This window comes from Anthonomus grandis, chromosome 2 (assembly GCF_022605725.1).
Source record: "Anthonomus grandis grandis chromosome 2, icAntGran1.3, whole genome shotgun sequence".
NCBI lineage: Eukaryota > Metazoa > Arthropoda > Insecta > Coleoptera > Curculionidae > Anthonomus > Anthonomus grandis.
In genome coordinates this window covers 24,659,449-24,803,627 of record NC_065547.1, presented here as the reverse complement: position 1 = coordinate 24,803,627, position 144,179 = coordinate 24,659,449, and the positions used below count along the sequence as shown (strand labels likewise).

The following is a 144,179-nucleotide window of genomic DNA, read 5'->3' as shown; positions in this document are numbered from 1 at the left end:
AACCTATCTTATCTTTTTTTCATATGCGGCGCCGTTTTTATGCAAAAAAAAATCTTGACATCTATTTTTCATTTCTTTAATACATTATCTAGTGGGCTACTGTCAACATTTATCTAATATTAAACACGAAATGTCAACATCCATCTGCGAAATACGAAATGTCAAATTAGCGTTTCGTTACTATTAAACTTTTAGTTATTATTAATAAGTAATTAATTTTTCTTTTATCGAAAAAAATCTGACGGTGACAAATGCGGAACTGTCAGATATATATTTTATCTATGGCCGAGGTAATGGAAATGGTCGGCAAGCTCGAAGATTGTAAGGTGAGTTGTATCCAGGACGTAGAGTACCCCATCACACAATATTTGCTCGTCTTCACCAACGTTTGCGTGAAAATGGTATGTTTAAGAAACAAACGGCTGACATAGAATATAAGCAACTTCACAGTATTTGAAGCTCTTAAAGAAAATCATTTGTATTAATTTCATATTCAACGTGTGCAAGCTCCACTATCTACCTAGAGACTTTTTTCCGCGTCTAGTTTTTTGCCAATGGATTCTTCATTAAATCGCTCAAATTCCTAATTTTTTAAATGGTATTTTGTTTACTGACGAGGCTACTTCTGGAATATATTGCATTGCGCGAAATTTCCATAACAATCACTTGTGGACTGAGGAGAATCCCCATGGAATCTTCCAGGCTTATTTTCACCATCAGTTTTCAGTAAATGTATGGCTTGGATTAATTAACGATCATTTAATCGGCCCATATTTACTCCCACAACGCCTAACAGGAGAATCTTACCTTCATTTACTACAGGAAGAGTTACCTGTTCTTTTTGAAGAAATTCCTCTACAGCTGATGCAACATTTATGGTTCATGCATGATGGTGCACCAGTCCATTTTAGTATCAATGTACGTAATCACTTAGATACCGTATTTCCAAATCGTTGGATAGGTAGGGGAGGAACAGAACATTGATCTGCTCGATCGCCAGATTTAAATCCTCTAGATTTTTGCATTTGGGGTTTTCCTAAGTCATTAGTTTATTCTCGTAACTCCCGTCGAAAATGTTGATGACCTGACGAATCGAATTATAGTCGGCTGTGAGATAATAAGAAATACATTAGGAATATTTGCGCGAATACGAGAATCAATGAGGCGAAGAGTTGAATCATGTGTAACGTCTGAGGGAGGTCATTTTGAACATTTGTAGCTTTGCGCCTATTTAATATTTTAGTATTGTTATTTTCTATTATTGTTCTGGTTTAATGTTGTATTAGATAATTCTTGATATTATATTAAAGAAATGAAAAATACCCGTCAAGATGTTTTTTTTGCATAAAAACAGCGCCACATACGAAAAATAGGTAAGCAAGGTTTTTTGTCACAAATTGAACAAGAAGTTCAAAAATTATTTTTAATTTAAAATATCTCAGTAGCGTACCATTTTTTTCTTTAAAAAAATTGAGATCATTACCCGTATGCGCGCTAATGGTGAACATAAAATTCTTAATTGCATGTCAAAAAATGTGCGATAACTACCTCTTAAGACCCTTCAAATTTCATTTGCATATTTTGACCGGTTTCAGAGCAATAAATAAATCGTCAATTTTTAACAAAAACTTTAACACCCCGTATCTCGCAAAACGAAGCATTTGCGGACATACGTTTATATAGCAAACTAACATTATTTTTCCAGATGATAAATGAAATTGAAACTTTAAAGCAAAGTTTTAAGTTCGCTAGACGATATTTTAAAATGTATAGATAACAATTAGGAAATCTTGAAAAAGAGCAAAATTATGAGTCTAAATATCGACTCTATAAGAAATTTTTAATTTTTCTTAAAATAATAATTTGAAAATGTCAAATTTCGAAATAAGAAATTTACAATTTTAGTTTTAAATGTTGATTAGGTGGGTAAGATAATTTTAGGCTTGGATTTATTTATTTTTTTTATTTTAGGTCAAAATTTCGACTTCCTTGCACAACATTTTAAAATGTTCAGTTACACAAATTTCGAAAATAAAGCTCAAAATTAAAAATTTGGATCTAAAATACTTTCAACGTGATAGTTTTAGGATAATAATTTGAAACTTTACTCGTATGTCACATGTTCAAGTTTGCCTTAGCAATTTCGTCTTAACGAAACTTCAAAATTTATGATAAAAATTGGAATTTATAAAATATGGATATGATGATCTGTTAAACCTTTTTTTAGCCAACATTTTCAATGCAGACTTGCAAATGTTGGACACTTGGTATATGTGACCAGGAGCTTACAATTACCATTAAAACATTCAAAACTTTCAATATTCCAAGTATATTAAATTTAATACTTCTACCTACTAATCTAGCAAAAAATGCCTCTGGCTAATTGATTATTCAGTTGTTGGGTTGGTTTAATTTACAAATTTAACCATTTAAATTTTATATCAGGTCCTTATCCCTGTTATTACCAATTATTATACAGGCAATCTAAGAATGCTTTAGAGCCTTAGATAAATGTTTAAATATGATGTATTTTGCTTATATTTATTAAAATTACTAGAAAGCTGTTTGTATGTCAGGCCTTTAGGTAGTTTTTACGCACAAATTAAAAAAATATTTTAATATTATTTTACAGGGTGTCCGTTATATGGGATACGACTATTGCTATCTAGGATAAGGATTTGCTGTTTAATAGGAGTTAATATTTTAATCTAGAGAAAATTTACATATTTTTATGTAATAAGTTCTGCGTATAATGAAAAAAACATATCAAATATGGGTTCTAAAGTTATCATAAAGGAAATTTATAAATTAACTGCAACACTGAGAAAAGTATGAATCAAGAACATTTAGTGCATATTAAATTAATGACAAATTAATTCGAATAGTATATTGAAAAATTCCTTAAAGACACAATAATATTTTGGGAATCGTTAGCAACGTACTACTTATAGAAACTCATGAAAATCACTTATGAATTGTTGAAAGTCCTTAAAGCCTTTGGAAATCACTTCAACATAACCACAATTGTATGTTTACAAGAACTGTTGGTATTGTGGTTTTATCCGCTTTTTTTTGTTTCCAGGATCTTTAGTATCGTAAATATTACATGTATATTATATAGGACAAATAGTAAATCAATTTTTTACATCCAGAAGTTATAAGAATATTCTTTGGTGGCAAAACATGTAATTTCAGACTATTTATTTTAAACAGGACTTTAACATTAGTTCGCTTAACACCTTAAAATGTCATCTTGCTATCTCTGTTACGAAAAAAATTAATCATTTTTTATAATTTAATTCCATAAATTACGAAATCAGCTGTTAATCATTAAATTAAGAGCTGATTTCCGGTATTAAGTAGAATGTTGCTGACTTTCAACATTTCTCACGTTCTGATATGGAATATTTTAATTGCTAATTTCTAATGTTCCTTTCATGATAAAAGGCCGCCTTTCTCGTCTATCTATTATGTGTTTACTTCTGCCATTGAGCTCTCCAATACATCCTTTATTTTAAAATCAAATCTTGTTTACTAATGAAGCAATAAACGAAGTTTTTCTGGCATGCTATACGGAATTTTCACTTTCATATTATTTGCGCCTAAAAGAATACAATATACCCACATTCAATACAGAACATATTTTTAAAAACAGTTCTACCATAACATATGTGCAGAAATCTATAATACGAAATATTATTTAATAGAGATTTTAAAAGATTAAGTGTTATGGAAAAAATGTAAATAGTTCTAGCGAGTTAGCGAGTATCATTTCTCTGGAAAGAAAAATATATTCATGCGACACAGATATCACATTTTCAAGAAAAGTTTTCTGCTAAAGAATCCTTGACGGGTATTTGTTGATTAAGAGTCTTAATTTAAAAAAAAATAGTTATAGTTTTCTTAAAAGGAAATAATTTTGGTTCTTAGAACATTGAAAGGCCTTTCAATGTTCTAAGTTTTGGTTGCATCATAAAGCCATAATTATTTAATCAACAGAAGAGATTTCACGGATTTGGGGACGACAAAAGCTAAAAAGCTGCTTTTTAATGGCACTTATTTTTTTATTTTTTTTTATTTTTTTTTATTTTTTTTTATAACATCATATTATAGTTACACAGTTATAATAGGTTATTACAATATTAAAATTATGCAGTTATATTCCCCTAGATGCAAGCATCTATATGGGAAGTAATAAATGAACAGTGTACAATAAACATTTTTCTTCTGTTCAACTTATTTAAAGAAAAAATATATACATTAATATGAGCTCCTAAGTATATTTATAAAATAATAACAGTGAGGTAATAAAGTATCCAAACAATTTAACAAGGGAAGGCATCTACTAATATTAGGATACAACAGACTTAAACTTATTAAGATTGTTTACAATATATTCCTTCACTATTTTTGAAATTTTTTTATTTTTGATGTTTCTAATATGTTTAGGTAATAAATTGTACAATTTTGGTCCTATAAATTTAATGGATCTCTTTCCGAACTCACTATAGCATACAGGAAGAATTAGTTGATTATCTTCATTAGATCTAGTGTTTTGGTTATGGTTTATTGGATATCTAATATTTTCACGATTGTGTATGAAGCAACAAACAGTTATACAGAATAAAGTTCTTATGTTTATATAGGTTTCATTATAAATTTCTTTAGTAGGGTATAAGAATGGTTTTTTAAGGATTATTTTTAATATTTTATTCTGCATTATCTAAAGAGGATTTAAAGAATTGTAATGCATACTGCCCCAGAGTAATATTCCATATCTTTATTGATTCCACTAAACTTTGGTATATGGTTATGAGCATATTTCTGTCTAAAATATTTCTAATAGTGTAAAATTTGTAGACTAGGAAATTTAATTTTTTTGTTAAATGTGCAGTATGTAAGTCCCATTTCATGTTACTATCAATGATAATTCCCAAATAGTTTACATTTGATGCTTCCTGTATTTTATCTGGTAGATTTTGAATATCTAAGTGTGTGAAAAATGGTCGATTTATTTTAGTCTTTGAGAATGCAATATAGTTGGTTTTTTGGACATTTAATGTTAATTTGTATATATCAAGCCATTTTTTTACAAGCATAATTCCAGTTTGAGCAAATTTTTTTACTTCCTTCCACGTATCTCCGTCAAAAGCAACAACAGTATCATCTGCGTATGAAATAATTATACCGTTTATGTTTATAGTTGTAAGTGAGTTGATGTACAGAATAAACAACAGGGGTCCCAGAACGGTCCCCTGTGGAATCCCAATTCTCACTGTACATGGGTCACTTAAAGTGTCATCTATTTTAACGTGCTGTTGCCGCTCCACAACATAGTTCGCAAAGACCTGTAACACGGGACCCCTCACCCCGTTTTTCTCGAGGACATCAAGAAGCTGTTTGTGGGGCACCGTGTCAAAGGCCTTCGCCAGATCCAAAAATACTGCTAAGCACTTTTTGCCAAAGTCCAATTTATACCTTACATGTTCAATGAGTTTGTGCATGGCATCGCCAGTACTCAAGCCCGAAGAAAAACCAAACTGGTTTTCAGACAAAAGTCCATTTTTATCCAAAAACCCGGCTAGTCGCTCCTTTAAACACTTTTCGTACAATTTTGCGAAATTAAAAATTGTACTGATTGGTCTGTAATTATCAATTAAACTTTTGTCTCCAGATTTAAAAATGGGGGTTATAATGGATGTTTTAAAAGATTTAGGAATAATTCCGGTTTTAAAGATTAAGTTTATTATATATGTCAAGGGTTCAATTAGATAAATCTGAAGTTTTTTAATTAGTTTTGCTGAAATACCATCATGTCCCGGAGCACTGTTACTTTTTAAAGAGTTTATATGCTTTATTAATTCATTGTGATCTACTGGCCTTAAGAACATTGAGTTATTTGCATTTTTTAATTGAAATATATTTGACGAGTTTGGTATTTTGTTGTACATATCGAGGCCTATCTTTGAGAAGTAATCATTACAAAAATTTGCTTTTTCTTTTAAATTGCAATTATTTTTAGCTTCCATGGGAATTTTAATAGGGATTTTATTTTGTTTTTTATATTTATTGTTATATTCAGATAATATTTCATATATTTTTTTTAAGTTATTTTTATTTTCATTAATTTTTGTCTTGTAGTAAAGGTTTTTTGTGTAGTCAATTATTTTTTTAAAATTATTAGGGTATCTTTTATACTCTCTTTCTTTTTCTTCTGTAAAGTTATTTTGTAATTATGTTTTTAATCTATCTCTTTTTTTTATTGATACAATAATGCCATTTGTGATCCAGGGTTTAATTTTTTTGTTAGTTTTATTGTAAAAAATTGATGTTGTTTTACATTTTAAGTAAAGTTCTAAGAATTTGTTTATGAAAAGTGTATAGGCTTCTTCTGGATTGTTTGTTTTAGACACGTCATTACAATTTTTATTCTCAAATAAATAATTTAGTTTTATGTAATTTATTTTATTTTTAACCAGTTTTTACAATATTTTCTATTCTCTTAATATTTAAAGCATGTGAAAAATTTAACATTATTGGAAAATGATCCGTTATATCATAATTTATTATATACGGTGTTGTGTGAATGTTAATTATTTTATTATTGTTCTTTACAAATATATGATCTAAACATGTGCCTGATTCTGGCCTGGTGATTGAGTTTATATGTGATTGAAAACCATATTCATACTTAAGATTATTCTTGAGAAAAATACCACCTACCGCATAGGAAAACCTGACTTGAGAGAAAAAAATACAATAATAAAGCTCCAAGGCCTGCGTTGAGTCAAGATACTATACCTTAGAAGATTATTGTAAGAAAGATAAAAGTGCTAGAAAAACAACAAATTAATAAATTTCTACTACAAGGAATGATTATTTGGGTAATATTCCCTTATCGTTTAGAGTAGAATTTCTGTATTGCTTAGCTGCCAGAGGTTCCGCATGTCAAAATCTTAGATTTGCAATTTATATTATAATATCCTTTAAATTCGCGGGCATGGATATCCATCCATGCGTCCTTTCACATAAGTTGGATTGGGTTGGGAGATGAGATATATTTACTACTCATATAGTCTAAATGTTCAGAATTTTCCTTGCCCATTGCTGTGTCTGAAACCAATGGCTAGAGGTGAAACTAGCCATTATTCCAAAATTCTCCTGGTACACTCACACACATATTAAGATATGTACTTTTTAGGTTTTTAAGAAAGTTTTTGTTTGTATCACGCCTTACATACGCAGCCCTTGAGATTCTATTGAAGTTTCCGTTCCTGGACCTTGTGATCTAATTTCAGACCATTAAGATATATAGGATACATATTCTTGGTAAACGATAGGAAGGCGAGAATCTTCTTTAGCAGCCTTATTTGATCCACTCTTGGACGTAGGCCTCTTCGAGTATTTTCCATTCCTATCGACCTTGACCTAGATAGGCCGGCGAGACTGCGCCTGCTAATATTAGGATCTCAGACTGCACATAAATGTACTCGCCCTTTGATAAGGGTCACTATATTGCACTTCAGTTAACCATAAGGATTTTGTGGCATATGGCAAATAAAAAGGAATGGAAGGACTCTAAACTATTGAGTCTGCATAGTTTTTTGAGAATTTAAAAAAAACTCTTATAACAGAACAATTTTAGATTTTCAGTAGTGTCAGAGAACGAGGTTTTGCAGATTATAGGTATTTAGACTAAGCCCGCGGCTCCGCCCACGTCGTACTTTATTATAGTAGCATGTCAGTCTTGGAAGGAATAGGAGAAGTTGACGAAAATTAATCATATGCTCATATTTTATTAAAACTATGTCTAAAATTTCCCTGGGCACACATTCCCATGCAAATAGTTACGTCAATCCTTGCCGCGAGTAAAAAATTATAGTTTCTTCGCCGGACATTCACTTTTGTATATATAGATATTAAATCAACATCTATATAATTAGACTGTCTGCCTTTCTTGTCGCCTTATATTATGACGTAATAAATTCTTGTTTGAAGTATTTCATATTTTTCTTACTGGGAAAAAACCTAAAGCAAAGTTTCTCCCAGAAACTTCCAGCTCCAACATATTAAGAAAATTGTATTTTATTAACTGCACAAAGAGCAGGTTTTAGCGGCTGTAGCACTGGCTTGTATAAATGACGACATTTTGACAGCTGTAGATTTAAATAAACTTACTTTAAAAGTAATGATTGATTACAATAAGCCTTTAATGAACTGCTTTGACTATATTATAACTCTGTTATGTTGACTTTTATAATATTATCTGCAGGAAAAATTCTTTACCGTAAGTAATTAAAGGGTATAAACTTATATTTTTGAAAATTTATTGTTGAATATCTTTTTCTTTAATTGTCTTAACTTTCGGCCACAATTTTTTTATTCTATTACTGGTTATATCAAGTTTAAAGACAGCAGTTACATACATCAATATATTTACTATTATTTGGATGGAGAACTATCCCTATCCTGAAAACCACCAAATAATATTGGTAATTGCTCAGTTTTTTAAACATTATTATTAAATGCGATCTATTTAATAAATATCATTAACTAAGATTAAAAACATTTCCCTAAAATTCGATGTAGGTCTAAACAATATTTTCAAGTTGTCTGACCTCAAAAAATTATATTTCTTTTTAAATTCTTTCTTTAATTACTCCAAAGAAATTGGATATTAGTATAATAATCCATTAAATTGGAACAATTTTAAGATCCACAGTTTTGTATAAAGGTGACCGTTTTTAAATAAATCGTAACTTTTGTTATTTTGATAATATATTAAAGCCATGTGCCTTATTTATTTATAGTTCTTGTATTGTTAGCTACTTCTAATAAGTCTTTTTAGATATCCCTTAAGATAATCTAAAAGTTCGATAGATTCGGTAGATCGATTGTACATAATTTAGTTGAATAAAAGCGACATTTTCCATTTTTTTAACTTATAATATGAACTTAAATAACATTGTTGTATGTTGTATTGTTGCCCTTAGGACAAAAAATGACAATAATATAATTTTTCTTTGGTGAGGTTGAAGGAAGCTGCACAGAATAAGCAGAATTTCAGAACAATTACGTAATAGGAGTGAAAGAAGCTACTAAAATGTATGTAACCATTGTACACACCAACATATGTAACCATTAAAATTATCGTAGGTTCTGGGCCACTTATTCGAATTTAATAAGCCAAAACTTGTTTGGAAGATAAATGTAGTTATTTTAAATTGACTTTTTCCTTGTTTCTTTATAGTTTTTAATAAAAGTGTTAGAGAGCGAAATTTTCAATACTTAAAGTTTTTCTTATTTCTTCGAAAATTTAATTAATAATCGAGCCTTCTAGCTATAAAATAGGCACTTAAAAATAATATTCCGAATTTCGTCTTGACCCTATTAATAATAAAAAAATGCGTGTGTAGCATGTTCCGAGATATATCCGCTTACGTCGCTTATCGGTCCACCCTGTACAGCTACAGCGTCTGTATGAGTTTTAAAGTTTTCCCCCTAATAACATTATTTTAAAATATTACTTAAGTAAATCCGGTCCTGCAACCAAAAAAAAATTCACAACGTCAGTAAATCTGCAGGTCTAAAATCCTGCTACCGAGCGGGCCGACCGACCTGCCCAGACAACTTGTCTGGCCGACTGTTTCGCCAATTTGCAGTCGAGACCACCCAAGTCGAGCGCATATTCGCGACTTTGCTAAATTATATCATTAGGGGGTCTCATTTCGCTTTTCTAGCTTATGCGAATGCGGTCTTTTTGGATCGGAATTGATGGGATTCCGATCTTGCCTCACCTTTTGGCTATTAGGTAATCAAATTTCTTCATAGAAAAAGAATAAAAGAAAAACTCTTTCTATATATGAAAAGTTATAACCTATTCGTTTTAGGGTATTTAAGAATAATATGCTAATCCATACCTTGTTAACTCTTTAACTAACTAAGAAATATTTTTTTATCAACGTTATTAAGCATCCACAGCAATTTCTTTTTATAGAAGATTTTTCTAGGTTTATCCAATGACGTCCGTGTAAGATGTAAACTAGAAAAGAATTTGTTTTGCCACTGCTTTTTTACAAGTCATACAGACAATTTTCTACAGCACCTCTCTCTTTAAATACACATCGGCAAGAAAGTAACTCATCATTTTGGGTTTTAACTCTATAAAAAAAAAGTATGTTTATTGATTTTTATCTTCTCGTAGTTTTTATTATTAGTTTAAAAATCTTGCATTGGTTTTATAAGTAAAAAATGCAAAATACAAAATAGACTATGATTCTATTTGACAAACTGTTGAATTTAAGCTTAAATTGAAAATATCAGTTAAAAACTACACTTGATTTAAAACAAAAAAAGAAACGTTGTGGAAAGAAAAATGAAACGACAGCGTTGTGGTATGCTTTTAATCAATGCTCCTATGTAATGTTGGTCCAGATTTTCCCATTCTGCAGTTAATAAGACGTTTATAGACCTCACCCTTCTGTAGAGCAGGTCACAATAATTATGTTCTATCGGATTTAAATACGGACTGCATGCTAGCCCAACTTTAATATCTGATATTGATGCTACTCAGTAATTATTAAATAAATTATTAATAACATATAATAACTATTATTCGTATCAATAGAAATCATTCTTGTCACTGCAGCTCTTGTCAAATTTGCATTTGTATCTGCATAACGATCCATATTCAATATTTTTTACGGAATTTATGATTTAACCAAAAAAGTGTACTTCTCAAACCAATTAATTTACTAAAACTAAAACAAAATTACTTATCTTAAAAAAAACTTACTTTGTATGGGAATAATATCTTAACCAAAAGGTAGTAATGTAAATATTAAAGGCCAAGAAATTAAAAAAATATGTTTTTATAGGTGGATTTTATATTTTTAATGGTGATGCGATACTTTCTTGGCAGAGTATATTTACTTGTAACTAGTCAAAGAAAACCTATTTTATATATCAGTAAGACATACTCCAACCCTAATACTCGAACTATTTTTATGATGAGCTATCCTTAAAATTAATATTGACCTTGACTTTCATCATTGTTTGTATTGCAAATTTGAAAGTAGTCTAGCTGTACATTCATCTTTAGTACTTATATAATTTTATACTTACTCCGATTCTTCTCAGTTATTGTTTTTTGTTTGTTTCAGATAAAAATTTTTTTGATCTGCTTTCTTTTATTATTTTCTCTGTTCCTCATCTTATTTGTGTTGCTTCTTTTTAACATATTCTTTCATGGTCTTTATCGGATTTTCTTGTTTTCTGTATTCATTCATTCATCTTTTATGGTCTTAATTAGGACTTCATTTTTGTTTTTCAGATCGTCTTTAATCACCTTCATCAAGTTTTTTTTAATGGTCTTATTTCTTATTCATTTAATTAATTTTTAACATGACAACTCATTTTTGACACATTCTCATAATACCATGATAAATAAAAATTGATATTTAAAAAAAAAATAGTTTTTTCCTGCACAAAAAGAGAAAATGAACTTAAAGTCACCTGGTTCTTTTAAATGACTTCGAAAAACTTATTACCTTAAAAATCCATAAATAACCCAGTTTAAACGGCCCATGTTTTGACATTTCGTGGTCCTAATGCACGTCATTCCCATCCGAAATTTGTACATAAAATAAATTACATGGGTAAAAAAGGTCGGGCCAGGTATACCTTAATCTTTAAGCCCTACCGACAAACGAACCGCCCCTATTTAAGTTAAAAAGTCAAAATATCGTCGTGGCTTGATTTGTGGGGGGTTGGGTTTTGTATCTTTGAAATGGAGCAAAATTGCTGGGTACGGTATAGAAATGGGATTTCTAATTATGAAAATCTCTCCTTGTTTAAGATAATCATTTTCAACTAAAGAACTACAAATGAAATCTTTTATTAACAACATCAAAATAGCTTTGTTTCCAATGTTGTTTTTTTAATAGTTCTGCGTCTTAACTGCTCTGGACTTGCTAAGACTACGTTTGTTACTATATTATTTTTTACTTTTTCAACACCGAAGTTAAAAAAGAGAAAAAATAAAAACTCCAAGTCTCAGTCTAAAAATGTCATTTTTAATTAATCAGGTGACATGTTTCGCTAATAAATCAGTACTTAGCAGGTCATCTAGCTATAAGGTCTGATGATGCTTTATTAGCGAAACATGTCACCTGATTAATTAAAAATTACATTTTGAGACTGAGACTTGGAGTTTTAATTTTTTCTCTAGTTACGTAGGTTTTTTTGAGATAATAGACGAGTTCTTTCAATTTGACGAAGTTAAAAAACTCTATATTATAAGGTGCTCGGACAAGGGAGGAGAGAGGCCATGTAGCGACAACGATTTTATATTTATCTTTTTATATTTTATGACTTTATAAGTCATAAAAGTTTATAAGAAAATAATTACGAATAAATAGTAAGAAAAATTGATGGAAATTATTTTGTGAAGTTCATAATTCCCTCTAGATGATGGAACAGGTATATACTCGAACAGGTATAATGCTCTACAGGTATATACGGTGTTTTTAAAAATTTTGGTATTTTTTTGTGAAACGGCTTTGTTCTCAGAAAAAGAAAATCAGAAGGCGTTTTTAAGAGCTATGACATATATTTTGTTTTGCGCAAACCACTTAATTGGAGTAATACTGTTTTTTTAACAGCATAAATAAGTTAAATTTTGTTTGCTATTTACAAAAGAAAAAAATTGAAATACCTCAAACGGATCAAGTAAGCTTAAGAAAAAAGAAAACAAATAAAATATTTGAAAAGGTATTGGTCTCTCCGTACCTATTATGATGAATCTGACAAAAAAATCATATAGCCAAATAATATGATTATTTCGGCTAACCAGGTTTCAAATGATCAAACTTTTTTTAAGCTTATAATATTACATAGTAATATAAACAATGATATAAACAGATATAATGAGATAAATAAAAATGGGCAATTTTCCTACTATTATTTATAACGATTATTTAAAATACGTTATTTTAAACGATTTTTCTAAAGTCTGTCCCTTTCTGCATAATAAAAGTAAAAAACGTGTTTAGATAGTACAAATCTTACTAAAAAAAAAAGATATGTAGTTAATATAGTGAACACTTTTGAGAAAAAGCTATTTTTATTAAATTAAGTTGTCAATAAATAATTATGTTGCAGATTATTTTCCTCTATCTCTAAGCAAAAAATTTCAGCTTATAATATGAATTTATAATAGGATGACAAGTAGGTTATAGTTATATAGGTAAAAATTTCATCAGACAGTAATAAAATTACTGTATTACTTGACTCTTCTGTACATTGTGATTAGATATTCATAAGAAAATGCTTCATTTATTAACATGAAATTATACCAAAATCAAAATGGCATCCGAAAAAGCTTAAAAGTCTTAAATAAATTAATATGGTATGCCGCGTTTTTTTTCCTTCAGGAATATACTCGCACAAACCCTATTGTAGGATGTTAATACAGGAATGTCCTCTCCTTCTGATGGGCAGTGACTGCATGGCTCCAGTGACTGTGGACTGCGAGGGATTCGTGACGCACATTGCAGGTAGAGAGGAGTGGCAGCATTCTAACAGACCTGCATTGCTAAATAGGGGGACCATCTGGTACACAGATGGTTCCAGAATACATAACAGAGCTGGATCAGGGCTTTGTGGTGGGATCCCACATACCAGTAGAGCATACTCGCTGGGGGAGCACGCCACTGTCTTCCAGGCCGAAGTATTCGCTGTATTAAAATGCGGATAGAAAATCCTAAGCTGCGGACACCGCAATACAGTCGTATCAATATGCTCGGACAGCAGAACTGCCATTAAGGCTATCACGGCCGCAAAGGTAAGCTCCAAGCTTGTACTAGAGTGCATAAAAGTCCTGAAAAAACTAGTGCAGGTTGGCTGCAGGATCCAGCTTGTCTGGATACCTGGCCACGCAGGCCATGCAGGTAATGAGGAAGCGGACTCTCTTGCCAGACTGGGATCCGCGAATGTGCCGATGGGGCCGGAACCCATAGTTGGTATCGCCAAATGCGTTGCGGTCGCGTCAATGAAGAATCTGCTAGACAAGTGGACCCACCGAAGATGGACTGAGTCCCCTGGTATGAGACAGGCCAAAGCGCACATAGGTGGGCCCTCTGCCTGTCTCGCCAAAAATCTACTACGCCTAAAAAGACGCGAAATTCGGCTAGTGACAGGTCTTTTAACCGGTCACTGGCACTTAAGAAGCCATCTCCATACTACCGGTATTGCGGACAACCCGGAATGCCGATGGTGCTGTGAGGAGGATGAAACCGTTGACCATGTAGTCGGGGAGTAATCAGCACTCACGCGCGCCAGGTTCAAATACTTGGGTAACACTTTCAGTGTACCGAGTGATTTTAAGTTCAGACCAGAGAGCCTTATCGGTTTCTCTAAGGCCGTTGGGCTCTGGTAACCCCCGGTGGGGCATAATGGGTCCATTAGGAGACTTATATGCATAACTGCCTTGGCAGCCCACTGTTTCGACAATTCATTCAAACCCTATTGTACTAGGGTATCACTAGTAGTGCCAGTACTATAAAGGTATCTGTGGTTTGGAAAAAACGTGCTTTCGGAGATGATTCCACAGATCTGCACTTCTCCATAAAAAGGAGTCCTATTATAGGGACTAAAGTCTTTTTGGTCGTTGCTTCTTCATCATTTTGAATAATAATGACATATGAGACATTTTTTGAGGTATTCTCGGTGTCTTCTATCTTAGTGCCTAGACCTGGAACGGTAGAGCTTTTTTGGCAAGAATGTGGGGTCGAGTTTCTTGTACTGCATATCGCGTGACCTAGAGAGTACTCTGGGTCCCAGTCAAAGTGGCTCGAGCCTCCAGAGCTGCGTAACTCTTTATTTTTTGCAATTTGACTTTTTTTACTCTCAATCACCAGACTTCGACCATCTAATTCAGATCAATATATACGTCTTGACTTTGATCTTGATCCAGAACGAGACCACTTGGACCAATATGAATCTTTGAATCTTGATCAAGAGTGCCTACGTCTAAAATTCTTATTTATATGAAACTCAAAATATCTAAAAAAAGGAATTATTAGTATATTCAAGAAAAATTAAATTAAGATAAAGAAGAAAAACGCACAAAATAATATAATGAAGTTGACAACTAGCAGAATGCAGATAGACCAGCGGATAGGCACTACCAGGAATATTTGGGTTAATCTTTGAAAACTTGTGGCCTTTAGCATACGAAAGCCATACAACATATTTCTTTAGTGATATCGAGAACGAAGCGCTGAAATATAAATAAAACCAAACTCTATTTAGTTAAAAAGTATTAAATTAACTAATAGAACACTAAGCATCTGCAGATGCATTCCATATTTATGAGTCTTGCACGTATAGCTCTAGGTGAAATTATATGCGCCAGTTCGGAAGATCATTTGCCGAAATGGTATCGATAAAATAGAGTCAGATCCGCGATCTTCATTCTATGCACCAAACTGTCCAAGCTTCTATTAGCTCTGAATCTTCTATATAAACGTATGGTAACGACTAACTGGATGGATCTGTTCATGAGGAAGCTTCCAACGCAAGCAACGATAGTTAGTAGCAAACCATAAGAATACAGTTGGTTTGAGAGGTTTTCATCAGCCAGCCTACGAAGGCTTAGAGATATCCAAAGCTATTGGACGAGATTTACCATATTTTTCGATAGTTTGGACGATCGCTAACGATGTTGTTTAAGACATCGTCGTTATTCTGACATGTTGGTGGATTTCGGGTATTTTGCAATTTCCTGATTGACTATTATCTTCGCCATTGCCGGGAGTAAAGCAATCAGACTGTAATTGATGGGCGCCGTCCTCTTTAATTTTTTGGATATTGGGTGGATCCGCACAAGTTTCCAGTCTCCAGGGAAGATACTTCTTCTACATGAAAGAGATAACAGTTTACACAAAGATGGTGTTAGCACGACCATGTAGTTTTTTAATACTAATAGCGGTATTTCTTCAAGACCGGTGGATTTGTTGGTGTTCAAGCCTTTGAGGACTTTTTCAAGATCTCTATTACGGAAGATTATCTCTGGCTTTAAAGAAGACTTTTTCGAATCTTTTACCTACAGATACCTTGACCAACTATTTTTGCTACAGATCAGGATGGTTTTGAATCATTTGGGCAATTGAGAAGTTTGTCCTTCACACGATTTGCAGGGCTTAGATCTTGGCGCCATTTGCGAAAAGCTGCATTTTTGTAGTTGACTGCCTTGGTGCATCTCTTATCAAACCACGGTTTGCTGCCTGAAGACATTTTCAACGTGTTCGGAGTATAAACCTCCACCTAAGGATAACAATAGATTTTTTTCTAATTGTGATGGATTCATATTTCTTTGTGGTTGCTATATTTTCTTATGACAGAGTTGAAAATATTTATATTCTGTTATAAAGTCATAAATATTTTTAGTTAATATCCCTTAGTCAAAGATTGTGTACTTTAAAACTTGTTTGCAGCAATTTTTCTTTTATTTATTTTTTATTACTATACCTTTCATTACATTTATTTGCCATAATGGAATTTACATTTTCTGAATATGCTGATATGCATCTAATGTATGAACTTGCTTCATGTGATAGTTTAGAACCCAAAAGGTTTTTTGAGTAACGATTTCCGAATTGCAGTATTCCTGAGCAAAATGTTGAAACTCGCAACGTCTATTATAGTCTGAAGAAAAGTGGTAAAAATTGTAATTAGTTTTTTTTGTTGGAAAGTAAATATTTGGAAATATGCTATAGAGGCATGTTTTTTTACAACTGTGGGAAAACTAGCAAGTTTATTGCCTAAAATATACGGTCACAATTACTTGTATCCTTATCATTTACAAAAAGTTCATATAATTCAATTCAATATAATTCAACTACCTCAATGTTTACGACGACGAATTTTGAAATTAATGGATAGACACGAATAATGCATAGCGTTTTCAGAAATTTTCCTAATTCCAATGATACCATAACTAAATTAAATATCAGTGATATCACATTAGCAATAGTCAATTTAAAGTGTCTAAATTTATTAATACACTTGAAGGAACTACTTTGAAACAGCAAATGCAATATATGATTTTAACTTTTTTGTTGATCAATTTGAACACATTGGTGGAATGAAGAAATGGTTCAAATTATCATTGCAGAATAGTGGTTTGTTGTTCCGGCATTTTTGAAATATTGTTTGGGCTGTCTTTATTCTTTTCCTTATTTTTATATGTGGACTTAGATGTTCAGAGGTATAACATAAGGTACCTAAACTGGGTTATTCTATATACATGTTTCATATTAATCTGCAATGCAGCATTAGGATGTGGATGTCAACTGAAGGCTATAAATTGTATCTTGTTGATATTTATGTTGTGCCCTTCTGCGTTTATACAGTTTATACTAGATAAACAGGTCTTTTAGTTTATCACTTAGGATGACACTGTCGTCAGCATATCGTTTCGTACCTATATATTCTCCACTGATTTGTATTTGTATGAGTCTCACTTCTTGTTCTTGAGTAGCCCGTTTGAAGATTTTGCGTGCATCTAAAAATTCTATAAATAAGTGCTTACACTATGCAGCCCTGTCTGACGCCTTGTAGAATTTTGCTTACTTGTAATACTATTTTTAGCTATACACCTAAAGGCAAGCTGATAAACAGGCTCGTCCTTATCCAATATATAGAAATTTTTCAAGTCATGGTAAAAGCCGAGAAATAATCTCCCAAAAATAAAAGTAGTTTAAAAAATGTAAGTTCTTTATAAGAATCACGAACTAATTATACAAACTAAATCATTTAGGTTCAAAAATTACTAGTGATAACTTATTAAAAAATTATTACTACATTACCAGTTACTACACCCTTACCAAAGGAAACAAAAAAAAAATTAAATGCGTCCAATAAATTGGATGCTGGGCCTTATTCTATTATTAATTTAAGGAACTGTCTAACTCTCCTATCAATCTATGGCTCAAGCAAACAAACCTATTTTACTTTATTAAAATAATCCATAATTTTAACAAGAAAAAATCTTAAAAAATGATTAATTACTCCATGTAGAGTGCTAAAACTTTTTCGCGAATATTAATCTCTGCTAAAATTATGGATTATTTCATATAAATATAATATTTATATGAGATTGTGAGAATATAATTAGAAATCTTATTAAATCAATAAAACAATTTATGTAAAAAATATATTAGAATCCAAAAAAATACTACTTTAGCAATTCAAGAAAAAATCTAACTGAATAATAATATTTTTTGCATCTTCTAATCATTCTAATCAATTTGTTATTTAAATAATTTTATTTAATAAACATTTGACAATAAAATTCTTTAAGAAACATACTCATGGTACTTTTAAAAATGAAAACCGATCATTAAGCTCATCGGTCTGAATATAGAACCACAGAATAAACGATCTCATGATCATGAGATCGTTTATTCTGTGTATAGAACTGCAACACATCCGACTAAAAGGACGATTTCCTTATAATAATCAATCATATAAAAGCAGAATTCTCGTAAGGGGAAGACCCTTTTGCAGGTGTTAGTTCGCATCAGGACCAATCAGAAGTTGGCGGCCATTTACGGTGCACCGAACCCTTCCTCATTTAACTACTAACACCTATATTTTATGGCTTACCCTGTAAGTGATGATATAATAATCAATTGACCTTAGTTCGAGTTATTAACCTCTCTTACCATGGAAAAGTTTCCTTGGGGTTTTTCTATTAAACTGAAATTATTCGAAAAGTCCAAAACCGCAAAAGCTATTTGATGTTTTTCCGAACAAATAATCCATTTTGTTTTTGGGACTCGATGTCGATGAATCGAATTATTTTTTTTTGTATACTGGGATTCACGCTTGATTCGATTATAGGGTGGATCGTTCGATAAAAGCGGAACGTGATCGTTAAAAATGTAATTAAAGCAAGTTCATTGTATTCAATATTGGAATGATAGTGTGGAAAAGCTTAGGTTTTAGAAACAATGTCTATTTCATGTTGTTCCCGGTTTTTACATTTTTACTAGATTTTTAGCGCGAAATGTGGCTTTTTCTTCCTATGGCTCAGCTCATTACTGACCAGCTTAATGACCAGATGATCCAAATGAACCAACTGATAACTCATTCACCAATAAATTGAAAAAATTATCTTAAATGGGTCCATAAGGTTATTAGAAAGCTTTTTTCCTAATAAATGCTAGCATAATTTAGGCGGATATAATACAATACAACGCGGAACGCAAGTTGCGTTAGCTAGTTAAATCTGTGATACAATGCATTATGTATCATTTTAAATTAACCGTAGATTTTACATTTATCTTATCGGTTCTTTATTAAATGCTTGTCGTCAATGATTGTAGTGGCAAGAAAAGTCTAATTTTCTCCAATATTTTGTCCTAATGTAATACTCGCATGTAATAAACACTTTTATATGTAATTTAAAAATATGTACTAATTCTATTTGACATATTTATTAGTCTTGTAAGAGAAGGAAATCTATTCTTAGTCTCTATTAAAACATGTTAAATTATTTGGAGACTCAAGGATACATATCTTTTCTGTTACTTAAGCATTACAATTTAACTTTTTCTATATTTGGTCATTTTTGCAAATTAGTCCCATAGTAGTCCAAAAACATTTTTTTTTAATTTCAATAAATCTATTTGTTTTAACTTAAATAGATAAAATATATTTTTGTCTAATTTTCTCCAATATTTTGTCCTAATGTAATACTCGCATGTAATAAACACTTTTATATGTAATTTAAAAATATGTACTAATTCTATTTGACATATTTATTAGTCTTGTAAGAGAAGGAAATCTATTCTTAGTCTCTATTAAAATATGTTAAATTATTTGGAGACTCAAGGATACATATCTTTTTTGTTACTTAAGCATTACAATTTAACTTTTTCTATATTTGGTCATTTTTGCAAATTAGTCCCATAGTAGTCCAAAAACATTTTTTTTTTATTTCAATAAATCTATTTGTTTTAACTTAAATAGATAAAATATATTTTTTCTTGCTGTTATTTTCAAATGACTTGAATATATTTGAAGTCATGTTATAAGTCTCTTATGTATTTATACTTAATGAATTTTGGAAATTTATTTTCCAATAATGGATAGCATAACTTAAGTGCATTTAATGTAGTTTTTAATTACACTTCACAATTCATTTTACATATTTAAATGTATACTTTAAATGTGTTCTCTAAAGGTATAGTATTGCAAGGCCGAGATTGAGGTGATACTATCCAAATTTGGTCTGGCTCTCAATAAATATTGTAGCTTACGTCTCTTACCGATAACAGGGCTAAAATAGAGCAATAAAGACAAATATTTTTAGGAAAAAACAGCTCTCTTATTGATGATTGATTTTTCAGCTTTTCGAATTAAGACTTTTAGCCCCAAATTAAAGAAATAATTGCGCAAATTGTATCAAAGCAAACTTCTTATGCTTAAAAACATATCAATAAAGCATGAAATCTTGTCAATATTTAAGATTTTAAGGTTTAATTTCTTATAACCTGACTGCAGCATAACTGGAAATAATATACTTTCTATTGTATCTTAATCTTTTAACATCTTAACATGCAATAAATAGGAAATTAGCTTACTTTTAACAAATAAAATTAAAAAAAGGAACAGAACTTTGAAATAGTGCTAAAAATTAAATTTTTCAAAGAATAACAGCTATATGCCTGATAATTTAAATACTGCAGGAGACTTGTTATTACACATAAATTATTTCTTTTCAAACTTTGTGACATTTCAAAAATTAACATGATTAACATCAAAAATTAACAAAAAATCAATTTTTACTAACAAAAAAATATGAGTCACGAAGGACTAAACATAAAATTATTAAATGAAGAGAACCCTAGAAATATGATAAAAAAATATTAGAACTGATGCTGGAGTAATTGATAGATAGATAGATAGATTCTATTAAATATCACAGGATATTACTTGTTTACTGCCTAAAACTTTGGATAAATATTATTAATTGTTGTATTTTGAAAAACATGTTTCCAAGTGAATGCAAAAAAAGCCAGTATTGGATTTCATTACTTTATGATTTTAAAGATATTAAACTTATCAGCACTTTATGAGTGGTCTCAAAAATTTTAAAATATCGTATAAATTTTGGTGCTTGTCTATAAATAATAAAAAAATATATCTTTAAAGTAATCCAACTTTCAATTAGATTTCTGAAAGTGTTTTAAATATGATTAATGATAGCAGAGCCAAAAGAGACATTGGCCTTGGATGCCATAAATCATAAATTACTACTAACTAAATGATTTATTTGGGTTTAATAAGATTTTATTTTTTTTAAAATCTCGAAGGCTGTCACTGTATTTCAGTAATAAAGGACTTATATCTAGAATATGCAACTTTCGTCTAACAACAAGTGTCCCACAAAAGTTTGTATTGATATCACTACTTTTTTCGATTTATTTGGCTTACGTTATAATGTCTATGGCAGCGTTACTCAAACTTTTTTTGTGACGGTATCCTTTTAAAAAACTAAATTTTTAACGGAACCCTAAACTCTAAACTAAAAGCAAAATCAGTTATATGAGAATTGTTTATTAATAATCATACAAAAAAAGATAGATACAGTAAGTATTGAGTTAGTAAGCAAATGATAACACTAAGTTCATTTAATGCGAGGCATGTAATTGTTTTTTATTCCTCATTAACTGGGTAATGTCAGGCTTGATAGAAGAAAGTTGAATTCTCATGTCTGGTTCGGCATCCCATCCAGTCTATTGCGGTATTTTGTTTTTGTAGCTGTACAGGGTGTTTCAGAACTATGGGATCAAACTTCAGTGCAACAGTAGAATCCATTTGAGTATAGGAACCCATGTCCGGAAATGTGTCACTACGCCACTACGGCCCTAAGACGCGTTTAAATTTAGAAAAAAATATTAATTACCTAAATAGGATCTGATGCATTTATTTTTACCTTTTGTATATGATACCATCACAACAATTGTTCAAAATGTCTTAATACACCGATTTAACCGACGCACATGATTTCGGCGGACTACACTAAAAATTTGATCCTCTTTGTTCAATGATTTTAAATGCTGCTGTTATTCGTCCAATTAAGTCTAGCTCTGATTCTACTGGAGTTTTGTAGACTAAATACTTTACATGGCCCCACAAGAAAAAATCGAGCGACGTTAAATCGGGTGACCTAGGAGGCCAAGAAACTGCTCCACCTCTGGCAATCCAACGGTGTCCAAACCGCTGAGCCAAATACTCACGTACTTGTACAGCAAAGTGAGCCGGCGCTCCATCATGCTGAAACCACATTTACTGTCTAACGTTTAGTGGAACATTTTCAAGGAGTTCTGGGAGAACTTCCTCTAAGAAACGCAGATAAATAGGTCCTGTTAACCGCTCTGGTAGAAGGTATGGCCTAATTAAATAATCATCAACAATGCCTGTCCATACGTTGACAGATCAACGATTCTGATGTTTTCTTGAAAAAATTGCATAAGGATTTTCTTCGTCCTAAACATGGCTATTCCTACTATTAAAAATACCGTCTCTTGTGAAAGAGGCTTCATCGATCCACAAAACATATCGTAAAAAATTTGGTTGTGCGATGTGATCCAGAAGGCATCGACAAAATTGAACTCTAGGATGATAAGAAGCGTTACTCGTATTCATATTCTTAGCGACGTCACGTGTGCTATTTGATGGTTCATCGGCAACTCGCTGAAGCACCTCTTCTTCAAATTCGACCGTTCTTACGGTTCGAGCAACACCAGTATCATGCATCTTGGCCTTAAACATGCCTGTCTCAGCAGGCCGCCGATGAACCGCAATAAACTTTTTGTATCCAGGATGCTGTCGTTCGGGATAACGTTTATGATACAACCACGATGCTGCTCGTGTATTGCACTTTGTTGCTCTGTATGCCAAATGCATATCCGCCAATTCTTGATTGATGAAGTTTTCCATTAGCAATAAATATTTAAAACTTGTAAGCTATAAAATTTTTAAACATGACATTGAGAATTGACATTGATAAGTACAAAAGGTAAAAATCATGTACAAAAGATAAAAATAAATGCAGCAGATCCTATTTAGGTAATTAATGTTTTTTATAAATTTTAACGCATCTTAGGGCCGTAGTGACGCATTTCCGGACATAAGTTCTTATACTCAAATGGATTCTTCTGTTGCACTGAACAACCCCCAGAAGTTTGATCCCATAGTTCTGAAACACCCTGTATATACTGAAAATCCCATTTCAGACAAATACGTTGTTCGGAATGGCAGAAGAATATTCAAAGCTTCTGTGGCAAGTTGTGGATATTTATCACAAACCCTGCACCAAAAATCATTTAGTGAAATTGTTTTGAACAATGATTCCATGCTTGTATCCGATGTCATTTCTAGAAATGATTCATAGATCTGATTTGACATATTTTCAGGCTTCTGCAATTGAAATTTTTCTACAAGATGAAAAAGGGCTTTGAATCCATGAGTTTATTTTTAGTTTTGTATTCTGTTTTTCAGGAAAGTAAGATTCAAAAGTCCCTTGCAGATCATTGAGATATTACACTATTCTGTATCACTAAAATAATTTATGTATCAGTAAGACTATGGTGACTAAGGAACTCACTTAGCAATGAAAAGCTTTCGATTTCTCTCTTACCAAAACAAGTAATTGAAAAATCTAAAAATCTAAATTTTCTTTTAGAGGTAGTTATTTTGTTGTTAGCATTGAAAACTGTTGTCTGTTTTCCTTGTAGCGACAGGTTTAATTTGTTAAGTTTTCCAAACATGTCTGCTAAAAGTGCTAGTCTAAATAACCAGCTTTTATCGGACAAACGGTCTTTTGAATTAAAGGGAACATCTGTAAGAAAAGCTTCTAATTCTGTTCTTAGCTCAAAAAGCCTTGTCAAACTTTTACCCCGAGACAACCATCTCACTTCAGTATGGAGCAATAGTGTTTTATGATCGCTACCATAATCTTCACCTAATATTGAGAGAAATCGGGATTGTAGTGGACGTGACTTAAAAAAACTTAATTATTTTTACGGACTTATCAAGAACCAATTTTAGATTTGGTGGCTTTTTCTTAGCCGCGAGTGATTGTCTATGCAGGATGCAGTGGCTGGAACTACAATTTGGTGCTTTAATTTTTATTCGTGATATTGGTCCTGCTGTTCGACCTGTCATTGCCTTGGCTCCATCTGTACAAATATCAATGCAATCATTCCTATCGAGTTGGTTTTCTTCAAAAAATATATTAATCGTGTTAAAAGTTTCTTCTCGGCTTGTGTTAGTAGGCAGCGATGAGCACATAAGCAAGTCTTCTTCGAGTGAATGTTTATATGGATATCGCACAATTATTAGCAAGATGATCAGTCCAGCAACATCAGTCGACTCATCCATTTGCAAGACGAATTTGTTATTTTAAAGCCGTGAAACCAGTTCTTGTTTTATGTTTGCTGCGATATCCCCAATTCGGCGCGTAACTGTATCGTTCGAAAGCGGCACTCTAGAAAGATGCTTTACAGATTTTTCGTCGAGCATACATTTTGTTATGTCTACCACACATGGTTTTATTAGCTTTTCAGCGATAGTGTGCGCTTATCCTGCTTGGGCAATGCGGTAACTAACCAAATACGATGCCTCCGTGGCCTTTTCATTCACAGTCTGAGTCGCATACGTCATAGTTTTTTGGCTTCTTAATAAATGTTCTTTTTTACGTAGAAAAAATTCTTTCCTTTTGTTTTTAAAGTCGGGATGTACAGTTTTTAAATGTCGACGCATCTTAGCAGGTACCATCGAATTATTACGAAGGAGTTTGCTGCACAACATACAAAGAGGTGAGCCGTTGGAATCAACAAATCGATTAATGTATGATTCGTTATACTTTCGTTTTTTCACCTTCTGTGTATCATTAGATGTTTTACTACTTGAACTTGAAACCATAAAACTAGAACTTGACGCCGTCATATCACCTTGATTTGAATTTGACGCATCATCCAAGCGAACCACATTTTTTGCAACACCTCTAAGCCAGCGCCCCATTCTTCTTTAACACTAATTTGATTTAGTCAATTTTATGACAAACAGTATCTCTTGACGCACGAAATACAAGATTTTACAACCACTACGAACAACAACAAGACAAGCGAACATAAAATACTGAGCGCGGTGTGAGTAAATTTTGCGGTACGTTGCTTGATTAATAAATTCTCCGCGCGAAACAATCCTCCTTTATAATATACCAGCAACTATCGAATCGTCTCGAATTCCTCAGAAACTTCGGAGAGCCTGACGATTTTCTCCGAAGCAAGCGTCGATGCACAAGCACGAGAAACAGCGCGACGAACCAAGGTCATTCGATTGCTTATAGTCCGAGGGCGAATGGTGGCGTACGAGTAACGCTGTAACATTTCGATGTACAGGTCGTACATTTACTTAATAATACATATATTAAATTTTCGTATGTGTACCAGTAACACCTATAAGTAGGCGTTTCGTTTTAGTTGTTTATTTTTATGTTAGATAACTTTATTCTTATAGGGTACTTTAATACATGCATTCATTTATTATGACTGCTGGCGAACCCTACCGGAGGTTTTGCGAAGCACCGGGGCTCCGCGGAGTACACTTTGAGTAACGTTGGTCTATGGATATAGAAAACTGTCTATAGAAAATTGTCTACAATATTTAAAAATTACAACAATATGTAGGCGACTCTTCTTTTGACATTCAAGGCTTAAAAACAATAAAAATCAAATACCAGTTGTGGATAACTTCATAATAACTATAAGGGGTGTAGCTATACCCGTTGCTGCTGAGAAAAATAATTAAGGAGTGGTAGTGAAATTTTATTTTTACAACATATGATTTTAATAAGATTAAGCCAGCTTAAACCCTATAAAAAATCAGTACAAAAATATTTTACTAGCAAAAGTAAAATTTTAGCTGTATGATGTGTTCGTCTTATTATTGCTTTATTACAGAGACATTGTATTCGGCAATTCTTTAACAATCTATTTATCTAAAAAAAAGATTCTGTATCGCATAAAACATAATCCGATAAAAATATGCAGGAGGTTCCATTTAAGAAAAAACAATTTTTTCTCTCAATCTTTTTGCGATGCTCTATATATTTGCTTTTGTTGTCAAAATTTATTCGCCCCAAAAATTAAATCGGCGTGTCCGATTATTTAAAAAAAACGGAGAACTGTTAATTTAAGAAACTGTGAATATCTAGCAAAATAGAACAGTTGGAAAAACGTAGTTACGAATAATTCTCATAAAGGCTGGAGAAACTAACTGAGTTTCTATGTGCTCCTACCCAACCACTAAATTTCAAATAGTACGACACTCCTTTGCCTTATATTAAATTAATGGTCTCAGGGAGTAGTATTCATCTGCATGAGAAAAAAATTCCACCTAAAGAATTAGATTTCGATTTTTTTTAAAAACCTAAAACCTAAAACCATCAGTAATCGATAATAATATCATTTAAATAGGTATGGTACATCTAAATACTAAATATGTTTTCTTCTTTTAAATGAGATACTTGGTGTATTATTACGTGTTTCGATAGAAAATAATATTCTAGAAACAATTATATCTATTTGCTATCTTTTGTTTAATACACATAGAAAAAAAATTTTTTTTAGATTTTAAAATAGGGTGCCATGAATGCATTGATAGCTTTAATTTTTAATCAAGTAATCACGGAAAATAGTTTTCGTTGCATTTTATGACTTAAAATCTTTTACACGCCTATTTAAAATGTCCATACCATTAATTTTGGCATTTACTTAATTTTTTTAAATAGCACATTATTGGGAACAACCACTTTTCAAATGCGGCTTCTTTTTTCCAATAATTTGATATGATAATTTTTTAAATCGGTTGAACATATTCATGGCTAAAAAATTTTAGAGGTACGCCTTAAAAAACTTAAATAGGCCGGATAAAATGTGGTATTCTGGTAATAAATAAATAAAAACATGCTAATATTATTGAATAGGTTTAGAGTATACACGTTTCGTGATTTGATTTCTTTTACATAAAACTGTTTCTTCCTTAATCCAATATGGGTGCTTTTATGCCCCACAAAACACGAGTACAATCAGCCCCAGGTGACATCCCTTTCACCTTTTGCATCGTCGAGCCGCCCCTACAGGGCGTCTCAATATCTACCTGGTACATACAAAAGGGTGATATATGTTTACATCGTTTCCTTTACAGTTGGTGTAACCTTGTTTACCGCAAGTTGTCAAATCAAACTAATCGTTTTAACTTTTAAAGTCGGCACAAAGTTAAAAAAGGGGCCCGACTTGCTTGGTGGTCCGTGTAATTTACGGCGCTTTAGAAATCACCTCCGAAGGAAGAAAATTTGGATCTTGTCTTCAATAGGTAACCATCTTCGGCAAAAAGAGATTTAACAAATATCTGCAGAATGATTTTCACGTTTTATGAAAGGGCGGAGATCCGAGAGGAAAATTGAAAGGGGCCGTTTACGAGGTCCTTAATGATCCCGGTGTCGGGAACACGTGGCCTTGTTCCCAGGGGACTCTTTATGTACCATCCGTGTCGTCATTTTGTCCTACTGTTTGGATGGATTAGCACTGTATAAAGATAATCTGTTATGTTTGGATTGAGGGCTTAACAGAATTTTTCATGGAACTCTATTAAATTTAATAAATAACATAAAATAAGCAATGTAGTATTAATATTTTAGGAAACTAAATATTAATTCAATTCAATTAGTTTATTGATGTCAATATACAAAGTATTTATATACAGACTTCAGACTTAAAATATTATAGTAAAAGAAGAAATATTTAATAGTTGGTATATATTATCTATTAAACTGTAGCACTTAAAAAAAAACCTAACCATAAAACCAGGAAAAGAAAAACAAAAGATTATTAAGAGTTTTTAGACTATTTATTTAAAATATAGATATGAGCAGTTGTCGAATTATTTGGGGTAATTTGTTAAAGCAATATCTACCTAGATATAATGGGCTATTCCTGCACCTTTCCCGTCTATGAACATTCGGGGCAACGTTCAGTCTAAAGCGTGTATTGATATTTTGGAAATATTCATGAGTTTGAATTCATATTCAATCCGCTGTGTACGGTAAACCTGCCACAACATACATGGCCCTTCACTGCAGTCTGAAAACGTCCTTTGCTCCTTCACTGAATCCAAGCAGGACTGGCATAAGAGATGTGAGAATGACGCAGAAAGAAAAATATGCCTATTATAAAATGGAAGTAAAAATACAGCATGAAATTCCCTGAAGCAAAAATGTGTTGCTTGAGGGCTTTACTACTAAAGCGCTCGTATGGGTTTCCCATACTAGACCAGGATGCGTTTTCGAACTCATCAGGAATATCCCTGGCTTACATCGTTTTTTGCTCTGACTCCAATACTAAGGCCCACGAACCTCCCATGGCTGTTACAAGATCTTTACAGCACATTGACGTTGTAGTGTCATCAGCAGTGAAATGCGCAGTTTGACATGATAGTGGTAGAACATTAAGTACATCAAAAATTAATACAACCCGCAATTCTCACCCCTTTTGGCAGGGGCCTGGTTTTTATCAAGGATATACTAGAGACACTGAAATTATATTTACTTAATTTATTTATACATAATATTATAATTATATAAAATTTAAGTAAACAAACTGTGTTATTAGATTAGAAACTAACGATGAAACCAGGTGTTATTCATGCGTATTATTTTGGAAAACAATTTCTTACTGATAAGTTGTGTAGGGAAGGGGGAATGAAGGTAGGGTTAATGAAAAATTTTTTTTTTGCTAAAAATAATTTCTTGAGAAAAAAATGCTTTTTAGAAATATTATAGGTGGTAGGTGAAAATATATAGTTTTTGTATCTATACTTTTCTTCCATAACCTTAAGGTTTTTTAAGTAAAACATGAAAAAACCCTATTTTATTTCTCGAAAGCAAGCCGCTATGGAAATTGCAGTAGTTGTGCCATTTTTTATCGTAAATAAGTAAAAATTCACTATTTTTAAGATAAGTCAGTGTTGAAAAAATTTCACTTTTTTTTGGTTGTAGACAACTTTTCATTATCTAGGTTCAAAAATACAGTTTTGAAATTAAAACTATTGGTATTTTTATCAACGGTATATGGTCAAAGTATATTTATTAAACTGTAGTATATACGTAAATCATATACGATTCTGTTTAGACAAGGGAGAAAATCAAGGGATTTACATAGCTAGTCTTTACGCTCGATCCCTAAAACTTAAACCTTAAATATGTGATAAAATGTCCCGGATATATATATATACCACTGTGTAGGATGCAATATACTTTTCATACACGAATATATATCGTATAGTGTAATAATGGAATATCGCAAATAAAGAAATCTATAAAAAAATAGAAATAAAATTCATCCATAAAACACATCGTCAAATTTAAAAAAAAAGTTTACATAGTAAAATTATTAATTTTTTTTGTGTATATTATAATATACCATACGTAAACGTTTAATTTTTATGAAATAATAATTTGTATATTATTAACATGTAATAAACCTTCTTATCAGGCGGACATTTTATGCGATATTTATAGTTGAAGTTCAACCAAAAATGTACATCTGGTGTAAGCCAAAAAGAAACGTTTATTTAACTATCGTGTGTTGCTTGGGAACCTCTATTTATATGGATTTAAAGAAATTTCTTTTATATACCAGAGTTTTGAACCACTGTTTGATTTTGATCTAGGTATTTAAATAAGTCATTAGAATAGTCAGGCTCTTAATAACATTTTTATTATATTACAGGGAATTTCTCTAGAAATGAGAATTTTTCTTTTGGGAGTAATTTTTTATGTGTCCGAGACCGTATTAATTGTTTTCCATAAATTTGGTTTAATTTTTTATATCTTATAGACATAGAATACAGAGAGCATGGAGAGTCAAATGATAAAATTATAAGATAAGCAAAAAATAAGAAAAAAAAAGTCGTAATTCTTATATAGTTTTACTCATCTTGTTCCATAGATTTGAAGCAACTTTTGATTTGCCCGGGATTGGAAATATTTTTTGCATTTTCTATGATTACGAAGTTGTTTTTTCAATATATATAGTTTTTTTAATATAATCTAAATACAAATAATTTTTATACCCTGCTTTCACAGATATTTTTTCTTTTGTTCCTAACTTTTAAAAAAATTGTTTGTGGATTTCCTTTTAAGCATTTTTTATCTGCCCAAGGACTTACAATATGTTTTCAACCTCTTGGAGCATTTTTTAACATATTTTTTAGGGAGCCATTGGCCCTATAACATAGACATACAAATACACACATATACAAACAGACAAATAGTACTAATTCAGTTCAGACTTGCTTCTTCCGTAGGAATATTAATAAGTTGGCAGACGGCCTGCAGACGAAGGAAAATTTTAAAGTTTCTAAGACAAAATTATAACTGGATATATAATTAAGAAGATGAAAAATACACCTAATATCACCTAACAGATATTAAAAAGAAGTCTTGGAAATAAATTGGAAATAAATTAAATATATAAGTTCCACTTAAATATCAGCCAGGCAGCGATAAATCACAAAAAAACGACCGTTATTCACACCCTGTCTCTTAGTAATAACCGCATCCCTGTTCCAGAAAATTTCCAATAACACCCTGATAAATGCGAAAATATATAAGAAAAATATAAGTAAAAATTTGCGGCCATCGTATCTTGTCCGGATGCGGTGCCGAGTGCAGATAACTACGCGGTCATAAATCCTTCCCCGGTGCTACCGATAACGTCCCCGTGTTGTTGCCAAATAAAATATATCGAGGGTGCGGAAATTTTTATTTTACTTACTCTCGAAAAGAAGCTTTTTATTGGAGGGCATAAATGTTGTCAGAGAGTTTTATTGGCCGTATAAAACAAAGCTTTAGATCATCTAAACGGGTCAGTTTCCGGTTCAGTTCTTTTCTTAAAGTTTGTTGAGGTAAAGAACAACCGCTTCTGTATCGTGATAAGAGTTATCCATAAATTTTAAAGAGAAACTGAAGCAATAAACTAAATCAAAAAAGTGTAGCTAAACAGGTAAGATAGGCAACCCATGATGGGATAATGAATGAAAGGCAAACATTCACGAGAGAAAAGAATGAATTCAAAGGTTTACAGAACACCGAATATTAAAAAAAATTTTGCAGCTTAAAACGAACAAAAACAAGACCAACAAAATTTTAAAGCACAAAAAGAAAATAACATTTTAAGAATTCTGTGCTAACGTTAGTAGTAGTAGTAACTTGTCCGGCGGTATGCCTAAAAGTCTATTTTTCTTAACCTCTAAAACTCCGTCATTATCCCTAGCCACCCTCCCTAGTCTTCCAAGGCAGGTGACCCGTCCTTCTAGGAGAACAGGCCTTTCCAGTTAAGATCCCTGAGTTCCTCTCGGGGCAGGTAGGGGGAATCCATGGTTTTTCTCCTGATCATGCCGTATGGCGCTTTTCTTCATCCTTGTATTGAATATGAGTCCATAGCGGCACTGTTTTACAGTCGCAGCAGTACAGTCTGAATTCACAGCTGGATTTCCGGCACACTCAGGAAGATGTTCAGCGTTGTACGGAAGGTCATAGCTATAGGCGTCACGATCCCGTACCACGCGGTCTGTCCCCCCATCGTTACGACGAGTATGGTTGTGGATCACCAGGACCAGCATTGGGATTCTAAAATCACGATCTCGATACGATCACGGCTTCAAATTATATTAAATATATGCCTATATTATTTCTTTAAAATAAAAAAAAATATTTAAAACCACCACTACCCATTGGGAAATAATATTTGAATTCATGGAAAATCACAAAAACTTGTATTTATCTACTTTTGGTTTTAATATGGCAATATGGGTGCAATCAATAGGACCTATAACACCAGGGAAATTGGATCTCTCCATAAATGTTAATTTATTAATTTATCTCTTATCTCTTGGAATATTTTATATCAACATTAATTGCTTTTCTATTGATAAACACTAAGAATTATCATTTATTTTGTTAATTTTTTTCGCCTCCGTGTTTTTTTTATTTAAATATATGCCTATATTATTTCTTTAAAATAAAAAAAATAGTTAAAACCACCACTACCCATTGGGAAATAATAATTGAATTCATGGAAAATCACAAAAACTTGTATTTATCTACTTTTGGTTTTAATATGGCAATATGGGTGCAATCAATAGGACCTATAACACCAGGGAAATTGGATCTCTCCATAAATGTTAATTTATTAATTTGTCTCTCATCTCTTGGAATATTTGGAAAAGTCGGTCAGCAAGGTGATGTGTTAATAATTTTAGTTATTTTATGGATCCAACGAGTTTCGGTAGTTTTGCTAATTCCAAATTTAAAATCTTGTCCAATGCTTCTTTGGTAATAATCTGTGGCATAAAATCTTGACATACTAAAACTGCCCATTCAATGGTAACTCTACTTCCTCTGCCTCTATTATTAACAGAAGGTTGTGAAAAATAGGGTCGAATTAGATCTAGATTCTGTGTTTAAAAAAGCTTCTTGATATACAAATGAAAACCTGGTATGACTATTGGTAATCAATCAATGAAATAAATACATTTAAAAAAGAATGCTGACACATTATGCACGTATTAAATAAGAAAGAAACTATATCGTTTGATGCATACGATAGACCCAAGCGTGTCGTCGACAAATCGTTAAAAACTAGGCAATCCGCAAGACACTCAGGACTGAACATTTTATTCCCATGTATGAAGCACAGAACACAAATATATAGGTACGAAGCTTGTATGGTGAAAATCGGAATCATCGCATTTTGCTTGGCAAAATTCATAGGAGCCGAAATTGACAGGAGACAGAAATGACGTTGACATTGACTGATAGAACATCATTTGCCATATCATTTGAGTTTGTTTTTGATTTCAATGTATGCTGGAAGCATGGGTTGGGATTGTTTTAAGGATGTTTCATGCTATTTTCAATCAATAACTGTTTTTTTCCCTAAAAAGATATTATTAATTAATATTTTAATTAATTTTCAGCAATTCCAAGCGTTCGGTAAGAAAATGTGATTTTATTTATTACCCTTATTTTTTTGTATCGTAAATTTTTAGTCTGTAATAAAATCAAATTCAGTTGGTTTCAATCAAGATGTTTCGTCTTTCAAAAATTTAATTTTTAACTTGATTGTTATAAATACATATTACAAAATGTCTGGCCATTTCCTTTCGACAATTAAAAAATTGATTAAAATTTTCGTGTAAGTATCCCTCGTTCAGGTACATAGTAATAGTAATTAACATAGTAATAAAAGATTTTGCAATTTCCTTTAGTCCCCATTACAAGAAAAAATGGAGAGAGATATGCAATGTAAATTTTATTAAGACTCTGAGCTATAGAATTTGTTCTGATCAGTTCTCTCCACCAAATTTTAATAACGCTGATACTGCTGGATTTACACTATAGTATATATTTATTTAAAAATCTATTTTGTCATTATTTTTTACATGAATCATTCAGAGAATTTATTTATAAGGTTTGCACTGCCTATCTCTTCATTTTATTTCATGCTCATATTATACTACTTCCTATGTAATGGAACAGAGTGAATGTTTTTGTTATAACTTATTTTTTTAAATTTTCTGTAGGCATTTGTCTTTGAATTAAGTTTTTTTTTTCAAATTATAGTTCCAAGTTATGTTGTTAGTATTATCGGAGACCAACAAATACATATATACTATGTATTTGATATATGCTATACTATAAGTTGTTTTCATTTTCAAAGAGTGTATTTGATATTGCAGATAGATATATTGTTTTTTTAGATATTACTCTGTTGTAGAATTTTTAATTAGTTTTTAGAATATGTTTAATTTTTCTTTAAGAAACAGAAAGAAATATACAATTGAATTAAACAAAGAATTATTAAACAAATTAATGAATTATTAAACAAAGATAATTTATTCAGTAGTGAAATGATTTTTTTTACAAAGAAGATTATAAGTTTTTATAAAATATTTAATTTAGGTGTAGTTATATTTTATGTATGTATTTTTTTGCTCTTTATGTCTGGGTCTGGCCTGTTTTGTTTTGTTTTTAAATCATCTTAAGTAATATAGATTATGTATTCTTTTAACTTGTGTAGATTTAGTATATGGATGTTAGTACTTATTTCATTAGTCTTAAGCATTATCCAAAAAGATTATCTTATATGTCTGCTAGGTGAACTATATTCTTTATAAAATGTCTCTTTTTTTTTCAGGTCACAATGTTGAAGACTAGAATCTGCACTGTAGAAATTTGAATTTGTAGGTTTATTTTCGTGTATAGTTTTGTACTACATTTATAAATATTTTGTGTATTGTATTTTTGCAAATAAAAACATTTATTATTAATATATTATTATCCTCTATAGAATCTGTTTGTGTTAGTAAAATAGGGATATTAACTTTACATGTATGATAAGAAAATAACACAAAAATCTTCACAATATTTTCTAATCTGGATTCGCATAATTCAGTGCTAACAAAATACTTCTAAATATTTCCATTAATTCTATTTTATATAATATCTGTTATAATGAATTAATGCATATTATGTATATAATTTTAATTTATTTTATGTTTTGTAATGCATTTTTAAGTAATTATTCTTCAGGAAAATTAATTAACAAATGTATTAAAGGAAAATATTGTCTTATTTCCATTTTGAAATTGGTGATATGTTGTTCATTATTGTTAAATGATTATTGGAGTACATCAACTCATTTAGATATGTATGTGAAATAAAGCTAAAGAATTTTATTTTATCTTGATCGATATCTGATGCTCAACACCTAATGAAAAAGTAACCTTTATGATTAGGTGTTTGCTATGGATATTGCGATTAAATAATAACACGAGATTTCTTATTAAATGAAATTTGAATTCTTCGGCCCTAATTTGGCCACGCCTTTCTACTATTTTCATTGGTCCAATTAGTTACGTCAAACTGTCAAGTTAGTTACAATAGTTTCCGTTGCCAAGCGAGAGGACGCTAGCAGATTTGTCAGAAGAATTTCGATCAGTTTGTTTGCAACCACCACTTCTCTATATATTTGTGTTCTGTGATTTTATTTAGAATCAGTCATATCGAGTAATCGTGTCGATTCGTAATTTTAGAATCCCAGTACAGGAAAAACAAAAATTTTCAAAGACCTTCACCAAAACATCATTATTTTGTATTACTTTGAGAGCTGCTACGAAAGTCACAAGATTCACAAAACTATAATTCCTTTACAAAAATGGGGACTTCGATGCGAGATTCGATAAGAAAAAAAAATATAACACGGTAAATTTAAAGAGTTCTTAAAATAAATTTTATTACTTCTTCGCAACTAATAATAATGTCTCTATGTAACCACATTAGCGGGGGTTGGGGAGGTGGTCTGGGCTCTAATCGGCGTAAGGCTGAACGGTCCCTAGCACACCTCTTGGATAGTTTGTTGGACCTGCACGGAGACCTTTTTGTTTTCCTCCTTGGCTAGCACCTCCATAGTCATCAAACTACCAAGACTACAGGATACTCCCGTCAATGATCGGGAGTATGCAGGCCTAGCCTGCATCCTACACGCGGTAACCCTGTTGAAACTAAATCCTGTAGATCTAGACTGGACGTCGATAAACTCCTCGGCAATAACACTTGGGATTGTTGGACTAGAGTCACACCTTTCTTCCGCTATTCTTGGGTGTGCCTCTGCTTTCTCTTCTTTCTGCTTACTATCTGCCGCCCTCGGCCTGCTGTTCTTCTTTCTTAGTGTTCGTCTTTTTTTTTTTTTATTTTTTTTTCCTGCGTGTCTTCTTCTTTTCTTTAGCCCAATCCAAGGTGTGTAGGCAACGTGCCGAGGGATGAATGGCTGTGGGGCAAAACACGGTCGTAGACGTTCCCTCTGGAATACCGGGCGACCTTCCAGAGTATCCAGCCCTACCCAGGTAAACGGCACTGCCTGGGTGGACCGCTATTCCGTTATACTCGTGGGACCAACATGGACCATCAAAAAACCAAAAAAACTCTCTCTCCCCTTCGTTCCCCCTCCACTATGGCGGGCTCTGATACATCAGAGCCCACCTTTCCTTCAGCTCCTGTTGCGGGCCCTTCCTCTGATGGGCCCACACATTCTCCCACCCCCAAGGGCTCTGTTTCAGCAGGGAACCCGGTGGGGATTACCGGGTCGTCAACATTGACGATCTAGCTGGAGCTCTCAACAGGGCACAGCTGAAAAGAAAGAACCTCTGCGGTTCTGAGAAAAGAAGGAGAAGGAAGGCTAGGGCTGCAGAAGAGGCTAAGGGCTCCCTGGGCTCGGCTTCCGCGGCGGCCCTGGCACCCACGCCCTCAGAGGCTTGCAAGCCTGGGGCTTCCACTAAAGAGGGACCAGGCACCAAAAGGCTCAGGACACCCGGGTCTACGCCTACCGAGCGCGCTGGCGGGGCTAAGAAACCGCGGACCGCTGAGTCCCGGCCTCAAGTCAGCTATGCGCGATCGGTCGGCAGCGCCAAGCTGCAGCTGGCAGTGTGCCGTACGGGACAACCCGAGGTCGGTTTCACTGGCGAACAGCTGCTACAATTCGTGGACTCGGTGACTGAGGCCATACTGCGGACTTCGTCCAGCAGTGAGGCACAGTCACTGCAATTCCATCCACCGCGGCTGATCAGGAACCACATTCTGTTAACGGCCGCGAACCAGGAAAGTCTGGAGTGTCTCCGTCGGGCAGTCCCAAGTCTTTCCCCTTGGGAGGGGGTCACGCTGACAACAGTGGATCCCTTCACGCTTCGCTTACGCCGGGCCATCTTAAGGATCCCGGGTATTAGACATAAGTCTGGCAAGGACACCCTGAGGCTTCTGGAGCTTCAAAATCCTGGCCTCCCGTGCTCCCAGTGGAGAGTGTGGGAGCGCAAGGAAGAGGCTAAGAACCTCAGGCTGGTGGTGGGGGTGGATAAGGGATCGGCCAAAACGATAAGGGAGAGACAGAGCTTGCTATTTTATAGCATCACCAGGGCCTCTATCTCCCTTATCGAGAGCAGGCAAGCGGCTGATGACACCAGGGTGGCTACTTCCACAGTGGCCCCTGGGCCCTCGGCCACCGACTTAGAAAAGGCCACTACTGCTGACGCCGCAGCTTCCGAGGGGCCAGGGCTATCCGTAGACGATGGCCCTTCCAGCTCCAAGGACTAAGCGTACTGGCAGTCACCTATCCCCATACCATACAGCATGCCTTTAACATTTCTGCAGGCGAATCTACAGCATGGAAGAGCGTCCACCGCTGTTCTGTGCAAAAGGCTCACTGAGCTCCATATAGACGTCGCCTTGTTACAGGAGCCCTAGACTTACCAGGGCTCTGTTAAAGGCCTGGGTTTAACTGGCGGCACAATACATAAACTTGTACCTTGTGAGAATCCCCGCGCAATCATCCTTACTAGGAATGTGCGGTGCTTTCTTCTCTCAGGTCTCTGTACAAGGGACCTAGTAGCCGTCAAACTGTCAATGGACACGGGAAAGGATCTGGTAGTCTGTTCTGCCTACTTTCCCATCGAAATTGAATCACCCCCCCCGGCCGTCACTGCGGTGGTCAAATACTGTGAAGACTTGGGTCTCCCGCTTCTCATGGGCTGCGATTCGAATTTACATCACGGCCTTTGGGGATGCGGAGATGAGAACCCAAGGGGCCGCTCCCTGGTTGACTTCCTGTGCTCAAATGGCCTAGAACTACTCAACCGAGGCAGTGTCCCAACTTTCTACTGCAATAGGGGTCAATCAATTATTGACCTTACTATCTGTTCACCTAGTACTGTGAACCTTCTCAGCTCATGGAGAGTGTCCCTTGAGGTCACAATGTCGGACCACAGGCACATTCTTTTTAAAATAAAGAAGCAGGCGAGCATACGATACCCCAGCCTACAGAAACCCAAGGTGCACTGACTGGGACCACTTTCGAGAGGAACTAGTCGGTGGTCTTACGGACATGCCGGCAAGGTACACACTTCCGGCCGACACAGAGATCGGGACTGTCAACCTGACTCGTACGATAGTCGCGGCAGTCGAGGGCAGCTGTCCCCTCAGACGGAGACCCGCCAATGCCAAGAATGCCTGGTGGAACAAGAACACGGAAAAGCACCGTGACAATACGCGTCGGCTCCTTCGCAGGGCTGAGCGCACTAAGCTTGCCAATGACTGGGATGCGTTCCACGCAGCTTAAAGGCAATACAAAAAGACACTCAGGGACTCCAAAAGACAGTGCTGGAGGCGGTTCTGCGATGATGTTGAAAACACACCATCCGCAGCACGACTGTGCAAAGTACTGTCCTAGGAACCTGGAACTAAATTGGGGTCGCTGTCACTTCCAGATGGCGGCTTTACTACCAATGAGCGGGAGTCACTGGAGGTCATGCTGCGCACTCACTTCCCAGACTCCAACTCAACTCGCGATCCTCCTAGCTGTTCTCGGGCTCCGATTCGCTTAGAGTTCGAGACTGCTAGAAGAATAATTACCTACGAGAGGGTGAAATGGGCAATCAAGACATTCCCCCCCTTAAAATCTCCGGGCATGGATGGATTATATCCATCCGTTCGACAACACCCCTTTTGCATTAATCTGCCAAGCACTCGAGAGCCGCGGCTCAGAACCCTGTTTGGTTAGCTGGATAGAGGCCATGCTCTTGAAACGTCATGTATCTGCCCAGCTCAACAACGAGATTGTCGAAACGTTGGCGGCTAGGGGCTGCCCGCAGGGAGGAGTATTGTCCCCTACCTTGTGGTCGACAGCCTGATAAATCTTTTAAACAATGCTGGCCTATACACACAGGCCTACGCTGATGATCTGGTAATCCTTTGCCCAGGGAAAGACGCCGTCTCAATGCGGGGCCCTATGATGAGAGCCCTGCGTATGGTGGACACATGGTGCCTCTCGGGAGGTCTCAGGATTAACCCCAAAAAAGCAGAGCTCCTACTATTCACGAGGAGACGTAACTCTTGCACGCCCCCTGTTATATCTCTAGGTGGCGTGCAGCTGCATTACTCCAGGACAGTTCGATTTCTGGCAATCAAGTTGGATCCCAAACTCTCCTGGCACGATCATGCAGACACCAGAATGAAGAAGACCACCTGCGCGCTATGGGCCTGCAGGCGGGCTTTCGGCAATACCTGGGGTCTGTCTCCTAAGATCCTCCACTGGATCTACTCGCGCATTGTGAGACCTCTTCTCACATACGGGGCTATCGTTTGGTGGCCATGTACTGAGAAAGCGAAAATTCGCGCACCACTGGACAGAGTCCAACGTCTTGCATGTCTCAGCATAACGGGTTCCATGCGGACGGCGCCAACTAGAGCGCTTGAGACTCTGCTGAGCCTTTCGCCTCTGGACCTCGTTGTGCAATTCGAGGCAATGAGGACTGCGTACAGGCTATACGTCCATGGCGAACTACGTGCTGGCGAGACCGGTCACGCAAAAATTTGGTCACGGGCCATACAGGAATGTCCTCTCCCTCTGATGGGCAGTGACTGCATGGCTCCAGTGACTGTGGACTGCGAGGGATTCGTGACGCATATTGCAGGCAGAGAGGAGTAGCAGCATTCCAACAGACCTGCATTGCTAAACAGGGGGACCATCTGGTACACAGATGGCTCCAGAATGAATAACAGAGCTGGATCAGGGCTTATTGGTGGGATCCCACATACCAGTAGGGCATACTCGCTGGGGGAGCACGCCACTGTCTTCCAGGCCGAAGTATTCGCTGTATTAAAATGCGGACAGAAAATCCTAAGCTGCGGACACCGCAATACAGTCGTATCAATATGCTCGGACAGCAGAGCTGCCATTAAGGCTATCACGGCCGCAAAGGTGAGCTCCAAGCTTGTACTAGAGTGCATAAAAGTCCTGAAAAAACTGGTACAGGTTGGATGCAGGGTCCAGCTCGTCTGGATACCTGGCCATGCAGGCCATGCAGGTAATGAACAAGCGGACTCTCTTGCCAGACTGGGATCCGCGAATGTGCCGATGGGGCCGGAACCCATAGCTGGTATCGCCAAATGCGTTGCGGTCGCATCAATGAAGGGTCTGCTGGACAAGTGGACCCACCGAAGATGGACTGAGTCCCCTGGTATGAGACAGGCCAAAGCGCACATAGGTGGGCCCTCTGCCTTTCTCACCAAAAATCTACTACGCCTAAAAAGACGCGAAATTCGGCTAGTGACAGGTCTTTTAACCGGTCACTGGCACTTAAGAAGCCATCTCCATACTACCGGTATTGCGGACAACCCGGAATGCCGATGGTGCTGTGAGGAGGATGAAACCGTTGACCATGTAGTCGGGGAGTAATCAGCACTCACGCGCGCCAGGTTCAAATACTTGGGTAACACTTTCAGTGTACCGAGCGACTTTAAGTCCTTCAGACCAGAGAGCCTTATAAGTTTCTCTAAGGCCGTTGGGCTCTGGTAACCCCCGGTGGGGCATGACGGGTCCATCAGGAGACCTACATGCACAACTGCCTTGGCAGCCCACTGTTTCGTCAATTCAATTCAATTCAACCACATTAGCGCTAAGCCGTTAAGTCGTTCAACCATTGTTTATTGACTTTCTTAGGCAAGATTTGAGACGCCCTACGTTTCTGTTGTAACCGTAGAGATAAGGTAGATAAAATTTGCAATAGATTTTTTGATAATTGGAAAAAAAACCTGGTCAGTGTCGATAGCCGTTTTTGGCAGGTTAGATATGACATTAATATCCTTACAGCTTACCCATTTATTCTGCCACATATTAATTTTTTTTCAGGTTTATCTTTAATCTCTAAACATTTTTCTGGTATAAGAAACTGGAATGGATTAATTAATTTATGATGTTCTGAAAAGCGGTCTTTTAATTGAAATAATAATAGTAATAATTAATAAATGAAATTTACGCATTTAGAAGGTAGTATTACTCACCGTTTTGGACTGGCACATATTCACACTAAGTTTGGTGACGTATAGTAACTAGACTTTTATATTTCAGCACCCATATTCAAGACCAGATTCTCTGCTTTTCTGTAAGTTTCACTAAATGACTGCTCACATGTAAATTCTGAATTTGTAATGAGTCTCTATTAGATTTTCCAAAGCATTATTTATTCCATGCTGATAAAACAACTTGCTTCAACTTGCTTTGAATAATATCTGAGTAGTAATAAAAAAAATACTAAAGTAGTAATAAAAAAAAATACTAAAACTACAAAAATTGCTCAAAGTGAGCACCACCTTTCCTGTTACACTCTCGAGCTCGCCGAACTAATCCTTGCTGCACTCTCCAAAGCATTTAAATATTATTTTTTATTTCCTTGCTATAGTGGAAAACCCTTTGTCGAATACGCATCACCTTTTACTGGCGTATCGGAAATGCGGCGTTTTAAGTCATTTTGAAAAAAGGAAAGCCTTAGGATTTAAATCTGGTGATGTAGTCTCCTACGAAACACATTCTAATCGGCCTATCCACTGGTCTGGATAAATTCTATTTAGATGCTCTGTAACCGAACTAAAATGAGGTGGAGTGTAGTGATACTAAAACCATATATTCATTCATGCGTGTTTGCAACGAAAAATATTCCAGCAGAATGGTTCTTCAAGAAATTATAAATACCTTTTTGTCATTTAGTCTAGGGGGTAAATTATGTTCAATTATTCCTGCGCATAAATTAATTTGAAATTGTATTTGGTGGCGGATTTGTCGTATTGCATGAGTATTTTCGTCTGCATAAATGTAAAGATTATGCGACTTAATCACCAGGCCTCTTCTTCCATCTCTTCAAAATCCTGCTTCATCCGAAAATCATATTATCGAAGTAAATCCATTGTCGTGGTTAAAATTCCTTAAAAGCCATGTATACAAAATGTCTACTTTTGCGGGGTAATCATTCGTGCTTAAACCATCTACTTTTTGCAAGTGGATGGAGTAGTTGTTCTTGAAAAATGGTATTTACTGTACATTTGAAAACTTGAAATTTTCGAGCTACATTCCTAATTTCAACTGTAGGATTTTTTACGACAGAATCTAAAATATTTCTTTAACTTCAAAAACTGTACATAGAGTTCTGGGAGCTCCACTACGTCGGCCCAAATTTGCAGCAAAACTACCCAAAACTTAAATTGTTTTTACTACTTAAAACTTGACTTAAAATAAGGCTATACTTGTTTTTACTTTCTTACCAGTTTCTCGGAACCACTGATCGATACGTTGGAAAGTCATTGAATTAGGCAGGTATCTGTTAGGGAATCTGTCAGCGTACAATCTTCGTGCTTTTAAAGATGATTATTATGTTATAAAAATGTTTCATAATCGTGGTAAACATAGTGTATTTGAAATTAAAAAAAAATAGCTTCAAAACTTCTAAAATTAGACACTTCTAACAAGTGGACTTTTTATTGTTGTGGAAGTACGAGAAAATAAGTTTTTTCGGTCAGACGACTTCATGTTATTTGCTATATTAGCTTATTTATTTATTTATCAATGTTTACCAAACACATTTTCAGTAGTACAATGTAGTTATAAGCTAAAATGAAACATAATAATGAAAACATAACTTAAGACTATAAAACAAGCAAATTTTTTAAAATTTATTAAAAAAAAATCAAGATATTTTGCAAAATTATTAGGTTTTGCTAAAATTCTATTGACTGGATTATAGAATAAGTAAGTTATTTTGCAGAAAAAAATACACAGATGTATGTCCTTGTAGCTTCGATCACCAAACTATATTTACCCCAAAAAAATCTGGAACTTCGCGCTAAGTCTAATGCTGGTGTCATGCTTCAGGTAATGCACCTTGATGAATCTAAGGCCGAGCATAAGGTAAAAATATTGCCAACCTCTTTGTTAAATTTTTTTTGTCACTTTTCAAATTTATAAAGAATATCGCATCTCTAACTGCAGGGGGTGGTGCGAGCATCACTGCATCCATACTTATTATTTATATGATTCAAAAGAAGTGTCAAAAAAATACCCTAGTTCTTTTGCTTTCTGATCTGTTGGAATTTAATTATTATTGATAGAGATACAGTATATTTGTTTCAATTTTCTTCTTCTTTTACCTTTTTTCTATAATAAAAGTTTGTGACTTTAAGGTCTTTAGGTCTAAAATATAATTTTTAGCATAAGCAAATATTTATTATTTATTGTCCAAGGTGAGCACTTAGGTTTTATAATAATTTGTCGATTTACAGGGAATATAAGTTAAAAATACTAATTTTTGAAAGAAGTTTTTTTGAAGAGTCAAACATGACCTATTTTTTCATTCTTGATTTTTTAAATGCAATTAATGTACTACATTTCCTGGCTGTCTGGTATTATATTATCTCTCCACCAAATTTATAAATATACTTTTCACATTTTTTTAATAAAATAGGAAGTGTTTTATTAAAAAAATGTGAAATCACACACTAATCGGTTTGACAGTTTTTATCTCTCTTGGTTCTAATGCAAATGAACGAATATTGACCATTTTCCGTAGAGTTATATAGTAAAAGGTTAAAATGCAAGAATTAATTACTTTAATATTCGTATTTTGACAAAACGTCAAGCACAACTTTACTTCTATTTTGTTTAATTTTATCTTAGTTATTATTTTATTTAAATTGTTTTATTTTATTTACTAACGGCGGCGCCAATGACAAAACATGTAAACTTGACCAAATATCTTAAAAAATAATGATATTAAGCAATATGCCTAAAATCATAATATGGTAAGAATAGATATGACTACTGCAAATATATATATCATGAGTAGGGCATTAAGATTAGCATATGCATGCATAGTTGAAAAGTAATCAGCAAACATATTACTGATTTCCTCACATGAAGAATATGTTTTAGTTAAATAATAAGGGCTATTGGCAAGGGAACTTTTCACTTGTTATTGACAAAGGACCAAAAGTCCAAATAGTCCTCAATTAGATGAGAACTATTTGGCTCAGTTCATATTTTTTATGAGCTTTTATTTAAAAAAATAACTTTTTTTTAGTTCAGTAAAGAACCATGTCGGAAACATCCTGACTGAGAACTTTTAAAAAAGAGTTGTAACGATATTGACGAGGCCGCAAATATTAATGGTACTTTATTCCGGAATTATCAGGGTGACACAAGCGGGTACAGTGAACGATACATCTGGAAATGCGTGGAAGGTTAGCGAATCTTCCGGAGCCATGATCTACTGAGACCATGGTGACTGGTTTAAGTCAGAAAATAAATACTGATGATAAATAAATACAATGTAAATAAATATTAGCATAAAAATTATATCAGTAGTCTTAAGTGATCTTGTTAAGTTCCAATTGGATCTGTTCCAAACTGATTCAAAAACTGACTAATTGCTCGATGGTTAATTGCTGATATAAAATCCCTATAAAATCCGTCATATCCAAGACCACTCTTGGTAGCAGCTGGCGAAATATTCGAATTGATACAAAGAGGTTGATGGACTGCTGCAGGAACTAAAAATGGTATGCTGACTGAATTTCACTAGAATAATCCTATATGAGAATAAGATCCAAAAAGCTGTTATGTAATGTTAAACAAGCATTTAGTTAAACTAAGTTGTGAAAACTACGTGTGCTAGACATCACTTGAGCATAAGCTACATCGCTCAATATTGGCTAAAACCGTAAAGCCTATGATTATCTGCCAAATTCTAAAAGATAAGTTGAAATCGTCAGCAATATGAAAAGTACAGGTACATATCTGTAAGGCCAGAAAATCCAGCCTTTTTTAGGAGAGTTAACTATATTTAAACAGAGAAATTTTTGATTAATTAGCTTAAAATTTAGTTGACTTATATAATTATTTAATTGATTTTTGTGTAAGTTTTATTTTCGGATTCTAGAAAAAAGTTATGAATATTAAATGATACTGTACTAATACTTTTTGGAATACAAGATTGAAGCTGTTTATAAGTTAACTGAAGTTTTAATACAGTATTCCAAAAATCTTTATCCTTGCTACAGGAAAATTTTTTAAAGCTAACAATTTTTCAAATCAAGCAAACACGTCAAATTTAATTTTGAGGGGAACATTTATTGACAAAAATAGCAATTCTCTGACATCAACCGTTCACTTCCCAAAGCCTTCCGGTCATTTTTTTAAAATGGGAATAGAGGGTCGAGTGATACTTTGAATTAAACGTAATTTTATTCTCTTCATAGCCCTATTTCTATTTTTTTATTATATCAATTCGTTCGCAAGAAATATAAATAAATGTGGATACAAAAATAAACCTTTTTTTAATGAAAGAAAAACTATCTAACTTCAAACAAATTCAAACATTCGGGCATTATTACCTGACATTCCTTAGCAATTGTATTTCGAAGCTCTTCAGGGGACGCAGGCTTTGTGCAAGACTTTGGTTTTTAGATGTCCCAAAAAAAGGGTGTTTAGATGTCCATAGGGGTAAAATTGGGAGATCAAGCAGACGATTCTACGATACCTCTTCGGTCAATCCATTGTCCAGAAAATACGTCGTTTAAAAAATGACGAACGGCAGCATAATGTGCTGGTACCCCATCCAAGTAATTTTCAGCATTAAGATTTAATAAAAAAACGTCCAATAATGATCTCCCAGGATACCAGCCCAGAAGTTTTTAAGGTCGCTGCGTATGTGTCTCTCGAAATAAATGAGGATTAGTGTCGCTTCAGTATCGACAGTTGTCTCTATTGACTCCATCATGTAAATAAAAGGAGCATTCATCCGAGAAACAGACAGAACAAATCATTAAAGTATAAAATTATACACCACGATAAAAATCATCTTCATTTAGCTCATGTACTAGTTTGACTTTGTGGGCAATTAGACACGTCAGATGCGGTAGCAATTTCTCGAGTAGATGTATTAGGTTCCATCTCAATTTGACCCAACACTACAATTTCTGGCACTTCATCTCTCACTGAATGCTGGAACTTTTTTTTCTATTTTGTACTGACCCGGTTTCCTGAAACTTCTTCATCAAATCCACTACATAAGAGTGATTTACCCTTTTATCCGGATAATTACAATTAAAAGCACGTGCTGCTGCTCTAGCAGACTTAATTTGTGGATAATAAAGATCCACCAACTAAATTCTTTTTTGCAGTGTACAAACCTTTGTTATAAATACTATCAATATCACCACGACTAGATTAAACAAATTTGTGCTATTGTTGTTTTTACTCAATTCAATAAAACAACGATATCAAAATAAAAATAACTAAACCAATGAAAGCGTTGAAATATGCAGGTATTTACTGCTGATAAAATAAAAATAGAGCTATGTAAAAAATAAAATTACCTTTAATTCAAAGTATCATTCGACCCCTATTCTCATTTAAAAAATGACATTGGGGCTGTGGAGGGTGAGGGGATGACGTCAGGGAAACGCAATTTCTATCAATAAATGTCCTTAAAATTAAATTTGACATGTTCCGCCGTTTTTAGCCAAACAACTGTTTTGCCTTGGACCGGCAAGGTATAGTGTCTTTTGACCTGTGTAAAACTGTTATGGTATGACAAAAAACATTTTGTACTTGTAATCTTTTGTGTATAATGCTTTTCGGTCCAGTGTAAAAAAAACCTTACCATTATTTCCCACGAACAAAACTTGAGCGATATTTTGATAAATATATGAGAACTAACTTCTCTATTAAATGGCTCCTCTAAATCTATTTTTAATAACCATCGTTACCTTTTAAATACGTTCGTTTTTGGTAAACTTACAACAATCTTGATCGTGAATATTTATCCGTATCGCCTTGTATAATATCTAGTGATTACCCAGGTAATTGTTGCATAACGTTGCTCGTTACGCGTCATAACAACGAAATGGCATTTCATTAACGAGAGACCATTTTCATTTTTAAATTGCCTTTTAATGACTGTATAAAAAAACAGAGTTAAGCTGCTTGTTGGTTTGTTGCAGTCCAATTTTAATATTAATAGCCCTCCTCAAAACGGGTTTCCAATTCGATTTTAATGCACCAGATAATGAGGTTCGTACGTGATGGGGTCGTTTGAAAATAAATTGGCGAGATCGATTGGTAATGTGCTGAGGAAGGATTTAAGAAATAGTGTTTATAGTATGGATTGATTAATAAGTAGGTCTTTTCAACTCATGTTTTGTTTAAGCTAAATTATGTACTTTTTATATCCCTTTTACTTATTATATTAGAAGAGAATAAAAATTCGATCACTTACCATATTTTTTAAATTTACCTTTAACAACTTCTATCCTGTTTTAATGGTCCAGCAATCACTTTACCACATTATAGCCATTACTGATTTTTGGTTATAGCCTGAAATTAAACCTGAATTATGTCACCGTTTGGGAGCTTAATGTCCATCCACAATGACACCCTTCTCGATGTTTAAGGTTTTGCACTTATTAAGACCAAATTCCATATGGTGTCATTGAATAATTTTTGCGTAATGTCCAGCAGCTGTCGCATTTGTTTTGCTGCGTAAAACTTTATATCATCCATGTAGAAGAGATGCGAGACAACACAATTGGTGTTTCTGTTGGCTGTGATTTTAAAACCATATTTGGTGTCATTTAACATGGTAGATAGTGAGTGCATTGCGAGGCAAAACCACAATGGACTTAGAGAGTCACTCTGGTAGATTCCCCTATCTACGAATAGATATTTCGTCCGTTGTTAAATACTTACCATTTAAGTTCAGGTGTAGGTTTGTCCGCCAGGTTTTCATAATGGTGGAAAGAAATGTAATTATGGTGGGTGAATTTTGTAGATCTCTAAAAATTTATTAAGCCAAGAGTGCGGCACGCTGTCGAAGGCCTTCTTGTAATCTACGAGTGCATATATTTCTTTGACTGTTCTGAGTCTGCTTGAGAATTACAGAATCTACAATAAGTTGTTCTTTACACCCGTGGTGCTCTCGCTTATATCCCTTCTTCTCTTTGGCTAAAACGTTAAGTTTGACATGCCTGTAAATGCGGTTAGTTAAACATGATGTGAGTATTTTATTTAATGTTGGTAGGCATGTCTATATTGAGTAGGATCTTTAGTTTGTTCACTCTTAGGCAGCATATTTGTCATATCCAGTTTAAGGAACCTTGGTGTGTCTTTCGGATGGTGGAGAATGTGTGTGAACTGAAGTACCAGAAAATAATGTATGCTGGTAAATCTTTTGTACCAGAAGTTCTGGATATTATCAACTGGTGCTTTCCAATTGTTGGTAAATTTAATTACCTTTGAAATTTCTTCGGCTGTTAGTTCCTCAAAGAGCATCGGTGGGATATTTACCTTGTCCATCTCTGACACAATATAGGGAGCATTCTTATGTTTTTTTGGGTTTGACCACAATGATAACCAATAGTTCATAAGGTTCTCTACTTGGCATGGCTTGACTGTTGTTGTTAGTCTGAGATCCTGTAGAATACTTTTTGATTGTTGTTAAATAGGGCGTTTTCTTGCTTTCTTTTGGTGAATTTTACATATCTGGATAACCGCTTAGCTTCAGCCTTTAGTTTTTGCTTAAGCAGACGAATATACTCACACATATGCTCACACACTGTTGATGTTCTGGATGCTTGTATGAGTACCAATTTTTTTTAAAGATTTTTCTAACTTGGTTTCTAAGGCGTCTAGATTTTGGATTCTTATGGAACTCGGTGAGCCGACCTAGTTCTCCCCGAATGTTATCAATTACGCCCTCGAGTCTTCGCTGATACCAAGGTTTTAAGCTTTTGCTATTATTGTTACCACCGCACTCATTCCTAGACGGGAGGACTGGTTGATTATGAATGCGAAGCACAGTCACTGCTCCGCAGTACACAAGTGAATGGAGTCGTTCTAGATTGTGACAGTCCCTGATGTTATTCCGTAATAGAGCATTTACAGCTGTAATAATATCATTAGTGTTCTTACTTATCTGAGTTTTGGTAGTTTCGGCCTACAGGTAGGATCGGTGCCGTCAAATTCCGCCAGTGCTCTAGAGAACTCCGACGTGACGCGGTCGGGCATATCGGTTTGGGTGTTTAATATATAATCGGGTTGATGTCATATTCAGTATTGTTTCCCTGTACGCCAGTGTGGTCTTCATCGAGTGCATTTACTGTTAAGGGAAGTTCTTCCTCATTCTGGAGTTCAAAGAGTCCTTCCACTCGAATCTGCTGCAACATAAGGGCAGCGAGCAGGTTCTTTGTTAGAATTGCTCCCCGCTGGTGAGCAACGCGCTGTTCGGTAAGATGTTGTAGTTCGAGATACTTCTCAACAAAAGCACGAAGAAGAGCGTATCTATAGATGGTCAGATCTGTTCCGTTTTAAAGTCGAAGCGCATTATGAAGGAATTCATCTCTGTAGTCCACTTCATGCGCTTCCTACGCAGTCCAGTGGTCCTTTTGTGGTCGATGGCAAATTGACTTTCGTCGCCGCAGAAACATCAAAAGCTGGTGAAAAGAGTTGTTGCTGTGCTCCTCTGGAGTAGTGGGGTTCGCAGTAGCCCAACCCTACTCGGTATCACGCTGCGCTTGCCGCTAGCCAAGGGAGACGGTACCTCATTTTTCGAACGGGTCCCGCTGCCAGAAGCCTGAACGCGACAAGAGGTTTTGGTGGTACAATGCTGATTCACCTGTTTATTTCGAAGATTGTACATCATGGAGAGTTGCATTTTAGACCTACTGCCAGGTGATTTTTGAATGCGAGGTTTACTACTCGAAAATGGGTAGGACGATAGGTATAGGGGAAAATGGAGAATGATAGTTTAAATTATGATTATTATTATTATGATTATGATTATTATTATTATTATTATTATTATTATTATTATTATTATTATTATTATTATTATTATTATTATTATTATTATTATTATTATTATTATTATTATTACGTTTTTTCCATGGCTAAGTTAATCGTGTCCAGATGTACGGTAATCTAGGGTAAACTTTCCATTAAATGGCTTTATTTAAACATTTTTCGATCAAAGTGTGCAGAAAGACAAATTTTTGTAGACTCAGTAGATGGTTCTTTCTCGCGATTTCTTTGAAACTTAAGTGAGTACTGTGTACTGTGAAATGAGCTCTGTTGCTTCTATGATCACCGGAATAACTCTTGTCTTTATGGTCTATATTCTATCTATTTTTATCTCTAGGTTCTTGTATTTCAGCCTCTTGTCTTGTCTATTTCTTTCGCTGAGATGTTTTAATCAGATGACAAGGACACATCTATAATCGTCATTCAGCATATTGTCCTTCAGCATAAGATCTAGCTTTACGGTCTTCATAGATCGATCAGTATGTATATTTTGATCCCTTGTGAGTGTGATCTTATTGGTATCCACTACTTCATACTATTATATCATTTTTTCGATTGCTTTACTGTTTATTTATATTTGGGTATGCGGCAACTAATAGTTCTTGGCAAGAATAGATTAAACTGAGATAATATGGTAAATAGTCTCACCTTTTGTTCGACAAACAACATTTTTGGTCTTTGCCAGTTTTTAGGATTTTTATCTTGAGATAGTTAGTTGCATTTACGTGACATGCAATGATAAGTGTCTCCGTCTCCACTTTAACTTCTCCATATTTAAGCCACATTCAAGTATTTCCTTTATTAATAGTTTTTTTAGAACCTGTCCATGCATTCTCTTTCCATCTGTTAAGTAGTTTTATGGTAGAAGGTAGTGTCTTAGAATTGGAGTGAATGATTAATAAGGAAGATATTTTCTTAAAGGAAGTCTTTACTCTATAAAACAAATGCCAAACTTATTTAAGGAATGATGTATTTTGATGGGATAACTCATCATCATCGGACTCAATACTTAGTTTGTCAATTAAAAACAGCTAATTTTTTAAATTTTGCTAATCAAAAATGTACAGTAATAATCTAAATTAATTAAAAAATTGCTGTTGTGGCACATTTTTTTAAAATTACAAACTCCATATATATGTCATTGCTGAATTCTTTCACTCTACCTAGTTTTTTTGTAGCTCTTTTCAACTAGCCCAAGTTTGATATAATCGGCTAAGGCGTTTTTAGTATACAGGGTGTGTTTTAAGCCAACTTTTGAACACCCCCCACCACTTTATTTTTAGAGATACAGCAAAACTATTCGAATAAAAAAGGTTCGGATTAGTCTCTACTTTAATAATCAGCTATTTTCTTGTTAGGTTAATTCAGCAAAATTTACAGAAACATCAGTTTTCTAGATTCAAGATTGCAGTTGCGCCCCCTAGCGGCCATTTTAGAAACTTAAAAATATTTTCCAGGTCATTCTCTTAGCCATTTTAGTAATACATTTTTTTATCGCAAGCTTCTACGATTAATAGTTTCCCAGATACAGTACCTCGCATTCTTATTTGGCCACCCTGTACAGTAAATCGTTAAAGTTGATTTTTTCTTTCTCATACGGTATCTGTTTTATGTAATAAAGAGCTGATTGGGGACAATGCAGGTACACAGAGTAGTAGCGACAACGATTTTCTTGTTAAACTCTACGGTTATGGTTTCAGAGTCGGTGCCAGATGGAGGTAGATGACTCATTGCGTCATTAGCTTCTTTGGATAGAGTATCATTACCTCTAATATTTTGTGCAATTTCAATCATTCCAGTAGCCAGTTTTTGACAGTCTGTGGGGCAGCCTGTCAAAAGCGTTGCCGTAGTCTATCCAGGTAATGGATAGACTACGGCAACTAGGAGAGGTTTTATTATGTAATGATTATCTATTTATAAAATGAAGATATTAAATGTCGATGAGCGATACTCCCGACAATCTTCACTCGATAAATAATAATTTATATGTATATATGATTTTAAATAAATTCTGATATTCCATTGATTAAATACAGATCAATGGATCTGAAAAGCTTTTAGTAATGATAAATTAGTAATGCTATATTAAGATACTATTATTTTATATCATAGTATTTCAATAATTTCTCTGCATCTCTTTCTCTCTCCTCTACTTTACAGGTCCGTTACAACAACAAAATTACAAAATTTAAAGACCGTCCGCATTGCGGTATAGCAGATACACCCAGCCATTCGTCCATTATCAAAATAATGTCAAGCTCGGGGGGGCCCTTAAAATGCCGAAATGCACTCGCCATATGTTACCAACCAAAAACCCTATTTGGCCATTTTCGCTTTAGTTGTTCAGTTTGGCCTCCCGCCGCAAAACCGCAAACGATTCCCCGAGGAAGACAGTTGTAGCAAATGGTTTTTTGCTGTTTTATACGCCATTCTTTTGCCATATTTTTGTTTTCTAATAAGAGCATCAGAATGTTTCCTTGTCAGTAATTTTTCTTTTGGAAACATACATGGTTTTATCTGCTTGATTTATGTACCCGAAGGCCAATAATTAGTAAGAATCTTAATGATATATAGTTACAAGTTGATTTGATTACTATATAATTATTTACTATTTATTACATAGGAGTCATGGGACATAATAATAAATTAGAGAATATACGCCCACTGTTCCTAAGGAATATTTCTTGCACATAGGCACCTTAAAATAATAAGTTTGATGATTAAAATAAACGTATATTCAGGATATTAAATAAAATGTACTTCTTTCTTAATTAAAGTTAGCAAGGGAATATATTCGATTTGCTAGATAAGTAATTTTTCGACGTTTTTTCTAGTTGTGTTCTAATATTTTCAACTAGGTTAAGCAAATTGTGTAAGATTCAATTTTGAGCAATTTTCATCTTCTGTTTTCATAGGTGGCAAAGATCATTTAATCTGAATGTTCTACTTTTAGGTAGATAAAATCTACTATCATTTAGGTCGTCATTAAGCCTTGATCTGCAGCGCTATGGGCTACGATCAAGAATCAATAAGTCGAAGATCAACAATCATAAAGTTAAAGAAACAGGCTAGATATAGATAGGAGATAGGCTAGATAGCAGAAATTTACATTTAATTTAAAGCTGCTGTAATAAAAATTATAAAATTTTAAATCACTCAAATAAAACATGATTTCATTAAAAACAAACCATTATGCATTTCATGTGCATTCAAATAAAGGTTGTGATCTTTAAAAAATAGAAACTAGTTAGGAGTGCAAATGAAGCACTGCTAATATATTAAATTTTGCATGTTGTTTAGTTAGAAATTTAAAATAATTGATTATTCATAATTTTGACTTAGTTTTTCAAACACAGCAACGAATGAATGCTGTTGAGAACTTGGTTTAGCTGGTTGAACTTCAAATGGGCTTGTTCCTATAGGTGCTGAACTGTATGTTCTGATCAATCTTATTGACTGCAACTTACATAGCGTAGTATCAGTATATAAACGTGTGTTTTGTTGTGGCAAAATATAATAATGTGATCATTTTATTCTCGAGGCTAAATGCACACTTGATTTCTAATTTGTGAAATTGTTTCTATTAAGAATTGGGATACTATACCGGCCATACTGTCAAGGAACGAGTGTACAGGTATTTTAATCCTTTTTTTGAGCCAGTTGCTTTTAAAATCCCTGTCCTTTTATTTTTATTTCTTTTAAATTATTTAATTAGGCTTTTTTTATATAACAAATCATTTTTATAGGATAGGAACTTTAAGTGTTAAACCTCTTTATGTTACGCCATTTACTCTTACACTGTTCAGCTTAAAAAATAATTAAAATATAGGTACCACCTTTACCACTAAAAATTATTAGCATTTCTTTAAATATTATATATTAATTAAATAGTTTTATTAGTTTGTTTTAATAAGTCTCTTTTAAAAACATTATTTAATAATAACGAAATACAATCTTAAAGTTGTTAAGTTTTAATTCGTTATTTATAGGTTTTTAGCCACTGGTAAAGATTATAGTTTTCCAATACTGTATTTCTTATAAATTGGATAAACAAGATTATTCCAAAAGTATTAGAAAGTATTTGTGGAAGACTAATAGGCATTGCGATGCATAAACCTACCCAAAAACACTTTTAGAAAATTTGCAGAAGAATGTTGGCTCTTATGGAAAATTACATTGGAGGAGATGGAAAACACATACGTATCGTATGTCCAGCAACTAGCGGTTTTTATTTTTCAATTCCTCTACTTATTTTGATAGATGCAAACCGAAAATGTATAATCGTAGAGACTGGATCTTACGGAAAACAGGGCGGCGCTGGTATATTTAATAAATCCAGTTTATACGAAAAAATTAATAATGGAGAATTGAATATCCCAAGATTGTCTTATGTAAATTTGGGTAATGATGTGTTAAGATTTACTGAGTACACCATACTCCAAAAATCATTCCCTTCAAGACAGTTCCAGATAGATATACAGTTTTGGTCGTTGTAGAAGGACAAAACATAATTTTTATAAAATCGTATTGCTTAATAAATTAATTTCGGGCGTAAATAAAACAGCTAAATTTTTCTATTTAAAATATTTTAATATACCTTTGTGATGATTTTGAACATTTAAAGTCCGAACTCTTGAGAAAATTTAAGCAAATTTTAACAAAACGACTTTTTTTGTTTAAAATTAGTGAAAAAATTATTTTCTTTTAACAAAAACTAAGAAACTACACTGAAAAACGAGTTATGGACATTTTAAGCTATATAAAGTGCAGTGTGAAGGGCTCTTTGATGGCGACAGTGAAAAAGTGGGCATATTGGGGTTTCGAATTCAAAAAACCCTTGAATACAACTTTTTAAAGTAATATGTTAAAAGTTCATACATTTTAAAAAACTCAATTGCTCAAGTTGCTTAAAATCGGCGTATTTTGATCTCAGAAATGTGTGATTACTAATCATAAAATATTATTTTTAAAATATTTATTGATGCTATAAAAAGAATTTTCTATCAATATGTCTTTAATGCAATTTAAAATAAATTATTGGAAAATTTAAAACTTACCTTGTGCAAGGTTCCAGAAAAGAAACATATCAATTCTCAGCCTGTTTGTTTTATCTCTGAGTGAAAAAATAGTAGAGAAATAGTCGACTAAAATCAGTCCTCAACTGTCGTGCTATTCTGAGACTCTCTTCAGGAAGCTGTTGGGACTTACTCATTACTGTGAGTGATGTGGTATCAGCCGCAAAAAGTACGAATTTCGTAGCTTCATGGCACCGTAATAAATAATCTGTCGTCAGTTATTAAGAAGTATTCGTATTTATTAAGAAGTTGTTAGTTGTAATGTGATCTGTGTAGGTCTAGGTAATAAGTTTTATCATAATTTATAAGCGTTCTTTTTGTGAAAAATATCTTAATGTATTTTTTAGGCCTGATGATGCTCCGATAGGAGTGAACCACGTGTAGCTTTGAAAAAAAAATATATGGATTTGATGAGACCGTGACTTGCATGCATGCTAGTCATTTTATGTTAAAAACAATGGTTAGAGTCACTAGTTATGTATCTAAAAGTATTTGTTTTTTTTTCTATAAATATCAAAATCTAATTTATTATTATTTTTGATGACAAGAGTATCTAAGAATGGAAGTTGGTTATTTGTTTCTTGTTTGAAGGTAAATTTAATAGATGAAAAACAGTTATTAAGTTGTTCTACAAAATTATCAATATTGCATTTGCTTTTGTCGAACACAGCAAACACATCATCAACATATTTTAAATAAACTCGTGGGAAGTAATGGAATGTATTTTTTGCAGTTAACTCAAAACAGCTTATAAAGAGCTAGAAAGGAAGGGAAGTAATTACCCAAGGCTGTACCTTCCAGTTGTTCATAGTATAAGTTGTTATATTGACAAATATTTTGTGACATACAAAGTTTTGTTAATTTAATTATTTCTTGAATATTATCGAAACCATTAATTTCCAGAAATTCAATCAGATATTCCAAAATTTCTGGTATGGGAATGCTTGGGAACAAAGAAGATAGATCGAAAGAAACAAGAATTTCATTTTCACTTAGAATTAAATTATTGACTTTTGAAATAAAGTGTTGGCTGTTTTTGACTGAAAAATATTCATAAGGTAATTTTAATGCCTCAAACTGCTTTACTAAAAACTTTGAAACGTTGAAAGTTGGAGATCCTATAGTAGAGACAATTGGTCTCATTTTATTGCCAGGTTTATGGATTTTTGGTAAACAATATAATTTTGGTATTGTTGGGTTCGAAAGTTGTAACTTGAATTTTTCTGAAGAGGAAACATGGTTTTTGCAGTCATTTAATGCTGTCTTAACCTGCGAAATCATTTTTGATAAAGGGTTTTTAGTAATCTTTTTATATGGGTCATTTTCAATAAGATCATCAACTCGTTTAAAATATTCTGGTTTGTGTAAAATAACAACTTTGTTTCCCTTGTCAGCTTTTAAATAGAAACAATCTTTTTTTTCAGTTGTTTAACAATATTAGAACTCGATGTGTTTTTTGATTTAGTAAGATTTTTTGTAATTTGGTTGTGAATCGTTTCTCTTGCAAAACCTTTCGAAGATTCCGGCAAGTACTGAATTGATCATTCAACACTTACTACAATCTCCTCCAGGTTGTTTTTGCAATTTCAAACTGGTGCAAAGTTTAGATTCTCATTGAGAACATCAAGTTCTTTCTCATTAAATGACTGAGAGGATTGGTTTTCAACGATATTAATACATAATAACAAGTAATACAAGTTTCCTATAATTGGCCAGTACTTAGATGTCTATTCTCCTGAAGTACATTACATTTATTATTAGAGTTATTGCTACAATATGAACCATGGCAGTATTCAATTTGCTACACCCATAAACAAGCCGCTGAAACCACTCAAAAACGATTCAGACCAACATCATCATCAATTTTCCCATAGTTTTGTGTGTGACGGGGCCCCATTTCTTCATAGTGAGCCTCTATTATTATTATTTAAAAAAAACATAAAAATTGAAAGGCGTATAGATACACGAGGCGCACATAATAAACCCTACTGAGGACGATAACCACTCCATAAATAATTACCGAGTGCCTCGGCCATAATTACCTCGTAGATCATCATGGCGTCGGAAAATGTCCGCCCGGGGAGCCAAATTAATTGGGTAAGCGCGTCCGCATTGCTGCCAGTTAATTTATTTGTTTCATGCAAACAAGTATAATATTACCACTTTTACCTGATTACCCAATGCCGAACGCGCGTGGGTGGCTCTTTAATACCCTAATTAGCTTCATAAATTTTGTGGTGAGATATTATGCTGGTAATTAATTTTTTTCGAGTTGGCCAGCCCTTTGGCTACACGGTAAAATTGAAGTTATAAATTTAATTTTTATTACTCTTGTTTCGTCTTTCGTTTTACCCTTAAGCATTTTTAAAGTTTAAAAAGTTTTTGTTTTTAATTGTAAAAATCTCTAGAATAATTTTATCAGTCATGAAGTCATTTTGAATATGTATTGTAAACCAATTTTGACGTAAATTAAAAGCAACATGATGATCCTAGCCATTAAGGTTATGCATTAAGGAAATATTTTAATATAATTCAAAGTTCTACTAATAGCTTTAAAAATAATAATTCGTACTAATACTATTAAATACCTTAGCATTATACAGGGTGTTTCAGAACTATGGGATCAAACTTCTGGGGGTTGTTTATTGCTACAGAAGAATCGATTTAAGTATAGAAACCCATGTCCGGAAATGCGTCACTACGCCACTACGGCCCTAAGACGCGTTAAAATTTATAAAAAACATTAATTACCTAAATAGAATAAAACAAGAATTGGCGGATATGCATTTGGCATACGGAGCAACAAACTGCAATGCACGAGCAGCATCGCGGTTGTATCATGAACGTTATCCCGAACGACAACATCCTGGATACAAAAAGTTTATTGCGGTTCATCGGCGGCTCGCTGAGACAGACATGTTTAAGACTAAGATGCATGATACTGGTGTTGCTCGAACTGTAAGAACGGTCAAATTTGAAGAAGAAGTGCTTCAGCGAGTTGCCGATAAACCATCAAATAGCACACGTGACGTCGCTAAGAATATGAATACGAGTCAACAACTCCATCCTTACCACTTCCAGAAAGCTCAAGGTATGACTGCAGCCGATTATCATCCTAAAGTTCAATTTTGTCGATGGCTTCTGGATCACATCATTGCACAACCAAATTTTTTACGATATGTTTTGTGGACCGATGAAGCCTCTTTCATCAGAGACGGAATTTTTAATAGTAGGAATAGCCATGTTTGGGACGAAGAAAATCCTTATGCAATTTTTCCAAGAAAACATCAAAATCGTTGATCTGTCAACGTATGGGCAGGCATTGTTGATAATTATTTAATTAGGCCATACCTTTTACCGGAGCGGTTAACAGGACTCCGTTTCTTGGAGGAAGTTCTCCCAGAACTCCTTGAAAATGTTCCACTAAACGTTAGACAGCAAATGTGGCTTCAGCATGATGGAGCGCCGGCTCACTTTGCTGTACAAGTACGCGAGTATTTGGCTTAGCGGTTTGGGCACCGTTGGGTTGCCAGAGGTAGAGCAGTTTCTTGGCCTCCTAGGTCACCCGATTTAACGTCGCTCGATTTTTTCTTGTGGGGACATGTAAAGTCTTTAGTCTACGAAACTCCAGTACAATCAGAGCTAGACTTAATTGGACGAATAACAGCAGCATTTGAAATAATTCAAAACGAGGATCAAATTTTTAGTAGTCCGCCGAAATCATGTGCGGCGTTTAAATCAGTGTATTAAAGTTGGAGGAAGACATATTGAACAATTGTTGTGATGGTATCATATACAAAATGTAAAAATAAATGCATCAGATCTTATTTAGGTAATTCATATTTTTTCTAAATTTAAACGCGTCTTAGGGCCGTAGTGGCGTAGTGACAGATTTCCGGACATGGGTTACTATACTCAAATGGATTCTACTGTTGCACTGAACAACTAAATGAAAAATTAAAAAGAAATTATGTTAAATACTTAATACAAACATTTTGCTTATGTATCATCATTTGGGGCAGTTTGTAAAGTTCTAATCGAAGAAAACTGTCTATATATCAAAATGTGTTTTTAAAAATCTTTAAGAACTAGGACTTCAGATATTAGGTACATAAAAACATTATATTTGCTTAAAAAGCGAAGCCTAGCTTAAGCTACTTCAACTCTTTACCTTAACATACAAAATAAACCAATATAACTGATGTATATTAAAGCACAGATTGCTAGCTACACCTACCTATTTCATTATAAAAAAAGGAAGGCGTCTTTTGGTATACGCTTAAACTAAAGCAAGCCGGTTTCGATCAAGTTATCTTAACTTCTAGTACTAGCGCAGCTATGGCTTGAATATCTATTGTACATTCTTCTCTTTCACTCGTGGCAAAAATTAGACCTAGAAGTTAGGTATTAAAGTTCAGTTTTTTCAGTAAAGATATTTAACTAACTAAAGGCCTAACCTTAAGCCTAACCTTAGGATTACGATTTTTGAAAATAAAATAAAATCTTAAAGACCTAGACGGTCCTTTCTGTGGCCAACTAAATTAGAAATTCATCTCAATATTTGACTTTACTCAGGGGTGAGTTTGTTACGTCCGAAATTCTACCAGTTAACCTAAATTTAAATTAAACACAGGTTTTCTAAGTAGATGTCCATTTTTAAAGTGGAGTGGCGGTAATATATGGGCTTCGGAAGGGCGAGAAGACTTTTCTCCACAAATGAAAATGCCAATCTTTTTGTTAAGATTAATGGATTTCGATGAGTTCACCCATCATCACCAGACTCATCAAATTTATTTTTTTTTGAGAGAAATACATTAAAGTAATAAAAAGTCTGAAAAATCTTACCTTACAGTATATAGCTGCGATGTTTACATGAAAAATAATGATAATGATAATAAAGTGGTAAAAGTCACGACATCTAGTGAACGTAGTTTTTAACTGCTATTTCTTTATTATATGTTTTTTACTATAATTTTATTATCAATATCATTATTTTTCATGTAAACATCGCAGCTATATACTGTAACGTAAGGTTTTTATACCTTTTTGAAATCTTAGGGTGTCCCGAAAGAAATGCGACATAGAACAACAGTAGATTCCTTACGTCAAAATAATGTGGTTGAGGTCAAGTTGCCTTATCCTAAATTTAATAGTAACTGAAATATAGGGTGTCAAAGTATTATTAAAAGTAAACAATAAATCAGTTTTTTTCTCATGGGTCCTGAACCAATAGACATACTGACATAAAATTAAAAACATTCGTGTCTTTTAAAAAGAAAAATAAAATTTTGTTTTAACAGTTTTCATGTTTTTGGTAGAATGCGCTCGTTGCGTTAGTTTTTACTTTTTAGAACCCCTAACTTTTTTTCAGCCCCGTATATCGATTTTAAAAGTATCAAAATAAATTCCTTTTTTAATTTTACATAAAAAATGTATACTTTATTAAAGTCGCTAGGAGCAACCATTTTCGACAAATTCACCATTTTTCAAAAAAAAAAAATTAAAAAAATATTTATTTACTACTTTATTTAAATTACATCTTTGGTAGTTGGCGTTGGAGACAAGTATTTGTAGTATTTATGTCAAACTTTTTGAATCTCATATAAACTTTTTAAAGCGAGTAAAAAAGTTTTTCTCTTAAGTTTAATTATTTTAAGTAATGCCTAGGCATAATTTGTTTACCAATTTAGAGATTCGTGATATGCTTTGTGTTAACGCGCAAGTAAATTTTAATGGACGGCATGGCATGCAAGACGCAGGTATCAGGAAATATTTCCAGATAGACAACAACCAAGCCATATATTATTCCAAAGAAATTATAGCCGACTAGGAGAAACTGGATCATTTTGGCCAAAAATGCCTGTTTTGGGCCGCCTAAAAAATATTTCCCAACAGGAAGAAGAAATGTTAGTCCCCGTAGTAGAAAATCTGGGGTTAAGTACTAGGCGAATAATAGCGGCAGCTACGGGTGTAAGCAAATCAGGTGTTGGGAAAGTACTTCAGAAAGAAGGCCTCTATCCATACCACTTTACACCAGTTCAGTGTTCGCACCAGATTTGCCAGCCAGAATGCAAGTGTGTCGTCAGTTTAAAAATATGCAAAACGCAGATCCCATGCTTATTAGCAGAGTGTTATTCACAGACAAGGCTACATTTACTAGACAAAGTGTATTTAACTTTAGAAACGCTCATATGTGGGATACTGAATACCCCCATTCAGTTGTCAGTCGTCATTTCCAGCATGAATTTAAAGTTAACATTTGGTGTGGTATTATTGGAACCGCCTAATTTGAACGGATACTCGTACTTAAATTTCTTACGAAATGAACTTGGAGGTCTTTTAGAAGATATACCATTAAATGTTAGGCAGAACATGTATTTTATGCAAGATGGGGCGCCAGCGCATTTTCCTCGACAGGTACACAATTACCTTGACGCACAATATCCCGAACGTTGGATTGGCCATGGAGGAGCTTTGTTTTGGCCTGCGCGTAGTTCAGACTTAAACCTCATGGACTTCTGTATTTGGGGATATTTGAAATCAATTGTTTATGATGGTCCTACAAATAATCTAAATGAACTAAATGTAAAAATTGTAAATTCTGTAAATATGTTAAAAGATAATGAGGATCTTCTTTTTAAAATACGGCAGTCATTTGTTAAACGTATTTTAATATGCATTGAAGTTAATGGGGGGCATTTTGAACAGTTGGTATAGTAGCTTTATTTGTATGTTTTTTTGTTTATTATATTATTTTTTTTGGTATAATAGTTTTTTTTTATTTAGTAATTATTCTAATTTTACATAAATATCAATAATCTTAGGTATTAACTTTATTTTATTTAGGATTGCATTGCTTAAAATCTAGCAAATTTAAGTCATTCAAATATTAGGAAAACTTAAAAGTGCGATTATTTCGAAAATGGTTGCTCCTAGCGACTTTAATAAGTTTTACATTTTTTATATAATATTAAAAAAGGAAATTATTTTGGTACTTTTCGAACCAATATACGGAGCTGCAAAAAAGTTAGGGGATTTAAAAAAGTAAAAACTAACGCAACGAGCGCTCTCTACCGAAAACACAAAAACTGTATACGAAATTTTATTTTTCTTTTTAAAAGACTCGCGTGTTCTAAACTTCATGTCAGTATGTCATTTGGTTCAGGACTTATGAGAAAAAACGATAAATCAAATAATACTTTGACACCCTGTATTTCAGTTACTATTAAAATTAGGATAAGGCAAGTTGACCTCCATCACATTATTTTGACATAAGGAATCTACTGTTGTTCTATGTCCCTGTTACTATCTCCTGTATACTATAAATTTTAGACCATGATGATAATGAGTGAACTCATCGAAATGCATTACTCGTGACAAAAAAATTCGCATTTTCATATGTAGAGAAAATTCTTACCGCTCTTCCTAACCCGCTAAATAAAAGTTATCGAGAACGTTCTAAATATTAATAAGCACTACAGAACTTTTAGTCAAAAGGCCTAGGGGGTTTCAAAATATTACTAAGAGGATAAAAATACGGAAAAATAGAAGTCAAGCTCCAATTTTTACAGGCCAACCGTTTAATATCACTTCTGCCTATTAAAGAAGCTCCTGTGTAAAATAAGAATTACAATCAAATGACTTAAAATATTTGGTTTACACCACAGTGACTCACCCAGTACAAGTACCTTTTATTTATAAAAAAAAAAGAGAATAATTAAAACACCATATATGTAATTACTATTAAATTAACGCTGGTGTTATCCGGTATAGAAATCACTCAGTCGCTATCAATCAATCAATCACCTCCTCTTGTATGTGGTTCCAGCTACTACATGGGTAATATGTTCTTTCAATCAGCTCGTCATAATCAGGGAAATCAGCTGACACGGTGGTGAGAATCCAAACGATCCCAAGGGTTTAACTTAACCACCAGTTACCAAGCTAGTATGCCAGGTATCCAGGATAAATGTGAAACTAATCAAGAAAAAAAAAGAAGGAAAACTAAAAACAAAAACCTGAAAAAAATATCCTCTATTCAATCAATCAATATAAGCTTTATTGTCATAAGAAATCTTGTTGACAAAGCTGTAACAAAAATCGAAAAAATGAACACACCATAATATAGTAAGAATACAATAAAACTAGATTTAACATAAAATACAAATAAACAAATTACAATATTAAAATTCAAATTTAAATTTACATATACATCGACAAAATATTAGAACTTTAACATTAAAGCATGTTAAAAAAGGACACAGTGTAATTAAAATCTCTCTGCTAAAAAGTCTCCTATTTCATAGTAACCTTTTACAACAAGCAATCCTTTTACATTTTCTCGAGAGAGCTTTTTATTATGAATCTCTTTGATATCTACAGGAAGATTATACAAAAACCGTTAATATCTAATCTAATAGCTAATAGCTAATCGAAAATAAAAGATTTTTTTATTGATGTACTGTTGGGTATTAGTAAAGTTACATCATTGGCCCTTCTACTGCTATATTCATGTCTTTCTGTTACATTGCTGTGGTTTCTATATTTTTTATGAATAAGAAAACGGATTCCAAAATGAATAAAGAAGGCAGAGTTAAGATTTTGTGTGAAATAAGAAGTTGTTTGCATGAATCCCTCGCTCCAATTTTGCAGATGTATCTGATAGAATTATGTTTGCAGATGTATCTGATAGATGTACCTGAATTACTTAATCTTTTTTTGAAATAATTATTTTTAGCTTTCTTAATAATTACTCTATACAAAGCACTATATGTGTTAAAATAACTAACAAAACTGTTGTTATTTATAAAAAAATTGCGAATATAGTGCAGTCATTTGAGATTTCTTGCAGATACCTTTATTCCCTTAGTAATCCAATTCTTCCTAGATTTTTTCTTTAACGTCCTGACTGGAAATGCATTATTGAAGATGTCGCATAACATTTTGTGAAAGGATTCTATATATTATTAGAATAGGATCAAGTGAAAATCGTAACTCTTACCTCGCAAACCAATGAGATTTACCAAAAACATGCCATTGAGGAATGTGACACATTGGGTTTATTCTTAAATAAGCCCCTATAGGTTATTATAAGATTCTTTTTCGGTCGAAATCATGGTTTCCAAACAGTATGACTATACCGAAATTTCAAATGTAATGACCACTTTTATGCCCAATGAAAGGTAAAAAATTCAGAGACAATGTGCGGTCACAACTGCAACTTTTAGCCAACTGAGAACGATTTAGAATCGTCTTCTTCCAAAAAAAAACTAGAAAAACTAGAATTAACGCAAAACCCACGTGGAATGGTGAAGTAGATAAATAATGCAAATACCGCATCAAAATTCAAGGAGCCAGCGGTCGACTGTCGCTTCGACACTTCGACTGTCAATCCAAAAGAAAACAACAAAAATGGCTATTTAAGATTCACAGGAAATTTGTTCGGGGAAAATCACGATTTTCATGAGGAAAACAAGAATCAACTCACTGTAAATGGATGGGAATCAAAAGAGCAGAGGCTATAGAATGGTTTTATACATGGCTTTTCTCTCTTCATTAAAAAATAATATACAGGGTGTTCAAAAAGTCAACGATAAGCTGAAAAAGGCAATAGACCAAGTGCTCAGGGAAAAAAATACTAAAAAAATCTATCTTGAGTACTTTTAAAATTATAGGCATTCATAGAAAAACCGAAAAAAATTGACACCCCCTGTTGACCTTTTTAGTACTGTGGCTAAAAATTTTTGAATTTCATAACAATTTTTATTTTAATGTAACCCTGAATAACCCGCGATAAATTACACAACTAAATTGAAAGTAGTATTTTTTTTGAATTCCTGAGCACCTGGTATTGCCAGCTATTGCCGTTCATCGGCTTATCGTTGACTGTTGGGACACCTGTATTTGTAGCTATTTCTTAAGGACTCGAGATAAACAAACATTCACAATCCTTAAGAGGATTCTTTTAAATCATTTTTTTGGTATTGCCAAACACTCAAGTATTCCAATAGCAACGTGAGATCAATAAACCAAAAAGTCAACAAGAACGATCAATTTAATTAGTAGAAATACTTATAATCTATAGGGCTACCAGAAAAATTTATAAAAACCATAATCGAACCTAAAGAATTATCAATCAAAAGACAGTCACACAAAAATACAGTCATAGTCATAGAATCTAAACAAGACTACACAAAGTCTCGGTCTCAAAATTTTTTTTAATTCAAAAGACACGGTTACACGTGTTTTGCTACTAAGAGCATCATCAGACCAAATAATGAAGAACAAAGAAACGAATTACAATAAAAAAACCTAAATGTTATTAAAATTTTTTTAGACCAAAACTTTGTGTAGTCTTTTTTAGATTTTTGAATTTAGGTCTCTTTGAGAAAGTGGATGAGTCTTTCAATAGTCATATTTAGACACTTTTATAGGTTATCTCGGTTGTTATAGAAGATGGAGCCATGCGGTTTTCACGGTCAAAAATTTTACAGCTGTTATTGTTTATAATTTACAGAATGATTTTGAAAATTTTGTATTTTAAGACTTCCCTTGGATCTCCGTTATTATTTAACATATAGAAAATGGTTTTGATAGAGATTTTGAGACAAAAAATAAACTTATGTTTTTTTGAATGGAAACCTCTATTTTTAAATTAAAAATTCCGCTTTATTTTTTTCGTTTCAAAAATATATAACACAACATTACAAAAATATATGCACTTATTTTCAAAAATTATCAAATAAGAGACAATTTCCGTAAAATAATTACCTATTATTTTAGTTTTATTGGTAGGTCAAGGTCATGCATCTCTATGGAAACAGGGTCGTATTTTTCTAAAAAGGCCATGGCATATTGACGGATTCTTAGACAACTGTCAATTTAAAAAAAGGCATAATAATTATTTTTTCTACTACAGTGCGTAAAGTACTCACTTTACACACTTCCAAGGGTTTATAAAGTTTCACTTTTTACGAAAAAGACTTTTTTAGGCACTAGGGCGTAAAAAAAGTCTTTTTAGACACTAGTGCGTAAAAAGCAATTTGACATTCATTTTATAATCTGTCAAAATTTTTACGCACTAATCCATAAAATAATTTGGTATTTTTAATGTTTTCTTCGGTAGAAGAAAAAATTTTTGTAAAATCCCCTTGTTTTATTGTTGGGAATCCTCAAATTCTCAATTCAAAGTCAAATTGTCATTGACACACTTGTTAGATAAATAACTATTTTATACTTTTTTATTTATTTTATATTATTTATTATTTATTTTTTTCTATTTTAAAAATTGTATCCAAATATTTCATTTAAAGTTTTTCAAAATTGTTTCCATTTTCTCTTACATAAATTTCGCATAATCTCGTAATGCGTGTTATCAAACTTAAAAGCATAATGGGACGTGCATGCAAATTCTGTGTAGCTGTTATTATTGATTGCTGCAATTGTTTAGAATTTCTATGCCGCATCGTATAAACTTTATTTTTTAGATAACCCCAAAATAAAGTCCAAAACAGAAAGATCTTATTGGTCACCCTGTATACTGCATCTTTGCGGAAACGAATCGTCTAGGAATGGCCGATAAATATTAGTATTATGTCTTGATGCATCATCTTGTTGGAAATACGTATAACGCTAAACACAAAGATTCTCTGACATTGACGTTCAAGAGTAATATGAGGATTTTCTTATTATGCCTATTAAAGATTCCATCTGATTAAAAATATGCGTCATTGTCTTATTTTATAAATTGGCCAAAGTTAATGTTTAATTGTGGTTGGGCAATATACCAATTACAAAAACTAAGCGACGTTTAGAATTTTCAGGTTAAAAGTGTTAAAAAATCTCTTTCTTTTAATGATGAAATTTATGTGTTTTTATAATTAAATGGGTCTTGCTTTTCTTAATAATCTACGTATGCCAAAACATAAATTTTGTCTAATTGATTCTCTTTTTGATCATTTTGATAAAGTCTTGCTTTCGAAAAGGCGCCAAGATCAATTAATTTTTTTTTACATTTAAAAAACTGTTAGGAAGAAGGTGTCTTTTTTGGGTAGCTTATCCAAGAAGTAATGCAATCCGTTATAAGGTAGGCATATAATAGAATTTTTTTTGCGAAACAATGACAAAAAACGTAGTTGCTAAAATATAAGTGTGCTGATGCTAATTTTCATTACTTCATATGTAGCAAACTAGCATATCAATTTTTTTTATATTTTCTTTGTGCTGCCTGCCATTCTGAATTCGAATACATGCAAAAAGAACTACACAATAAGCTGCAATTGATAGTTTTTTAATAATTATCTGTCATTCTGTCTGAGATGAAGAAGACCACGTCCCACTTGTAAGATTAAAATAATAGATAATTATGTTTCAAAACGCGTTTCTTATTAGGTTATTTTTTAAAATAAGTCCAGAGTGATATGTATTTTTAAGAAGGATGAAATAAAACGAACTTTTTGATTTTATAAAACACAGGGTTATTTTTTACCTTCAAATCCTAAATTATTACAATAAAACATTACAATATATGTTCGTGTTTTACGGAAAATGCCTCATCAAACCATTTTTTACTTTTTTAATATGTTAAATAATAACGGAGATATAAGAGAAATTTTCAAAATCACTCTGTAGAATAAACTATCACAGCTGTCAAATTTTTGACAATGGCATATTTCGTTTTATAAAACAGTGGCACAGTCGCACAGTAATGCAAAAACCTCAAGTCTTCACCTCCTATTACAACCAAAATAATCTACAAAAGTGTCCAAATTTCACATTCGGTACATAATTAATTAAACAAAATACAAAGAGTGTTATACGCGTGTTACGATCTTCCATAACACCGAGTCAACCAAAATATATAAAAAAAAAAATACAAATTATAAGAATCTTACATAGAAAGAGACAAAAACAAATTCGTCCTAATGCTGGCTTAATAAATTGTTGTGGATAGCATATCATGTTCTAATATGTTTAAATATTTTGTTTTAAATGAGTATTACCTAGAATTAACTATTAATTACTTGCTAAAATCCATTAGGTAAATTTATTACCTCTAGATACAAAACAGCTTTCAAACTTGACTTTTGGTGCTAATTGAATGTTCTTTAATATTCACTGGTATGATAATAAATCACATTACAGTAGTCTTTTTGAGGATAAATAATTGATTTAATCGTTAGATCTTAGACGTTTACGAAGAACGGAAAATGGATTTTTTTTTAAATTTGGCATCATAGATTTTAGCTGGTGATCTAACGATTAAAAATATTTTTAGCGATACAGCGTTGCCGCTTATTTACCAAAAAGTAGTAGCAACTTTGTTATTTTAAATGGAATACCCTGTATATTATTTTATTTTCTGGTCCGCTATTTTGTATCAGGTGTACCTATCTTTAGTGGTTTTCGAAAAAATTCATTATTTTCTTTATTTTTTAAAAAAAAAATCACTCCAAATAAATTTTTATTACTACGGCATTGGAACGCGTAGAAAATTGAAATTATAAACGAAATTTACGAAAGTATTGTACATTAGTTTTCACTATAAAAATTTGTTCTACGTTATACAGGGTTGCTCAAAATTGGTGATTTTACCGCTAGATACAAAAATTGTCATATGTGCATTGTTTTTAATGGAACACACTGTATATCATAACATATTCTAAAAGGAAATTGAAATCCCTTTCTAACGAGATATCATGTTCATATATCTAAGTATTTCGGTTTCTGAAATAAAAGCAATTTTCTGTAAAACTCGGCATATTTTGACATATTTGCCTTACGCGAGTAATATCCACAAACCATACTATTACTGCTGATTAGTGCTGAAACACCATAATTCCCTATATAAATAGAAATAGTATTATTAATAATTAACATTAGATCCGTGTCAAAGCTAGTTGCTGTTCGGCTAATCGTTCAACCTAAAATTAAGTTTTAATTAATAATTTATACAGTGTGTGTAACCCTTTTGTAGTAAATAAAAGTTTTTTAAAAGGAAGTTTGCCGGCCTGTGTATTTAATTGGCGCTGCGAACAGGATAGGGCAGCTCTATTCTTTATCGTTTACCATTGAATAGAAGTGATTTTTAAATCTTGGTGCCCTATATCCGATCTGAAAAATCTCCGGTGTCCAGAGAAATTTGGTGGAGCCAAAAGTCCTGCCGTGCTGCTAGTGACTGAAGACCGAGACCATCGACCGTGTTGCCGAGGCCTTACCTTTCTGCCATTTCCCGAGACCTGGATCTTCGAGTCGACATTTCCTGAGGCCAATTCAGGAATTTCTGAAGTATAACTTTATGGATTCCTTGATTGTACTGTAAGTAATTACTGAATTGCCATATTTTATGCTTTTATTTACTGCTATTTTATGCCTAAATCTACAAAATCATTTACCGCAACTTTAAGGAAACATAGGTTTTCTTTAGGATTAAATACTATTAAAGAAAATGATTAAAATCAAACCTCAAGTTTAAGTAATACAAACAGCTCTGATAGCTTAGAAAATCTTTTTTGTAATTTAATTTTAAACGTAGAAGAATCTCAAGAAGAGACAAATTTTTAATCGCTTCCATACATCCCTTTTGCCCACTTTCTCAGGCTCTCAAAAATTAAAGAGCCCAATTCTTGCTTAATTCAATGGAAAATAAAACTCGAAGAATTTAACTTTGAAATTAAATACAAAAAGGGAAAAGAAAATTTTGACGCTGACGCGCTTTCCCGTATAGGAATAAACGTCCACGAAAAAGAAGATGACCAACAATCTACCACCCCTAATGTTGATAACACAGTAGCCAATTTGTGCGAATTTGATTTAACGTCCTTAACGAAAGATATAGTCTCTCACCAACTCAATTGCCACAAACAAACATAAGCGACAATGATACTGACGCGACAGTTCATTCAAATAACGATAACAATGGGAAAAATTTACCGATTTCAGAATTGCCATCAAATTGGGTAATAATTGCATACGGCGATAATTTTCAACACACTCATTCAAGACCCTTTAAAAAACACCACCATTTTATTAAAATAAATAAGACAAATCGCCAAGAACACATTCTTAAAATCTTAAAAGAGATAATTAAACCCGACACTCTTTTTACCATCTTCATTCGGGATGAGAAAATTAGAATTTCAACGTATTGCTAATGCAAATTTAAATACGTCTGCTAAACTAATTTTTTCAAATAAATATCTTCGCGATATAATAGATCCCTCACAACAATCTGACATTATTTCTGAATATCACAAGAAGAACCATAATGCTATTACAGAAACGTATAACACACTTAAACAAAATTACTATTGGCCCAAACTTAGAGATTCTATTACAAAAATCATAAATAAGTGCGAAATTTGTTTAAAAAATAAATACGAACGACATCCTTACAAAATCGCCTACGAAGGACCCTTGTTATCAGAAAAACCCTTTAAAACATTACACATTGACATTTTTTAATTTTTAAATTGTCAATTTCTAACAGTTATAGATTCCTTTTCAAAATATGCCCAAGCTTATTTTATACCAGACAAAAATGCTATTACCATCCTAAATAAACTTAGACACTATTTTGCACACCACAATACACCAAAAAGAATCGTCATGGACCAAGGTAGAGAATTTCAAAACCGTCTTTTCGAAGAATTTTGCCAATTATTTTGTATAGATACTCACTATAATACTCCTGGAAATTCTTCCTCAAATAGTCCTGTGGAGCGACTGCACTCCACATTACTAGAAAAACTGAGAACGTTAAAAATAGAAAACCCCGAAGAAAGCTCTCAAAATTTGATCTGCAATTTTAATTTATAACCAAAGCATTCACTCAACCACAGGCTTTTCACCCTTTTCCATTTTATACGGAACTTACTTCAGCGAACCAAATATTAACAATGACCTCACTATATTCGAACAATATAATGAGAAACGCAGAAGTGAATTGACCCCATTTCATGAACAAATCTATAAACATGCATATGAGAAACAAAAACACAACACACGAAAACAGAATAAAAACCCAGAACCCCCTCCTAATATTTCAGAAAATACAGTAGTTTACAAGAAAACCAACCTTTGAAATAAAATGACAAACTTACACTCCCATAAAAGTATTAGAAACTGACAGAAACAAAATCATAGGTATGTCAAAGAAAAAACCTACTACTACTCACGTTAGAAAAATTAAAAGACTTAGAAGGATTATCATTTCTTTACAGCCTACTGATCCTCCTGATCCTGAAGAACCCGTGCCTAGCATTTCAAGTTCAAAACATACCCAATAATGGATACTACTCTGAAGAAATTTCTTCGTCTTTAGTATTAAGTCATTATCACTCCACCTACATCCCCTTTAATTTTACGAAAATACATGTATCTGTAGCCCACATTTTTTCTAATGTTGTAGTATCAAGTAAGCTTTTTAATCGTCCTAATAATCCCTTAAATAATTCTTTATTGGAGACTCAAGTTAATGACCTTACAAAACTACTTGACAAAACACATGACACATATGCAAAATTAGATCACTATGAAAGTAAAAGTAATAACACTAGCTATTTTGCTCGTAAAAAGCGTGGCCTAGCAAATTAAGTTGGGACTGCTATCAAATTTATTACAGGAAATCTAGACGACAACGACCTTAACAACATTATACAGAATTTATAGATTTTAAAAAGTAATTAAATAAAATCCATGCACAAGATCAACGAACTGAGCTCATTTGCAGGAAATATCAGAAAACAGTTCGAGGAAAACGTAAAAGTTATAAATGAAAATTCCCATCGCATTCGCACTGAATTTTATAAATTAGAAAATGACGTAAATTTTATGCTAATGTTGCAAAATCAATTTAAACAACTTACTGAATTAAACGAATACCTAGAAAAACTACTTCGTGTGATCTCATTTGCACATTTAGAAACACTAGATTTGGAAATACTTACTTTAAAAGACATTATCCAAATCTGGGATTATCTTAAGATACACTATCCAAGAAAAGCCCTATGGTCCCTTAACCACATATCTGAATTAAGTTTAATAAATACTTACTTTAAAAGACATTATCCAAATTTGGGATTATCTTAAGATACACTATCCAAGAAAAGCCCTATGGTCCCTTAACCACATATCTGAATTAAGTTTAATATGTAAATCAGGATTTTTAATTTTAGAAGATATGGCAATTCTAGTAATTAAGGTCCCCATTTTTAAAGAACACCAGTGTTATCTTAAGTTTATATATCCTATACCCAATAATAAGTCAATTATACCAAGTAAATTTTATTGTGGCAATTTATGGTTTGACAACTGCAATAAAATTGATTCTAAATGGATCTGTTATAACCATATTGTAAACAGTAACCCTTTAAATGAAGAAAATCACTATGCCCTAGTATATAATAATTTTCAGGTGCATACTATTACGTACAAAAAATCTCTATTATTTTGTACAAAAAGTCCAGAATTAATTTATGAAAATTGTTTTCAATTTAAAAAAGTTTCTTTAACACAGTGTCATCTTGTTGATTAATTGCGCTGGGTTCAAATAAAAAAAATTTAAAAAAAAGTTAGTTAACTCACGATGAAAAAAAAAGGTAATTTAGTGGACTGTAAACACTTAATGAAATTAACTAAAAAACTTGGAAAACGCTGTTGTGAGACCTTACCTTCTATTATCGGTGGCCGAGATTTGCGAATTATCTACACTTTCACGCTAGCGATTTTTCGGTGTTGAGTCGCGACTCTAAACTGTTTGACGCTTAGAGCTCGAATGAATCGCGCACCGTTTAAGGCCTCAAAACGAGGAGTTGAAATTCAAGAAAAAAAATAAATTATTTAAACAAATGAAATACTTCCTTAACAAGGTGAGTCAACCAAAGGCATTAAATTTAACTAAAGAAAAATACCGAGTGATAAAAGAACATGAATTAATATGAACTAAATAAACTAAATGAAAACTTAACATACCGCCCACCAAAATGCATTGCATTTTTCAGTCCTCCGAAAGTGGCAAAGGACAGAGCTTCACCACAGGTCGCTTTAAAGTCCCATTACTAGTGCGAACAGTAACAATTCTCACTATTCCATTTAAACCTGGATGTACCTCAGTTATGCGGCCCATTGACCAATGCAGAGGAGGGGCCAAATCATTGCGAATTAAAACTAAAGTTCCTGGTGAAAGATTACCACTGGATTTATGCCACTTAGCACGTTGGTGCAACGTATGCAAGTACTCACCAGACCAACGACGCCAAAAATCTTAATGCATTTTTTGAAGCATTTGCCAACGATCCAATTGACGAACGGGAAGTGAGGTGACATCCAATTCAGGAGGAACACCCAGAGGTTCCAGGGTCAGGAAATGACCCGGGGTTAGAGCGGTCATATCATTGGGATCATTACTAAAGGGTGTAAGAGGTCGCGAGTTAAGAAAGGCTTCAATCTGAACCAATACAGTATTTAGCTCCTCATAGGTCAAACACTGCATACCAATGACTCTATATAAATGAGTTTTTACAGATTTCACTCCGGCCTCCCACAATCCTCCAAAGTGGGGCGCAGAGCGGGGGTTAAAATGCCATGTTATACCTTCAGATGCGGCGGATTTTAACATAAAATTATTTAACTGCTTGGATGCACCAATAAAGTTGCTACCACAATCGCTGTACAAATGTTGGCAGCGACCTCGGCGAGCTACAAATCGTCTCAAAGCAGCTAAGAAAGCTTCCGTAGATAGACTGGATACCAATTCTAAATGCAAAGCTTTAGTCGCAAAGCAAACAAACAAACATAAATAGGCCTTACTGGTACGACAGCCGCGGTAACGGGACATCATGACATTGAATGGACCAGCATAATCAACGCCGGTATGAAGAAAAGGTTTTACCTGTGATACGCGGGATGCAGGCAAATCACCCATAGGAGGTTGAATTGACTGAGGCCTACATCTAAAGCATCTAACACATTTACCAAGAATACGACGAATAACGGCTTTAGATGACAATATCCAAAATTGCTGTGTAATAAGAAACTGAACACTCTGCACACCAGCATGAAAATACTTTAAATGAAAAAAAGTAACTACAAGCCTTGTAAACTCGTGATTACTGGGTAGGAGAGCGGGATAGTTATTGTTAAAACTTAAAGAATGTTTTAATCTACTACCGACACGTAGTATCCCAGCACTATCTAGGAAAACATTCAATTTTCTAAACGCTTTCGAAGGTATTTTATTTCCTTGAATTAACATTATATCCGAGGAAAAGGTTTGCGACTGAACATGTCTAACCAAAAGCATTAATGCATTGTGGAGTTCTACCAAAGTAAGGTTACCCTCATATTTTTTGCGGGGCAATGAAATATTATGCTTATAGCGAAGAATATAGGCCATAATGCGTTTCAGTTTGTCGAGCGACGAGAACCTTGAAATAAGATTATCCAGAAAACCCTTAGAAGAAAAAATTGAGAGACATGTTTTCTTTTCTTCAGGTAAATCATGTGAAGTTGAAGGAGTGTTTATGAAGGGGATCCAGTTGCGAGTTGAGCTAATTAGAAAACTAGGACCCGCCCACCAAAGCGAACTATTACATAACTCCATAGGGAGCAAACCTCTAGAACCGAGGTCGGCTGGATTATTCTCAGATGAAACATGATGCCAACAAGATAAAGGTAATCTTTCTTGGATAAAAGAAACGCGGTTGCTAACAAAAGTACTCCACCGATGCGGAGAAGCTTTAATCCAAGAAAGTGCTATTGTAGAATCACTCCAGGCGTATATTTTATTGATAACAAAAGATGTTTTATAAATATCGTAAACATGTGATAGCAAACGAGACAATAGCACGGCCGCACAAAGTTCTAGACGTGGTACAGAAAGTGTTTTTAGTGGTGCAACTTTTGATTTTGCACAACTAAAACGAGTGGTTGCCTGACCGTTAGGTAGTAAACTACAAAAATAAATAACGGCACAGTAACCCTTTTCGGAGCTATCACAGAAACCATGGTTTCCAAACCAAAGTTTCAACAGGAGAATAAGGAAATAGTAGGCGAGGAATTTTGAGGCTAGAAAGGGTTGAAATATCTCTAACATATTGTTTCCAAAGATTAAGAATATCATTTGGAGGCGTTGCATCCCAATCCAACTTTAAATTCCACAAACGCTGAATTAAAAACTTGACGAGAAACGTTAAAGGTGAAAGAAAGCCCAGTGGGTCAAAAATTTTTGCCAAATTAGATAACAATAGGCGCTTAGTACAACCCCTATCCACAGAGTTAACGAAAAATTGAAACACGTCAGAGGAATGGTTCCAATAAAGACCTAAAACTTTTAGCGGACTTTCTGAATCAAAATTCAGAGAAATGTCCTCATTATACAAATAAGAAGGGGGTAAATCAGCTAGCAAGCGAGGATCATTGCTACACCACTTTCGAAGTTCGAACCCTCCTTTCTGCAGCATCAGTACTAAGTCTTTTTGAAGTTTTCTAGAATCTTCAATTATTGATGAACCTCCAGTTAGATCATCAACATAGCATGAATTTAAAATAATTTGCGAGGCCTCAGGAAAATTATCCTTTTCCTCTTCAGCCAGAACAAACAATGACTTGATAGCCAAATAAGGCGCGCATGTTAGTCCATACGTTACCGTGAGAAGGCGGTAATCAGCTATAGGTTGATCTTTAGAAAAGCGCCAAACAATTCTCTGATAATCAGTGTGGGCAGGGTTAACGATAATTTGCCGAAACATTTGACGAATATCCGCTAGGAAAACAAATCGATGAATTCTAAAACCAAAAAGCAACGCAAAAATGTCAGCTTGCAATGTCGGACCAGACAGAAGATGATCATTAAGTGACATACCATCTGATGGTTTGGCAGAGGCATTGAATACGACACGAAGCTTAGTAGTGGGACTTGAATCCTTTAAAACATAGTGATGTGGAATATAGAACGATTTTTTTGGGATTAAATCGGAAGATACTAATTCCATATGGTTCTGATTTAAATATTCCTTTATAAAAGCAGCATAATCTGCATAAAGCTTCGGATTTTGCTGTAACCTGCGTTCTAACGATAAGAAATTGCGAAGATCTAATTCTCTACTTCCATAAAAAATAGGCTCATCACCTCGGAAGGGCAAGGAAACCACAAATCGGCCATCCCGATTGCGATACGTAGTTTTACGGAAAATATTTTCGCATTTCTCGTCCTCGGGAGATAAAACTTTGACATGTGGTACTTCTTCAACTTCCCAAAACTTCTGCATAGTATCATTAACTGATGCCTGATAACAGAGAAGCGATTGTGTAGCGATAGGTGAAGAGTTGGAAACCGTTTTACCCATCAATATAAAACCAAAAACAGTGTTGATTCCCACTGGCTCATTATAGTCACCGGTAAGTCTACCCTCCAGTAAAATATAGGGAAATAATGGAGCACCTATTAATACATCAATAGAGCTAGGAGTATCATAGAAAGGGTCAGCCAAGGACGCGCTGCGTTAATGAGGCCAGTTTGTGGTAGAAATAGGATGACTAGGTAATAGCCCGCAAATTTTTGGAAGAACTGCAGCTTCCAAATCAAAATTGGGAGTGAATTTATTACAAGGTTGAATCTTGGTAAATACACTTCTTGCACAGTTTTGTACATGAGCTTCTCCAATACCTTGAACGGAGCAAGGCGTCTTATAGGAAGTAAGTCCAAGACGTTTAACACAATTTTGTGAGATAAAGTGAAGTTGCGAGCCAGAATCAAGCAATATTCTAATTTTCTGAAATGTTCCTGACCCATCTTACATATCTATAAGAGCCGTAGAAAGCAGCACATTACTAGAATTATAATTGTTAAGGCTACTCGCTACCAGATGCGAAGAATTGGTAGACCTGGAGTCCGCCTGAGAGCTAGATAGTTGATCATTGTGGATGGAGCTGGTTGATGAGAGTGCGGGTGGTGTAGTACTGCTGCTACTACCAGAAAAATAATTTCTCTCAAAATGAAGTAAAGTATGATGTTTTTGTCTACATTTATGACAAACATGCGGCGATTTACATTCTTTGACAGAATGACTACTACTTAGGCAATTTAAACACATTTTCAGCGATTTTACAAGTTGGTATCTATCATTAGGAGTTTTTGTTAAAAAGATAGGACAACGATAAACAGAATGTGCTGTTTTACAAATAGCACAACTGCTAGATTTAGATTGCTCAGTGCCTAGAAGAGCAACCTTGGAATTTGAGAAGCGATCCTCTCTCTTAAGTGATTTTTTATCTTTTTCATGAAGGGCTGAGCAAACATTGTCGAGAGCGGCACAACGCTTATGTAGATAGGTTGTAAGCTTTTGAACTGATGGAGTAGTATGTGAATCATATTGCAATTCGAATTCAGTAGCAATAGAAACATGTAAGCGTTTAAGCAACATCTGAACCAAAATGAAATCCCATGAAGCTACAGGAAAGTTAAGATTTCCTAATGCAGCAAGATTATCAGAAAATGTATCCAAAAATTGTCTTAACTCGGCAGGATTCTCAGTTGTGAGTTTGGGGGTATTTTCGATAGCTGCCCAGTGTGTGGCCGCAACTAAACGAGGGTTTTCATATCGCTTAACTAGCATTTCATAAGCGGTTGTGTAATTGACATCTGTCATCGGTAACTTCTGAATCAAGGTCAGAGGCTGACCACGTAAGAAACTCAAAAGATAATTAAATTTTTCTATGTTACGCAAAGTACTGTTATTATGAATCAAAGCATCAAACATATCTTTAAAAGTGGCAAACTGTGTAATATTTCCAGAAAAGGATGGAATCTCTAATTTTGGCAGTGTTACATGGGACTGATTAGTAGATGATGAAGACGAAGTATTTGTAGTCAATGATTCTCCAAACAGCTCAAAATAAATCGATTTAATATACCAAAAATCTTTTTCAAATGAGCTTCGTACCTCGTCTTGTTCGGTGAATTGATCCTCGTCATCTAGAATGCAACTAATGACAACGTTATGCTGCTTGAAAAACTCAGTTCTAATTGATTCCAAAATATCATAACTCAATTTAAAGATTATGTGTTGGGAAGTGTCTTCTTTAGCACTTCTCGATATATTAAGAATATCCGATAGACGATTAAATTCAGTTTGTCTAAGAACTTTGGCTCTTTTCAGTTTATCGGACATCCTACTATATCCGAAAAAAAAACGAAGAAAACAGAAGAAATTAAATGAATTTAGAAGAAAATTTCAAGGCAAGAAACGGAGTCTCAAGACCGACTTTAGACCGACTATAAAAAAACGAGAATGATGTTGCGTATACAGTACAAGCAACGATTAAAAAACTCCAATGAATGAACTTGTGACACCCTGTTAAAACCAATATAAAAATGAAACCTATTGGAAAAAAAGATGTGCACTGTTTACCTTTAGATATAATCCTGCAAAAGAATTCAACTTGAAAAACGACCTGTGTTGATTTAAACGATAATTCATAAATTCTTGTTAAGAAAATGCGATGAAATGTTTGCGATCGATATTTAAACTATCTGCAAACCAACTAAAGATGAAATGAATAATGCAATGTATTTTTGAAATTGAAAAAGAGAAGAAAATTGATCAACTAATTAATTGTACTTTTTAAGCCTATATGATTGAATTAACTGGGCGGTTTATTCTATAAAATTATAAGTTAATTTTCAAAAAGCCAAAGTGTGAATAGCAAAAAATCCGGCTCGAAGGACCAAAAATAATGTTGATTAATTGCGCTGGGTTCAAATAAAAAAAATAAAAAAAAAAGTTAGTTAACTCACGATGAAAAAAAAGGTAATTTAGTGGACTGTAAACACTTAATGAAATTAACTAAAAAACTTGGAAAACGCTGTTGTGAGACCTTACCTTCTATTATCGGTGGCCGAGATTTGCGAATTATCTACACTTTCACGCTAGCGATTTTTCGGTGTTGAGTCGCGACTCTAAACTGTTTGACGCTTAGAGCTCGAATGAATGGCGCACCGTGACGTCATAATAAATCATGACAAATTTTCTCTATCTATTAACAACATTTCAATATCTTTGCCACAAATTAAGACGCTACCTGATACTAATTCGTCAATTAGTTTACAACTTCGCCATCTTAGTAATCCTAAGAGAATTCAGGAAGATTTAATCGAAACTGTAAACTTTGAAGAACTAGAATTTAAGCAGCAAAAATCTTATGTAATTTTTGTTATTTTATTTTTATTATTTTGTATTTTAGTTTTAGGAATTTATTTGTATCAAAAACGTAGGTTAGATAGGATAATCCCTGTAACATTGTTACAAAAACTGATCAACGAGGACGTTGAAACCTCTAAGGGTGGAGGAGTAATATCCACAAACCATACTAATACTGCTGATTAGTGCTGAAACATATATAAATTTCCTATATAAATAGAAATAGTATTATTAATAATTAACATTAGATCCGTGTCAAAGCTAGTTGCTGTTCGGCTAATCGTTCAACCTAAAATTAAGTTTTAATTAATCATTTATACAGTGTGTGTAACCCTTTTGTAGTAAATAAAAAAAAAAATTAAAATTTTTTAAAAGGAAGTTTGCTGGCCTGTGTATTTAATTCGCGGCCATGAAAGGTCATGACCAAACAATGCTATGCTATTGACGTTTGACAGTTATATTTAGTTGATCAATGATAGTAATACATGTGGGTGTTTCTTTAAAATAGTGACCTAAAAATTCATTAAAATGGAAAGAAATAGTTATTCAAATGATGTTTTGATGAATCTATTTATTATGCAGGTGCAATGTGGCAAAATCAAATAGCTTTTTTCATTTACGACGGGTCATTAAACTCCCATAAATACCTTCAGATTTTGCGCTCAGTAGTAGAAGATTTTCTGGAAAATTTAACGCTTGAAGATTATCGCACTTGCGGGTCCAATTATTTGAGAAATTTGATGACCGCTGGTTTAGGCGTTTGGGACCATGGGATTGGCCTGCGAGATCACCTGATCTTACACCACTTGATTTTTACTTTTGGGGTAATTTGAAGCAAATGGTATACAAGATACCGGTAAACAGTAAACAGGAACTACGTTAACAACTTATCAAATGCATTGGTCAACAAGATCCTTCTGAAATACAAGCAGCAACAACACATGCTGTACAACGCAGGATTTTGAATTTCCATAAAAAAAATGCACATATGACAATTTTTGTATCTAGCAGTAAAATCACTATTTTTGAGCAACAATTGAGACATTATTTTTGGTCAAAAATTAAAGAAAATAATTAATTTCTCGAAAACCACTAAAGATAGGTATAGAAATATCTTATACAAAAACAATCATAAAGTGATAGCGCACCAGAAAATAAAATAATATACAGGGTATTCTAATTAAAATAACAAAGTTGCTACTACTTTTCGGTATAAGCGGCAACGCTGTATCGATAAAAATATTTTTAATCGTTAGATCACCAGCTAAAATCTATGATGCCAAATTTTCAAAGAAATTCCATTTTCCGTTCTTCGTAAACGTCTAAGGTACCATAAACCATCAATCACCTTGAATATTGCGGATAAGTATGTTTAAATGAGCTTTTTCCGTACATGTGATTGAAACTTTAAAGAGAAATCAAATGTAATTCGCAGGTTCCGAGCCTATATACCAGACCAAATAATGTCTCCCTTTATATGAAGAGAAGTAAAACTAAAAAGCAAACAACAACAAACTAAGCAACAATCCGTACTTACAAGACCACTGAGAGATTCTGTTAAGATCTCTTTTAATAATTCTCCATCCTTCGAATGAATCATGCGATTTAGATGGTAGAAAGTAATGGTCCCAGTACGCTACCTTGAGGAACTCATGTTGAAGTATTTGAGGATTTGAAATTTCTCATAACAAAACCCCTTACATGCTTCAGTGGAAAAAGTAAAGGTATGCTATGGCAGTCTTCCATAAAATATCAAATTTAGTCCAATTAGGCAAAATAAAATTAATACTAAATAATAGCATATCACCATTTATGTCCTCCATGCCCTTGGATTTAATTAAAGTGATTTATATACATCAATGTTTAATAATATTACGAAATTGAAAAACACTGTTTGTGTAAAACATAATATTAAAAGGGTAAAAATAAACCTCTAAAAGTATAGCCTCTCTATCTCCAAGCCCTCTCCAAGCCCTATGACTTATAATTGGCAAAACGGTCATATAGGCTCTTTTTTCGCTACGAATAAATACGGAAGATAAATAATGTATCAGGTAGAGATAATAATTTCTGGATGACAAAGATGAACTATTGAAATTATAATATTATTAAGAGTTTAATAAATATATTATCTACCAGAAATTACAGTTTTAATCCAATAATGATTTTATTATGATATATTATATACTAAATAAACTAGACTATAACACAATAAGGATATTTGTATCTATAATCTAATATACTCAATTAATTAATTAATTTATTTATTTCAACGGCAAAGCCAGTTTATCAAAAAAATATATTAAAATACATAGCAATAATAATAAGTGGCAAAGAATATAACAATAAACAATAATATGAAAATGAACTTAACTATAGCAAAAATAAAGAACAAACAAAAAACATAAAAGATTAACTTACAGATAATTCAGCACTTTAGCCTTTTAAGTCTCAATTTAAATAAATTAACAGACCTATCTTCAAATAGGTCAGATTAAGCTTATTAAATGCTTTCATCATTCTGGTGATTGGAGAAAAGAATCCGTAATTAGCATACATAGTGGAAAGAGAAACGAAAAATAGCAGGATTGTGACATCTATTATTGATATTGACGTTGAATGGCCACAGTGACAGTTTTCAAAATATCAGGGCAATAAAAATACCATTTAATATTAAAAAAAAAAAAGTAAATCTGATCGAATCCTCCTTGCTTTAAGACTTATTATGCTTGTTGAACGGTTTCAATTGCTTCCATATGGTTAGAATAAAAAGGTGACCATACAGGTCAGGCATATTCAAGTCCAGAGCAAACAATTGAATAGTAGAGCATCTTAAAACAAAAGACAATTTACCAGATTTAAGAACAACAAAACTAAGATCACGCATACCCTAATTGACGATCTCATCATAATGACACACAAATGTCAATTTACTATCCAGTAATACACCCAAGTTTCTAACAGTAGTAGCAGATCTGAGAACCAAGTTATTTATTGGGTAATGATTCACAGCTAATCTTCGAGAACGACCAAAAGAAATGCTCAAGAATTTTTTAATATTAAGCTCCAAATTATTATTTACTGACCATAAAAAACAATATTCACATAGCTTGTAAAAGTTGCGTATCAATTGCGGATTTTATCACCTTGTACAATTTTAGGTCGTCTGCAAATAATAAAAATTTCGAGTGACGGATAACAAAACAGAGGTCTTTAATAAATAGAATGAATAAAGTAAGTTCTGTGTGGGAACTCTGAGGTACACCAGAAAAAACTTGAATTTCTTCAGAAATTATGTTAATTATACCCACCAATTGAATACGATTCGATAAAAATCCATCAATCCTAGAGATTATCGCCCAGACCCATCGCAAGCAACTTCTGAATGAGATGTCCATGGCTCACTTGGTCAAACGCCTTCGAAAAGTCATTATAAATACTGTCTACCTAAATATGGTTCTCAAAAGCATCCAAAAAGTATTGCTGATATGTAAGGAAATTAGTTAGGGCAGATTTACCTTCAGAAAAACCATGTTGCTGATGTATAATTATGTTCCGACTACGCCATGAAAGCTCTCTGGCAAAAAGACTGTCAATAACTTTGGGTATTTCAGATTAAATGCTTACACCCCTATAGTTGGCAATATCATTTCTATCCCTACTCTTATATATCGGAGTTGAAAAACTTGTTTTCCAGTAATCTGGAAAACACCCGGAATCAAACGGAAGATAAAACAGATAATGTAGAGGTTTGGTTAGGGAACACACACAATTTCTTAGTAAGACTGATGGTATGTTATCAGGCCATAATTTAGAAAAGAAAACAACAAAAAAAATCTTAAATAACCACATTTACTGCGAAATAAGCGCAAAGAGAAAATCAGCATTATATGAGAACAGAGCTGTGGTTTGGTGCGGCATAGTTAAAGTTCGGTGCCTTATACTTCTATCATATTCCATTTCTTGGAATTAATTTTTTTAATTTAATAAAATTTAGAAATAGGCGATGTATAACTATTATAAAGTGAAACAAAATAAAAATTGCAGTTTTACATGTCCTTGAAATCATAAACCTTTCAGTCAACAAACCCAAAACTTTTATATTATTAGCAATTTTTATTCATAATCTATGTTTTCTTAACCACTTTAATCATTCATTGATTGCATGTTTTATAATTATTTTAATTCAAACTACATTTTTCTTACTTTTTCTGTCCTTGAAAAGTCCTGAAGCTGGTAATATAACAATCGAAACGTTAAAAAGTTTATCCTCCAATCTATTTACTCACAAAGGACAGCAATATCACTTTATTATTATTAACTTTTTTTCTTTTTAATACGCCTTTGAATCTAGCAAATAAAACCGCATACCTAAACTAATTTAACTTAAAAACCTCAACAAGCTAAAATTGAAGAATTTTAAAAAAGACACGCGAACAAGCCATCAGCCTGATTGCAGTCAAATGTCTCGTTCTTTGTATAATTTGGTAGAAATGGGGCTTACACTATATCAGTGGTCACACCCCTTTAATGAGTAACATTTGGCTTGTTAGCTCTGGTTGATTTGGCAAAGTTATTGCTTAAAAACGAAAGATACAGGGGCATTGTGTCAGTTAATAGCCCATATTTCGAACGCAGAACAAAGGCCCAAGGGTGACAGTTTTCGACAAAAATTTAATTGTTTTAGAGACGGTATATTAGTTTTCTTATCTCCGTCGAAAAACCCTAATTTTTTACAGTGACAACAGATAAAAATTTAAAGTGGATTCTGCTGCTGCTTCCTTATATTCGAAGGTTTATGGAGTACTAAAAGTTTAACTTACATTGAATCCCGTTTATTGTCTTCCCACATACACCATATACGACCCACGTTCGTATGGAATACCATAATTAAGACATTTTCGCATATTTACCATTTATGTATTCGCCCACCGAGTAGTTTTATTATACCGCGTAAAAGAATCAGATTGTTATTGAGGTCGTTTAGCAGTTCATTTGTTGCATACATTTTTATTGTAATAAAATGACAGGTTCAGTTTAAAGGAAGACTGTAATATTTATTTTTATTGATTTCTTTATTCAATAGTTTAGACATAAAATAAGTTTTTAAGAAATTCACGGTTCAGTTTCGAAAGTTTTAATTTGATTGTATTGGATAGGTAGGTAGATCTTTTTAACTAATGGGTCTACCAATAGAAGTGATAGAAGTTTAGTGGGCCATGTACGCAAAATGGTATGTGTCAAAACGCGGATCAAGCGTCAGTTGTGTTAAGTATACTTTGACATTTCATCATGAATCGTTTAAGTCAAGAGCAACGTATAGCTATCGTAAAAGGTATTACGAAAATGCGCAATCGGTTAGAGCCTGTTATCGTACTCTTAGAGAAGATTTTAGCCATCGTGGACGGCTTTCTGAGCTTGCAATAAGGCGCACAATTAATAAGTTTGAACGGGAGTACACTCTTCTGGATAATAAGCCACCAACGCGACAAAAACGTGCAAGGACCGCTGAAAATATCGCCGCTGCAAGAGAAAGTGTTGACGCGAATAACAATGTGTCTGTTTTGCGCCGTTCTCAGCAATTAGGCATTTCACCAATGTCTCTGTGGCGCATTTTGAAGAAAGACTTAGGCCTACATCCATATAAGATGGTTCTAACTCAAGAATTGAAGCCTGCTGACCATGGTTTGCGAAGAACGTTTACCGACTGGGCCCTATTGCAGTTGAAACAAAATGCCGATTTTGGGAAACAAATCATCTTTTCAGATGAAGCCCATTTTTGTCTTAGTGGCGTTGTCAATACGCAAAATTGCCGCTTCTGGTGTCAGAACAATCCCCAGAAATTAGTATGTACAGGTGCCATTACACCCGTTAAAAGTGACTGTGTGGTATGGTTTGAATGTCGGTGGAATTATCGGTCCATACTTTTTTGAGGATGCAGGGGGGCGTACTGTAACAGGCAACGGAGAGCGCTACCGCGACATGATAACAAACTTTCTTTGGTCTGCAATTGATGGTGGAACTTCGAAAAGAATTGGTTTCAACAGGACGGAGCAACATCACGCACCGCCCGAGCCACAATTAATTTATTAAGAGAGCGTTTTGAAGATCGAATAATTTCGCGACATGGCAATATCAACTGGCCACCAAGGTCCTGTGATATTACTCCCCTGAACTTTTTTCTTTGGGGATATGTGAAGTCGAAGGTGTATTCCAACAATCCTCAAATGAGTTGAAAGTTAACATAACTAGGGTTATTCGCGAAATTCAGCCCAACTTGTTAGAAAAAGTGATTGAAAATTGGGTTCATCGTCTAAACGTCTGCCGCCGTAGCCGAGGTGGACATCTTAATGATATTTTGTTTAAAACATAATGTTACATAATAAACTATAACATGAAACATCAATCATAGAAATTAACCAATTCGTTTTTATTTTTTAGCAATTTAAACTTATATCATTCTTATTGGTAGACCCTATACATACATCTTTTTATGAAAAAAAAAATGACTTTAACCTGTAGCATACGGATACATCTTCTCATAATTATAAGGAAAAAATGATAGGAAACTGGTTTTTCTGGTATCAAAAATTGTTTCTAGAATCCTTATTAAATGTATTACAAAAAATCGTCTTTAAGTTCTTTTTTTGTTTGACTTGCCGTTTGTACTCTTCCCATTTCAATACATTTTGACATCTCCTTCAACTAACGCATGTGTTATAGCTGACAATAATTAAAAAAATTAAATTAATGCTAAATGCTAAATCAAATCTTTAATTCATCAAATCTTTAATTTATCATTGTTTCATTTTTACTTAAAATTTATCTTTAAAACCCCATACGTAATAGTCTAGCAAATTAAGATCCGGTGACCTGGGTGACCACTAGTCCAATACTATTAACAAGTTCATTATTTAGGTAATTTCTCCCCAGGCGGCCAGTCCATCATTGTGGATAAATAACGCCATAAATTAATGGATAAATGGTCTAGGTAATCCTGTAGATCGTTATTAAGAAACTCCACAAAGAGTTCTTGGAGGCATTACGTAGGTAACCATTAATAACGTCCAACCAAACGTTTACAGACAATTCATTTTAAAATGATTTTCGCTTAGTTTATCTGGGATTTTGATATACCGAAATTTATTGGATATTGAGATATGGAATTTGGAATTTAGAATTTCCTCCATCGAATTTAAAAGCCACCGGTAAAATATCATTCATTTTTCCGCATCACCGGGACGCAAATCCTGAACCGACTTTAGCTGGTGTGCTGGTCTGTGTTCGAAGTATTTTAGACCTAGATATCTGAAGATGCTAAGCTGCTTTACGAGGGGCTAATCTTGGATTATTATCAAAAGTACGGAGTATACGGTTATTTAGATTAAGATTTCGATGGTTTCCTTATTATAGATTTTGTTCATTATTACCACACGAAAATTCTAATAAGTTCTAATAAAAACGGGAGCATTTGAGATTCTTTTACTACGACAGCGTCTACGATATTCATAACTGCTGTTTCTGCCTTTCCATCACAATATCCACATAAATGAATATCTGCTATATATTTATTTTTAGAAAACAACAGTGAAGCCAAATGAGTTACAAAGTGGCGTGGTTTATAAAATACCCTGCTCTGATTGTTAAGGTCTGTATGTGGGTCAAACGGGCAGGTACTTAAAAACCGGAATTAGCGAACACGAAAGAAGTGTGAAACCAACGAACTACGCAGCATCTGGGAAGACTGCTCTAGCAGAACACTCCTTCAATCAACAACACCAATTTGATTTTAACAGCACTCAGATCATTGGCAGAGAATCAAATTACAAAAAAATAATTTTACTAGAAATGGTTAATATAAAAAAGTACAAAGAAAGTATGAACAAAAAAATCTGAGTGCAAGTTACTATAATTTAATACCAAAAAGATAAAACTAAAACACAAAATTTTATTTTTGTCAAAGAGTGTATGTCCCAAATTTAGATCTCCCAGTGTAATAAAAATTAAGTTTCTGGTTTTGAAGGTAAAGGTACATACATCTTCCTTATTTACTAATCCTTAACTTATCAACATAACATTGAATCATAAAAATTAAATAAATAAACACTCGGAAGAATAAAAACAATTTTTTCTTGGCTTATTGTTGATTGTAGTTTGTTTTGTTTTAATTTTTGTACATGTAAAGAACATTTATTTTAATAGTGTTTTTATGTACTTGAAATTACTTTGTTTTATCTCTATGATTATTTGAATCCATTTCAGTGTCCCGAGGATGACTTAATATAAGTCGAAATGTCGAAATTTAAGTAAACAGGTTTCTGTTTTATTTCTGACCACCCAACAACCTTCCGCAATATAGAAAACAACATTGCTTAGATTAATACCTAAATACAAATAACTTTAATCGCAATGTTAATAATAATTATTTTAAAAATAAATGACCTAACATAAAAAAACTGTCATAATAAAATTCAAAAACACTGACAGTCATAATCATGGATTACTTCAAAATTTGAAATAAAAAATTTCCATTGCCTAATAAATTTAATTTTTTTATCAAATTACATAATAAGTGAAAAAAAATATAAATTTTTGTAAACTAAGCTAGGACTTAAATGAAATAATTTTATGATATGCAAATTTATCATTCTTTTAAAGCTGAATCTGTATTGGAGGCATCAAATAAAATAAACGACAATCTTTCTAGAATTTCCTTCTTTTCCTCTCAAAATAATTTAAAACTCAATCCTTCAAAGTGTTGTGTTATGTGCTTTACTTCTAAGAACAAAAAAAGAATAGCATTGGACGGTTTAAAGCTTTTTGTGAGAGGTAATCAGCTAAGTATGGTTAAATGTGCAAAAAATCTTGGATTGCTTCTGGATGATGAATTGCGCTTTAAGTTACACGTTTCTAAAGTTATTAAAAAGTTATACTATTCTTTAAAGCCATTGTATGCAAACAGAAATATAATTAATTTTAAGGTAAGGAAAAAACTGCGTGAGTCTTTAGTATTACCTATTATGAATTACTGCAATATTGTTTATTTTCCATGTTTAGACAAAATCCCTGCGTACCGTTTGCAAAAGCTGCAAAATCAATGCGCAGACTATTTATGGACTGAGAAAGTATGATAGAGTCTCTGCAAGGCTATGTGAACTTAGTTGGCTGCGCGTGGAAAATCTATTCTCTTTGCAATTGGCGGTTTTTCTGCATAGACTGCTAGCGTCGTCTACTCCTCCCTACCTCCGCAAAAAACTTACTTTTCGGGAAAATTTACATGATGCAAATCTGAGATTTATAAATAAGTTGTCAATTCCTAGATATCAAACAGCCTTCTTTCGTCGTAGTTTTCTGTATAATGCTGTGGCAATTTACAATGACCTTGTTCCGAATCCTATAAAAGAAATGTCAGTTGCGGGTTTCAAGAAAAAACTAAAGCTGCATTTTTTAACAAAACAGAATAGCTAAATTGTCAGTAGGTATTCCTTATTTTATAATTTTTTGATTTTTATGGACCAATGGGTGTATATCTGTTTATTTTTATATTAATATTAGTGTTACCGTTACAAATGTTAATTTTTTTCTTTCTGTTGTGCTATCTAAAATAATTTTGCTTACTTTTTTTAAATAGGTTAAGTAGATTAGCCTTTGGGTAGACTTCGCCTATGTACATTATTGAAAAGTACAAATAAAGCCATTATTTATTTATTATTTATTAAATTTTTATTTAAAATAAAATCAGTAACGGATAATTTTTTTCAATAAAATGTGCGAAGATGTTTCCGTATGCACGCCACTGGTGGAAGTAAAATAATAACTTTTGCGTAAAAGTATCTTTATTATCTAACCAAAGGTGCCAATAAAGCAATATATTTCGAATATAGCTTATATTACAAAAAAGAAACAAATATTATTTTGAGGTGCCATTTAAGTTTCCGCTTCCGAAACTGGAGCACTCTGTTTAATTGTTATAAACAAATATGTAGATATACTTCATTAGTTTTTAAAAGAAGAGATAAAAGTTGTAATAATAATACACCAAAATTAATAATAACTAGCAATTTTACGAAAATATCCGAAAAAAAATCAAAACAAATAATGATAATTTTTTTAGAGAAAAAGACTTTTTTTAGAGAAAAATTATTTTTTATTCTAAGAAACGTATTCTAAGCAGTTTGGTTTTAAGGAGGGTAAAGGCATGGAGGATGTAGTTTATGATTCTGGAAATAAAATTACAATTAAAAGCCTAGCGTTTTTATGGGTCTGTGTCACATGCCCTTTTGCCAGGAACAAGATTTTCAAAATAATCCTTAAAAATACAGAACAGAAGGAAACCAATATTTAAGAAAAAATTATCTAAGACACCTGGGTTCCTCAAGGTACTGTGTTGGGACTTATACTCTTTTTATACATAAAAAATATTGGTAAATTAATTCCCAACTTTGACATTGTATGGTAGGCAAACGATATTGCTTTAATTTTCTCAGCTAAAAGTTGAGGAAATAAGTATGATATGGCAGAGTTTGGACTTACACAATTCCTTTATGGTTAAATCAAAACTTACTTTGCTTAAATATGACAAGAACTTTTTTATGATCAACTTAGTAGTAGATACCCAATATTAATTCACTTATAAAAGTAACTATCAAACTTGTCTATGCAATAATCTTACTGAGGTAAGTAAAATCAAGTATCTTGGTGTTATGTTGGATCCACATTTAAAATATTATGAATAATTAATATATCTTAATGACAAAAAATAAAAATACTTTATTTAAAATTTTAAGTTAAAGAGTAAATTCGACAAAAATTTAAAAAAATATTTTTTGGGTTATCATAGGAATATTTTGAATATATGGACTTGCTAAAGGCAATTCATTAGAAGCGAGAGGATGGTATATCAAATAGTATCCTGGCCGTAATATCCCTGACAAAAAAAATTTGAAAACAATTATCAATTTATTATATCCATAACATATTTAACGTGTTTAGTTATATTGCAATCATATTTCATTATATCAATAGCTTTTGCACCAACCATGTATGAATAGTTGAAAATCTGCATGAGATATTTGCTGTGTGATTCACTGATTCCTTCTTATTTCAATAACTGTTATCCGGTGTATGGCACATGCTTGAGCAATACTCAGATCAATAGAATTGAAAAACTTCAAAACCCATGTATCAGACTAATATTTATGGAAACGCAGCCCTATAAAAAGCTGATAGAAGAAAGTATAGAATAGGTATATGTTTAGTTTTAGTTCATTATGATATAAATAGAAATTTATTAAAATTGTTATTATTTGAATACACTCTAATAAATTATAATAGATTTATGTAAATTTATATGAGCATATACAGCTGTTCATTCAGCTAGGTCCTTTACAAAAAATATATTAAGTCTTAAGTGTTATCTGTTGATTTAAAAAAAATATTAATAATGAACAATAATATATAAAATTCAAATAAGAAAAGGCACAAACTTAAGGAAGCAGGCTTGCTAAATATGTACAACCGTAGACTATTATATCATGACCCTTTATTATTGTTTATTATAATTCAGTCCAGGTCTCCGCCTTATTTGTACAATACAATTAGGTACTGTATTTTTAAAATCAATACCCGTAATAAGGCAACTACCACCCACCAATATAAAATCAAAATATTTAAACGTTCTTATTCATACCAAATAGTTAAAATTATAAACTGCCTTTAAGGTAAAATTAAGAATTTTAGTACCCTAAATTCATTTGAAGTGTGCATATACGAAAGATTATTACATAGTCAATAACTGAAATAAAGTGAATGGTTTCGTTTCCTCGTTCTAAAGAATTTTCTCTTACTTGCATTATAGATTTATTTTTATATGCAGGTAGTTTAATGTAGTGAGGAGCATGAGTAAAATCTAGACTTGTTTGGTGGACTTAAGTGTGTATAAATTTTTTATATATTTTTTTAACATTTCCCTAATTTAATATTGTTGTGGTTAATTAGGTTAAATAGAAGAACAGACAGCGAGATGCTATCTTGGTGCGCTGAATCTCGCCTTAAAATTAATGGATTAAAAATGTAAAATGTCATGTATCAAATAAAGGCTCTTATTATTATGATATATTATATATATGAAGGTCGATTTTAACATGAATTTTTCTAAAAGAATTATGGCCGACTATCTAATTAGACCAGTATATTTCTATCAGCAACACCTAATGGCAAGGTGTTTCGTAACATTTTTTGAAAGGAACTGAAAACAAGTTTCTAGGGGACATATCAAGAACTGCATTGTGGTTTAAGTGCACCACCATATTTCAGTTTCGTTATTCGTGATTTTTTAACACGAATAACCAAATTGACAAATTGATGTCACATACGTAACATCACTAGTTTACATTACTCCAGTAAAGAGCCAAATGCCTTTCGTGTGTGGTTCCAGTTTCTCGATAATGGCTCCAGAGGCAAGAGTTAACCCGCTTAGTGGTGCCTATAGCATTGGTCACATCAATTTGACGCATTCCGGCCTCAAGCATTTACACAGCCCTTAAAATCTTATTAACTGCCAAATGACATTTAGACATATTTAAACAATTTGACAAAGAACTAATAAATTGTATATTTTAGGCATCTTTAAAAAAAAAACAGTTTTTTTGTAAGTAAAGTATTTGCAGATAAATTTAAGTCATGTACTTAGATCAATAAATATCGCTAGAACTGTCTTAGACTACTCAACATACTCGTAGTTTAGGGTAAGAAAGAAATAGTTATTAAAAAATAGTTAAAATTAAAGTTATATCTCTAGATTTTGAGCATGTCTGTAGAGGAATACTTGGATTATTGTACAGTTATAAGTCGAGAATGAAATTTTTCCTATTTTCGTTTGTATTAAATTGATATAAATTATGAAAGGAATACTTATTCGAAGAGAATGAACGAATTTCGAAATTGGATAATTAAGTAACTCAATAAACAACCTTGGTGTGTTAAAGTCTTTTGTCTAATGTCTTATTTGTACTATATTAAGGACATGTGCTGTAATAGACTGTTTTAATTAAAAAGTCTCTGCATAAAAGAAAAATATAACAAAACCCTTTCTATTGAAAAATGCTGAATATATCAGAGACTTTAAAATAAAATTAAAATATCTTACGCTTTTGTGTAATTATTATTATTTAATTGTCATAATTATATAATGCTTTTCTTGTTTTCAACTTAGGCCTAACCCTTCTAAATATTACTTATGTTAGGTTAATTATTAAATTATAATTAGGTTAATTTACTATTTCAGTTTTATTTATAGTGATGACATCATAACTTAAATAAAGAGCATTACTTAAGGCTTTTTTAGCTAATTACTTTTAAGCTAATACCGCTTACGAAATACGTTATTTCATACTCATTTCATTTCATTATATTAAAAAAATTAAGTAATAAAGCAAATATAGGAAAAAATAACAATATTACCAAGCATGGAAAATTTCGCTTTTGGTAGAGCTTTAAATAATTTTGATAAGAGATAATTTGAGCTAGTCTGTAACATATAAATTGCGACTCTATGTTACAACAACCTAAAAAATATGTAAAGATAAAGTAACTCTTTTCAGTAATAATCCTAATGAAAGCTTTAACAAGCATGCTCGCAAAACATACAAGGCTTTTAAAGAAAGAAAACGTACAAGTCTTTTATTACCTCTACAATAAGGCAAATTATTAAGTTAAAGAGAGCTGTTTTTAAGAAATTAAAAAAAAAACTGGTCGCACTGAACACAAAGACTTTTAACTAGGTATGAAGAACTATCGGTCTGTTGCTTTCGTAGGAAAAAAATGCATACATATCTTTTGAACTTCACAAACATTGCTAATTTTGCTAATTTTGGTCTATAAAATATATAATGACTTTTTTAAATTTTTTTATCAAAAAAATCCGGTTCTGCGCTGATGGGTTGATTTATCATAGCTTATTTTTTTCCCTATAAAGCTATGTTAATGTCCAAATTGCGCTTAAATAATATAAGCGGTTTTTGAATTAGCCATGAAAAACGATTTCATTCGATATTTTCGGCATACGTTATAACCTGCCACAACTAGTTCTTAACTGTTGGCATTCTCAGTAATCCCCGTTTCTGTCAGTAATATCTCTTTTTTACGCTCACTCACTGAATAAATAATTTCGTACTAAGCTCATATGAACACATTGGCCTGCTTTAATTTTTTTTGTTGAATGTTGTTTTTCGACTGCTACTCTACTTTGTGATACCGACATTTTACTGAACAAACTTTCTTTAATTGGTTAGTTTGGAATGCATTTATCATATGTTTTATTGTCAATATGTTGACTAAGAATTATGCTCTAGTTTTACTCTAGAGTGTCTTTGGGCTTGGTCAGATTTTCCATAGAATAATAATTTATTCTTTTATTGAAAGTACCCCATGACAACATTACCTATTAATTAAGTTGAACTTTACATTCTATAAAATTGAATTAAAACAAAAAAGGTGCTTTTCAGGAAAAGGTTTAGGATGAAGAAGACCAGGCAGGAGAAAAATCTGTTGATTAATAAATTTGACAACTTAGTTTGATATCACAAAGACTGCCCTTTTTAGTGCAGCTTTTTTAAAGCTTCAAATTATTAAATATATGTAATATTATTCGTTAACGGATGAGCACTTAACGAAGAAAACAGTCAGGTTTACAAACTCAGATTTGGATGTCCGCAGATCCGTATTTTTTTTTAACGAATTAAAGAAAATAAAGGCAATAGAATTACCTCTTTACTATTTATGTTTTTATGGATTTCTATGTTATCTTGTACTAGTTGACTATAATATCCACTTATGTACAGGCTCAAAAGGGTGCTTATGCTACTCAAGTATCAAGAGGAGCGCCAGTGCTAAAGTTTTTCAAGTTTTATTATTCGGGAAAGACGTACTTTGGGAGTTAATTCCCCAGACAATACTTCTTTATAAAATGGAGTCCCGATATAGCGACGTTCTAGATAGCTTCGTTCTAAATCGACGTTCTTCATCTGCAGATGCACTCATTCATGAATCGCATCTGCCTATCAAGTAGATGTTAGAGGTGGAACGATATCTGCCAGTTCGGAAGAGTATTTACCGTGATGGTACCAATAAAATTGAATCAGGTCCACCACTTTTCGTCTATGCTTCAAATTGTCCAAGCTTCTAACTATCTCTGGATCTCCCTTATGTATGTATCCTCTTCTGGATGGAATCCAGCACCTTCAGAGCAATACTTAAGGGATAGATGAATGAGCCGTGAAATTTGCTAGAACCTGTTGCAGTGTATGCAGCCTTTTCGTTTTAAAAAGAGACCCAACTTTTTGAGAAGTCGGTTTAGCTATTCCTGCTACGTGATAATGCCATAACTTATTGCTTTCAAAGTGCCTAACTATAGAACTGACTAAGACAGTGGCAAAGGAACCCCGAACATAACCAGCCTTGGGATGGCAGAGGCAGCCTTGTTCGTAAATACAGCAGCCTGAGTCTTAGCTGCGTTAAACTAAATCAGACTGCACTAAATCCCACTCCAAAATGATGTTTAGCTCGTATGTCGGCCATCTTGCTTGGCAAAATTGACAGAGAGCTGACAGAGAGTTGTTGACATTGACTGATAGAACATCATTTGTCATTGTCATACCATTTGAGTTTGTCTTTCATTTCAATGAATGCTGGAAGCGTGAAAGTTTGCTATTTGTTTTAAAGATGTTATTTTAAATTCTTGACTGAATGACTTTTCTTCTAAAAAGTTCTCTTTTAATATTGGAAGTAATGTTTTAATTGATTTGCAGCAAGCAATTCCAGGTTTCTGGTAGGAAAATTTGATTTTATTTATTACCATTATGTTTTTGTATTGTCAATCTTCAGTCTTTAAGAAAATCAAATTCAGTTGATTTTAATGAAGAAGTTTCACTTTTCAAGTATTTAATTTTTTAACTTGATTATTATAAATACATATTACAAAATGACTGGCCTCTCATTTTCTTTTCCATAATTAAAAAGTTGATTAAAATTTTCCTGTAAATATCCTTCATATAAGAGTATTTATATTTTAAGTCATTCTCGTAAACATAGTAAGAAAACCAAGTTCCTTTAGACCCCATTACGAGAAAAAGCATGAAGAGAGATATGCAATGTTACTTTTATTAAGACTTTGAGCTATAGAATATGTTCCTATCAGTTCTCTACAGCAACGCTGATACTGCTGGCTTTACAATAGGATACATATTTATTTAAACATTTATTTTGTCTTTTTTTTTCAAATGAATCATTAAATTAATTTATTTATAATGTTTGCACTGCCTATTTTTTTATTTTATTTCATGCTCGTATCATACAACTTCCTGTGTTCACTTAGACGAGACATAGGTATAGAGACTAAGAGAGCTGAGCACCCAAAATGGATCAGATGTGAACTGTTTTTCTTTTAACTTGTATTTTTTAAGAGCTTCTTTTTATTTTATATAGACATGTGTCTTTCAATTAAATTTTTATTAATATTAGTTCCATGAAATGTTAGTATTATAAGAGACTAATAAATATATACTATATAAGTGATATATGTTTATACTAAAATAAATTGTTTTCATTTTCAAAGAGTTTTTTTGTTTTGTAGAGAGATATATTTATAGAACTCATTTAGATATGTAAAATAAAGCTAAAGAATTTTATTTTTATTCTGATCGATATCTGATTCTAACGCCAATCAAAAGGCCCCTTTCTCTATAAGTAACCTTTTTGATTAGGTGTTTGCTTTAAATATAACTTAAATAATAAGATTATCAGATTAAATGCAATTTGATTTCCCGCCTTAATTTGGCCACGCCTTTCTATCATTTTGATTGGTCCAATTAGGCACGTCAAACTCTCAAGTTAGTTACAACAGTTTCCGTTGCTAAGCGAGAGGACGCTAGCTGATTTGTCAGAGGAATAGTGCCTTTGGAATACACAGTTGGTAATCTATAGAAATAAACAAGCCCGTGAGTCGGCTATAAAAAGAATTGTGGAAACAATGGAAATCGAGAATTTTGGCCCAATAGATGTAAAAAACAAAATAAAAACTCTAAGGTCGACGTATGTACAAGAGGTAGCAAAAATTAAGAAATCGCAAAGCTCTGGGGCCGGAGCCGATGAAATATATAAACCAAAAATGAAGTGGTTTTCAGTTATGCATATGTTTTTACAAACAATGGATAAGAGAAGGGTAACATGCAGTAATTTGGTAAGTAAGAAGCTACTATATATTTTTTATTATATGTACCTATATTAGTAATTGAATACAAAATATATTAAAATGAAATTAAAAAATCATTCGTTCCTGCCATGAAACGGCCCCTGTAGTCATAAAATAGTGTTTATATTTATCCCTTAAATTTCTTGCAAATTGTGAAGAATGATTACTTCCTATACGTGAAACTGATGGGAAACCAGCTACTTCTGACCTCCAACTTCCAAGAATAATTCTACCTTGATCGATATCTTCTTCGTCAACGGATCCCTTTGGCAAATATTCATTTACAGTAGTGCATCTAAGCCAGTTATGTAGGGCACAACATGTTCTGACTATTTTATCCACTGATGATAGTCCACAAGCTATGGGTTTCTCAAAAACTCGAAATCTAGGCACTAAAATACCAAAACCATTTTCCACAATTCTTCTTGCACGAGACAATCTATAATTGAAGATTTTTTCATCAAGTGCATTCTTTGAATATGGTTTAAGTAAATAATGCTTTAACGGAAAAGCGTCGTCTCCAATAAGAAATCCACCATCCGGTAATATATTGTTTTCTAAAGCAGCAAAAATAGAACACTGCGCAAAAACTCCTCCATCTGAGGCTCTTCCATTGTAGCCAACATCAATGTATATAAAATTGTAATTTCCGTCTACAATTGCCATCAAAATAATACTGTTTTGTCCCTTATAGTTGAAAAAGTTACTGCCACAATTCTCAGGAGCTCGAATAAGTATGTGTTTTCCATCAATGGCACCATAACATCCTGGAAAATTCCATCTATGGTTGAAATCACTTTCGATAGCTTTCCATTCTTTGTTACTTTTTGGTACCTAAAATAAAAAATACTAAATAATTTCTTATTATGCCAAATGTGTGAATATGAGATATTTTCTAGGCTTCAGAAACATATAATGGATCGAATACATTACAAGTAGAAGATGAAGTTGAAGAGGCAACACACGAAGAAGTACCATTAGCAGCAGAGGTAATAAAAGCGAATGTTAGTGGAGCTATTAATGAACCTACTCCAAAACGCCATAAGGCAGCGAAGTCCAAGATTAAAGAAGTTGCTGGTTGCATCAAAGACTTAAATTCTTTAACGACGTCTATTCGAGATCTACAATCTACGGAATCATCTGAAAATGAATTCGATATTTTCGGGAAGAGCGTAGCTGCACAATTAAATAAGTTGCCCCTTTTAGCGGCCGTCACGGCTCAAGCTGAAATTCAGCAAATTTTGACTCGTTCCAGAGTGTCAAATATAGAAGGTACAAGCACCTCATTAGGTTCTTCCAGATGCACCAGTGCATTTAGTACTTTGCCGATCCCGGAATCAGGTGAAACCTTGATTTCTCCAGAATCACTCAACACATCCCTGCCACCGGCAGATAACAATACAAGCAATATTCTTTCCGAAGCATATAGATCCGCTTTTTATCTAGATACTGATAATTGGGGTTAGAATCATATACGTTATTTTCATTCATACTTAATATTTAGATTTCAGTTTAAAGAATAATGTGTTATTTTACGTTTAATTGAATAATATGATATATGAATAATTATTTTTTTACTGTTGAAAACTATGATTTTAATTTTATAAAAAAAGGAATACGACATTATTTACCTGTATAAAATCCTCCAATGCATCGTATATGGCATCGCATACTTCTGGAATAAACTTGGAAATTGCAGGCCGGGAAACACGGAATTGCTGCTGCAAATTTCGGTAACTATTTCCAGTAGCTAAATATGACAGAGTAATTTCTAATTTTGTTCTGGCAGGTAAAGCCATTCTCATTGTGGTGTCAGATCGCTGTATAGCTGGCGATATTTTTTTCAGAAGAACGTCAAAGGAAGCAGGAGACATTCTCATACAGTTTCTGTATTCTTGAACGTCTTCGATGGCAAGTTCCTTTAAAAGCATGTTAGATGCACCATGCGTGCTTCTCCTTGCCAGCCATTTTCTAACCCAAATTCTTTTCTTGGGATTTGTTGTTAATTCACTCTGAACAATGTCAATTAACTCCTCCATCAGTACTTTAACACCTAATATTAAGCTTCTTTTAAGTAAAACATATTCCTTCTGCTTCGCACTCATCATTTAAATTTAACGTTTTTAATTCTCGCCTGTAACCTACACTACAAAAACTTGATAAAATGGATTTTATGCAAGTTACTTGATCAAATGACTGGCATCATGTAGACAAGAACTATCTTCCAAAGCACTTGCTTTTGGTACTGGATTCTAGTAACTTGTTCAAGTCACTGGCATCGTGTAAACCCCCCTTTATGGTACTGGGTGTCGGTTAAAGTAAGCTAAAGTTGTGTCTCTTCAGGAACCAAAACAGCTTTTTGAGGAACTCAATTTTTTGCACTTTCTTTTATTATGGTACTTATTTTTCCTTGCTTTTCTCACTAGTAATAATTAGAAAGTGCATAAAAATGTATTCCTGAAGGTTATCACACTTTTTCACGAACTGACTACCACTTCTTTTCTGGTTAACTGATTACTGGAATGTTAACGGTTCAGATGATCCGATTGTAAAAACAATTAAGGCTATATCTACTAAAAATATAGTTTCTTAAAGCCTAATAAGTAATCTAATATCGTTAAGTGGAATACAAGTAACCATACCGATAAGTAGAAGTTTTTAAACCTTGACAAAGAAAATGTCAATTCTACTAAAATAATACACATTTATATATTTAGCCGATAGGGGTTCGTCCCTCCATATTAGGCCACGAACAAATACTTGAATAAATGACTATGGTGTTCGCAAGTTGGAATACAATGGACATTATAATATACCGGCCATTCTTGCGGTTTATTTGTATCGTTCGATCGTAATAATATAATACTCTGTCGAGTAAGTATGGCTGTTTCTTGAACTCATTTTTTTCTTTGTTGAAATGAAACGGTCAAATTTAAAGTGAAAATTTCATGCTCACGCACGGAATCGTAAATTTTAAATATCTCGATATTTATGATTGGCTTAATGCTAATTAGCGTAATAAAGTAAAGATTTACGAGGTATATAATGATTTTATTTTATGTTTGCAGTCCAAATTATGCGCTTTAATATGCCTTTCCACTCGTTAAGTTGAGGAAACATTAGTGTATAATTAATTTCTGAAGTTATTATTATTATTATTTGAATGTCTATACGAGGGGGAGAGGTGATGCCTAAAAACAGTATACTAAATTAACTAAAATGTAAATATCAAATTCTTATTATTAACATATTGTGTCGGGTTCAGTAATTGGTCCTATTTGGTCGTTATTTAGTAATTTTTGGAACATCTTTAAGTTATAATTACGATTTCAAAATTAAGTAATCTTATCATTTTCTATTAATACTATAAAATTAAAATAAAGTTTGTTTCATCTAATACAATTTAGAAGTTTTCACAATGTCAAAACCTTGGTGTTACTTTGTGTACGTAATAAATATAACCACTAAAAATAGCCACAAACTTTTTAGTAGCAATTCTCTATTAAAGCTCTATACCATTTTGTACCTATGTAAGTAAAGTTTTTCATATGAATTGCTTGGATAATTAAGAAAATTATTACCAAGTAATTTTTTTGCTTAATTTACCTTCTCTTTATTAATAAGCAATTTTAATACACAAAGTCACTAGGAATTATACAAGTATAAGAATAATTAAATATCACAGCAGTAGTAAGGAAATTTTGCCGGATCTTCTTTACGTTATTACTGGAATAATATTATCATCTGTGACCGCTCTGAATAGTGGTGAATGGTAGCCATTTCTTATTGAAAAATGACTATTGCGTCATTTGCGCATAATAATTTGCGCCATAAATTTAATGTTCTCAATTTCTTGGTTTCGTTATCCAGTCATTTGAAGATGATACTCAGGTATATGCCTATTATATTGACTTTTCAAAAGCATTTGAGTATTTAAATCATTACTTTACAAAAAAAAAATGTTATGGCGTCTATTCATTGCATAATTATGAAATAATCAAACCAGATATATGATATCAGAACAAAATGTTTATTATTATCTTAGCAGAGCGCTTTCAGCGTTATATCATTATGTATAATTGGCTGGAAAGTTACTTCACATCGTAGGTGGGTTCAGACTAATAGTGTTTAATCTAAAAAAATGTAAAGTATCATTTGAAGTTTATCAAGGATCCCACCTGGGACCACTTTTGTTTAATATCTGTATTAACGATGTTAGTACTTCCTTTTTATACAGTGTCTATCTTTTAATTGGAGATGATCTTAATTTTTATTGTAGGGTTATAATTAGGGCTGATTGCATCCACCTCCAACTGGATCTGGATAGACTTACATCTTGTGTATCAACAACAATGTGAAATTAAATAAGATGTATTTACACTTTTAAAAATAAAAATTTCAATAGTTATATTTTTGGTACCACCACGGATGCAAAGCTTTGGTTCCCATCAAACCTCCTAATTGGAACAAATAGCATATTACTAAAATTTTCCCTAGTGCTATAATCATGTGACACAATTCATTTAATTTTGTTCTTAAAACATAATATGTAATAGCTCAAAAAGTGCAGACCGCTAATATCTATAAATAGGTGCTTTCATTGTATAATTCATTTGTTGGATACAATAATTGGATAATTCATTTGTTGGTCTTTTCAATAAATAATTTTCAATAAATATATGTGAATTGTATTTAATTGATTAAGAGCATTGGAGTAAATTGCTCTCCAGGTAATAATAGCATATCTTAATGTAGATTCTACAACTGATTTATAGATCTAAATTTAGATTGCTTGAGGGAAAATATTGCGTATCTGATGAAATTTGTGAATTAAGCCTCGTAGCTTATTTATTAGATCTTGTTACGATGTTCAGTTCATTTCAAGTAACAGTCCATAGCAACTCCTAAGTATTGAGTATGTAGTGTATCAAGAGATAGACAGTCTTAGAGTAAGATTAAGAGAGACTTTAACCATAGTCTTATTTTGCCCATATCTAAAATTATTTTACTTTTTAAAGCATTTCAAAATCAACAAGTAAAATATAGAACTATATCTATCATCTACAAAGGAGATTGATATACTATTTATTTCACAAAAATTAATGTCGCATATGAACAACAATGAATTCAATACCGGGCCCTGCAGTATACCATAACATTTAAGGGATCACTGCTGTAAACAGTATTTTTACAATTTGAGTTGTTTGATGTAAATAGTTTTTAAGGAGATATCTTTACACCATACCTTTAATACCATAGTTCTCCAGATACCTTACCTTAACTATGGAGCATATATATGGTAGGTTCAGTATACCAACTATATTTAACTAATTGAGCAGGTTGAACAAAAAATTCCAAGGTTTATTGCTTTCAAGATAAACATTCTACTTCCTATAATTTATCATGAATTTCAGTCTGATCTGAAATTTACCACTTTTGAAACTGTGGTAATGCTTGATATAATTGTATTCCTGTTTTGTTAATGTTCTAGGGATCCAGAAATTTAGACTAAAAAAACTAAATTTATTAGAAAAAATTACAAAAAAAGTATAAAGTCCATTAAAGTTATTCTTATATATTTATAAGTTTTTTGTAAGTTATTCTGTAAGTAAAATAACGATTTTGTCAAGATGTTTTTGGCAGCATTATTTAAAATTTCTAATTTATGGTGATCTTTAAATTAACGGCTACTTTTTGAAAAACGGTTCTTGAGTTTTCAAGCGAAAAATTAACGTCAAAACTTTTGATTGTGTAATTACTCTTTCCACTTTTCAATTCCTGTCTTGTCTTTTGACTCTTCAAGTAATTTTTAGATAAATTGTTTTAAAAATTGTTGGATTGAATAATTGTTATTTAAAGTTTATTATTGTCATGCCCAATTAAAAGAGCTACTTAAAGAATTTTTGGTTTTATCAACTAGGGTTATTGCCTGAGTTGCTTATATTTACTTCTTTTCTTATAATGGTAGTACAATTTAGATTAATTTTACAGCTAGAATAAATCTGTATTTAATTCTCACAAAAATTCAAAAAATCCACCTTTTTTTGTACTTTGACATTTTAAAACTATCAACCCTTAGAACTTAGATAGAAGAAGAAGAGACTAAGAAGAAGAGAGGACTAAGATAGAATACTCTTAGATAGAAAGAAACGAAAAATAATATTCTTGCATAAAGAGGTAGGTCAATGTGGCAATAACTACTGAGAGTACTATCTACTTACCTCCATGCAATATTAAAGATTTTGTTCAAATCAATTCCTCGTATTTTCAAACTTGAGTTATTTATTTACATTTAGCCGTAATCCATTCCCAAAGATTTTGAATGAAATTTAGCTTCATACAAGAAAATTTTAAAATGAACCTAAATAAAGTAATCTAAAAGACTTAAGTTCAAAGATCTCGGTGGCTACTCAATGGGATCTCGCCTGCCGGAAAATTGGTGTCCAAAAAAGTACTAGAGTCACGTAGTGCAGCGGTTTGCTTGTGCATAATTTCATTGTTGTTAAGGACTAGGTGTCTCAAAAAATTGGTATTTCTCCTGATTAATAAGTTATTGACTACAGTGATTACGGTCAATATTAGAGACACATCCACTTTCTTCGCATTTTCTTATCAGTTTAGCCACACTTATTGATAATATTTTTGTCTAGATATAATGGATTAAAGAACCGAGTAGTAGTTTTTGCAATGCTCCCATTTTGATAATACAGTTTTGTTATTTTTATCCTTTCTTAAACTAAATAAATCATTATTCAATATTTATCATAACTAGGTAGGTAATTTAAAAATTTAAAATCAAAGGCAAAACTTTTCGATGACAATCGATGATACTGACTGATGCCAAATGTTCTTGCTGATACGTAGTTACTATTTTTTAAAGTTAATTATGATTAATAAGTAAATTATAAAAAAAGTACAGTAATAAGTTAAGTTAGTTGAATCTTATTACCCCAAATATCTTCACAACTAGGGCTCTAGATAAAATAAAGAATTTATTACACAAATATTACAAAATATATGAAGCTAATCATTGTATCCTTTCATGTTATGCCACAAAAACGCTATTTATTTCTACAAATATTAAATAATATAATTATTTTGTTATTTTATGCTATAAAATTTAATATAAGTAAATGTAAATAGCAACTTTTATCAAATTTATATTTCTTCTTTTTTGATTAATTATCAACTATCAGCTGTATGTTAATATATATTTAAATACTTACCATCTTTAAAAAAACGCTCTACGCACATCTTAATTTCACTGTAAAACTAATAAATTTTAATTTTTTTATAATTCATATAACTATTTTTTGAGTAAATTATCTAAAAAAAATATATAAATAAAATAAATGTTTAAAAAATATACAAAAATAGGTATCCAAGAAGCTAAGCAAAAAACACCGATTTTATGTTAAAAAATATCACAAAATATATAGATATAATTTTAGTGTCCTTTAAACTGAAAACTTTAAACTTAATTTTATGTAAGCCTGTGACTATTTTTTTTTGTGACGATTTTTTTTTTTAAATAGAAAGTTGCTTTTAGGTCGGGTTTAAATTGTACTAGATTAGTACTAAAAATTGAAATTGATTTTTGAAGAAAATTACGCCAATACATCATTACTTCTTCTTGGGGTGCATCTCCTATCGGAGGTTTGCTATCAGCTCTGCAATTAAGACGTTGTAATAAATCAACATCCTCATCCTACGTTTCATGTCAATATTATTATATTATATTTATAACATATTATGAAAACTGTATGCTTATAAATAAAAAAAAATAAAAAAAAATATAACCAGACATACAGTGCTTTCAAAAAGATCCACCCTTAATAACTTTCTTAAAAAAAAAAAAAAAAAAAACACGTCAAATTAGATATACAGGGGGACGTTTAATTATGCATTTACTGAAGTTGTCAATCACCTCCTCACCTCCAGCTAACCTCACTTTAATATGTCAAATGGGAACCCCCATCGTGTGATACATCATAGTAAGCAGCGTAAAATTCTCTATTCAACGGTACCAAAAAAAATAAAATCGGTAAATGTGTAAGCAAATAGTTAGCGAAAATGTCTAGAAATAATGAATATTTTATTTACGCCAAACTTTGGTCTTTTAAATGAATACTTTTAGTGTGGTACCTACATCATTTTAAAATTTTTACATTTTTTATAATAGATCATCAAAAAAAATACAAGCAATTTAGAAGTTACAATGTGTGGTAACAAACAGTACATTTACTTCAAGCAAATTACTTATTTTTTTAAGTAAAGAATGTGTACCGTTATTTGCGAGAAAAAAGAGTGTCTTCAAATTTTTTGCAAAAATCTTTGCAGTCTTATAACTTTGTATGTGTATTTATTTCACTTATATTTTTTGCGAAACCTACCTAATAGGTACAAAAAAACACTGCAATACCTTACATTTTTAAGGCGTTTAAAAAGCAGGCGATTTATTATTGTTAAAACTGTCAGTTTGATGTCAGCGTGCAATTTTTCAATTTTAGTTAAAACAGTAAGTTAATAAAATGGTGTATACGCTAGCCGAAAGAATAGAAATAATTTTCCTTTATGGAGCTCAAGATCGGTGTGCTCGCAGAACCGCGAGAGCATTTAATGAAAGGTATCAAGATAAAAACGTGAGCTATAAATACCTATTAGAATTGATACGAAAATTTGAAGAGACGGGATCGATTTGCAATAAGAAAAAATATGAAAATAGAGTTGTCGATGAAGCATGCCAAGTTGAAGTACTAGGACAATTTGCTATGGATTCAACTCTGTCTATACCAAAGGCCGCAAAACTAACAAATATTTCCACTGATTCCGTACACAAACTTTAAAAAAAAAACTAGTTCTTTCCTTATAAAATTCATATTCTTCATGAACTCGGAGAAGATGATTTTGATAGGAGAATTCAATTTTGTGAAGTGATGTGCCAGCGAATTGACGACGATCCTCATTTATTGAAGAACATTTGCTTCAGTGACGAATCGACCTTTTTTTGCAATGTCCTGGTGAAGAGACATAACTGTAGATACTGGGATAATGAAAATCCGCATGTTTTTCGGGAAGGCCATATCCCCGAAAAATTAATGTTTGGGCAGGAATTTATGGAAATGAAATATACGGGCCATTTTTTTGGAAGAAAATTTGACTGGCGAAATTTATTTAAACCTTTTAGAAAATGCAATATACCCTTCCATCATCCAATCAATGAAAAATCAAGTAGATCAATATGGTGCTATATTATTGAATGAAAATAATAAACATTTTCAGAAGGATGGAGCTCCCGCGCACTACACTTTGGTAGTTCGAGAGTGGCTGGATGAAAATTTTCGAGAAAAGTGGATTGGCAGACGTGGTGTAATCGAATGGCCTGCGCGGTCTCCGGACCTAACCCCACTAGACTTTTTTCTTTGGGGCTTAAAAAGCAAAGTTTATAAAACCCCACCTGAGAGTATTGAGAATTTAAAAAATAGCATATTTCAAGAATGCAGAGAAATTAGCGGGCAGACGCTTGCCAATGTTCGTAAGGAGTTTGACAATAGGCTTTTTTATTGTCTTGCTAATAACGGCGCGCATTTTGAACATTTAATAAAATAAATTTGTCAAACTAATTAAATTTGTTTTTCTACCCTACCGATTTACACTTTAATTGCTTCTTGGTCAATCAATTTTATTTTTTTTCCAACCATTGATAGCATAATGCCCTTTAAAATAATGTATCACATAATGGGGTAGCCATTTGACATACCAAAGTTTGGCGTAAATAAAATATTCATTATTTCTAGACATTTTCGCTAACTATTTGCTTACACATTTACCGATTTTATTTTTTTTGGTACCGTTGAATAGAGAATTTTACGCTCCTTACTATGATGTATCACACGATGGGGGTTCCTATTTGACATATTAAAGTGAGGTTAGCTAGAGGTGAGGAGGTGATTGACAGAACTTCAGTAAATGCATAATTAAACGTCCCCCTGTACATCTAATTTGACGTGTTTTTTTTTTTTCTTTAAGAAAGTTATTAAGGGTGGATCGTTTTAAAATGAAAGCACTGTATGGCTAATGTAATACTTTATAAAGGCTGATTCCTTTGGATTTTACTCAAACAGACAGTCCATTATTATAATAATTGACTGTATTGTATTATCTAGCAACTCTATCTGCAAATTACAAAGAATATATTACAAGAAGTACGTACATATTGAATATTTATCTAGTAAAACTAAGCCTGGATGAATATTTTTAAAGATTACAATATTATCGAACTTTAATTTTTAAATGCGGTTAACTCAGGTTTAACGAGTTTAATCAGCTAGATTATCACCAATTCTAGACCTTGAAGGTCAAAAACCAAATTTCCTATGCTGATACTTAAAAAAAATGAGATTGAACGTACCATTAACAAATGAATTTTTATATTATTGTAAAAAGAAATTTTGAAAAATTGATTGATTCATAAAATCCATCCAATAAAATATTATTAAGTCGTTATCATATACTAAAAATACCTTAATAATTATATATAATTAATGTAACATTTACTGTAATACATACAGTTAATGTTAAAAACTATTATTATAATAGAAAATGTAATTATTTTAAAAATATTACTAATTACCTTTTCCATTAACGATTTAAATTAATTATATCTTAACTAATTGTATAAAAATCAGATAAAACTAATAACAAAATATATAAATGATCATACTGTACATTAAAGTTATGCCTTAAATCCGCTATTTACAGGCTTTATATTAATTTGTACTATTACAAATTTAAAATATCAGGTAATTAGAGGCGATGAAGGAGAACGTAGACTGGAACTGCAACCGACTGAATATAATAATAACGATCAATTTGACAAAGAATTCGGACAGCCAGTTGAAATGATGAGGGCTCACATGATTTCGAGATATAATTTTAATCAACTTTTCGAAGTTCGTCTCCAAGAAGAGCAGAGTGGAGAGACAGCGACTGTAGTATTCCAAAGAGTTTTTTCTGGTATACAAGCGTATTTCAGTTCGACGAAGGAGCGAGAAGTGGAATTGTTAAGAAAAAACAATATCAAAAAATATTTCATGCCTTAGGAAATCTTGCTTCGGTCTCTCAGACAGAAATATTTGCAATACCTAATTTGGTAGAAAGAATAATAGAAGAGTCTACAATAACAAGCAGATCCTAATAATATCCAATAGCCAGACAGGCCTGAAAGCACTTGCTTGCCTCTGATGAACTTGCTGGAAGAGAATTTATAGTACGTTTATTGGACCACAGTATTACTAATTAAAAGATTTTGGCTTATTATGAAACAACACCAAATTTACTTAAAAGCAGTTTAACAGATCATCGACGTGCTTATGAAATAATTCACAAACCAAAAAATTGCTTCAGACCTTGTAATGTTCCATAAAGGAACAAACTGAGAATAATTATTATAAGGCTTCGTAGAACTGACCACCTTAATAGAACTGATATACAATGGAGGTCTTCATAAACATGAACCCGAAAATATCTAATACGTAACCTGGTTTTGTAAAGTACAGTGTCGCAAAAAGCAACAAATATTTATGAAGAATTACACTGACCCAAATGAACTAAATAGACAGCAGCAAAAGACATATCCGGAGAGTGCAAGGCAGGGAAATTTTAGCTTTTATAAGATAGAAACTGGGATAAGCGCAATAAGTCTACTACATGTTGAGATGCACTTGAGAGTGGACGCTGGACGAACTTCACAATAACAAACTGAATTACTATATCTCAGCAATGAATAATCTAGAAGCTTAGAGAAAAATCGGTTAATAAAAGTGAAGAAAACATTTTCTAAATATTATTTTTAAAAATATAATTTTTAGAAATGAATAAATGCGGCTTTTCACTATAAATAATAATTATAGTTTAAAACCGATAATTTAACTATAATTCTACATCATTGTGATTCGAAACTTCTTGCTATAAAATGTCAAAAGTGTAGGAGGAAAGGGCGAAAGTCTATTAATAAAAATATTGGTGTACTTCAATAGAATTTGAAAAATCTTGCCTGACTTCACAAAAGTAGATTTGGTAATTAAATAAAAAAATAATAATAAGGTCACACTGATTTCTGTGGTTAAACATTTTTTAAAAGTGCACATTTTCTTCATTGGATATGTTGAGATGAATGATGCTCGTTAATAGCGATTGTTGTTTTGTGATTGTAAACTATAGAACTTTTCCATATAAATACCAATAAATACCAATACCAATACCAATAAGTAACATCCTCTGCAGCGATATTCACTAGAAAAAAAACTAAAATAAGAACAAGAATGTTTCATTAACAATATTTAGCTTAAATGTTTCATTGAAAGTATTTCTTTAACAGCTCGAAATAGTAAAGGAAACTGAACTTTTTTTAAATTTAAAACTATAATAATATTAGCCTTTTACTCAGAACAAATACCATGTGCATAACAAATATTAGCTTTGTTAGCTTTGTTTAATTTGTTATTGATTTTTAAACCAGAATTTTATTTAAGCGATAATAACAAAAAAAGTTAAGTTTCTATTAGATTTACTTTAATATACTAAGCAGATCTTAATATTCGAAAAAAACTTTTGGTAAAAACCAGGATATTTTATATATCAAAATATCATAAAACAAAAAAGCTTCTTGTATGGTTGATGTAATACTAGATATTTAGTTACATACTTACTCACCATTGGGATATCCTAAATAATATTCAATAATTTTCTTTTTCAATAGCATATTATAGTTGGTTATATCAAAATATAATAACCAGAGCTAATCGGATATAGAAGATTGCTCATTTGCAGTCTCCAAGATTGATTTATTTAAAAGCATAATTTCATCAAAACACGATTTCAATTTACTACGCCCCTGTAAACCAAAATCCAGGCTCTCTAAATCACACTATAAAACACATACACAGGCGAGCAAGCAAAGTAACCCTTTTCCCAACGTTAAAACGTAAAATGTAACGTACATTCCTGACTGTTTGAGGCCATAAAGCACGCTTATCTGCGGAGCGCGACCGAGCATTCATTATAGAGGGGCCCCAACATAGAGGCTCAAATAGAATTTCTGTGATTATGTTTATGTTCTGCGGATTAGCGACCTCGTTTGTATTTAAAGCTCTATATCCGCCGGGATAGGGTGAAACCACACACGGCGTTTGGCGATAAAAAAATTTGCGTGTAATGGTGTTAATGCGAGCGTTTTATTACTGTTTAAAGTTTGAAATTTGACGTATTGGATCTAGGGTAACGCCGAGAGAGATATTGGGTTTGTTTGTTCAACAAATAATATGGCGTAGTTGGTGTGACATAAAGTAATGGTTATCGATACGTGACTGTTCATTATTTCCGGCAAATCAAAGGTTACAAACTGTGAAAATTTTCTATTGACAAAGCCAAAAAACGAACCAACTGAACTTTTCTTTAAATTTACAGTCCTCATTAATAATTTATTTAAAATATTTTGTAGAGTTATGTCCAAATTCTGGGGTCTTGTTAATAAGGTGAAGGTAAAAAAAGATCTTATTTCTCCAGAAAATTCCTAATTTTTATTTTGTGACGACCGGTTTCGCGATTACAAAGCTTATCGCATCATGAGGTCGAGGACTAAAAATCAAAAAGGGGGGAGAGGGAGGGGGTTGGGGTAAATTGAGTAGGTCCTAATAAGCACGCTCAAATCAAAATCAAGGTTTTAATAGAAAAAATATTTTTTTTATTATACCTAATTTATATTGACTAGCATGATTGCTGTTTCGACACACATAAATTATGGCGAATCTAATTGGAACTATTTATATTACTAAGAAGAAACTTACTATTTTATGGATGAGTTGCGAATATAGGTTCGGATGTCCAGAAAAAGAGATCGCACGACTTTGAAGAAGCATTTTGAATCTCTTCATCTAAAAATTTCCATTTTTAGATGAAGAGAAATTAAGTATCTCTAACTTTCTTTTACTACAAGGACGAATTTTCTAGAGAAGGTGAGAGGGTAGATATGGATAGTAATAGGGATTGTCAGAAAGAGACCTCTAGGCCTACTTCAATAACTTTTAAGACTTATGAAGTCTGTCACAGTATTATACTTATACTATTATACCTAACCTGTTACTTAGTTTACTACAGGGTGAAAGAAATCTTTTTTAGTGCTTTCTAGATGCCTCTGTTCTCATCTAGGTCAGTTTTGTAAGAACAAAAGTTTTTTCTACTTATTTTATGTGATATACATAGGGTATTCGCGGTTTTTCGCCAATCTAAAACTTCGTGGTATTGAGCAGCAATTATTCTAAAACTTCTCTAGAACTAAAAAGCAGAACATTTAGGAATAAAAGAGTGTTTTCATTCCTCCAATTTTCACAAAGCCTGATATCTCTCTTTAACCTTGAATCTTCCAGCCATCCTTTTCAATTTAACCTCCATCCACATTCCATGACAGGTTTGCCAAACACATTCTAGATAATGAAGATTGTGTGATAATGAGATTCTAAGTATCTCAAAAGATTAAGAGCTTCTCGTGTATCTAAAGTTGAGTCCCTTAAAAATCTTGCTTCTTTGAGCTTGGAACGGGAGCAAATAATTGCGGCTAAAATAGTATTTAATACCGCAAAAAATAATAGTTAAGTACCCAGGTGAGATCGCTTTGGCATTACTGAACCGACCATTATTGGAAGATAAAAAGTTGTTAACAATTCATTCAGCTTAACAGTGAACCCGATATGCTAAGACCACTGAGTTTATTGGGCAAAGTTCGCCTTGTCAAATGCCTTCGAAAAGTGTGTATACATGAAATAAACATCGTTTCCTTTTTTGAAATGAAAAATATGCCCGCATATGCGTAGTTAATGAATTTTGCTAAAAGCGAAACTATTCCTGAATTATTTCTAAACACATAAAGCAAGTAATGACCAATGTAACTAGGTTATCATAAGCTTTAGCGATGATATTCAGAATAAAAATGGGCTAGTGATTTATTACATTCGAAGTATTACCAGACTTGTGAATGGCACAAAGATAACTCATTTTCCATAAATCAGGAGATTTAGGAAAACCCTTGTAGATAAAATGTAATGATATAGACTGAACAAAACAACAAATTAAGAAAAATAATAAGTTTTTAAGTAGAATTAGATGAATGTTATTAAGTTCTGGTCCTTTATGAGTGTCAACGTTCCTTAATTCTGTATAAATGTCTAAAATTGCAATAAAAAGAACTACTTATATTATGAGAATAGGCATGGGTATATTCAGGGCTTGAGCAGTATATATAGAACCAAAGTAATCTATAAAAAGTTAGATAGGTTGGGATCTCATAGCAGCCCTTTTGTCATAAAGAAAAATATGAAACTGGTACTTGAACACTTTCTGCTGTGTAATAATAATATCTAAAACACAATTCAGAATATCAAATAAAATCATTAACATTTCGATTTTGTCTAAGCTATGTCTGAAACTTTCATATTTATCTAGTGGTGAATTGAGATGTAGATTTGCATATCCCAAGACCATCTCGTGTATTATTGAACCAAATTTTATAAGGAACTATTCTATGTTGCTTGGTGAGAATCACACAACTTGATATTGACATGAACTGCAATTAAGACACCCTCAATAAGTTCATCATTGCTTCTGGCAGCTATTCGGTCACAGCGAAATATATTGAATGAGTTAAGCCCCAGCTTACCATCAAGGGAAATTCACATTAAGGGAAGTCGCAGAAAGTGCGAAATATGTAAGTTGTTGATACATTGCATTGTATCGTCAAGAGCATGGCCTTAAGACCATGGACATTCTAATAATAGACACTTAATTTTGATTACATACTTGCTCTAGAGGAATCCGACTCACTTGAAACTGTCGTTTAGGTTCTAAGATGGTTTCTTCACCATCTTAGAATATAAACAGTCAAGAGTATACTTGATGATAGTGAATTACAGTCTGGACTCTTCCAAAACGGAATAGCTGAAGTTGCTGTCATGCCCATTACATTCTGCAAAAGCAAACGTACTTGAATATCAATCTTAGACTCAGACACTCTTTTCTGTGAGCTGTAGATTTTATGTTTTTACCTTTTATAAAAGTATATGACCAGCATCTTTGGAATAATGGATGAATTTTTCGAGTTAGACTCAGATTGCAGGCTGGCATATTCTGACGTGAAGGTCATTATGTACCTTGAGGTTTCAAGCCAAAAGTTGTATCTTTTATGCTGAAAGTTATAGCTTTTACTGTCTCAAAACTGAGAGTAGGCATGTTGGTGGTTAATTTTTAAAAACTGTTTTATTACGGAATATAAACCCGTATCTGCTTAACATTGTATAAATAATTCTTGCAATTAAACGGAAAGGCTCTCTTCGATGACAGTATGGCTCTAACTTCTGTTAGACGTTTGATGTGTCTTTCTGATAGCCCTAAATTGACGGACTACCCTATTAGAATGGTCATAGGAAAAGCCAAAGAATTCATTGTTATTTGTTAGGGGTTCCATGAAAATTACTCTCTTGCAACAAGTAATGCGAATATTTGACGTTGTGAAAAATATCCAAGACTACTTCAGCAATTGTTGCAATATATTTTCTAAATGGTAAATAGATAAATACTAGAATACATTTTTGATAATATATTATACATAACCTTAAGAGTAATGTTAGCAACGGAGATTGCCGGCCCATGAGAACGCGCGCGCTGTCGGAGAGGCGCTTATGAAAATTGATAGTTTACTCAACACAAAAAATTCCTGTTTAGTGATTTTATTATGGCGGCACAATTATTAAAATTATGTGAAATTATATCAGTAAAAATTATTTTAAAATCGATATAATACGTTTAATATTTAAACAGTAAAAGGAAACACAGTTTTTATGGTCGAAATTTTAAGATTTTTTTAGAGATGATAACTCAATATCTATACTTACTATATATACCGCATGTTGACAGAGTATAGTATCCCTCAATTAGGTATTATGGTAAAAATGTAGGTACCAGGATTAGGGACAACAAATCAAACCTTAAGTTTTTATTGGTCGACGTTTCAACGATGTATATTTTTCGTCTTTATCAAGGATAATATAAAAAATTTAGAGGTTTCGCTTTGTTTTTGAAAAATATATATCGTCGAAACGTCGGTCAATTAAAATTTGAAGGTTTAATTTGTTGTCCCTAATCCCGCTACCTACATTTTCACCATAATACTATACATACCGTTTAAAAAATCGACGCATTTTAAAAACTAGAATTATTTTACTATGATAAAAGAAGAAACTAAGCTCGGTATATTCCATAATTAGAATGTTAAAAAACACCATTGCTGGGGATGAAAAGTTAAAATGTTTATAATAATAATAATAAATCGTCTTTTATTAGATACCACAAAATACATAAGTAAGTAGTATAAAACATTAATTTAATATTTTAATGGTATAGGTGCAAGCAGTGGCGAAGTCTAGCTGCAGTAGCTATTCATACTTAACCACTGAAGCACCATAGATGGCTTATTTACTAATACACTATAAACAAAAGAAAATTAAGATTTACACTTAAAAGAGATAAAACAAAAATACAATGCGTTTGGCTAGCAAAATTAAAGTAATGACCTAAAAGTACCCAAAATAATTTAAAAAAAAAAACTAATAATGTGTAAATATTACAAGTTTTAGACAAAAGATAATATTATCATTTTTAAACAATAATAATAATCATTGTAACACATAAAAAATTTAACAGAATAATAATTAATTAACTAATGCACTCACCTTTCATAATTCCTGGTTTATAATAAAAACTTAAAACGCTTTTTTAAACTTGGTATATGTTAAAGATCTTAAGCTGTCAGGAATCCTATTATATAATTTAATACTGTTATATACAAAGCTTCGTTTAAATAAGGCCGTCCGATGACGAGGAATAGTAAATGAACTTGAAATACGTAAGATTCGTGAATGTACGAAAGTTCTTAAAACAAATTTATCTTTTAATGAATAAAAAGCATGTCATTAATTTGTGAAGAAAGTTACCTACATGAAAAGCTCTACGATCGTCCATTCTTAACCATCCCAACTCCTCAATTTTAGCACTAATACGATCATACTTTCTTAAGCCAAATATAAGTCTAGCGCAAGTATTTTGAACTTTCTGGATTCTATACTTTGTGTTGATATCCAAGCATGGTCCATAGATAAAATCGCAGTAATTAAAATTTGACAACACTAGTGTAATCTTAAGTAATTAACAATACATTTATGTTGCTCCCTAAAAAAATTAAAATTTTGATAGTTTTACCTTAGAAAAAATTGTGTTTGCTGGCGCAGCTGATTAGAGGAGATAATTACGTACGTAATAACTTATTCTACCCACCAATAACAACAAAAGTAGCTCATCTTTGAATATTAAACTTATTTGTCTACATCTAAACGCTGCATAAAAAACGCTGCTATCGCACATTTCACGGCATTCATCTCACGCGGTTTTGATAACGCAGTTAAAGGAGTCCATACACCGAGAGACTTTGCATAGGCGCTTAAAAGCGGATTTTATCATGGTTAATCCCAAAGTATGTAAGAAATGCGATCAAAACATAGCTAAATCGAATTTAAAATTAGTATGTGGAGACTGTAGAGGCCTTTACCATCTTAAATGCGGAAGAGTTGATGAAGCTGATGCAAAATTAATGATAGAAAACAAAACATCATGGCGATGTCCATTATGTGAGAACGATGTTGAAATCGATACTTTACGTAAAACACAACAGCGAAGATCGCTACTTATGTCCAAACCATCTGGATGCGTCGGAGACCTGGAGCTTAAGGAGATGATAAAAGGCTTACAAAATGAAATGCGTAAGGTTAGGAAATCAGTAGATTTTCTCAGTGAAAAGTGTGAGGAAGAAAAACTAAGGAGTAAGGCTTTAGCAGATATGGTGAACAATCTCTCCAAAGACAACCAAGTTTTGAGGGAAGAAATTGAAAAACTTAAAACTGTGCGTAACGTCGAGGAAACTAGGAAGCTAGATAGAAATATCTGCATTGCAGGCCTAATAAATGACGATGAGGAAAAAAAAATACAGGGGACAAACTGGGTACTCTTTTTGACTTTTTGGAGGTTCCGGAATCAGAAGTTGAAGTATTTGAAAATATTGATACCAAAGCAGGAGTAAAGACTATTATCTCCCTAAAAAATAAGGAGACCAAACATAGCATCTTAAAATCCAGAGGAAGAAAAGGAAAACTTACTCTAAGTACCGTAGGTCTTGGCAATAAGAATACACCCATTTTTATCAATGAGGAGATGACCAAAGAAAACTACAGACTTTTTAAGAAAGCAAAGCAGCTCAAAGGCCTGGGGTATCGATATGTATGGCATCGTGATGGCAGAACTTTGGTAAGGAAGAATGAAAATGATAAGCCAATCCATATAAAAAATGAGGCTATGTTAGAGGAACTTTTTAGCTAATTATTTTATTTATTGTACTTTTGGATTCCTTGTATATTTTTATTTTATTTGTTTTTTAAATTGCTTATTTCTTTAGTGTTTTGGTTTGTGTATTTTTATATTTTTAAATGGCTAAAAACAGTTTTAACAATTTAAAGGTAGGCCATGTTAATATACGTTCCTTGCTACCTAGTGTTGTTGAAGTAAAGTTAATCCTTTCTACTCTAAACCTAGATATACTAGGAGTAACGGAAAGTTGACTTTCAGAAAATATTTTAGATAAAGAGATCGAAATAGTAGGATATAACTTTTTGCGACTGGACAGGAAAACTAGAGGTGGGGGAGTTGGCGTTTACGTGAGGTCAAGTTTAAGGGTCCATAAGGTGGAATTGGTGGAACAAGTAGAAATTTTTGAGCAACAATGGTTTATTTTACAAATAAACAAACTTAAATTAGGATTTGGGGTTTTTTATTGTCCGCCTCAGTTTAATGTCCTTAGGGCGTTAGAGCATTTAGACACCTCGATTTCAAACATTCTTCCCATGGTAGATGAAACAATAATAATGGGTGATCTCAACATTAACCTTCTAGAATATAAATCTGTTAATGAGCAATTTGATTTTCTCTTCAACTCATTTAATTTTAAGCAAGTAGTAATGAATCCCACTAGGTTTTCAAGGGAAAAAGCTAGCTTAATTGATGTAATAATTCTGTCAAATGAAAATCTACTAATAGGTAATGTTGAACATAGAGATATGCATGAGCACTCTGACCATCAACTTATTTATTGCACTCTTGCAATTAATGCTCCAAAGATTTTCCCAAAGTTTGTTACGTTTGGAAATTTTAAGAGCTTCGACAGGGCAGCTTTTGATCTTGATCTTAACGCCGCAAATTGGGGTAAGGTGTTTAGTTTTGCGAAAATAGATGATAAGGTCCAGTGTTTTACACATATTCTTACACAACTTTTTAATAAGCATGCACCTTTCACCAGGGTTAGGGTAACAAAGCCGAAAGCACCTTGATTTACAGATACTCTAAAGGAAATGAAAAAATACAGAAATTCTCTATTTTCAAAATATAAAAAAAACAAACATCCTGGCGATTGGGAATCCTATAAAAATGTGCGTAACATGTTTACAACCGCAGTCAGAAACGAAAAAAGGGGATATATAAATTTTCTGCATAGAGACAAGAATAAAAAAGCCCTCTGGAACGGTTTGGCCAATCTTAATATCTATAGTAAGACAAAAGGCACTTCTACATCAAATCTACCAGATAGCCTAAAAGATCCGGAAGCAATTAACCAGTTTTTTGTTGAGTCGGTACGTCAGGTATCCACGCCAGTTTCAGCGGAGACCAATTGGGAATACCTGGGTAGAAGAGCCACGGATCAAAGGTTCGATCTGGAGCTGGTGGATATTGGAGGAGTATATGAAGCTATTTCGCAAATAAAATCAAATGCATTGATAAAATATCATTAGAAATGGTTAAGATGTGCTGTCCTCGTGTCATTCCGGTGCTAACTCATATTTTTAATACTTGCATCGAGATAGGTAAATTTCCCTCTTTGTGGAAAAAGGCAATAGTGTTGCCGCTACCTAAGGTCTCTAACCCGGATGGCTTTTCTGACTTACGACCAATAAGCCTACTTTCTGTATTGTCCAAGATTTTTGAGAAACTCATATACAACCAGATGATTGAATATATCGTGAAAAATAATTTGCTCTCGGAAACGCAATCGGGGTTTCGCCGTGGCTTTAATACTGCTTCAGCCCTTCTTGGAGTCTTGGATGATATTATTGATGCTTGGGATAAGGGTGAGACGACAGCTTTGGTTCTGTTAGATTTCAGCAAGGCATTCGATACTCTACATCATAACTTACTTTTAGCGAAGCTCTCCTATTACGGATTCTTACCGAAAGCTGTGCGTTTTTGCAGTCAATTTGTGCGTATCTTACAAATAGATCCCAGATAACAAGAGTGGAAGACTCGTTCTCTGAGCCAGCCGATTTAAAAAGAGGTGTTCTCCAGGGATCCATTCTGGGCCCTTTGCTGTTTATACTTTATATAAATGACCTAAAAAATAAAATTCGCGACTGTCGTATGGCTCAATACTGTGATGATACACAAATTTATAAACAGTTTACTAAGAATAACGTTGATGAATCTATGCAATCATTGGGTCAGTGCTTAGATACAATTCACCATTATTCAAAAAAAAATGGTTTAAAATTAAACCCAAAAAAATCGGCTGTAATTTACATTGGCCCCTTGGCATCATGGTCTCGTATGAACTGTGGTCTTGTGATAGATAGTGAAAAAATTCTGAATTTAAAAGAACACAAAAACTTAGGTGTAACTTTTGATACAAATTTGAGGTTTAAAACACAAGTATCTAAAGTAGTTCAAAGAGCATATATGTCCCTGAGAAATTTGTATAAAAGTAAGAATCTATTAAGTATTACACTAAAAAGGCAGCTTTGTGAAGCTCTAATTTTATCACATTGTAATTACTCTAATTTTGTTTATGGACCATGTCTTGATGCTTCTAGTAGGTACAAACTGCAAAAAATACAGAACTCTTGCATTCGCTTTGTTTATGGGTTGAGAGGAAGGGATCATGTAACTTGCAAGCTAAAAGAATTAAAGTGGCTTAATGTGCAAAATAGAGAAAAACTTCATTACTGCAGTTTCCTATTCAAACTTTTAAAAAACAATAGTCCCTCCTACTTACGAAATAAACTTAAAACAGGAACTACCAGACATAATTAAACAACATGCACGGTTTTAAAATTTGATATCCCCCGACATAGCACTGCGATTTTTCAAAGATCATTTTCTTTCTGTGCTTCAAAGCTAATAAATAAATATATTATTAGTCACTGTACTGATAAGTCTTTCCAATCCTTTAAAAACAACCTAAAAAAGATATTGATTGAAAGCCAACAATAAATATCAAGAAAAATAGCAATAATATAAAGTAATAACTTAGAATTAAACAGTCAACTGGATGATTTTATTTCAACTTTTTTTGGGATTTTTTTTTTTTTTTTTTAAATTTATTTCTATTATTCTATTTAATTTTTTTAATAAGTATTTGTATTGTTAAATCGGTCATGCATATATATAGTAGTATGATGTCAAGTAGTCGTTAAGCTGTAAAATTTGTATTTTTCTTTGTAAGTTATAGTTAATTTTTTTTTTGTCTTCTGTATATTTTAACATTTTCTATTAGTAACTACTTAATAATTATGTATTTTTGTGATAGTAATAATATTATTGTAATATTTATGTGTACTCGGTTAAGTTAACAGCATGCTGCCCTTCGCCGAGTATAAAATAAAGGCCTTTTTATTTATTATTATTTATTTATTATTTATTCACATAGATTCTTTCGAAGTTGTTGGCTTAAGATATGTCTGCTGGAATATCAAAGTTTTAACGAAAGGTAGGCCTTTTGTGTAATCTTAGAAACATGCATTTTAAATCTTATATCAGTGTCCACCCACATACCCAAATTCCTTGCAGTTTTAACAACAGGAATCTCTACACCATTAATATTTACATCTAAATGCTCTCTAATAAAATCAATTTTCGTTTTAGGGCCAAATATTAGTAATAAAGATTTTGAGGCATTCAATTTTAAATTATGTTGTGCTGAGAGTTCACTTAAAATTTTTAGATCTTCATTAATTAATGTATTTGCCAATAAAACATCAGCAGAATTAAAATTAAAATAAAGTTGTGTATCGTCAGCATAGGCTTGGCATTTACAATGTTTTATTGACTGCAAAATACTAGAAGTATATACCAAAAACAGTAAAGGACCCAACACGCTACCCTGAGGAACACCAGATAAAATGGAGATAGAATCAGACATCCTATTATTGCACGAGACACACTGAAACCTGTCTTTTAGGTAGGAAGATATCAAATTAATCAGCGAATAATGAAAGCCGTAATATCTTAATTTAGCTATTAATAATTTATGATCAATGGTGTCAAACGCTTTTGAAAAGTCTAAAAGAGCTAAAATCACCTTTATCATAGGCCTCAATTATATCACTGATTACTGTAGCTAAGGCAGTCGCCGTTGAATAGTTTTTTCTAAACCCACACTGATAGTTTGGAATTATATTTTTTTCACATATATATTGGTATATTTGTTTATAAACAAATTTTTCAAAAACTTTTGAAAACGTTAGCAAAATACTGACTATTCTAAGGTCGGAAAAGTCCTTAGGGTCGGATGTCTTTGGAATAGGCCTACCGATTGCAGTACGCCAAAGACGAGGAAAATATTGCTTTTCTAGACAGTAGTTTATGAGGTGTGTAATATATTTATCAACAAATGGGCTACAATATTTTAGCATTCTTGCCGATATGCCATCTACACCATATACATTAGAGTGTAATTCCTTATTAATAATATGACTTATCTGCTCAATTGTAGCAAATTCTAATTTTAAACAATTATTTAAATTATAAAAATTGCTATTAAAAAATTTAATTTGATTTTCACAGTCAGGTGACACTGTTTGCAAAAAACTGCAAAAATAATTGTTAATTTCTTACAGATTAGATAATTCCTTAGGAAGGTCATAGGACTTTAGGGTTTTAACATTTAAATCACCTAAGGATTGCCAAAGAAGTTTCGGATTAGTGTGATTTTTAGCTAAGTTATCTAAATAGGCTTTTTTCTCCCTCCGTACGCAAGTCAATGCAAAATTACGACGTTGTTTATACTCATCCCAATCAATCTGTAAACGATTTCGCTTGAATTTTTGTAAAGCATTATCTCTTTGTTTCATAATGAGTTTCAAGTTAGGAGTAAGCCAGGGTGCTTTGCATTTGGAGACTTTTGTGGTTATAATAGGCGCATGCTGATCAAAAGTAGAAAGAATATGCTGGTTCAAAATATTAAGCTTTCTATCAACATCATTTTCCCTTAAAAAGCTATGCCAATCCTTCCCTTCTAAATCCTGTTCAAAATTATCAAAGTTAAAATTTTTATAGTCTCTTATATTTATTATTCTAGGTTTTACTTTTGTTATAGATATATTCAAAATACAGTACGTCAGGCTATAATCCGAAATATGGTTTGTATCTAAGATACCATATGAAATTACCCGATCAGGACAGGTTAAAAATATAGGATCCAGAAGTCTGCTAGTATATTGCGTAGTCCTAGTTGGCTCACTAATTACTTGACTCAAGTTATAAGACTGCAAACAGGAAGCAATGGGATTGCCAAGGTCAACAAAATCTGAGTTAAAATTTCCCAAACATATGACCTGATCAAAAATGGGACATAAGTAGGAAAAAACAGTATCACAATCTGATATAAAACTATTCATATTTCGATCATGAGGTCTATACATAGCCCCAACTGCCAAACTAAGCGACTTTAGGGTAACCTTTAAAAACAAATATTCAAGTTCATTACTTAGGATAAAATCAAAAGAAAAAGTTTGAAGTATAATATTATTCCTGACATAAGCCGCTATACCTCCACCCCTACCGACTCGGTCGCACCGTAAAAACTTGTAACCCTGAATTTGAAAAGCATCAGATTTATCGTTTTCAGATAACCATGTTTCGGTGAGAAAAAAAATATCAAATCATTAAAAAATAAAAAAAATAAAAAATCTAAAATCATTAAAGTTAGTAAACACTGATCTAATATTCAGGTGTCCAATTTTCATTTTACACAAGTAAATTCTCTAAAAATAATAAAAATGTAAATCTTCCAATGCAAAATCAAAACAAAAAATAGCATATAAATAGAAGTAATATACCTATTACTCTTAAATCCGAGTCTTTCTATGCTCTTAAGTTTATTAAATAAAAAATATGTATTAACAATCCAAAAAAAACAATATTTAAGGAGTTTACAGTACCTATTAGTTTTGAGTTTTAACAATGTCATCTAGATCTTGCTGTGTGGAAATTCGATGCACTATATTATCCTTACACTTCACATATACACTACCATGCAAAACCCAAGCACTCCTGTAAGAAAACAATTTAACCGCATTTTCGAATAATCGCAATCGATCTTTTGTTAGGTCCTCTTTTATTTGGATACCCGTAGATTTCAACAATTTTCGCTGTTTGAGAACTGATGCCCGGGCTGCTTCAGATGCAAACTGCACTAGTACTGCCGGCGGCTTATTGCTTTGCAATTTTGGTGCGATCCTAGAGCATTTTTTATGGCAGAATTTGGAATGTTTGCCTTCATTTTGTCATTAAATAGTCTAGTTACTTTTTCCTGCAGGTTTTCATTCTGACCAGATTGAAATCCAAAAATGCGAATGTTTCATCCAAACGGCTACGCAATAGTTTATTTTCTTTCTGTAGGGCGGAGATTTCCGTTTTTGCTGAAGCAATTGTATGAAGAAGAATTTGCTCTTCAAACTTTTTTTCGACCATGTTTGCAACCTTACCAGCTATTTCTTCTAGAGATTTATCGATAAAAACTCCTATAATAACAGACTTGATCTCTCGAATGTCACTGGATGAAAGAACCATGATGGCGGCAGATAAATAGACAGGAAGCAAAATATAAAAAAAGGGCCCTTCCGCTACCCTTAGATCACAACACTGGTACTAAATAAAAACTCACTTTAAACTTAACTTTTTACAAAAATTGTAGAGCGACGAAGACTACGTGTTGTTCGTTAGCACGCCATCTTGCGGATTATAGGGATGATCATACAATATCTAGAGATACTTATTACACGATACAATATTAAAATGTATAGATGCTTTGTTAGTAATGCTTTGTTACTATACAGGGTGTTGCACCGCCAGGCAGGACATAGGAAATCCCATGTAATTTTTAATAGAGTCAAATATTGGCTCCCCTAATTATTTTAGAGAAAAAATGTATTAGAATAATTTAAAGAGCATCAAATTCTGCAACCAACAAAATAACTTTAATTATTTTTTATTCGTCCTTTTAGGAGTATTAGGCAAAAAATCTTTACGAAAATTTGTCTTTTTTTATTGCCTCGTATTCACAGGTATGCCAGCCAAAGTTTATAACCTTGACTCGTGATGAACATCAAATAATTTGTCATAATAAGTTCACTGCATTAGAATTCTACATTAAAAAACTCAGCCATGAGTTACATTACTGAAGGAAAAGTACTAATGGTTAAATGGTTTTACCAAGGCAAAGGTTACCGAGAAATTTTAGATTTGTTTGCATCTTTTTTTCCAAATAGGCCGATACCAGGAAAATGAACAGTTTTAATAACTGTTAGAGAGTTGAGGTATTCTTCAGGGAAGAGTGTCATATTATTAAGGGTAGAATCAAAAAAATCCAAATATCCACTGTATATTAAAAACTTTAATTTGCTCGACGCATTTCGGTAATTCCCACTGTCAAGAGCATTCTTGTCAATATCTATAAAGATTATAAAATAAGATTAAAAATAAAATAAAAGACAACAAAGGACAAAACTTACGTCATTCTTATTACATTACAAGAGACAATAGGAGCACCAATATCTAATTAACACTTGATGATCACACATAAACAATAATAATATAAAATGGTACTGTATACAGTTGAAATTACTTAAAACTAGATGCTATAACCAGGTGTGATATGTTCGAGCGATGAGTCTACCGGGGCGAGCAAAAAAGGTTTACAACACAGGCTGCTTCTTTAAAATGATTTTTAACCGGTTCATTTAAACTCACCGCCCGATCCCTTAGACTTTCCTTAGCAATTTCGATAAACTCCAAGGTATCCAATTTTTTTACCATTTTGGGCGCAATGAAGCATTTTAAAATTTTTGTCAATATCAAAATTATGGTTTTCTCGCTTTAAATGTACCCCAAAGGCTGACCTGTTGTCGTTCGGTGATCTAAGAGAGCTAAGATGTTCGCGAATGCGCGTTTTAAAATTACGACCCGTTTTACTTATGTAAGTAGCCTCACAGTCATCGCATTTTAGGTGGTAGACTCCGCTTTGATGCAGACTAGGAACTTTATCCTTTAATTTATTAAAGATGGTTCTCAAATAAAGGGAAGATCTAAAGCATATCCTAGTGTTTTCATAAATTCTTAAGTATAATGCCTAATTGTACTGAGACCTAATTGTAGTAGGTCCTAGAAAACTCAAACATAAAAATGTTGGTGGTTGTTGAGGCGTAAAACAGTCTTCATTCCCAAATCTTTTAATTAAATTTAGTTGAATTCGGTGAAATTTTTTTTATCAGTCTATCTACTAGGATTTGAGAGTAACCGTTATTAAGTAGTAAGAGTAATTATTACTAAGGGCAATCTGGTATATGATATTTTTTTTAATAAACTCCTATTGCATTAAAGGGTGGCGAAAAGTCTATGTATTAGGGAATGAAATATTGCTAATTTATGAGATGTGACATGATTAGAGTCTAATGGGATAGCATGATCGGTTTGTGCATGTGCAGGTTTACTGTAAATAGAATATACCAGACTGGTAGTGTCCTTTCTTATGGAGATGTCTAAGAAATTAAGGCTGTTGTCTTTTTCAACCTCCATGGTGAATTTTATGTTTGAATGAAGACCTTTTAAGAAGTTAAGAAAATTATCTAAATCTAATCTAGAGCCTGTCCAAATTACAAATATATCATTAACATAACGGTGCCAAAAATATATACAATTTAGAAGAGGGCTTTGAGATTTAAGTAAAATGTTCTTGAAAAAGGACATAAAAAAGAGACCCACTGTCATCCTAAAAAAATTGTTGTTAAATTTAAAGAAATCTAGTTCTGAGCACCCTTCCAGTAGCGAAATAATACCATCCCTTTGGGCTCCACTCAAATCACTCAAAAGACCCTCTACTCTTTGTGTTGCCTCCCTTCTCGGACTACTGGGAAATATATTGATAATATCAAATGAAACTAATCAATGATGGGCATATTGAGCAAATTGAGGCAACAGAGTTTTTATTTGGTTCACTAGCGCGATGGTGTTTTCTATAGAGAAATTATTATTGAATTTAATTTTGTCCTGTTGAAAGATGTGAAGCCATTTTGCAATATAGTAAGCAGGAGAATTAATAAAACTTACTACTGGTTTGATTGGATTTCCTATTTTATACATTTTTAACATACCATATAGTGACGGACAGCAAGGGTTCATAGGAATATTGGGTTAAGGATATTGTAAGGAACTAAAAACAGGCTGCAAATAATTTAAAGTTCGTTTTAAATCTCTTAAATAGCAGTTGACAGGATCGGATTTAATTTTTTTATTGAGATGTTTAAGATAAATTCTTCAAGCCAGAAAACCATAATTTTGATATTGACAAAACTTTTAAAATGCTTGATTGCGCCCTAAATTGTAAAAAAATTGGATGCCTTGGATTTCATCGAAGTTGCCAAGAAAAGTCTAAGGGATCGGGCGGCGAGTTTAAATGAACCGGTCAAAAATCATTTTAAAGAAGCAGCCTGTGTTGTAAACCTTTTTGGCTCGCCCCGGTAGGCTCACTGCTCGAACATAATATGATACCTGGTGCTAGCGTCTAGTTTTAAGTAGTTTCAACTGTATACAGTACCATTTTATATTAATATTGTTTATGTGTGATGTTATCATTAAGTGTTAATTAGATATTAGTGCAGCTATTATCTTTTATAATGTAATGAGAGTGACGTAAGTTTTGTCCTTTGTTATCTTTTATTTTTATTTTAATCTTATCTTTAAATCTTTTTAGATATTGACAAGACTGCCCTTGACAATGGCAACTGCCGAAACGCGTCCAGCAAATTAAAGTTTAAAACAGAACTATTTCTCGTACAAATATGGAGGGCATCAGGAGCTTAGAAATGGGGATGAATTATGACGGCAGGAGTTCTGTTTGGCTATGAGGGAAAGGGCAAACATGGATAGGATTTTATAAGAAATAATTGCTTCACAGATTAATGCACTTTTACTTTAAATAACGAACCTAACGGTCAAAGTTATCAGTAGTGGGATAAAGAAAATCATCATAATAACACGAACTCAGTATCCACAGAAAATTTATGTTTGGCCGGGGATTTTCGAACACCACATTTTAGAACCACTCTTTCTTAATCGAAACTTAAATGCAAATTATTATTTAGAACTACTTGAGAAACAAATTTTGCCGAATTTAAATGATCTTGCCAGGGAGGTTTCAATCAAGAGGTTTGGTATCAAATAGATGGTTGCTATGCTTGCTGTTCGGCAATATCTAAATAACGTTTCAATGGGAATATTATTAGCCTGTGACAGGTAATAAATTAGGCACGAAGGTTTCCTGATTTCTCTCTTAATGACTTTTTTCTGTGGTGCCATTTAAAAAATAAAATTTAAGGATAAGAGTTATCCAAATTGCGAAGAGTTAAAAAATGTGATTTCGATAGAATGTAACAAAATTTCAGTTTGTCAATTACCGAATGTTAGAAATGAGTGTTATGACCGTTTGGGTCATTGCTTAGCGGCTTACAAAGGAACATTTGAGCATTTATTATAATTTTTTTAGGTAATATTTTAGGTTTAATAAATTATTAAATTATTTTTAATAAAAAAGTAAAGTCTTAAAGTTTTTTTTTAAATATTTCATGGTTTATTTTATAATAATTTATGTGCATGTGTACGATTGTATACGAATGTTCAATAACTTAATTAAAACAACAATTTTATTATGACAACTTTATTTAGCAGTTTACCCTTACTTAACTTTCTCACCTTGTGCAATACCTGTAAGTACGGGGCGACAAAAAGACAACATTTTCACCAAGATTTTCGCCAATAACTTCTTAACGGGCAAACCTACAAAATTAAAAGTTATCTTATTAATTACAGATTTTAGTACTATTTAAATTATTCTAATAGATTTTTTCTCTAAAATAATTAGGAGAGTCAATATTTGACCCTATTAAAAATTACATAGGATTTCCTATGTCTCGCCTGGCGCTGCAACATCCTGTATACTTTGTTATATTTTTTTTTATACGTACCATTAATTGTGATTATTTCTTTTATAATTTGAAGTATCGACGCAACGCAATTATCTCAAAGATTGCCAAAATGCATTCGCTACGCTATAACACACATTTTGACCAGTGGCGGCTCGTGGGAAAAAAAGTAGGTGAAGATCTGCATGGCCCAGAAAACAGTATTATAGTTAGAGCTGACTTACCTAGTTTTTATAAATCAAGTCGATCCTTCGGTCCTTTAGGGAAGCGAATCGGTTAATAATATCCTCATAAAACGGATGTTGCATTTGCATAAGTTCTTTTAATAGTTCTTTATGTAGTAAAATAATAGCCAAACTGGAAAGACTTTCTTGTGAAATAGTATTTCTTCTAAATGTTTTTAGCCTTTTTAAACATGAAAAACTCTTTTCTATGGACACGCTTGTCGATGGAATGGTGAGAATTAGACAACATAAATTATAAGCTTCCGTAAAAATCTCTTTATTTGGTTTTAATTTTATTATTAGTTCTTGCAAATTCACATTTTTATAATTTTCGTCGGCATACAGAAGGCAAAGTTCATTTTTTAGTCTTTGTTGTTTTGTGAACTTTGTGCCATAAAATTCCAGTAAATTTTGAAAAGCGTCCGAAGGAAATGTTAAACTGTACGTTTCAAATTTTGTTGAATCTGCTAAGCATACAAATTTTAATTTCTCACAATCTTGAAAACGTACATCCATTTCTGATAAAACATGGTCATATATTTCAAAATATAAAGCTCTATATTGTTTGATAATTATATTTTGTATATATAATTCTATTTTGTTCAATCTAGCTTCACATCTTTTCAATGTATTTATGGTAGTCAGACTGCTGGCTTTATCAAAAATTGTATTAAAAACACTGTTGCTAAAAATGTAAACTCAAAGTCATTAAACTCTCTTAAAAAGCCTTTAGCCAACTGAACTGATTTACGATCTGACTCTTCAGAATTCATAATATTGTCAAAAGTCTGTTTCAGTTTTTGCCAGTCATCAATAATTACGTTGATTAATTTTGAACTAGAAGTCCATCGTGTCTCTGTAATTGTTGGCATACGTCTAGCTGATGTAGATGTCAGAGCGTAGGATCATTTTGGTGAACTATGGAAAAATGATGAAATTCCTGCAATAGTTGCAAAAAAAAAGCGGCATTTTGAAATCTTCCTAAAGCTCTGTTGTAAAACAAGATGCGAGACAATACACAAAAATTGCTTGTGGGGCATGTTCTTTTATTTTTTGCTGAAGTCCGTTCAAATGCCCTGACATCACACTCGCTCCATCATAACACTGTCCTATTAGCTTATCTTTGTATTCTAAAGGTTCTAAAACTGTTGCAGCCATAGTCAACAAATGATCAGCGGTTTTCCCAGGACTAACATCATAAAATTCGTAAAACTTTTCTAATAATATCCCTTGAGAATTAACAAATCTTAATATTATTGATGACTGTGAGTTATGTCAGTAGTGTCATCAATTTGGAGGGAAAAAAAATAGTATCCTTAATTTCAGATCTAATGTAGTCACTAATGCAATTTGAAATACATTCAATTATTTCATTTTGAATTGTTTTTGACTCCCCACTAAAAACATTTTTAATTTTGTGTGTAGTGGTTTTTGGTTTCGACAGGGCTTACATCCATTAACAAATTTAATAACTCTTTAAAATTTCCCCTGTTTATTGAGTCAATTTTCTCGTCATGTCCGCGAAACGGCAACTCTTGTTTACTGAGATACAAAACTGGGCCGATAACTGTTTTCATACAAATTCTATTTAATCTAACATTTTCATTAAATTTTAATTTATATAGTCGAGCATTTTCTTTTAAGGCGTCGGCAATGGTGTTTTGACTATTTTCAAAGTTTCTGAACAAAATGCCAATTAATTGGCATTTTAAATGCTCTCCAGAATCTGCATGTACCTATTAATCATGCAGGGACCTATTAATATTAATAAAATCTGTAAAACCATCCCTATTCCATACAGATTGTTTGTTTGAAAATAGTAAACAGGGCCAGCAATATAATCTTTGCAGCACCGTGCTGCTACACAGTCAATTAAATTCGGTAGAAGATAGAAGGCTTAAAATTAATATTATAAGACTTGCCTCTTTTCTTTGCTTTCTTTTTTAATTCTATGCTTAGAATATTGGTTGGTCGACTATACAACAGCACATCCCTTTTATCTTCAACCATCCAATGCCTGAAGGGAGTTTCCAGTATATTGCACACTACGTCATTAATCGGATTAATTTTTATTTAGTTTATTATATATAATGCCATGGCAACGGTGAATCGCGGATATAACACGGGATCTTCACTTGGACATAAATTAGTATATTGGGGATTTGCGGGTTGCGGAACTGATTAATAGAATTTATTGTTTATTGGATAAACTGATATATTATTTAATAAACACTAGTTATTTTGGTACTTTTTGATTGTCTTAGATCAAAAAAGAATACTCATATGTTGTTAAAAAGAATACTATTATGTTGTTTTTATTTTCTTATTTTATTTATATTTTTTGGTGAAGCTCACCTTCACCTACTTCACCTGACGAGCCGCCCCTGATTTTGACACCAAAATCAAAAATTAAAAGATATTAACATTCACAAAATTTAGTTTTTACTTAAGAGTAGTTAAATCAACACAAGTTATAGTTATTTTAAATATTATCAGTTATAACACCTGTTTCATACATACCAAACAACAAATGGCGTCAATAAAAGATGATAACATTCAATCTATTATTCAAACAATGAAGCCTATGCAATTACATGAAATGGTGATTGAATATACGCATCAATTGGTATGCAATGTGCATATCGTAACGGCACGATCCGTAATAAGCGAATCGATCTTTCAATGCTCGGGTAATAACTCTGATTAAGTAGAAAAAGAAGTGTTTTAAACGATTCTGTTATTACCATTGCCTTAATCGACTATCATTTAGATAATAGACCTGGTGAAAAGAAAAAAATGCATAAATGGAAAATTGACGATGTTCAAATAATGGGTTTGACCTTTTGAGGTCGAATATTAAATAAAATTTGAGTTCATTTATTTATTAAAGGGGCTTGGCACAATCACCTGTAATTAAATTTAGAAAAATAGTTAATTATGCTTTAATGGAAATTAAATAGAATTTAATAGGACGATGGTTATTTTGTACAAACAATGTGGCAGATTGTTTACCAAAACAAATTATGGTAGACTTTTGCTACGGTCTACTGTTTTAGTTATAATAAAACTAATTTTATTATACGTTAAATACTTTTTTATTACTTTAAAAAGGAACGTATTTTTAAATTAAAAACTCATGTCATATTGTTATTCTCAACTGACCTAGCCATAGATTAATACTTCTTAGATAGGAAGCTCTCATAAGAGCCAATAAAATACTAAACGTCGATTGACTATTGCGTCGTCTGAATGTCGAGGACTAGTACTTACCGGAAATGAAAATCGATTTGTGACGTCATAAAAGCTTAAAATTTGATTGAAAACGGCGCCAAATTTAAATTTCGCTGTACTATACCGTGCCCTTAAAATTAGCGGAAAATAGGTGTGGGTTTCAGAAATTAAACAAAAAATACTAACAAAATGTAAAAAAAATATCTCTTTTTTAAATATTCTTTAAATACTAATATTTAAAGAAGAGATTATAGCAAAAAAATCATAAGTTATACAATAAAAATTATCTGTACAACTGACCAACTGAACAACTTACCGCTTGTTAAAACATTAAATAAAAAATGAAAATTCTTTCAAATTCAATAATGTATAAGTTTACAGGTTAATTTAATTAGGAACTTTATTGTATGAAGAAGTAATATAAAGTAGAATTTATTCAGAGTGTTGCAAAAGCTGAGTATTAAGGTCAATAAAATTTAATAAAATTACCAAAAAATTACCGCATACTCAATTCACCAGAAACTATAGGCAAATTAGAAATAAAAGAGGCAACAAGTAGAAATTTTAACAGCAGAAACAAAAGATAAAAAAATCACAAATGTATGATGTAAAGAAATTATAGAGAAAAATTTACCATATATACAATCAAAATTAACAGTTAAACCATATGCTTGGTAAAATATTAAATAAAATATAAAAATTCTTCCAAATTCCATAATCTATAAACTCATAACTTAATTTAAAGGAGAACTTTGTTATAAAAAGAGCAAAGTTTGTCAAGTACAATTTATACAGGGTATGGCAAAAGGTTAAAGTAAATGTACAAAGGCAACAAAAATGTTGATTGTCCTGAATTACCCTACTTAATTCCCTAGCAGTGTTCCTTAGTAAATATTATAAATTAAACTATGTATGCAAATTAGTAATAAAAGAAGCAATAAGTAAATATGTTAAAAGTAAAATATACAGAAGTTACCATATTTTTATTTGCATTTAAAAATTTCAGATTACAAGATTTGTATAGAATCCAAAATTGCTCATACATTGGAACTGCTGAAATCGCTTTTCTCTCAGGTTTTGACATTGAGGTGGTCAAAAAGTCAAAGATGAAGTCTGCTGGGTATTGAACTTCACTAAGTAATTTACTTCGGACACAAATATCTAGAAATAGAAAACATATTTTGAAGCATTATTTTTAAAATCATTTAAGAAAATAAAATCTTATTCCAATTTGCGATATTGTTCACCTAAAATCCTATGGTATTACTAAGAACCTCAGTGAAGTTTTTAAATTTTAATCCATCAACAGTCGGCGTCATTCTGTAGTCGGCTGCTGCTTCATTTGATCAAAAGTGATCAGTTCTTTATAATCGTGGTCTGAAAAAAGGCCATTTGTAAATGGAATTTCCTATACATCTTAGACTTACAGAAATAGAAAGATTGATTTTAAATATATCATACAAAATATTATTTGGCCACACAATAGAGGTATCAGTCGAAGAGACACATAGTTAAGTATAATATTTTTTGGTTTCAAGGTTTAAGAATCTAGATACAAGTATTAAACATATTGGGCCTGCTAAAAAATCAGGAAATCTGTGCCTCTTGCTAATCACAGATTTAACACAACAGCTTGTTCTCAGAATCCATTTCACACTGGTATTGTTTACATAAGCACTTGGCATGTTCACAAAAAAAGTTTATTGCAATAACTATTAATTAAAATGCAATATCGCCAATGAGTATATTCTATTCAATGTTCTTACTGTTTATTTCTCAGTTCTTTTACAATATAAGCCACTGTCTTTTTAGAAATTTTCCTTTATCCCACGTGTCAGGATACCTAAATGAAAACTAAATACAGCCGACGCACTAAACCAAACATCTGAAAAAATGCTGCACCTTTGTGCTATGAAAAATGGCCGCAATTTATATGACACATCAGATGTTTGACAGCATGTGTGCGTGTAGTCTTGTCGATGGAATTTCGCTCTCTTACCGCTATCTATATGTCAAGGAGTGGAAGCTTTTTCAGTGTTTTGTAAATCGCCCAAGCTTTCAAGTTCCTGAGCCTAACACACTTGCGGGAATGTCTCACCAGTCAAGGTGTATATACGAGATAGTTAAACCGCCGATGAATATAAAGCATAGTATAAGCTTGTTTAATACTATATGTTACATCCCTCTTGCTTTACCAAAAGTAAGCTTACTAAATATACCTTTTACTTTAAATTAATCGTAATACTTAAATTGATTAAGCACTTCTGCCAGATTGAGTTATGTAATGTTCAACATCAGCATCCACTTTACTATCACAGGTGATAGTAATAGTAAACTGGAATGGTAGATAGTGTAATCAGGGATTACCATACTATTGTCATAATCGCGTAAATTGTCATAAGTCGGGATATTGACATTTTTCACATCCTGATCACCACCGTTTGTCAAAGTCAAAGTTTTCTTTTTGACTGGGATATCATTTTGAATAATCAAATAAGTCTTAAAGTTATCGCCAATACTCATAACATCATTAGAGCTCGCACTCAAGAACAGTAGGTTTGGATCACATCGTATAAAAGATGAGATACATCTTAGAATTGCCTCATTACTATCTTAAACAAGTAGACGCTTCGCGTCTACTTTAGTCCGTGGGGACCAGTAGAAATTTTAAAATTTTTTGTCAGTACTACAAAAAAAAATCTCCAAAATTATCCAAGGAGTGCCCTAAACACGCAGTGGGGAAGAGACCTGCCGTATCCTCATAAGGCTCTGAGTTCAAACCTTAGCCTCGGCATGGTGCTCTACCCAACTTTTTCTTTTTTTAGTACTTGGAAAACATTAACATCTATAATAAATCCAAAAATCTCATCCATTATTCTGTAAGAGACCAACATACAAAATTGACGAAACACAAAGTCACGGTCTCACAACATGTAATTAAACGGGCTACACGTGTTTCGCTCTAGTTAGAGCATCATCAGGCCTTTAGAAGCCATCCACATACTTATGCTGTAACTGATGATGCTCTAACTAGAGCGAAACACGTGTAGCCCGTTTAATTACATGTTGTGAGACCGTGACTTTGTGTTTTTCTTTGTTTTTCGTCAATCTATAGTAAATACAGAGAGAAAAGGAAAGGTCTTATTATATATTATAATCAAAAATAAATTTCATTGAAATATTACTAACTTATTTCTGGGTATCATGCTTCAGAGAACCATGATGTGTTACAATACGCTCCGCTCTTTAATTTTAGTTTAGTAGAAAATATTCTCAAAACCTACATATATCAAAATTATGTCAGGGTTCTAAAATGAATCGGTAATAAAATCGTAAACCAGATCAACATTGGAAATAATTTAAAAAATTTGCTTTGGTCCGATTGAAAAAAGTACTATACTACCAAATAGTTACATCTATTCGGTGGCAATTAAGTTATAAAATTCTGTCTATTATTAATTTTAATATTATAAAGTGTATCGTTTAACTCTTAGCCATTATTTACAATTTAATTGTTAATTATGCCTAAAAAAACGAATTAACAACTTTGGTATTGTTTGGAAGGTAAACAGCTTAATTCCTTTATGTAAAGCCACCTTAACATGTTTTTGCATAATTCTGACTCACGTTGGTTGCTATCGGGCTTAAGCCATAAAAATCGAAGAAAAAAAGAAGAAGACGAAGAGACTTTCACTTGTCATTTCAATGTCACTTTCCGGCCCACAAGCATAAACGCCACCGGCAAAGGAAGTTCCCAAAATCCAAACAAATGTTGGAAGATATTTTTAAGTATCCGCATCTTTCTTACTTTCCTATATGAAAATAAAATGTAAGTATCACAATTACACACATACAAGTTTTTTTTTTTAATTCAGTTTCATAATTACCAATTTTTAGTGAATAATCCTGAAATTTATGAAAATACATACATTTTAAGGTTATGTCATAATGTTTTGATTGTTATATTTGATTTTGTTTTTGTTATTTTAGTGGACTACACCAACAAAGGTTATGTGTTTTGCACCAGATTGAAAGCATCATAGCGAAAAACGGACCTGTCATATCTTTAAATTTTCAAAAGAGCCCCTGGAAAAAGAAAAATGAATATCTTTGCCAAGGAATACTAAGGTATTTTTACTAAATCTTTCATTTTTTTTAATACCTAAATGAGGTAATCTATAAATTTTGTTCCTTGTAGGCAAGTGGATAAAAAACCTTCAGTCCATGCATTGGTATGTAATTGTTGACAAAAATACAATGAATGGCCTCACTACTTTTCCACATGCAAAGAGGTTAACCAAGGAGAAATTAAAGAAATTTTCAAAAACCTGGGTAAGTCTATACTTCCAACTTATTTTTATTTATTTCAAAGCTTGATTTTTTTCAAGGTAAATACAGAATTGCTTAGTACAAACATATCTATACCCAGTACAAGTTCGTCCACTTCTTTGAAGCATGGTACTTCAAACAGAGACACTGTCAACAATTTTGTAGAAGGTGAGCCGGTGTCAAATTCCAGTAAGGGACATGATTTCAATTTTGCACCAACAGCAGAGCTAAAATTCATTTTGCCGCAAAAAACTGGAGGATGTGAAAGAAAAAAGTGCAGAAGTTAAAATTAAGTTTTTCATATGAGCACATAAAAAATAATCATGACAAAGTTCAGTTGTATACAGGTTTGACATGTAATAAATATTTTTGTAATCTTATTAAGTTAATTAGTTTTATATATTATTTAAATAATAATTGTATACTTCACATAGAATATGCAGAAATTATATGTACATATATAAATTTTTTTATTAAGATAAGGACAACATGTATTAAAGCATAACACATAATATAAACACACACGTAATATCTTCATTAAAAATTATGATTGTATGTTATGTAGCATTAGAGCCTAAAAACATTAAGGAGAATAAAGGTCGTTATTGGCAAATGACAATATTAGTTTCTCTATTTCCTACATTTTTGGTGAAGGGAATAGGCTCTGCCCTAAAAAGCCAGGTTAAACCAAGAGCAAAAAAGTTTAGGTCTCATGAGTGTAAGTAAAGTAAACCTTTCTATTAAAAAGGCCATCCAAGATAAAAAAAAAAAATACTAAAAATATTAATGTTAATTCTTTAGCGACATCTAGGGTGGATATGCTGAATCAACTCATCAATTAATTCACTGTCGTACTGATGAAAGTTATGGCGTATTCACCAAAGTATGCAGATAATCGCTGAATTCAAAATAATTTTATTTGGGTTTTCAAATTATGCTTAAAATTCAAAACTTCTTTTTTTACCTTAAAGGCCATGCAAAACATAGTAGAAAAGTTTATTAAGTAAATTTTCCACGATTTATACGTGCCACAAGATAAAGGGAAAAGAGGGTCCCATTTATTAGGGTATTGGGATAAGACAACTAGGTTTTTATGTCGATTTTTTTTATTTTCCATTTTTATTTTGAAAAGCAATTGTAATAAAATATAAAAAGAATTAACAGGAAAAGAATCGGTAATAAAAGAAACTATTAACGAATTGAATCGAAGCTATAGAAGCCGAGATATTAGTAAAAATGTGGGAAAAACAAAAGAAAACTGGTTTTTTCCCACGGTACAATTTTTTTTTTTCAAATGATTATTGACAAATTTTAAAGTAAGCCCTAAACTAACAATTTCCAGTAAAAAAACTCAATAAAAAAAAAATTTTTTTTTTGGTCGAAAATCGAAAGGGGTATACCCACGAAAAATTTCGAAAAAATGATTTTTATTTTTTTCTGAATTAACTGTGAGTCTGAGAACTTTTTGTTTCAAACAAAAGTTCTCGGGAATATTACGAGATATCCGCATGTCAAAACGAATCGGTTCTAGCTATCATAGAATCGGAGAAACTTGAAAAAAACTGTAAAACATAAATATCGAATTATCAAGAGCCCTATGGAAAAATATCAATTTTTTATTTTTCTATCCTGCACTACTTCAGAGTACCTTTAAAAAAGGTTATTACCAATTTGACTCTAAAATGAACAGAAACCCTATTTCTTTGCAATTTTCGATTTTCGAACAAAATCCGGGGTCAAAATGACCATTTTTTCAAAATATGCTCTGAATTTAAAATTTCTTTTTTCTGGTTAAAGACCATTCAAAAACTAGTAAAAAAGCTTAATAGCAAAATTTTCCACGATTTAAAGGAGTGCCACAATATAAAGAGAAAGATTAGGTCCCATAAGAATTCATGTTTGGGGATAAGAAAACCGGGTTTTTTCGTGGATTTTTTTGATTTTTCAGTTTTATTTTTGAGAGCCAATAGTAATAAAGTATTAAAAGAATTGACAGGAGAAGAATAAGAAATAAAAGAAACCATATACGAATTGAATCGAAGCTATAGAAGCCGAGATATGAGTAAAAATGTGGGAAAAACAAAAGAAAACTTCCTTTTTCCCACCGTACAATTTTTTTTTCCTAAAATGATTAATGGCAAATTTTAAAGTAAGCCCTAAACTAACAATTTCCAGTAAAAAAACTCAATAAAAAAAAAATTTTTTTTTGGTCGAAAATCGAAAGGGGTATACCCACGAAAAATTTCGAAAAAATGATTTTTATTTTTTTCTGAATTAACTGTGAGTCTGAGAACTTTTTGTTTCAAACAAAAGTTCTCGGGAATATTACGAGATATCCGTATGTCAAAACGAATCGGTTCTAGCTATCATAGAATCGGAGAAAATTGAAAAAAACTGTAAAACATAAATATCGAATTATCAAGAGCCCTATGGCAAAATTTTAATTTTTTATTTTCCTATCCTGTACTACTTTAGAGTACCTTTAAAAAAGATTATTACCGATTTGACTCTAAAATGAACGGAAAACCTATTTCTTTGCATTTTTCGATTTTCGAACAAAATCCGGGTCAAAATGACCATTTTTTCAAAATATGCTCCGAATTCAAAATTTCTTTTTTCTGGTTAAAGACCATTCAAAAACTAGTAAAAAAGCTTTATGACAAATTTTTCCACGATCCATACGAGTGCCACAATATAAATAGAAAGATTAGGTCCCATAAGAATTCATGTTTGGGGATAAGAAAACCGGGTTTTTTCTTGGATTTTTTTGATTTTTCAGTTTTATTTTTGAGAACCAATAGTAACTGGATATAAAAAGAATTGACAGGAGAAGAATAAGGAATAAAAGAAACCATAAACGAATTGAATCAAAGCTACAGAACCCGCGATACTATAGTAAAAATGTGGGAAAAACAAAAGAAAACTGGTTTTTTCCCACCGTACAATTTTTTTTCCTAAAACGATTATTGGCAAATTTTAAAGTAAGCCCTAGACTAACAATTTCCAGTAAAAAAGCCCAATAAAAAAATAATTTTTTTTTTGGTCGAAAATCGAAAGGGGTATACTCACGAAAATTTTCGTAAAAATGATTTTTATTTTTTTCTAAATTAACTGTAACTCTGACAACTTTTTGTTTTAAATAAAAGTTCTCAGGAATATTACGAGGTATCCGTATGTCAAAACGAATCGGTTCTAGCTATCATAGAATCGGAGAAAATTGAAAAAAACTGTAAAACATAAATATCGAATTATCAAGAGCCCTATCGAAAAATATCAATTTTTTATTTTTCTATCCTGCACTACTTCAGAGTACCTTTAAAAAAGGTTATTACCAATTTGACTCTAAAATGAACAGAAACCCTATTTCTTTGCATTTTTCGATTTTCGAACAAAATCCGGGTCAAAATGACCATTTTTTCAAAATATGCTCCGAATTCAAAATTTCTTTTTTCTGGTTAAAGACCATTCAAAAACTAGTAAAAAAGCTTTATGACAAATTTTTCCACGATTCATACGAGTGTCACAATCTAAAGAGGAAGATCAGGTCCCATAAGAAGCAATGTATTAGGATAGGAAAAAGTGGTTTGTTTCTTGTTTTTTTTTTTTTAATTTTTATTTTAAAAGGCAATTATAATAAAATAAAAAAAATTTAAAGAAAAAAAAAACGAATAAAAAAATTTATCAACTTATTGAATTGAAGCTATGAAAGCCGTGATCTCAATAATATAGTAAAAAAAATATAAAAATACCTTTTTTTGACACCGCATCAATGTCTTTTTTTTCTAAATTGATAAACTATTAATATAAATTTATTACCAATTTAGCAACCCCCACTAAAAGAACCCTAACTAAAATAAAACTATTATTACTATTATTTTTTTTCCAAATATTTATACCTTGTCCTAACCTTTATGCTGCTATTACTATTATTATAAATATTATCTTTCTTGTCAATGTCCTTAAACCTTAAAACACCCTTTATAATATGATTAATATAATTATAAGTAATATTTTCCTTATAAATGCCTTAAAACCTTAAAACCCCCCGTATAATTCTATTTCCATACTATTATTATTCTCATAAATGTTCCGTAATATCAATACCCTCTGTATATTTTAAATATATATTTCTTAATATTTATATTCATTTTATTTATCCTAGTAATTTATCAAGAAACCGCGTAAAATTGTCCCCATAATACTAATAATATTCATTAATAAAATAACTCATGACGTCACGAGATGAACACGACGCGTTTATAATTGTTGCGAGACATCCTCCATCCTTCTCTCAAACCGCTTTTCCTACTCTAACTCGTAGCGCAAACGGGCCGAATTTGCCGCCACAATACCCCGAAAACCCCGCGCTTACGTCATCTGACCATGTGCAACTCGATAGTGACGTCGTCCGTATGCCTTTACATTGGGTCAATTTGGTGCTGGACCGCCAACTATTTTGTACCATGCGTTGGCTCCCGTGGTGTCGACGGTATGACTGGTTGATTGGAACGGCTTATTTTTGGGGGTTTTTCTTAAATAACAGCGCATTGCGGAACAACGGTAACATTTGAAGAAAAACGGTTTTTAGTGGATTATAGCCAGATAGTGTCCGGTGATTTCAGAAAAAAAATGGTTTCCGTAGGTGTCATAGGTATGCCGGTATAAAGCGTCAAAGTTAAAAAAAGGTGTAGAGCAAAAACTGCTCTACGTAGAAGACTGTAGACTATGTCGAAAAATAGGATTTAAAAAGTTCTTAAAATGCTGAAAGTTTGAAATTTCTAGGTGCCGCCAATAAAGAGTTATTAAGAAAAGTAGAAAAAAACGGTCAAAAAAAGGCTCAAAAAGGGGTTTATATTTGTTAACACAGCTCACCCCGTATAATACGTAGCACCATGAATAATACCTCTATTTAATCCTAAAGGATTAAGCTTTCAAACGGTGTAAACAAAAAAAATTAAAAAAATTTTTTAGAAGTAGAAAAAAATTTATTTCTCGAAAAATTCACTTTTTTTTTTTCGAAAAAAAAAATTTTAAGTTTGAGCTCGTTTATCTCGGAAGGAGTTTCTTTTGGAAAAAAATAGTTAAGATAAAAAAGAAAGCTACATTTACGTAGAAAAGGGCTGTTTTATTCGCATTATCGGGAACATTACCGTTTAGGCCCCACGGCCATTTAAGTCCGCGAGGTACCGCGCAAAAAGTTCAAAATTCATTCACAGAAAAATCCGACTTCTAAAGGGTTTATCTTAAAAAGCGCCCTTTAGGAGCTGCTTTATATAAAGGCCTTTAACGTCAATGAGTTTCAGAAAAATCGGCCCGGTCAGTTTTCCACAACGACTTAATCAAATTTTTTTTGTCAAAAAACCGTTTTTTGCCACGCCCACCCCTTCGGGGTGGGCGTGGCGAAAAAATTTTTTCACCGTTATATACTCTCATCCTTCCTACATATAACGGTAAAAACCGGAAAAAAAAAATCGCGATAGAACCAAAGTTATTAGCGTTTATGTGACGCAGGGTCCGAAAATCCCTCAATTTAGCTGGATGCGTTCTTACAATACGCGAAGCGTATTGTAACAAGTAGACGCTTCGCGTCTACTTTAGTCCGTGGGGACCAGTAGAAATTTTAAAAATTTTTGTCAGTACTACAAAAAAAAAATCTCCAAAATTATCCAAGGAGTGCCCTAAACACGCAGTGGGGAAGAGACCTGCCGTATCCTCATAAGGCTCTGAGTTCAAACCTTAGCCTCGGCATGGTGCTCTACCCAACTTTTTCTTTTTTTAGTACTTGGAAAACATTAACATCTATAATAAATCCAAAAATCTCATCCATTATTCTCTAAGAGACCAACATACAAAATTGACGAAACACAAAGTCACGGTCTCACAACATGTAATTAAACGGGCTACACGTGTTTCGCTCTAGTTAGAGCATCATCAGGCCTTTAGAAGCCATCCACACACTTATGCTGTAACTGATGATGCTCTAACTAGAGCGAAACACGTGTAGCCCGTTTAATTACATGTTGTGAGACCGTGACTTTGTGTTTTTCTTTGTTTTTCGTCAATCTATAGTAAATACAGAGAGAAAAGGAAAGGTCTTATTATATATTATAATCAAAAATAAATTTCATTGAAATATTACTAACTTATTTCTGGGTATCATGCTTCAGAGAACCATGATGTGTTACAATACGCTCCGCTCTTTAATTTTAGTTTAGTAGAAAATATTCTCAAAACCTACATATATCAAAATTATGTCAGGGTTCTAAAATGAATCGGTAATAAAATCGTAAACCAGATCAACATTGGAAATAATTTAAAAAATTTGCTTTGGTCCGATTGAAAAAAGTACTATACTACCAAATAGTTACATCTATTCTGTAGCAATAAAAGTTATAAAATTCTGTCTATTATTAATTTTAATATTATAAAGTGTATCGTTTAACTCTTAGCCATTATTTATAATTTAATTGTTAATTATGCCTAAAAAAACGAATTAACAACTTTGGTATTGTTTGGAAGGTAAACAGCTTAATTCCTTTATGTAAAGCCACCTTAACATGTTTTTGCATAATTCTGACTCACGTTGGTTGCTATCGGGCTTAAGCCATAAAAATCGAAGAAAAAAAGAAGAAGACGAAGAGACTTTCACTTGTCATTTCAATGTCACTTTCCGGCCCACAAGCATAAACGCCACCGGCAACGGAAGTTCCCAAAATCCAAACAAATGTTGGAAGATATTTTTAAGTCTCCGCATCTTTCTTACTTTCCTATATGAAAATAAAATGTAAGTATCACAATTACACACATACAAGTTTTTTTTTTTAATTCAGTTTCATAATTACCAATTTTTAGTGAATAATCCTGAAATTTATGAAAATACATACATTTTAAGGTTATGTCATAATGTTTTGATTGTTATATTTGATTTTGTTTTTGTTATTTTAGTGGACTACACCAACAAAGGTTATGTGTTTTGCACCAGATTGAAAGCATCATAGCGAAAAACGGACCTGTCATATCTTTAAATTTTCAAAAGAGCCCCTGGAAAAAGAAAAATGAATATCTTTGCCAAGGAATAGGTACTAAGGTATTTTAACTAAATCTTTCATTTTTTTTAATACCTAAATGAGGTAATTTATAAATTTTGTTCCTTGTAGGCAAATGGATAAAAAACCTTCAGTCCATGCATTGGTATGTAATTGTTGACAAAAATACAATGAATGGCCTCACTACTTTTCCACATGCAAAGAGGTTAACCAAGGAGAAATTAAAGAAATTGTCAAAAACCTAGGTAAGTCTATACTTCCAACTTATTTTTATTTATTTCAAAGCTTGATTTTTTTTCAAGGTAAATACAGAATTGCTTAGTACAAACATATCTATACCCAGTACAAGTTCGTCCACTTCTTTGAAGCATGGTACTTCAAACAGAGACACTGTCAACAATTTTGTAGAAGGTGAGCCGGTGTCAAATTCCAGTAAGGGACATGATTTCAATTTTGCACCAACAGCAGAGCTAAAATTCATTTTGCCGCAAAAAACTGGAGGATGTGAAAGAAAAAAGTGCAGAAGTTAAAATTAAGTTTTTCATATGAGCACATAAAAAATAATCATGACAAAGTTCAGTTGTATACAGGTTTGACATGTAATAAATATTTTTGTAATCTTATTAAGTTAATTAGTTTTATATATTATTTAAATAATAATTGTATACTTCACATAGAATATGCAGAAATTATATGTACATATATAAATTTTTTTATTAAGATAAGGACAACATGTATTAAAGCATAAAACATAATATAAACACACACGTAATATCTTCATTAAAAATTATGATTGTATGTTATGTAGCATTAGAGCCTAAAAACATTAAGGAGAATAAAGGTCGTTATTGGCAAATGACAATATTATTTTCTCTATTTCCTACATTTTTGGTGAAGGGAATAGGCTCTGCCCTAAAAAGCCAGGTTAAACCAAGAGCAAAAAAGTTTAGGTCTCATGAGTGTAAGTAAAGTAAACCTTTCTATTAAAAAGGCCATCCAAGATAAAAAAAATATACTAAAAATATTAATGTTAATTCTTTAGCGACATCTAGGGTGGATATGCTGAATCAACTCATCAATTAATTCACTGTCGTACTGATGAAAGTTATGGCGTATTCACCAAAGTATGCAGATAATCGCTGATTTCAAAATAATTTTATTTGCGTTTTCAAATTATTCTTAAAATTCAAAACTTCTTTTTTTACCTTAAAGGCCATGCAAAACTTAGTAGAAAAGTTTATTAAGTAAATTTTCCACGATTTATACGTGCCACAAGATAAAGGGAAAAGAGGGTCCCATTTATTAGGGTATTGGGATAAGACAACTAGGTTTTTATGTCGATTTTTTTTATTTTCCATTTTTATTTTGAAAAGCAATTGTAATAAAATATAAAAAGAATTAACAGGAAAAGAATCGGTAATAAAAGAAACTATTAACGAATTGAATCGAAGCTATAGAAGCCGAGATATTAGTAAAAATGTGAGAAAAACAAAAGAAAACTGGTTTTTTCCCACGGTACAATTTTTTTTTTTTTAAATGATTATTGACAAATTTTAAAGTAAGGCCTAAACTAACAATTTCCAGTAAAAAAACTCAATAAAAAATAAATTTTTTTTTTGGTCGAAAATCGAAAGGGGTATACCCACGAAAAATTTCGAAAAAATGATTTTTATTTTTTTCTGAATTAACTGTGAGTCTGAGAACTTTTTGTTTCAAACAAAAGTTCTCGGGAATATTACGAGGTATCCGTATGTCAAAACGAATCGGTTCTAGCTATTATAGAATCGGAGAAAATTGCAAAAAACTGTAAAACATAAATATCGGATTATCAAGAGCCCTATGGAAAAATATCAATTTTTTATTTTTCTATCCTGCACTACTTCAGAGTACCTTTAAAAAAGGTTATTACCAATTTGACTCTAAAATGAACAGAAACCCTATTTCTTTGCAATTTTCGATTTTCGAACAAAATCCGGGGTCAAAATGACCATTTTTTCAAAATATGCTCTGAATTTAAAATTTCTTTTTTCTGGTTAAAGACCATTCAAAAACTAGTAAAAAAGCTTAATAGCAAAATTTTCCACGATTTAAATGAGTGCCACAATATAAAGAGAAAGATTAGGTCCCATAAGAATTCATGTTTGGGGATAAGAAAACCGGGTTTTTTCGTGGATTTTTTTGATTTTTCAGTTTTATTTTTGAGAGCCAATAGTAATAAAGTATTAAAAGAATTGACAGGAGAAGAATAAGAAATAAAAGAAACCATAAACGAATTGAATCGAAGCTATAGAAGCCGAGATATAAGTAAAAATGTGGGAAAAACAAAAGAAAACTTCCTTTTTCCCACCGTACAATTTTTTTTTCCTAAAATGATTAATGGCAAATTTTAAAGTAAACCCTAAACTAACAATTTCCAGTAAAAAAACTCAATAAAAAAAAAATTTTTTTTTGGTCGAAAATCGAAAGGGGTATACCCACGAAAAATTTCGAAAAAATGATTTTTATTTTTTTCTGAATTAACTGTGAGTCTGAGAACTTTTTGTTTCAAACAAAAGTTCTCGGG

The 144,179-nt window shown here is 32.6% G+C and overlaps 1 protein-coding gene and 1 long non-coding RNA gene across 6 annotated transcripts; one reads left to right on the top strand and one right to left on the bottom strand.

Moving 5' to 3' along the window:
- Positions 1-38,051: 38,051 nt before the first annotated feature.
- Positions 38,052-98,417, bottom strand: LOC126750128 (putative nuclease HARBI1). Its single transcript, XM_050459636.1, has 3 exons — positions 98,023-98,417; positions 96,897-97,225; positions 38,052-38,301 (listed from the first exon to the last, which is right to left on the bottom strand). The coding sequence occupies exons 1-3, from the start codon at positions 98,320-98,322 to the stop codon at positions 38,052-38,054; spliced, it is 879 nt and encodes a 292-aa protein (XP_050315593.1). The 5' UTR covers positions 98,323-98,417.
- A 34,832-nt stretch (positions 98,418-133,249) lies between these two features.
- LOC126733574 (uncharacterized) lies at positions 133,250-142,295 on the top strand. Of its 5 annotated transcripts, none has more exons than XR_007659773.1 (4): positions 133,250-134,070; positions 134,232-134,369; positions 141,728-141,861; positions 141,919-142,295. It is a non-coding gene; the product is annotated as an uncharacterized LOC126733574 (long non-coding RNA). The 5 variants fall into 5 exon arrangements; XR_007659772.1 differs by lacking the exons at positions 133,250-134,070; positions 134,232-134,369 and adding exons at positions 138,715-141,354; positions 141,516-141,657; XR_007659771.1 differs by having other exon boundaries at positions 133,250-134,369.
- Positions 142,296-144,179: the final 1,884 nt, after the last annotated feature.

What these genes read in the sequence shown, in the direction of transcription:
- LOC126750128 (XM_050459636.1), bottom strand. Translation starts at nt 98,322, where the DNA reads ATGCTTTTAAAGGAACTTGCCATCGAAGACGTTCAAGAATACAGAAAC. An exon ending in CATTGGAGGATTTTATACAG is followed by an intron (nt 97,226 to 98,022) that starts GTAAATAATGTC and finishes TTTTTATTTTAG; the next exon opens with GTACCAAAAAGTAACAAAGA. An exon ending in ATTGGAGACGACGCTTTTCC is followed by an intron (nt 38,302 to 96,896) that starts GTTAAAGCATTA and finishes ATTGCCTTTAAG; the next exon opens with CTGCGTGGAACGCATCCCAG.